We start from the raw sequence: 101,672 nt of genomic DNA, 5'->3' as shown, positions 1-101,672 counted from the left end.
TATCTACTTTCAGCTAGTACTGGGGCAGGGGGTTCCCAAAGATGAGTAAGAGCTTGTGTCTGCCCTGGAAAAGCTCACAGATGAGTGAGGAAGATAGACTCATAAATAATGATAAGCCATGGATTAAACCAACGTATAAACCTCAGGGCTCAGCGTCCACGCGCCATTCTGGAGCTTTAGAGAAACCAGGCTCTCTGGAACTTTTCTTCTATTCTCCTCTGCATGTTCTGGAAAGGAGCTTTCGATATGGACAGATTCTGGGTCCCAGGCTCAGCAACTATGGCTCAGAGAGGTCCCAGAAAGCCTTTGCTGGGTTAGTATAGGAGCAGATGTGAATGAAGAGAACCGTGGTCTGAGCTCTGAAATACTCCCTAAGACAGACTGCTGTGGATAGGGTAGGGAGGCATGGTGGGCAAGTAGAGGGATGGGGAGGTGCTGGGGGTGAGCAGTAACAGTGGGGCAGGGACACAGGAGTTACTCCCAAGAGAAGAGCTGACACCATCTACAGCTGTCTCATTTCTTTCCAGTAAACCCACTCGCTCCCTTCCCAAACTACTTCTGTTTAGTGGACAAATTCTAGATTCCCCGAGCATCACTCACAGCTGATCTGTGTTCTTCTCCTTTCTCTACCAGGTTTCTCTCTTCAGGAATCCCTCTCCCGTTTGTTTTTTGCAGTCTTTGGTCTTAAGAAAGGGTTCAAGGGGATCAGAGAGATGGCTCAGTGGTTAAGAGCACTTGCTCCTCTTCCTAAAGATCCTGAGTTCAATTCCCAGCAATCACACAGTGGCTCACAACCAGCTATAACGGGATTTGATCCTTGCTTCTGATGTGAACAAAGACAGATTGTTTATATACGTAAAACACATGAATAAGTAATCTTTTTTTTCTTTTTAAAGGGAAAAGGTTCAAGCTGGGTGTGGTGGTGTACACCCTTAACCCTAGCACTCAGGAGGCAGAAGCAGGTAGATCTCTGTGAGTTTGAAGCCAGCCTGGTCTAAATAGCGAATCCTAAGCCATCCTGGGCTAGCCAGTAAAACTCTGCTGAAAAGGGGGATATGCATGGGCTAAGAGATGAGTACAAGCACTGGCTGCTCTTCCAGAGGACTGAGATTCATGGCAGTGCCATCCTAGTGGCTCACAACCATCTGCAACGTCAGTTCCAGGAGATCCAACACTTTCTTTTGGCTTCAGGCACTAGGCGCACATACAGTACACCGACCTACACACACAGGCAAAAGACCCCTAGCCATGATACTCCCTATTCACAACCATCCTTGGAGACCTCACTGGGCCACTGTTGGTCAGTCTAGGCCCCAGAACCTGCCCAGAACTCACCTCAAACTCAAATACACACAAAAGGAACCTTTTTTTGGCTGGGGGTGGGGTGGGGGTGGTAAGAAAGGGTTCTTTAAACCTCACCAGGGCCCAGTCTTGTTTAAGAAGCCAGATTTCTACTTTGATAGGAGTTAATGACAAGAGGCCTTAACATTCAAGGAAAATCCTTACTATTCAGGTAAATGTGGTTTCTTCTCAGCTTACATCTCCAAAGACTGAAATGCTGTTCTCATGAGCTGCCCTTACCTCTGCGGTCTCCATCCTCTTAATGACCATGTTCCTAGAATATTCCAGAACCCTTAAACCTCCCCAGCTTACTCTCTAGCTCCAACCCTTCTAGAGGCTCTCTTCATCCCCTCAGGCTCCTCTCCAGATCCTGCCCACTGTGCTCGTCCTTGCTCTTCCTCTTCTAAGAGCCACCACCTCTGTGCCCGTCTCCACCCTGCCTCCCCACCCCTGGGAACCCATTTACTTTCTTTTTTTTTTTTTTTTTTTTTTGGTTTTTTGAGACAGGGTTTCTCTGTGTAGCCCTGGCTGTCCTGGCACTCACTTTGTAGACCAGGCTGGCCTCGAACTCAGAAATCCACCTGCCTCTGCCTCCCGAGTGCTGGGATTAAAGGCGTGCGCCACCACGCCCGGCTCCCCATTTACTTTCATGACTATACGTCTTCTCTATATCCAGGACAGACTCAGCATCTTCATCTCTTGTTTTTGAGACAGGGTCTTTCTCTACGTAGCTCTGGCTGTCCTGTCCTGGAACTCACTGTGTAGGCTAGGCTGGCCTCAAACTCACAGAGATCTGCCCACCTCTGCCTCCTGAGTGCTGGGACTAAAGGCGTGCATCCCCTCATCTTAAGGTCTAGTCCTTGCTTCCCCAGAGCATCTCTTCTTCCTGAGTCTGCCTCCTACCTAGATCCCCAGATACTCCAGAGTGTATGAAGAGCAATTAGGTAGGGCCCAGATGACATACTCAGTGGATCCCACCATTTTCCTATTGCACAGCAGGGTGGTAGTCCCTGCCACACCTCACTCAGAGTGCTGTAATTATCATGTGGACACAACCCAACCAAGAGAAGGCTTTCCCAGCCTGTCTGTTGCCAGACAGCAGCAGCGGGCTTCCTAAAACCTATGGCTTTTCTACTTCTTCCGTACATTGAGCAATTGAAGCAGCAGGTCCTGGTGAGTAGTCTCTGAAATGTCTCTGCCGTTCCCAGGACCGGAGTGTAGATGGGTCGACCCCTTCTTGGCCTAGATTCATGCATCCTGGCCCTGTCCTGCCTCTCTGCTACAGTCAAACTGGCATTCTTACTGAGAAAGTAGGGGAAGGGATATCTCACTGCTGCCATTATCCAGTCTGTCCCAGAGCAGGCAGCCCTCCTCTGCAACCTTTCCTTCCCTTAGCAGCCAAGGCTGTGGGTCCATCACAGTCCCATGCCTTTGCCTGAGCAGCCCCTCACTTCCCAGTTGCCCATTCTTTCTGTCCTTTCTGATTTCTAATTCCCTTGTATTTTCCAGTTGTGTATAGCACATACAAGCTCACGAAGCTCAAATGATTACACTTATAATGTGTGTGTGTGTGTGTGTGAACCCCATATGTGTGTAAGTGCCCTCACAGGCCAGAAGATGGCATTGAGTTCCCTGGAGTTGGAGTTAGCTGCCCAGTGTAGATGGATACAAGGAACCAAACGAGTCCTCTGTAAGAGCAGTAAATGCTCTTAACTAATATGGCATCTCTCCAGCCCCTTTCACGTGTCCTTGTGCAATTTTTGTCTGAGACAGGATTTCTCTAATAGCCCCTGGCTGACCTGGAACACTCTACATAGACCAGGCTAGCCTCAAACGCTAGAGATGCACTACCTCCCTGTCTTTTGAGTGTTGGGTCCTAAGGGAGTGTGCACCACCATGCTCCACCCTTCTTTTCACTTCACTACAAATACTGGTTTATCTACAACTCTCTAGCAGGACAGCGGAGGGCTGGAGTGTCACAAGAGCCTGCAGGTGGGACAAACTTGGGCCTTTCCAAGCTTCCAACTGACACCTCAGAGCAGTCGATAGAGAGACTAGGTGACAGATGTGTCTGTCACAGAACAGAAATTAAATGTTGTTTTTAAGGTTTATTGTCCACACCATTGGACAAACCTCTAAGGAACGCGCTGTTGTCTGACACACTGGTAAATGTTTTCATGGTGACAGAGGGACTTCACAACCTTGAAGTGGTCTCTCTTCCATCTTTGGCTGTGAGGAAGCTCCTGGCTACACTTTATAAGCAACTGCAGATCTCCAAGCTGACTGGAGGAAGGTGGTGTGGTCTAGGGATAGGGCTGGGTCCTGCAGCCACATGGTATGAGGTGGAGCCATCTTGGAGAACTCTCTAGGCCTCCTAAGCCTCAAGTGCCTTCCTTGTGGTAAGTAAACATGCTGAGAAGGATTTCCACACACTGGACGGGGAGAACGCACTTACAAATTTCTTAAGTAAAGAACCCAAAGCCAACCGTGTGAGTGTTAGTGATGAGCAGCCCAGGCTAGCCTCTTTTGGTGGGAAATGTGATGTAATTAAGGCTGACTGGCCTCTGGCTTGTTATCCTCAATGTCCCAAATACTTGGTAGGGTTTCTTTTTTACTATAGATTTCATATCTATAGTGTATTTTGGTCATTCGCATCCATCTCTCTCTCTCCCCAGCACCCACCCCCACTCCCGCTGAACCCTCTTCTAACAAGTCCCCTTCTGCTTTCAGGTCTTTGGTTTTTTGGGGAAGCCAGTGAGTGTAATTAGTCACCTGTATGAACCTGGGTGCTGGGTCATTTACTGGGACATGGGCAAGTTACCAATGGCTATACTGCTGTCAAAAATGCTTCTCTCTTCCCTACAAACCATAGTCTCTCAAAAAGGGGATGTGCCTGAAGAGCCCCATCTCCATCCACGATGGCGTGTTGCTGAGCCCCATCGTGTTCCAGTCACCTCAGATGCTGGGAGTCCCTGTGCAATGGTTAGGCTGTAGCTAGCAGACATATTTCCTGACACCCCAGCTCTTATATCTCCTCTGCTTCTCTTCCATGACAGTTCCTGAGCCTTGGGAGAGAGAGAGTTGAAAGAGCTGTCCCATTAAAATTTTTAAATTTTATGCGCATGTGTGTTTTGCCTACATCTGTGTACTACATACATGCCCAGTGCCTGCAGAGACCAGAGGGGCATAGGATCTCCTGGAGTGGATTACTGATGGTTGTGAGCTTCTATGAGCACTGAGAATCAAACCCCGGTCCAATGGGAGAGCAGTCAGCGCCATCTTTCTAGCCCTCAGATGTTCCATGTAAGACTGGGTTCTCTGTATTCTGACCAGTTGTGAGCCTCAGGCATTAACCACTGCTTATTGCAAATGGCAGCTTCTCTGACCAAGGCTGAGAGCAATAGGAATGAACCTATGGGTGTAAACTAAGTATTCAGGGGACAAAAATCATTCCCAAAACAACGTCCGGCTTCGCCCTAAGGCCTGTGACCTCAGCCATGGGCTTCTGACCAGGTTTACAGAACCAGGCATGGACCCCCTCTTATGGGTCTCGAATCCAACCAGAAAGCAGTTGCACAAACGGGGACATCTTGCCTGGCATTGTAGCTGACAAGGTTCACAGCTGGGTAGGAACGTTGACTTCTCCCCCGACCCGACCAGTCTGCACGGCACCTCCACACGATGGAAGCTAGCCTGCAGGAAGGATGCTGCCAGCTCAGCTCTAACTCTACGTGATTTCTCTATGTCCTGCAATGGAAGTGTGTGGTGTCTTTGGCAATGGAGTCCAGTTGAAAGAACAGTTCTAAAGAACAACCAAGAGCAATGGCAACCCTGTATGGTCTTGGGGGCTCTGGGTAGGATTTCAAGTGTAATTATTTTCCCTCTTTCCTTGCAATATTTGTACTTTATTTTGAGTGTTGCTTCAGAATTTCCTTTTACTTACTTATTAACATTTAGAGTGTGTGCATGTATGTATGCGTGTGTATATATATGTGTGTATGTGTATTATGTGTGTGTGTGTGTGTATATGTGTGCATGTGTATGTGTGTGTGTGCACGTGTGACCTCTGCCATGGAGAGTTGAGATCAGGAGTCAACTTGCAGGGCGTCTTCTCTCCCACCATGTAGGGTCCCAGCAATCTAAGTGGGGTCATTGGGTTCAGCAGCCAGCCTTTACCCACTGAACCTCCTTGTTGGCCCTTTCTTTTATTGATAAGGTTTTATGATGTTTTATGATGATGATAAGGTTTCAGGACAGTCGTGCCTCTGCCCTGCTTGGCTTCTTAAATAATGGTGTCTCATAACTTATTTTGGCCACCTTTGGAAGTTTATCAAAAGGGACAAAAATCATTCCCAAAGGGCAGTCTTCCCAGGGACAGCCCTCCACTTGTTTGTCTAACCTTTTTTTTTTTTTTTTTAAATTAGAAACGTGTTTCTATGGGGCCTTGGGGTTTGGAGCTGCTTGCTATTGTAGCATCACCACTAGATAAGTTGAGCTAAGGCTAATCCAACACGATCCTTCTAGATTGGCTAACACTGACAGTGAGCAACTCAGCTGTCCATTCACTCTCAGTTATGAACCGAGGCACACGCAGACACTGCACAGCAGCGCACAAGTGAGTGATCTTCCACCTTGGCAGCTACTCTGTCCATCTGCAGCCAACATTGATCGCAGTATGGAAGGTGGTGGTGGTGGTGGGGGTGACAAAAACCACCTCAGTGTTTTTGAGAGGTGCCAAGTTTAGAGAAGACACCATCAAGAGCGCCCTGGAAAGCCTGCAGGGGCCTGGGAGTGAGGGTCAGGGAGATGAACCTCAGGAAGGTTAAGATTTCTCTCCTTAGCATGCACTGGGAGGAGACAGTGAGGTCCCTTCAGATGATTCCAAGCGACTCAGGATGCTCAGGGAAGAAATGGATGAGAGACTTGTTGAAGCAGGCTGGGATGAATGGGAGTCAACCGGACAGCCCAGGGCCTGTGGCGTACCCGAGTTTTATCTCGAAGACGAGAGGTCCTGGTGGGGCGACTGATGCAGACGGCCGTGCATAGGGAGCCTGAGGATTACAACGCAGCTCCTTGTTAAGAGTTGTTGGATCCTAACACTGAATCCTGTAGACATAAGCTCTGCAAGCAGGGGCTATTTTCTGCTGTGGGACTCAGCTAGGGTTTGTATGAACACGGAACCTAAGAAAGGTGGGCAAGGGTACCGGGACGGCTGCAAATGACCTTTAAAGTGGCTAGCAAATTTGAGGTTCCAGGACACGAAAGCAAGCCCAGCAGCTAAGCTGGTGCTGCGGGCTGGGATCTGTGGCTAGGGAGCTGCCCTGGGCAGCAAATGGGTTAATGCTCAAATAACTTTTATATATGAATTAATGTGCAGAGTTAGGAGCCAAAATCTGTTCCATTAATTTTTCCATCCATTCCAGGAGCAGTTAGGTACACACAGTAAAGTTTATTTTGGTGCATGGCATACTTCAGTCCATTAAAAATAAATTAATCAGCAAATCCCTGCCTGGCTCGCCTCTGGTTTATGTAAATAGTGCCCAGATGTAATGAGTTACAAGGTGCTATTATCTCATGCTCACAGAGGACGCCTCACTCCAGAGCCCCGCTTGCAACAAAAGCATCTTAAATAAACTGAGAAGGCGGCTTGATTTGTAATGTTTTCACAGAAGTGGCGCATACCTCACAGTATAGGGTTTCTTCATATGACTCATTTTATAGCAAGTTCAATGAAGGAAGCTGGGTGGGGGAAGGGAGGGAGGAGACGGGCCCCACCCCCTTTCCTCAATTTCAGAAAACCTTCCAAGAGATGACCCAAACTCTCGGGGAAGAGAGAACAGACCCTTCAAGTGCCCAGAGAGAAAAGGCCCCTCAAGTTCCCATTACAGCCCGTGCTTTAGAACTTGGGGTGGGGGTAGACACTGGGCCTCGGCTTGGATGGTACCAGTACGCCACAGTATCTCATGTAAAGGGAGGCCAAGTGCAGAGAGTGTGTTCCTTCCCCAGTTCACTGTGGGTGACAAAGGGACTTTTGTTCTTTCTAAATGACTTAGGATGTGACAAGCCCCTTGGTCCTGAGACCTCCTGGATCCCAGTGAACATGCCTGGCAGACTGTACCTTGCCCAGACAGTGACTCCTCTCTGTGACCTGGGGACAGGAGTAGCAGCAGAGAGCCCCTGGCCTCCTCTCCTCTCCGTGCTGCCTCTAACTGAGCTGCAGTTATTTCCTGAGCTTGGAGAACCCACAGCCTCACCTGCGCTTTTCTTTTTTCTTGTTTTTTCAAGACAGGCTTTCTCTGTGTAGCTTTGGCTGCCCTGAAATTCACTCTGTAGATCATGCTGACCTAGAACCTAGAGTCACCTGCCTCTGCCTCCCAAATACTTGGACTAAAGATATGCACCACTACACTGGGCTTTAACTATGTTTCTGAAAGACCTTGGAACAAAGAAAAACCATGGCAGAAATAAGTCTCTTTTTTTAATGGCTATTTCAACCCCATGGCTCACAGAGGTGGGACAATATATGGTTACCCACTGTGACTTTGGAACTTAATAATAAACTGCTCCAAGCACAGGGGGCCCTGAGTGAAGGCACCCCCTTCTAACCTACCCATTCCTTCCTCAGCCTTCGGAAAAAGCTCTCAGTCACGTGTGGAGCTGAGGGGACTTGGGAAGTGTGCCTGGGGCTTCTCTTGAGGGAGGGGACCTGTCAGAAGAGCAAGAGGACCTCCCAGCAGTAACCCCACCAGATCAGGAAGAAGAAACTCAACACGAGTGGGCTGAGTATTCAACAGGTACTGTTCACAAGTCAGTTCAGGCCACCTTCTTCAGGGTCCTGGGGCAAACAGGCACTTCTTCCATGGAGGGTCCTCAAAGCCAGCCAGCCAGCTGTCTGGAGGGACCAGTCTCTCAAAGGCCCTCATCATTGTAAGTAGGAGCATGGGGCTTCAAGATGCTTTGTGGATTCTTCTCCACCAGAGGGCGCCATCTCACTTCCCCTGTCAGCAGCAGATCTTCACCGTTCATGGAGTCCAGGTATTGCATCTGCAAGTGGAGAGAACAGAGGTTAGGTGCTCATCCAAGGGAGCAAAGACACAAAGGAGAGGAGAGGGACAGGGGCGGTGGGGGTGGGGGCGGTGGTGAGCTGACTGTTTACATCCACGATTACCACAAAAAGAAGACCTGGAGAAGTACAGCAGTTCTCAACCTTTGGGGCACAATTTTCCCTTCACAGGGTCGCAGGTCAGATATCCTGCATATCAGATATTTACATTACAGTTGGTTTTTAAAAGATTTTTATTTATTGCTATACGTAAGTACACTGTAGCTGTCTTTAGACACTCCAAAAGAAAGTGTCAGATCTCACTATGGATGGTTGAGCCACCATGTGGTTGTTGGAATTTGAACTCAGGACCTTCGGAAGAGCAGTCAGTGCTCTTACCCGCTGAGTCATGTCTCCAGCCCCTACATTACGGTTCTTTTTTTTTTTTTTAAAGATTTATTTATTTATTATATGTAAGTACACTGTCGCTGTCTTCAGACACTCCAGAAGAGGGCGCCAGATCTTGTTACGGATGGTTGTGAGCCACCATGTGGTTGCTGGGATTTGAACTCTGGACCTTCGGAAGAGCAGTCGGGTGCTCTTACCCACTGAGCCATCTCACCAGCCCCCTACATTACAGTTCTTAACAATAGCAAAATTGCAGTGATGAAGTAGCAATGAAATAATTTTATGGTTGGGGGTCACCACACCACGAGTATTAAAGGGTCGCAGCATAAGGAAGGTTGAGAACCAACCACTGAGTGGCCTAGTGAGTCACACTGTCACACATCCCCACTCTACCCACTCCAGACGAGGGACATTAACCACTGCTACACCTGTGACTAGTGTCTAGTGACTGTGACTCCACTGTCCTTTAGTGGCCCGGATGCTGCCTGGTGGCCCCACAGGGCAGGCTCCCTTACCAGGAGAGGTAGGAAGACTGGGGATTTGCTTCATCTTAGGTCTTGGATTGTCCCCTCTTTAAAGAGCTCACTGCTCCTTTTGCATCTTATGATGCCTCTTGAACTTAGCCCCAGCCTCTCACCTGAGAGGCCCGGCTTTGCCAGGGAAGCTGTTCAACTGAACCGTAGCCCACACCTCTCTCTGGCTCCTCTGTTTCTACCCCCCAATGCCACCATTTTGCCTAACCCTCCCCCCCCACCCCCATCCCCCTGTTGTTAGCCTCAACATTACTGCAGGTCGGTTATCAAATAGTAGCAGGCGTGTAGCACCAGAGACTGCTCAAGGCTCGGCTTCCTGGGCTGCCACGACACACCCAGTCAGAACCTGACTGTCCTTGGTCTTCCCCAGCCCCCTCCTGAACCTGGGTCACATGACAGGCTGACTGACTCCCAGGCTGCCTGTGACCTCCTCGAGGGGAGGACTGACACAACAGGTCCTCAAGGCACGACAGAGCTGGGTCTCCATCCAAAGCTCCTGGCTTTCTTAGGGTCCCACTACTGCCCACTTCTAATGGTTCCAAAGGAAACTATTCACAAAGACACTAATTATGGCAACGTCTTCTTTCTGGGCCCCTGGAGAGGTCCTAGCTGTGCCTTGTCATGGCCTTTGGCACAAGCCCACCAGGACAGATGGGAAAATTGGGTGGGTCTCTCAAAAAGCAGTGTTTACTTTGCCAGTTTCGACTCCTGTCTGCGGGTAAGGCTCTCCGGCCGCAGTGCCTTCTCCCTGGCTTTGGCAGATCTCAAGAAGAGTCAAATGGTAGTCCTGTCTTCTGGAGTTCCCTACCATCTGGCTACCAACGGGCTTTACTGTGTCAGCCTTTCACCAGGCGCTGGTCCTATTAGCCCTGTCTGCTCTAGAGCCGGGATCTGGTCTTCCCTTTCCTGGTTGCTGGAGGCCAGCAAGGCCATGGAGGTGAACTCAAGAATTACTATGGCATGGTGCTGCTTCAGCCCTAGAGGCCAAGCCCATGAAGCTAAGGTGTGACTCACAAACAGCTCCAGCTGGTGAGCTGTCTGCAGCAGCTGTGGTCTCTGGCGGTTAAATGATTCACCCAGCTTGGGGTCTGAGGCCAGTCATGAAGGGTGAACCAACTGGGAGACCCCGGAAAAGCCTCCACGTTCCACCTCGGGATGACTGAATGCATTCATCCAGAAGGCGTGAGTTTCCTACCCAGGCAGGATCTGGGGCAAGTGATCAGGAGTTAATTCACAGAACTAACTGGGCTCAAGCAGGCCTTCCTAAAGAGCGCCCTGGAAGCTTTAGAGACAGGAGCCCTGACAAGCCAGGAGTAAGGACCTGATCCGGGAAGCCTAATAGCCAGTGGGGAGAACCAGAGATGTGTTTGTTAGGTGTGGCCTGAAGCCTGGCTCTGCTACAAGTCGGGAGCAGAAGATCTCCGGGAGTACATGATGGGCAGGTGGGTGTCACTCGGCCTCGTGTCATCGCTTCCAGGACGAGGGCGCGGTATTTAGCGCAGCACCCAGCACCAGCAGTAACGAAACACCGAGTCAATAACCACGGCTCTTCCTTTCCTCTCTGTTCCCATCCCTGGGATCCTTGGCCTAGTCACAGCTGCACACGGACATGCTCATTCTTTGTTGGTGTCCAAGAGAGAAACAGCCTTGAAAAGACAAGAGAGTCCTGGAACTTTCTATTTAGACCAGGCTGGCCTCAAACTCACATCCGCCTGCCTCTGCCTCCCGAGTGCTGGGATTAAAGGCGTGCGCCACTATGAATGAGCCTGAAGATGCTCAGTCTTAAGCTAGGCCTGGTGGCTCACAAGAGAAGGCAGGAGGATCAGGAATCCAGGGCCAGCTTGGGCTACACGAGAGAAACCTTGTCTGAAAGAAAGAAGAAGAGAGGGAGGGAGAGAGGGAAGCACCGAGGAGAGAGGGAGGGAGTAAGGAGCTCTGTCTTCATCAATGCTTGCTGCTTATGAGATTGGGTCAGAATCCCTTAAACTAGCTCCTGGTATGTCAGCCTCTTATCACCCACTAAGATGCCAACCGCACACACTCAGGAGGACTCAGACGCCACCATGTTTGCACAGGGAGAAAGATGGTGCTGACCTGTTTCCTTACATACTCCACCAGCAATTCAAGCTGTCGAGGGTCCTCACATTTCTGGTTGAAGAAGGTTCTCCAGAGTGCAGCAGCCAGGCCATGGTCATCTGAAAGGATCCCCTGGAACACGAGACAGGAAGTGTTACAGAGCCCTGATACAAAACGCGGATATTTCAACAGGAGACCCCGGAGTGGATTCAGAAGGAGCAAGAGGGCATTGGCAGTGGGGTGAGAGGGAGGGTGGGGTGTCGAGACAGGATTTCACTGTGTAGCCCGGGCTGGCCTGGAATGCATGATGTAGACCAGGCTGAAACTCACAAAGCTGCCTCTGCTTCCCGAGTGCTTCTTCGTCTAAAAGTAATTTTTATTTTTAGTTTATGTGTATGAGGGTTTGGCCTGCATGTGCACCACATGTGTGCCTGGCACACGTGCAGAGATCAGAAGAGTGTGTCAGATTCCTGGAACTGGAGTTACAGGCAGTCGTGAAGCAGCAGCAAGTGGGTGCTAGGAATGAAGCCCAGGTCTTCTAGAAGAGCAGCCAGTGCTCTTACCCCCTGAGCGTCTTTTCATAGAGAAGAATACGGGACTCTGAGGGGCACGGCACTGGCTAAGGTAATGCAGATCGGGCACTCGTGTTTGGGGGACCCTTCCAGGTATGGTCCGTTCACCCCTACATTCTGTGCCTGGCCTAGACAATGAGTGTCTACAAAGCCCAGGAAGGGCAGCATAGCAGTCACACTTCTGCTGCCGTTAACAAAGTGCGGGCTGGCAGCATTGCACGTCTGTGTTTGGCTGGGCATGGGGATGGGTGTGACTGCTCACACTGGCTTGGTCTCAGGTCACACCTCTGCAAGGTAGCTAGTTCTTTGGGAAAGGGAACTGGTACCTTAACTTCACTGGTACCCATGTGGCCATGATTGGCCCAGACGCTCCCTGAGGAGAGGAACAGGTTGTTCAGTAGGATTGCCATGGGTCACAGGGGGCTGCACAGGGCCATGCTCAGAACCTCTTTGTGTGCCTGATATTGCCTCTCCTGGTTCTGGGAAGTCTGTTTGGAAGCCCAGATATTATAGAGGTCAATTATAGACATTTCTAGCTTAGACCTCTAGTGCAAGGAGGAGGAAGGCAACTGAAGGGAGAGATCCAGAAGTGTTTTCTGCCTTGTGCAAGGTAGGACATGGAACTAAAGTGCTGCCTAGAACGCAGAATACTGGACTGAGTCTGAGTTCTGCCACAGTCAGGTTTGATGGTAACAACTAAACCCCAGTCTCAGGCTTCTTGGGTACTCAAAGCAATGAAAACATTTGCTCTAAAATGGGTGTGGTGGTGCCTCTGACCCCAGAACTGGAGCAGGAGGTAAAAGCAAACACTTGCTCTACCTATACGGTCCTCAGATTACAAGGATGAGGTAATGTGCCCTGGGGTGGGGCTCAGTAGAGCACTTGCCTAGGATCTTCAAAGCCCTGGATTCAATTCCTAGTTCCACCACACAAAAAAAGTAACGGGTTTTAAAAATAATTTCACTTACTGATTTTGCACGCATGTGGGTTTGGGTGTGCACACACCACAGGGTGCACGTGACGGTCAGAGGACAACCGGCAAGGTTTGGTTCTCGCCTTTCACCATGCGGGTCCCTGGGATCCAGCTTGGCCCATAGGCTCCGTGGTAATTTTCTTAACCTAGTGAGCTCTCTCTAGCACAGCTTTTTGATTTTTGCAACAGGGTCACCCAAGGCTGCCCTTAAATTCTCTATGTAGCCAAGGGAGGCCTTGAACTCCTGACCCACTGCCTATAGTTCCCAAGTACTAGAATTACAGGCATGTGCCATTGTGCCAGGCTGCAAAGCCATTTTAAAAAGTGAAACATGTTGGGTACAATACATAAGAGCACTCTTTAGTTAGCAGCTGAGACAGCAGCAGGATCAGGGAGGTAGAAATACCTAAGTTCAATGCCAGCTCAGTCTCTTGATGGTAGTGTGGCCTTTGAAAAGCCCTTACTCGGCCTGGAGCCTCACTTTCTCATGAGTTAGCCAAGCCTGATCATTCCTGTGCCACAGAGTTGTAAGCATTTACAGACAATGCCCACGAGAGGTCTCTATGTAATAAAGACTACAAAGACGCAGGGGCATTCAGTCCACGTTTACAGTGGTCCAGCCTCATGGGCCTCGAGGTGTGTGAAGCTGATTCCAGGTCAGCTAGCAAAAAGGTTCAACCTACAGCACGGGGAGTTTATGAGGTAGGTGGGAAGACATTTCACCTGCTCAAGATGCCTTCTGTTAAAGAACCCCACGGTTCCACAGCTGCACACCATCCTGGTGTGATGGCTGAGCTGGAGAAATCCACTTCTAACTGATGGCGACATGGCCAGGGACAAGCACAGGCACATCATCTTCCTGCAAGCTATTTGTGAACATGACAGCCTGCCTGTGTGTGAAGTGCCCTGGGCACAGGCAGGATGCTGTTGGCTGAGACCCACTTGTGTGATATTGGAAGAAGTGAGCAGGCATGTCACAGGGGCTTGGAGAATGAGCAGAGCTCAGAAGAGAAGCAGGGGAGCCAAGGCTTGCTGCCATCAGGGATCCCTGGAGCAGGGGGAGATGGCTGGGACAGGGCAAATCCATACACAAGGGTCCCGAGCAGTTGAAAGGAAAGGAGGGCTCAGGAGGTGTTAGCTCTGCTAACAATCTGTTCCAGACCACCATGTTTCTTTACCAGCGAGTGTCTAATGATTACCTGCACCAGGTATGATTACCCCCTCTTGACAGATAAGCACCAAGGCTTAGAAGTTAGCGAGGTAGCTGGTATCGAGAGGGGACCATCCCTGCACTGCTGGGGTCAGGAATGGTGCCTGCCTAGCCATTATACAGTGCTGGCAACACAACACCAGTGTGCTGGAAATGGCTGACTCCAGCACCATACCCAGCTGCAGCCTCCTTTCCATCAGACTGCTAGGAACTCAGGGAGAAGGTAGAACAGGCGGGAGACTCATCAGGTGTGCAGATCTGAGAGTAAGTCAGCAGAAGAGGAGAGAGATACTCAGGAGCCAACCACTAAGGTGCCGGCCAGCTTCCCACAATCTAACAGGATGCCCACTGTTTGCCTCATGGCATAAAAGGTCTTCTTTAGGAAATTAGGGAGTCTAGGTCTAGGTCTAGAGTAACAGAGGGGAAGCCATGGCACTGTCAGGGCAACCACCACTATGTGCTTAGCATAATGCTAAGAGCACAGAATCACAGTGGCTGCACTCAGCTCTTGGGGGGGTGGGGGGGGTTTGCAATCCAGAAGAGACAACATAGCCCAGAGCGAAGCCTTGGGCAGTGCACGGATGCTAAGTCACTTGGTGCGACCACAATCCACTACTGCATTGCCCCTCATCCTCAGCCAGTATTTGAGACTGAGTCCCTGGGGAGCTCCCCTGGCCACACTGTATCTTCCACTGTTATTATCCATCAGTGCACTCTATTAGTAACTAGGCATTTATCCACTTGCTGAGTAGTTACTTGTGTGCCCCCTGTCTCAGTAACTTCGGTGAGGAAGAGATCAAGCCATGTTTGTTTGATTCACCAACATATTCGTCATCTATCCCACATGATAAACATGCCAAACCCACTGTTGAATGGATGGGCGGTGAAATGCAGAATACATCACAGTGATCCAGAGAGCTTAGCAAAGTGCAAAGAAAGGGCCTGTAAGAATAGGGAGGATAGCCGGGCGTGGTGGCACACTCCTTTAATCCCAGCACTCGGGAGGCAGAGGCAGGCGGATTTCTGAGTTCGAGGCCAGCCTGGTCTACAAAGTGAGTTCCAGGACAGCCAGGGCTATACAGAGAAACCCTGTCTCGAAAAAAAAAAAAAAAAAAGAATAGGGAGGATGAGCTGGAGAGGTGGCTCAGCGGTTAAGAGCACCAACTGCTCTTCCAAAGGTCCTGAGTTCAAATCCCAGCAACCACATGGTGGCTCACAACCATCTGTAATGGGATCTGATGCCCTTTTCTGGTGTGTCTGAAGACAGTGAGTGTACTCACATACATGAAAATAAATAAATTTTTAAAAGAAAAAAAATTGAGGAGTAACTGTTATGTGGACCAAACTAGAGAGTGTGGAGACGAGGAACGGGAACAGCCAGGAATTGGGAATTCTGGGTAAGTAACACACCAGCTAAGCTCCGCCCCCAGCCCTGCCCTAAATGTCTCGACCCCTCTCCAAAGCACGCCAAGCACTGTGTCAAGACACCAGAGACACCCTGGGCACTGTCACTTCCCAGAGAAAACCCACACCAAACCAGGGGATAGACTATCAGTTGGTGCTGGTGTGTGTTGTAAGCATCCAAGGCGGTGGAATGAGCTGGGCCTGGAGCAGGTTAGGGACCCTTTCCCAGGAGGGGAGGGTGGAGCTTGCATTGTGTTGGGAGTGAACCCCTAAATGAGTGTACAAGCACAGCATTTACCAGGAAGAGAACAAGGCATGACGAAGGCCGTGGGTCCACACACAGGGGCTCAGTATACCGTCTTTAACTTTTCTATGCAATTGAAATTTCTGTTCTAAAGTCGGAGGGCCGGGAAATGACACAGATACAACGAGGATGAACCAGAGATACCCTGCTAGGTGAAATAAGCCGGTAACAGAAGATCAGACACTAAGATTCTACTCACACAAGGTACTCGTCAAATTCAGAGAGTGAAATAAAACTGTGGTTTCCAGAGACTGAGGGAAGAAAGAGGAGGAGGAGGAGGAAATAGGGAATTGGCATTTAATGGGATAGAGTTTGAAATTGTACATGTCAACATATACAGCTCTGTGCATAAAGTACTCTGAAGAGAAGTGTGTAGGTGTAACTCATTTGTATAAAGGTGAGGGACTGCTGTGTATGCACAGATAACACCCGGAAGGAGATCGAGGCACTATGACTACTTCTCCTTGGGGTTGGAGGGAGAATGGGTCTTTGTGCTTCAAGCAGGAACATACATGGTTTTGTGAACTTTAAAAGTGAGTGTAACAGAGCTAAGTGTGGTTGTGCATGCCACTAAGCCAGTAATCCCAGCACTCGGGAGGCAGACTCAGAGGAAGGCAGATCTCTGAGTTCAAGGCCAGCCTGGTCTACAGAGCAAGTTTCAGGTCAACCAAGGCGACACAGAGAAACCCTGTCTGGAAAAAAATAAATAAGATAAACATCTGGGGTGCTGAGGGGATGCCTCAGAAGTTCAGGGCATTTGTAGCTCTTGCGGAGGGACTGGATTCAATTCCAGTTTCCATATGATGGCTCAAAATCATCGTAACTCTAGTTCCAGGGGATTCACTGCCCCTTCTGACCGCCACAGGCACCAGGCACTCGTACATGCAGCCAAAAGTTCATACACATAAATGAGTTATGTGCTATTTTAAAATGAAAATTAAAACAGTATACCTTTTGTCCCACAGACCATGTTGTTTACATATGAGTGTCTTGTTTTCTCTCAGAAGAGCTGGGGCTGGGGCATTATCTGACTCACGTTTGCACCCCCATCCAGCACCCACTGGGCACTCAACACTAACTAATTGAATGTTGACTAATTTATATAATGAGCACTTCTCCAGCATTCAATGAAGGTAAAGAAATAAACACTAAGCAATAACAGTAAGTTAGCCACTTTTGGTTCCTAGTACCCATGCTGTATGACTCACAACCGCAGCTCCAGGGGATCCCTGCCCTGCCCTAGCCTCCACAGGCGCGGACACATGGCCTCACACACCTGACCTGGCCTCCACAGGCGCGGACACATGGCCTCACACACCTGACCTGGCCTCCACAGGCGCGGACACATGGCCTCACACACCTGTGGCAGACACTCACACAGGCACATACACATAAGTTAACAAAAATTCCTTATAAAGGAAGGAAGAGGAGGGGAAGGGAGGAAGGCTGGTGGGCCTTTGCTGGGGAGGCCATGCAGCCTAAGGCTTGGTCAATGCTCTTACCTCATCATATCCCAAGATTGCTGCATAGAAATTATTTGTCATGAGGGCCATGTTCTTCTTTAGGATATAGGAATTAACCTACAAACATAAAAATATGAAAGTAAGGAAAGGCATGATGTCACTTAGCTGTCATAGGCTGTTAACCCAGAAGGGAACTCAGTCTAAGCATCCGGTCCATTTCCAATGCTCTTGGCTGTCGGGATTCCCCACAATGAAACTGCTGCTTCTTTCAGATTTTGACTCAAAACTACATTAATTTTAATAAACGGATGCTCAGCTGCATGTCTGGTTGTGAGTCAGTGCTGGTGAACACAGAGCATCAGCAACTGCCTGAACACAAGAGCACACAGCCTAGCTTAAGAAAGCAGCATTGCCGGCACTTGGCAGGCTGAGGCAGGCGGATTTCTGAGTTTGAGGCCAGCCTGGTCTACAGAGTGAGTTCCAGGACAGCCAGGGCTACACAGAGAAACCCTAAACCCTGTCTTAAAAAAAAACAAAGCCGGGCGTGGTAGCGCACGCCTTTAATCCCAGTACTCGGGAGGCAGAGGCAGGCGGATTTCTGAGTTCGAGGCCAGCCTGGTCTACAAAGTGAGGTCCAGGACAGCCAGAGCTATAAAGAGAAACGAGAAACCCTGTCTCGAAAAACCAAAAAAAAAAAAAAAAAAAAACCAACAACAAAACAAAACAAACAAAAAAAAAAAAAAAGAAAAAGAAAAAGAAAGAAAGACAGAAAGAAAGGAAAGAGAAAAAGAAAAAGGAAAAGGAAAAGAAAGGGGGCATTAAGAACTACTTTCGGGGTGGTAGCACACTCCTGGAGTCCCTAGCACCCAGGGGTCAGAGGATCAGAAGTTCAAGGTCATAATGAGTTAGAGACCAGCCTGGGCTACCTAAGCCAATGTGGCAAAACAACCCAAAAAGCCATCGAGATGGTTTGGCAGGCAAAGGTGCTTGCTACCCAATCTGGCAACTGGAGTTTGTTCCCCAGGACCCACACAACGGAAGGAGAGAAGGGACACTTATAAGGTGTTCTCTGACCTTTACATGCACACACATGTGAGCAAATGAGTGTAATTTAAATTATTATTATCTTTCATACATGTGCGGAGGTATGCATGTGTGTACTCATGTATATGTGTATGCCTGTGCACCATTTGTGTGCAGTGCCCATGGAGGGCAGAACAGAGCATCAGATCCCAGGAACTAGAGCCACAAGCAGTTGTGAGCCACCGTTTGGGTTTTGGGTTTGGTTTTTGGTTTTTTTGGTTTTTTTGAGACAGGGTTTCTCTGTGTAGCCCTGGCTGTCCTGGAACTCAGAAATCCGCCTGCCTCTGCCTCCCAAGTGCTGGGATTAAAAGCGTGTGCCACCACGCCCAGTCACCATTTGGGTCTTAATCACGGAGTCCAGCTCCAGTAATTAAAATTCTATTTTACATTACTTTTAGTTAAGGTCTCTCTATGTAATACCAGCTTGTCCAGAACTTACTTTGTAGATGAGGCTGGCCTGAACTCACAGAGATCCGCCTGCCTCTGCCTAGGTGCTGGAACTAAACATGTACACCGCCACACCAGGCTAGAAATTTTTCAGTGAAACAAAACCACCACTACCTAATGGCTCCAATCACAAATGTGTAAGGACAAATGAATTTCAGTGCAAATGGCCTCATGTTGGAGACCTGAGAAAGTTTACATTAGGAGGACGCATTTAAGTGGCCCTGAGAGCTGGCCCTGCAGACAAGAGTGAACCTGTTAAGACCCAGGTTCAGATCCCATTGCCGTCTTATACCTGCCTGTAACTCCTGTTCTAAGGATATTGACACCTCTGACCTCTGCAGACACTGGCCTTCATGTACACACACATACAAAGGCACACACACACACTTTAAAACATCCTTAAGTGGACTTGGGAAAGGAGTCTGACAGGACAGGGAGAGACTGAAGAGAGGAGGCCCTTCCAACAGAGGAAACAAGATGTGCAGAAGTGAGGGATGGAATATTTGGGGGCCACCAGACAGACGAATAGGCGGGAACACTGCCCCCTATGTTAGGGAACATCTCAAGGGCTGCTTAGAAGAGCTTTTGGTGAAAGGCAAGACAAGGGGATGTCTGTGAGGAACAAGGAGCCTGGGAGGTTGCAAGAGCGGGGACACAGAGCTGCTGGTACCACAAAGGGATTGCTGTAGACACATAATTCCTGTGAGACTCATGAGATGCCGATTAAACTCATCAGACACTTGCAGTCTGTGGCACTTCACCAAACATCAAGGGTTAAAACTTGGGCACCACATGGTCACCCACTGGGGACAAGGGCCATGGTGCTGCTCTTTTCTGGGATACAGAAGAAAGCCCATCACTATACAACACGGGCTACAGAGTGTTACTTAGCTTGACAGGTTCAAGAAACTGCCAAATATCCTTCAGAACCTCGTGTGGAGATGAAGTCTTGCTTAACCATCCTTCCCACACCCATACGGATAGGACCTTTAGGAAGTGGGGCTACCTGAAGAAAGGGCATTGCAGGGGACTGGCTTTGAGGATAATAGTGGTTCCTCATCTCTGGTCCAAACTTTCTACTTAGCCATCCACCAAGATGTGAACAAGCAACCTCGCTCCCCTGCTACATGCCTACAGCCACATCTTCCATTGCTCAATGGACTGTGTCCTCTCAGACATGTGAGCCACAGCTAATCCTTCCTCCCTTAGGTGACTTCGCTCAGGTATTTTATCCTAGAGATGAAAAAGTGACTCTTTCAGGATCCAAAGTAAATCATCCGGGAGTGCAGGGGCCTGTGGAATTCAGGGAACGGTGACTTCGAATGGACGATGAACTCGGGGTCACCAGTATCAGGGTATTCCTCAGTCTCTCAGGCAGTCAGCTAAGCCACTTCTGAGACCTGAGCTCTAGCCCCAGCCCTAAGTGGCAGGCGACCTTGGTAACAACCTTCCTAACACCCATCACCGAGAAACCAAGTGTTCAAACACATGCGCCTATAGGAGGGCACTTTATATTCAAACCATAGCATAGTAAGTCAAACCAAGTGATTTTTATCCTGGGGGTCACAAACTGGTCTCTGGAAGCCAGACGAGGCAAAAAGGGTTGGGTTTAGACTCAGAAAACCTGGATTCCAGTCATAGCCCGGGTAGATCTTTTGGATGTCTTGAGCAGGGCTGACCCCTCTGAGGCTGTTTTGTCTTTCAAATGCCCTGCACACAGAACTGTTCTCAGGTGCACATGAACTTGTTTACATTCCAACGTTAAGTTAACAGCATACCCGGGAAGTCTCGGGGAAATCGAATGCTGGGAGCACACGGGGCTCTGAGTAAGACCTGCCTTGTTTATACAAAACTAAAGCTAAAGCCAGCCCCAGTGCTTTACAGTCATGGACAATTTTCAAAAGTAAAGAGAGAATTGTGGAGTTCGTGGCTGGAAAATATGAGATTGGTGGGAGCTGGGAGTGTAAGCCATGACCTTTCCTACCTGCCTTCAAGCCAGGCCACATGAACCACTGTTGCTTTGTGCTCTCGGAGTTGTGTGTGTGTTTCTCCCCCTAGGTACACAGTATGGCTGACGTTGCTTATATACCCGTCTCTCCCACCAGACTGTGAGCTACTCAAGCTTGGGTCACAAGAGGCAGGACTGAATCATTTTGGCACCCGACCACCTGGCCCAGGACAGGGGCTAAGACAGGCATGCTGATAATGAACCCTTACAAGGTCGCCTGCCACTTAGGGCTGGGGCTAGAGCTGAGGTCTCAGAACTTGCCTAGTTTGAGGCCTTGGAGTCAGCACCACAAACAAAAGCAAGGGCCACTCACAGCATGTCCTATCCTATGCCACAAATGATTTTATTTTGTTTTATTTTGCTGAAAGAACACTTTGCATGCTTCTGGAACCCCACAAATATGACTACATTTCTTTCTACTGCTTCATCTAATGTGCTTTGGTGAAAGAGTCAGAACAGGCAAGAGTTGGAGCTCACTGCTCAATGACGCGAGGATGTGATGTCACCCAGCCCTCTGAATACCCACTGTGTTCTTCTTGCTTATGTGCAGGTTGTTCTCCTAACTATGGAAGATGACCGGAGCCAGGAACGCACGACAGGGGCGGCCAATGTTAAGGCAAGGCACCACTACTAGGAAAGTATTTACCGGACCTGCTCAGTCGGCAGTTAGCTTGCAGACCGTAACACGCCAACCAGCATTGATGCTGAAGGGGCTTCTGGGGTCACCTGACTTAGTGACCCGGAAGGAGGAAAGCAGTGGTGGAGGGAAGCTCAAACACAGAAAGAGGCAGATCCGGGCTAATGCATCCGGTTCCCACCAGAGCAGGATTAGACCGGACAAATGGTGCTATTCTGCCACCTGAAGGTATTTCCAAAGATCCCGAGAGAAGGCTGCCACAGCTAAGGGTGGCTTTCAGGTGCCATGGCTCAGGCTGGATTAGACATGAGAACGTCCATTTCTGAAGGACAGTGCAGTCTCCATCACTGCAGCACATGACCTCAGGCAGCAGACGAAGGAGCCTGGGCCCGAGCTCCTGGACTCACCCCACTGGGCCCTGTGGCCGGAGCTTCCCTCTGCTGACCCCCTACCCGACTCCACTCCCTCACCCTGTGCAGGGTCCCGTCTCCGCAGTGCCAGAGCGTCCTCTACAGAGCATGTTGCCTATGAATACATAGCTCCCCCAGCAGAAGATGGCATGGGGCTGTTTGCTTATTAAAATCTTATCCTGTCCATAACGCTTCGCTTTTTATAAAAACCCATACATACTGAGCCACCACATGGGAAGGGAGACCTTTATATGTTACTCATATTTTCCCATTTATTTAAGCTATTAAAATTCATGCAGATATTTTATAAGCCATCAGGATTCGGCGACTGCTATTACTGAATGTTTAATAATAAACTAAACAGAAGAAATCAGAGGGTTAAATGATGACTGCAATTCCTGTAATGACTTAATTAAATTTTTATTGAGTACATAAACTATGATGTCACTTCTAGCCAACCGTGGCCCTGCTTTCTCAGCATGTCACAGGGTGGGAGCGCTCAATAGGAGGCGAGGCTAAATGAGCAGTCGCTCTCTGCTGGGGTGGGGGAGGGAGCGAGGCTCATGTAACACACTCAATAAATTATCCGTTCATTTTTAAACAAAGTCCATGAGTTATAATATATTTGCCATGCACTTTTTATGACATAATAAAAATGTTACCTTAAGGATTATTTAACACATACTACAAATGTTATAGCAGAGGCAGGCACAAGGGGCAAAGAAAACAAACACGAGCGGGCCAGGGACGGGTCCTGGAGTTTATGTCCCGGGGGAATGGCACAGTATATTAAAAGGGGAATGCAAAAAACAGGGGGCACACGTGTTCAGGGTTACTAATCAGCAGATTAATGAATGAGACGGCCGACAGGGAGCACAACCAGAGGGGTCTTGCAAGGCCCACATTTAATTAATGGGAGTATTCTCAAGGAGGGACATGGGCTTTAAAGAGATGCCGGTTCATCTGAGGCCAATCACTGGTCTGTCCCCTCTCACTGCTGCAGTCCTTAAGGACGTTTATAGACTGCTTAGCAGAGGACGAGACCATGGTGTAGCCTGAAGGAGATTGAGCTGTAACCTCTGTGAGCTCTGGCCTTCACGGTTTTGTTAAGTCATTTTTTTGACCCCATTCCCTTGTGACCCCCATGTTCATTTAGGCCTTGGTCAGAGTCAACTCTGCCATTTTTTTTGCAGCATGCTCCCCTGTTCTTAGCCACACTAACAGGAGTCCTTCTTGTCTTTACTGATGGATGGGATGCTAGTTCCTGCTCATCTTCAAAGATCTAGAAAGATCTCCAAAATACTTTCTCTCTAGTCTACAGGTGCCAAAAACAATGTGACGCCAGGAACCGGTCACGCAAGTAGCTACTACCAAGTGTTAAGCATGCTAATAGCATATATCATCAGCTCAACTGATCCTTTCCGAGGGTCTCTGAGGGGTATTATCTTATCTCCATTCTTTGAAATTCCAGTTTTGCTGGTTGAGATCTCTGTCTAAACTCTAACTAGGCTGATGATGTGTGGAAGAGCAAGGGACATGGTTGGCGGTAAGAACTGCAGAACCAGCAGTCTCATTTCTGAATGGTCATGTGGTGTAAGCAGGGCTTTTCCTTAGGTTTGTTAACATGCAAATCAAGCAAGAAAAGCATGTGCCAGGCATGGTGGCACATGTCTTATAGTCCCAGCACTTGGGAGGCAGACATATCAGAAGTTCAAGGTCAGCTTTAGTCTACAAAAGGAGTTTGAGGCCAGCCTGGGCTACATCTTGAAATCAAACTATCAAATCTAAACAGATGGCTGTCCTTGGAAATCGCCATCACTAATCCGGTTAACAGGCATTCGACTATAACGCTGAAAAGCAGCTGATGCGATACATTAAGATCTTGAGACAACTGAACGTCAGCTTAATATTCTTTTTTTTTTTTTTTTTTTTGGTTTTTCGAGACAGGGTTTCTCTATATAGCCCTGGCTGTCCTGGAACTCACTTTGTAGACCAGGCTGGCCTCGAACTCAGAAATCCTCCTGCCTCTGCCTCCCGAGTGCTGGGATTAAAGGCGTGCGCCACCACGCCCGGCTTAATATTCTTAAGGTCAGGACACACACACACCTTGGAAGCTTTGGATTGTATCTTGTTTGACAAGTTTCATTCATAATCTGAACAGGGGTATTAACACTTGACTTGGAAAAGTCACTGTTTTAGCGGTAGCCCTGTAGTGCAGAGTTCAAAAGGAAGTGATAGTGAAGCCTCCATTTAAAATCTGTATTGAAGCCGGGTGTGGTGGCGCACGCCTTTAATCCCAGCACTTGGGAGGCAGAGGCAGGCGGATTTCTGAGTTCGAGGCCAGCCTGGTCTATGGAGTGAGTTCCAGGACAGCCAGAACTATACAGAGAAACCCTGTCGTGAAAAATCAAAAACAAACAAACAAACAAACAAAAAACAAAACCATAAAATCTGTATTGATGGTGACTGTGATGGGAAGAAATTCCCACATTTGGTGGGATACTGTGTTCATGTGTAGGTTTTCTTTAGGTCTTATGGCTAGAACTTGTCCAGTAGTGGCGCAGGCAGCTGAACCACCCCACTGACACATGAAAAATGACACAGACATACACAAAAGTTGTTCACTCTTGTACTTTGGAATAGGGGTAAAATGGAAAGAACTAACAATCAGCAGAAAAACGGTTACAACAACAAGGTAAGATTTGGCAAGGTCGAGGCAGAGTAGTCATCTGCCAACATAAACAAGTAAGGACAGAGGGCAGGGAGCAGAGCCTACAGCAAATCTCCAACTATAAAACAGGAAATGCGAGAAGGCAAGAGGTGCGGGCTTGTAATCCATGTGATGCAGGAAGCTGAGGCAGGAGAATTACAAATCCAAGGACTCTTTGTGCTACAGACTGAGTTCAAGGCCAGCCTGAGCAACTTCACTGTCTCCAAATAAAACACAGGCCGGGGGTGTAGCTCATTGGTCCCTGGGTTCAATATCTAGCACCACAAAAACAAACAAAACACCAAAAACCCCTTACTTTGATGGCCAATTGTCACTATCATTTGCCTGGACATATAAACACCTAGGAGTTTCCGGGTGAGTTACACTGAGGAGAGAAGACCCTCCCTGTGCAGCATGTGTGTATGGTGTGAGCATGGGTGTTACCCCGGGCTGGGGTCCAGCACTGAATGAAATGGACAGCGCAAGCCGAGCACCGCCACTCCCCTCTCTTCTTCCTGACTGCGGGGGCACAGACTGGTCAGGCCTTGGCTCCCTCCGGCTGTCAGGCCTTCCCCGCCCTCTTTACTGAGCTGCTATCACAGCAAGAATGAAAGTAACTAGTGTACTCCCAAAACCCAGAAATGTGCTAAGATAGCCATAGTCAGACATATTTTTAAAAGGAACTTCATATAAAGGTTTGAAATGTATTGATAGAGCCCTGAGAGATCGCTCAGTGGCTAAGAGCACTGGCTACTCTTTTAGAGGACCTGAACTGGATTTACAACTGTCTAAGTCTAATCTCAGGGGATACAACACTCCCCTTTGGCCTCCACAGGCATCGGGCACATACACATACACATGCAGGCAAAATACCCGCATACCATACGTGAAATAATATTAAAGTTGTTGTTATTATTGTTGTTGTTATTATTATTAAGCTTACCATACTTAAGAATGAATTTTATAGATGAAAGCAGAGAAGCATCAGTGAAGAACGGATACAGTTACAAAAGTTAAAGCTGACACCTGGCAAGGACACTCACTGATATATGACCAACAGAATCACTGAGAAGTTACTGCCTCACAGACTGGCTGGGTTGCTTCCCTCATCAAACTTCAAGAACTCAAAAGACTTAGTTCTTCCAATGCTAGCAATGGTGTTCTTTCCTCCTCCTTTGCATTTCCTTAGGTCAAGAGTCTACTTTGCTTCCAAAGTAAGTTGGAACACTACAGATCCTAAAATCCTGACTTCTCCTCGGAGATGGGCACATAGCCCAAGCTGGTTTATCAAATTCTTCTCTCTTTCTCTAGGTTTTTTTTTTTTTTTTTCGGGGGGAGGGTTGTTTTGTTTTTTTAAGACAGTCAGAAACTTGCTCTGTAGATTAGACTGGCCTTGAATTCACAGAGATCTGCCTGCCTCTGCTGGGATTAAAGGTATGCGCCATTACCACATGGTCAAATTCTTGGTTCTAACCACAAAATAAAACTCTGCTACAGTTCAGTGACCCTACAGTTGCACGGAGTCTTTCCTTCCCATGGCCTGTAGCTAGAGCTCCCCTGGGAGGCAACGAGCATGCTGGGTGGCCCAAGGTGGCTGAACCAGCCAACGGTTTGCTATGAATGTCTTGAAGCAGTGGTGTGCACGAACCTTTCCACATTTCAAGAAAGCTCTCCAGGCCCAAGAAGAGAGCTGCAGCTCTTCCCATGGTCTGCACACACATCTCCATTCGAGATGAGGAGACCCAGCTTCGGTCCTCACACAGGCTATGAAACCCCACACCTCCCTCTTCGCTGCAACAAGTCTCAAGGGCGTCTCCTTCCCCACTAGCACTTCCTGAAGAAGCAACAGGAGATCTCTACAGAAACCTGAGGTCCCGAGCAGAGTTTCTGAGTGAAGAGAACTTTCACAACCATCAGCCACTCACACAGGACAATAGCCCGCTACTCTCAGGTGTGTTATACGGCACCTCTCACCTCCACCTGCCCTTCAGCAGGGAGAGCTACGAAATAACGGAACTCTTCCTAAGCAGTGCTTGCTCATCCTTCTGGGTAAGAAAGGGCTTATGCCCTGCTTGCAGGCACTACTGCATTCATGTCTTGGTCAGGCTTTTGGTGTTCTGCTGTGAAATACAACATCTGGAAATGGAAACGTTTACTGAGGATCACTACTTCCTAGTAGTCAAGGTCAAACCAACGAGCAAGACAATGACATGAAGTACCAGCAAAAGGCAATTCCACTCATCCCTGCAAGGATGTCCAGGATCCAAAATACAAAGGAAAGAAAGTTGGGACCATCCTAAAAGAACGTGAATTAGCCAGGCATGGTGGCGCACGCCTTTAATCCCAGCACTCAGGAGGCAGAGGCAGGTGGATTTCTGAGTTCAAGGCCAGCCTGGTCTACAAAGTGAGTTCCAGGACAGTCAGGGCTATCTATACAGAGAGACCCTGTCTCAGAAAAACAAAAACGAAAACCAAAGAACTTGAATTGATGCAGCCACTGTGGAGATTAATATTGAACTACAGTGTGACCCAGAAGGAGTGCAAGCAGGGACTGGATGCACTTAAACACCATGTCAAGTATGGCAATGGCGTGGGGGCTTCCGGGCTTCCAAGAAGAGGTGCCATTCATACCGTACTTCAGAATGTACACAGGTTTGTTCAGACAGAAAGGCTGCTATGCGCAAATCCACAGAGAGAAAAACATGAGTTGTGTTTTCAGAGCAAAATAGACCAGGCTAGCCTCAAGTTCAGGGACCCTCCTGCCTCTACCTCTTGAGGGCTGGGGTTTTAAAGGCCTATGCTACCATGTCCAGCACAGTTTTCAGAGCTGTAACAACAACAACAACAACAACAACAGTTTATAGTGAGGGGCTGGTAAGATGGCTCGGAGGATAAAAGCCCTTGCCACCAAGGCCAAGGACCCACATGGTAGAAAGACAGAACTGACTCTCATGTGTGCCATTATGCATGGTGTGTGTGTGTGTGTGTGTGTGTGTAAACCAAACCTCAGAGTGGGCAGAAGCAGAGAGGCAAACAGGCTGGCTATACTGCCCGTAAATGGCCCTGAAGACAAGGAAGCCACATGAACACGTGTATTCCAGCAAAAGAGGAGAGGCAGAAACCACGGAGAAGGCTGTGTAATGGTCCAGGTGAGCGTGAAAAAGGGGCTCAGTCAGGGGAAGCTGAACCAGGATAGACAACCAAAGGAACTGAGGAGGAAAGTCTAGCAGGGTGCAGTGGCGTGAGCCTATGATCTGAGCACTTGGGAGGCAGAGAAAGGAATATCTGAAATTCAGAGTTAGCCTCTGCTACATACTGAACTCAAGGCCAGCCTGGGCTACCTGAGACCCTGCCTCAAAGGGGAGGAGCTGTGTGGTATAGTGCAGGACCAACAGCATCACGTTATCAGTTATGAAGGGGACAGCGTGAGACCATAGCCAGAACTCACTGAGGGAAAGCAACGGAGAAGTAAGACGAAAGGCAACAACCAAAGCAACCACACCGGTGACTTTCCGACCCTGGCCGCGCGGCGTGTAGACCTGTAGCCTTGTAGGATTTTAGCAATCACTGTGCCCTTAATGTCTTTTATGCTGTGGTAATGGAAAATCTTACTAGGATAAGATGTAATGTGAGCAAGATGTGTATTTAGCTTGAGCCCAGCAGGCATCTCCAGGGGAGCAGGGGCACAGCATATGGGTACAGCTTTGGGAGCCTGAACTTCCGTTTCGGTAATGTGTTCACTATAGGTCCGTAGGTGCCATTCATCTGGTCTTCTCTACTCTGGCTGTGGCCATCAGATCTGACGACGATCATTGAGAAGATGCGGCCACACATAGGTTTCTAGAGACATTCACAGGCTCCTAATTGAACCCTGGGCCTCTTAACTACATTTATGAGTTCAGAAAGCTATAGGCAAAGCTTAGCGTTTTTAATAATTTTTTTTTTATTAAACATGGGCAGACAGGGCACAGCGGAAAACCACAAGATGCTTGTTCCCTATCACAATTAGCCACATCAAATACACAAACAGGACCCAACAGGGAAAAACAGATAACAACTCAGGCTACTCTTGACTAAGAAAGTCAAGGTAATGGCCACATCAATGTGGAGGGCTAAAGGCCACACTGAGGTCATCGGCTTCAGTTCTTTTTCCACGCCACAGTTCTCAATCACATCTGTGACATCCGCATGGCCACACTTGCTTCTAGAACCTGCTGTCTGGCTCCTTGTCATACGAAGACGACTCTAGCTGTGTCATCCAGCAGTGCTGCCTTCCTCTTCAGGTAGACAAGAGGAGCTGCCCCCAAGGAAGAGAGAGTCACACAGTTTAACTGGTGACTCCGCCTGGGCCCAGACTAAACAGTAAGGCAGACATTTCCGTCAGCCACAGGATGTTCCTCTCTCGCCACTGTGTCCTTTGCTTACTGTTGGGAGTGAATTTTTTCCAAGTGACCAACCCAGTGGTAATCTGAGGAAGAGGCCATTCCGCAGTGCAGACGTGAGGGGACAAAGGCTCAGTCAGCCCAAGGTGACCTGTCCAAGGATCACAGCCCAGCTTGTTTGGGAGTGACAAGGTCTCGCTGTTTTGTTCAAGGACTCCTTCCTGGGCTCAGGTGATGCTCAGGTGGGCTCAGCTGCAGCCTCTTCAGTTTTGGTACTTAAGGCTCAGAGAGACTTGCCATCCAGATGAGAGCTTACAGAGTCCTGCAGAAGTGTCCCGGGAAGGCTGAACGGGACTAAGTGTGCCCGTAAGATCACTGCCATGCAGAGTGACTGAGGACCTTTGGGTGTCCTTAAAATGGAGCTGGCACCTGGTCCTGTGAGCTCTGAGTAGCTCCCCAAAGAGTCTTCCCGTTTTCTTTCTTATCTTATTGTGTGAATGCTTTGTCTGCATGGACCAAGTGTGTGCCTGGTTTCTGTGGAGGTCAGAAGAGGGCATCAGATTCTCTGGAACAGGAGTTACAGTGACTGTGAGCCACTGTATGGGTGCTGGGAATCCAATCCAGGACCTCTGTAAGAGCAGCCAATGCTCTTTACCTCTGAGTCATCTCTCCAGGCCCCCATTTTTTTTTTTTTAAAGGTAAAATGTCCTTTAAATGGTATTTTATCCAAAGGAAAAAGAATACCTTGCTTGACCAGAGTGCCGTGTCTGGTAAGGAAATCTTTTTGGTGCTCTGTAATCAAGACCGTGAAGAAACTGCCCTTCCCAGCACTGCTTAAAGAGCCTCATACATCACTTGACTCTCACAGCACTATAGATTAGGACAAGAGGCTGGGTACATTGCTACCTCCATTTCATAGACAGAAAACGGAAGCACACAGACTATGCACCCTGACCTAGGCCTCATGGCTAGAGGCAGCATTTGGGCACAGTCTGCCTTAGGCTATGGCACTGTCAACCACTCTGTGGCAGGCCTCTGAAAGGAAGTTTCAAGCTCAACCTACCAGCTCACCTAGAGAGGAGGGTTTGCCCTCTTCTGCCCCACCCTTAGCACTGGCCCCTCCCCTTCTTTCACACTCTGCCTTCCCAAGGACAGCTTCACTAGGAAGCTTGCCTCAAAAGCAAAACAAAACAGCAGGTGAGCTCCTATCTTTCTTGTTTATCTGTTTAGTTTGGAACTGAACCCAGGAAGAGATCCATTTATCTTCTGGGCATTACACAGCTTGTAAGCCCTGTAAGGTCACTTTTAGCTAACTGGATTTTGGGCTTAGCACTTGGTAAGGAATGAATAAGGGTGCTCCTTCAATGAATGAAACAATCTTTCTTTTCTTTTCCTTTCCTTTTTCCTTTCCTTTTCTTTCCTTTCCTTTCTTTCTCTTTCTTTCTTTCTTTCTTTCTTTCTTTCTTTCTTTCTTTCTTTCTTTCTCTCTCTCTCTCTTTCTCTTTTTGAGACAGGGTCTCACGTAACAGGCTGTTCTGAAATTCTACATGTAGTGGAGAATGACTCGCCTTTCCTGACCCTCAGTGCCTCCATCTCCCAAGTGATGGAGTTAGAGGCACGCCCACCATAAGGGAGAACCCTCAGTCAGGCCCTATGAATAATGGATGCAGGCTGGCCGGGTGGCCCAATAGGGAGCCCTAGCTCCTCCAGAGGGCAGTGCCAGGCGTCTCTCCAGTGCTCACCACCTTGTTTTCGGTTCTGCTTTGTTCATTTGATCTTTATTGTTTTTTTTTTTTTTTTTTTTTTTTTTTTTTTTTTTTAATGTGGATGCTGGGGGTATATACTTGTGTGGCAAGGACTTTACTGACTAACCCATCCTCCCAGGCCAAGTGAACGCTTCACAGTGGGACAGGCATCTGGAACAGAGAGGGAGGAAGTGTAAGAAGCAAAAGCCTCGTGTGCACTTCAGGCCATACGCGTACAAAGCTGGAGGAGACAGGGCAGGGCCAACCTCCCGAGCTCCAGAGAGGCTTCATTTGGCAAGGCATTCGCTTTGGGACCTAGACCTAAAGCAAGGGAGACAACAGAAAGCAGAAAGCCGTGCATCCCAAAATGTCAAAGACAATGGTTTGCCTGAAATCCAAAGAACCTTAGCAAAGGGTACAGGAGAGGCTTGAACAGGAGAGGAGTGGGGACACATGGAAAGCCACTGAATACTCAGGGGGCATCATCTTTTATCCCCTGCCCCAGCCACTCACAAGCCCTTGGCCCAGAAAATGAGCCACTGATAGTTCACACCTTTTATTATTCAGATAGAAATGTCTCTCCTGGGAGCAGGCAGGGGTCAAAAGTCCAACACCCAAACTATATATCTTTATAAGTCATGAGCAAAAAAAAGCATTACTGCAGACAGTTATTAAAAAAAAAAAAAAAGCCACGGTGACCAGCTGAGTGGGAGGTGTTAGAAAACTCACTCCAAATAATTTATTCACCAAGAACCACAAAGGGCTTTCCCAAGAACAGCAAAAACACCATTAATTTCCTTAGGACCCTTCCTTTCAAAGGGCTCCAAACACCACACATTTCGTATTAAATTGTCCTTAACGGCCCCAAAATAAGGGCCATTTCCCTAAGTACAAATGTAGAAACTAAAGCATTTGTGCCCACCATGGTTGGCCCAAGCCATGCTAAGGGACTGAGCTGAGTGGCAGCTGTGCCTGATCCAGGCCTCCTGGAAGAGGGTTACAAAGACCCAGAACACCACCGCCATCCCTCACAAAGATGAGAAACAGGATCTCTGTTCTCATGAACAGCAGAGTCAGAGGCACATGGCAGGTGTACACGCATTCCCCTTACGACGTTTCTGTTTGGGTGAAATGCTATTTCGAGGCCCTTATACAACCTCGAGGGATCCCACTTACCAGTGCCTAATGTCCCAAGCACTGAGCACTGTACTAAATTATACTGTTTCAATCCCCCAACACCATGTGACTAATAGAAGAAGGAACAGAGGCAAGAAGAGGTAAAGAGATCTGAAAAGGTTCCTAAAGCCAACTGGGGCAGTGACATAGTTAGGACCCATGTCCTTCCTGCTGCGAGTCAAGGAGCTGGACCCTGGTCTCTTCCACACACAGACTCCTGCTGGGAAGGGCCCTTTGTTGGAGATCCCTGAAGGGCACTGAGCAGTAGCAGTACCTCAGAACTTGCCTAATAGCTGTATGCTCTGTCTATTGTGGAAACTAAGAAAGAAAATGCTGGACTGGGAGGAAAGAGAGTAGCAGGCCACAGTCCCTGAGCCAGAAAGACTACGGAAAACCATGGCCAGTCATAGGGACTGCCTGGGCCCAAATAAAGGCCAGGGAGACAGATGGAGGAAGGGGAAGGGTCCCCATACTGTGAGAACAAAGTTGAGCAGGAGCTAAGGAGGCCTAGGTGTCGAGCCCCCAGACTGGCAGTTTAACCCTTAATGTCCTGTAATTGTTTTAAAGTCTTCATCTCAACCTAACAAAACAGGAACTAAAGCCTTTGGTGGAACCAGCCCCTACTTTACCCCAGCAGCTGCTTATGTGATCTTAGGATGAGTTCACATTGCCGTCAATACACAGGATTCATTCGCTTGCTTCATAGGTATTATTACTTATATTGTACCTACTTCCAAAAGAGGTTCAATGTAACTTAAAAAGTATACATGATGTCTAAAAGGGTGGAGGTTTTGAACTGATCAGAACTGGCCAGTGACTCTGAAGTGGCCACAGGCAAACGCTCTGCTCATCTGCCTTAGCTCTCACATCAGATGTAAATCATGGATGCCTTCGGGGCTCCCTGCGCTCAACTGTAGGGATAAATGAGGCGACAATGTCTGCAAGCTGCCAGGCAAACCATCTGGCTCCTACATAGAATACCTCTAACTAAAACAAAAGCCAAAGAGGTGGGAAATAGAGTATGCAAGAGAAAGGAGCCACTGGCCAGTCCTGCCGAAGCCTCTAAATAAGGGAAGCTTTGTGTTGTCCGGGGTCACAGCACAAATGGAAGCTGGACTGTCACACCGCTCTCATGGTTGATAAAGGAAGCCTGTCAGATCCTCAGGACAGGGGCAAGGTTTCCAGATACTGAACCCTCGAGTAAAGGCAAGTGTGCGTGTGTATTTTTACACAGTGACACATACACACTGATACACAGACACACAAACTGACACACAGACACACATACATAGACACACACGGTGACACACACACAGACACACACACACAGAGACACACAGACACACACACACACTGACACACACACATACACACACACTGACACACACACAGACACAGACACACACACACCCCATTTTGCTCTCGCCAGCAGGAAGAGGGTGAATGGTTCTCCAGGGCCCGGCTGCCCCTCTCACACCACACAGCTGTTGCCTCCAGTGAAGTACTGCAAGAGTTAAAACGTCTTTGTGCCAATATTTTAAGAGTGCAGAAGGTTCCAAATTACATGTAAAATAAACAATGCCAGACTGTGAAAACTCTTGGCTGCAACGTTCTCTGATGTTAACAAGAGTTTCTTTATTACTGTAACCTTTCAGAAGTGAATAAAAATTATTTCTCTGCCCTAGTTTTGCCCTCCAGTAAAAGTGAAGCGAAGAGTGAGCGTGGAAAGAGCTGCACAATGACCTCTCCTGACGGCTGGGGGCTGGGCAGGCGGCCGCTGAAAACAAAGCCTTCCACATAGCTTTCTTTTTTAAAGTAAAAAAGATTGCATTTATTTTTTGAAGAGTGTGTATGCATGTGCAGAGGTCAGAGGTCATCTTACAGGAGTGGGTTCTCTCCTGCCTCCGTGGGTCCTGGGATAGAACTCAGGTCATCAGGCTTGATGGCAAGTGCCTTGAAAAGTTCGAGGCCAACCTGGTCTACTTAGAGAGCTCTAGGTCATCCAGGACTGCAGAAAGGGACCCTGTCTCAGGATAAACAACAAAACCCAAAACAGGGAAGAGGGATTGTGTGTGGCCAGTTTTCAGACTCTGGAGTCCATGAATCCGTAATCACCGGGCAGGGCATCCAGAGGGACAGAGGATCAGAGTGGAGCTACAGAGAACCTGCTCTCACCAGAACAAGGCCCCAAAAGAAGTTCCTGCCCTTGCACGTCACTCTGTAACACTCGCCCAGAAAGCCATCCCAAATGCCATTTGCCCCGAGCTCTTCTCTGGCATTCAGTCACTGAAACACTGGAGTTTCTCAATATTATAATTTCGTTTGTTTCCCTCTGCTAGACCAGGAAGTCTTAGTCATCCTTGTATCTCTAGTGCTTAGCATAGTAGAGGGAAGCTGGCGGGCCACGATATGAGAGAGAGAGAGAGAGAGAGAGAGAGAGAGAGAGAGAGAGAGAGAGAGAATGAATTCTGTGCTGGATGAACTGCTTTTATTAGAAAAAAAAATCAAGAACACAAGCGCTTGCCTTTATTACTCTGGAACGTAATAAAGGCAGGCTTTTTAGTTCTTTCATTGCAGAGTCATCGCTGAGTCTGGAAAAGTATGTGAAGACTATTTACCTCGCCTCTCAGAGACTTGACTGAGCCGAGGGACCAGCCTGCCTAGGGCTGCTTCCTTTCCACCACGCCCATATCACCCCTTTACTAGCCTGAAATGGCAGTAACTATTCATTTGCCGGTAGGATGAGGAATGTGATTAGAACTGCATATTGTAAGAATGTTATTTCAAAATAAACAAATGAGGGTTGTGTGGCTCAAAAGTCAGGAATGTGTGTGCACTGCTCTTGAAGAGGACCCAAGTTTGATTCCTGGAACCCACAGCTCACCCCCATCTGTAACTCCGGCTCTGGGGGGATCTGGCACACTCTTCTGGCTTCTTTTGGTACTGCACTCAAGTGCACATATACACAGACACATAATCTATATACAAGGTATGGATATCATGCTAGGAATTAGAATTACCTGATATAACAATACTGTTTCCCATTAAAGCTGGAAGACAGTTGCCATTGGACCCAGTGAATCACAAGAGAATAGAAACATGTTCAGACAAAACCTTAAGCCAGATGTCTAATGTATAATACAATGTTAGTATTGTATTGACCTTATCCAGCAGCACAGAACAGTGACCAGGGCAGGGCTGGCATGGGAGTGGGGGTGGGGGAAGCTTACATCTATAGCCACAGCACATGGGAGGCTGAGGGAGACCCTGGAGACTAAGTGGTAAGTTTTGGGGATTCCGTGCATACTTGGTTAAGTTATCTACATTGAAGGGATAATCTCTTTTATGCTGTGTAGAAGCATCACCTGTCAATAAAAAGCTGATGGCCTATAAAAAGGCAGGAAGTAGAGGTGGGCGTTCCAGTGGAGAGATTACAACTCAGGGGGACAGTCAAGCACGGGAAGAGTCCCTGCCCAGACTCAGAGGGAGTCAGACATATGAAACTGAGGAGAGGTAACTGGCCCTGTGGCAGACACAGAATAGTATGTGGCAGACACAGAATAGTATGTGGCAGACACAGAATAGTATAAAGGGGATGATGTAAGTTATGAGCTAGTTGGGAAACAAACCTAGTTTATGGTCTAGGCATTTTTTAAAATGAATAAGCCTCCTAGTCGTTATTTGGGAGCTGGGGCACAGGTGGAGGAGCCCACAGTTATACTACCTGAAAAACAGCCTTCCAGAAGACTCCTGTGTCCTTACTTCTTGAAATGTTCTCCATATGAATAGATAAATTTGAAGACATGATTAAGACTTTTAAGATATGGACATCAATCTAAGTGCATCCCATCCATCCCTACAAGAGAGAGACTGAAGGGGATTTGAGTCAGAGAAAAGAGGAGATGCAACCAGAAGTCAAGGTATGTTGGCAGCCACCAGAGGCTGACAGGGCAAGGAACAGACCCTTCCCTAGAGCCACCAGAAGGACATCTGGATCCAGAGGTCCTAGAATCTAGGACTATGAGAGAATCAATTTCTGTTGTTTCAGGCCACCAAGTTTGTGATAGATAATAAAAGCTATGGCTGCTACTGGGAACAGTACACTTGTCTCCCTGGTCTTGGTTTCCTCATCTGTAATGTGAAGGTAGAGTATAGTCTCACAGATGGACAGTTATAAGATAGTAAAAGCCACAGTTCTCGTAAAGTACATAGCAAAGAGAAAGCAGTGAGCGGATATGGCTGTCACCATCACACTCAACCACTGTGTGACATTCATGCCTGATCTCATCCTACCCCAGCAAGCTAAGAACCGCTAAGAACTGACACCCAGACAGTCATGGGTCCACAGTCAGTTTCGGGTTATAATTCTCTCTCTGCTCTCCAGTAGATAACAGACGGGGTCACACGAGGAATAAGCGGTTCTGAAACAGAAGGGTTTGGTTTATACTGTGATCAGGATATAGGAGCTGGGCTTATGGTTCCAAAGGGTGGAGGAGGGAGCAGCATCAAGAGGCAGGCATAACATGGCGGCTGGAGGAACAAACAAGCTGAGGGCTTACATCCTGAACTGCAAAGAGAAAGCAGAGGGAGCAAACCGGGGAGGGCAGGTGGCTTTGAAACCTAGAAGACAGACTTCCTCCAACAAGGCCACACCTCCTAAACCTACCCCAAAGTGCCACCAACCAGGGACCGAGAATTCAAACATCTGAATGTCCCATGGAGGACACTCCCATTCAAACCACCACAGGCCCCATTCGGAGTTTCTCAGCCAGCTAATATTTTTTTTAAGATTTATTTATTTATTATATGTAAGTACACTGTAGCTGTCTTCAGACACACCAGAAGAGGGCGCCAGATCTCATTACGGATGGTTGTGAGCCACCATGTGGTTGCTGGGATTTGAACTCTGAACCTTCGGAAAAGCAGTCGGGTGCTCTTACCCACTGAGCCATCTCACCAGCCCAAGCCAGCTGATTCTTAACAAATACCCATGTGACGCTGAGGCTTCAGGGACGCATGGGAATTAAAACCTAGGCCTTGGACCAGTTAGCTCAAGACTCCGTTTTAGGTTAGAATCTAAGATTCCCAGTAACATCTGGTGGGTGTAGCACCCAAACACATGCTGAAATAGCCTTGGGACAATCTTCTTTTCCTGAGGCACGGTCTGAAGGAGTGAATGTGAGGTTCGTGGTACAGACCGGGTTTTAACTTTTCAACTGTGCAGGACAAGGAATCTGGAGCACGGTGGGAACAGGAAGAGGTGGTCCCCTTATCCAGCAAGCTGGCTCCATTTTAATTTACCTTAATCCCACCTTTCTGCCCCTCCCCCCCCCATGTCCCCCTCTAGAAACACATCTAGGTGTCTCTTGAATTCATTTATTGGCTTTGCCATGAACACATAATACTGCCTTTGTTAGTCTCCTGGCCCAGCCTCTCGAGCCCGGGCTCAGCCTCCCAGTTCTGCTCTCCTTAAAAAAACATAACTGAGGAGTCTCTGAAAAGTAACTGTAAGATCAACTGAGGCAAATTCCCACGATGTGGAGACATGAAGCTCTAAGTGCTGGGAGACAAGGAAGGCACAGGTCCAGGAGCACGCCCATGCGCACCTGTCTTCTCTCCAGCCATCTCTGGTAGTTCAGAGGTAGGAAACCTCTACCTACTAGGTTCGAAATTCCAAATCAACGAGGATTCAGGCATTTCCAGGTTCAAGGACAGCCACCCTCTTGGTCTTTGGTAACCAACAGATGAGGGGGCGGAATTTCAGGGATGGTATACTGGGCATAGGAATGTCACAGCTGCGGTCCCCAGGCCGATGATCGCTAGCTCTACAATCCAGGGTAAGACACTGCACATTACTGAAACTCTGTTTCCTTGACACAGAACTGGGAAGGGCCTGACCCACATAGGTGGTTTATGCACAATCTTCATGGATTGAAAAATCAAAGCTAGCCGGGCAGTGGTGGCGCACGCCTTTAATCCCAGCACTTGGGAGGCAGAGGCAGGCAGGTTTCTGAGTTTGAGGCCAGCCTGGCCTACAGAGTGAGTTCCAGGACACAGGACAACCATAGGGCTACACAGAGAAACCCTGTCTCGAAAAAAAAAAAAAGAAAGAAAGAAAGAAAGTTAGTTAAAAAAATCTCTCAGGCTCTCCCCCTCCAGTCTGAGGCACATTTTCCTTATAAAGTAGATTCGGAGCATAACCACAGAAAGAACCCATGAGGCAGGGAGGGGAGAGAATAATGAGCCTTTTGTTGGGGATGATGGTGGTCAGAAGATGACCCCAGAAAGCAGATCCAGGTATGATCAGAGAAGACTGTCAGCCAGAAGATAATGACAGTCAAGCCAGAAGATAATGACAGTCAAAAGTACCTATGCTCCCCAAACAAGTCTGTGTCCTGAGGCCCGAGGCACCGGGCTGCCCAGAACACCAGGGACAGTAAGATCCTAAGTTTATATAATTTGAGTTAAATCAACTGCATAAATCAATTATGGCTCAAAAGTTTATTACAGAGGGTGCTAAAGAGATGGCTTAGCAGATTAAGGCCACTGGCTGACCCTGCTGAGGACCTGGGTTCAATTCCCAACAAGACAGAGGCTCACAACCATCTGCAACTCCAGGTCCAGGGGACCTGACGCCTTCTTCTTGCCTACTCAAGCATCAAGCACACAGGTGGCGTACAGGCACACAAACAGGTAAAATGTGTGCAAAATAAAAATTAAAAATCTATTTTTTAAAAAAAGATCTGTTACAGGGAACAGGAGATGGCTCAGTCAGTAAAAAGCTTGCCATTCATGCAAAAGGGCCCGAGTTCAGATCCCCAGAGCCTACAGTTATCATTTTAGGCTTAAACACTCGCCCCCCCCTTCTTTGTTGTTAAATATTTGATAAACTGCAGATATCAAAACATTTTAGATTGTGTAGGGGGGAAATGATGTAATCGTATTTTAATTTTTAAAAACTCAAAATAGCAAAGGCTAAGTTAATGTTACTTTCTGTACAGAAATTAAATTTTACTTTTAGCCTTTTGCAAACATTTTTTTTCCAAGATGGTAATCAGCTACTCAAAACAATAATTATTCTCAGATATTCATCATTAGACAACTAGAGTTTTTGCTGGTTTTGCAGCCTACTAAAACTGCTTAGGCTGTTGAACATTCTACATTCAAAAGTTTTGTAGGGTGGTGGATAATGGGGAAGCTTCAATGTTTATTTTAAAATAAATAAAATAAGTTCTTGACTTTTCAAAAAAACTGAAAATAAAAAATTTAAAGATTTTAATATTTTAGAAACATCTAAACAGTTCAATGTTTTATTTTTAAAAAAAAAGACAGCAGTCAGAAGCAGAGGCAGGAGGATCTCTGTAAGTTTGAAGCTGGCCTGGTCTACATAGCAAGTTCCAAGATAGCCAGGACTACATAGTAAGACTGGACAGGACAGAGAGAGAGAGAGAGAGAGAGAGAGAGAGAGAGAGAGAGAGAGAAAATAAACAAGTTGGTTTATGTACCTACCAAAGGTTCTATACCCACTTCCAAGGTATTTAAATTTTGTCCCCTTTGTGGTGAAAACACTCAGGTCTCTGGTATGAGAGGGACATGACCAGATGCAGGACTCAGGAAGGTGGCCTCTGGCAGTCAGGTGGCAGGAGGCCTGGATTGGGAATAGCCAAGAATTGCTTCAGAAGTGACTTGCAATAAAGCAAGATGTTGCCTGAAGTGAAGCAATGGGCCACTGAGAATCCGGCGGACGGAGATATGTGAAGCATGCAACAGGCAAGCCGAGCAGATGCAGAGGAAGAGGCAGGACTCGGGGATGACTAAGAATTCAGCTTAGGAGGCTCAACTAACGGTGGTGACGACAGAAGGGAGATAGGAAGGATGTTTCATAGGGCTGTTTGTCCTGTGACTCCTGACACGGAGACTTATTTGGAAGAAGCCTTGGCAGCCCCTGAAAGGTGAGCTGGAAAATGACTCTGGCTGGCTATATCCATCACTCCCACGTCCCTGCACTCACCTTTCACGGTGTGATGACTGTGAACGGGGGACATCAAATGAAATCAGGCAAAGAAAAACAAGGACTTGAGGGGAAGTCTAGTCCCTTGAAAGGAGAGCTGAGCTAGGAGCATTCAGTGTATGGGGCACTAAAGGAGGGTTGTTCGTGGAGTATGAGCTTATAGACGGCACACGCACGCGCGCGCACACACACATACACACACATACACACACATACAAGGTGTACACGCACGTGCATGTTTGAGTATGCATGCACCTGTCTATCATGGCCATCACGTTTAAGTAAGGACAACTGTGGGAAATGCCTCCCTCCATCCACTGTGTGGGTCCTGGGGTTAGAACTCAGGTCGTCTGGCTGGACACCAAGCACCCTTACCTGCTGAGCCATCTATTTTCTTGCTGGCCCCAAGCAAGGCTTTGAAAAGTGGAACAAGGTCACTGCTCCTTTACAGAAACACTATGGAGTGGGGCATCCAACTAAATAAGTGTGATTTAAAAAACAACGAAAGGATCAAATTCTTTTTTTTTTACCCACTTGGTGAAGGAATATTTGCAGAATGCCTATCATGTACAGAGCTCTGTTTCTGATGCGTCAGAAACACTAGAGCTCAGGAACCCCACAGTTTGTAACTCAAGGTAGGAATGGCACTCCAGATAAATGACCAAGTGTACTGGGAATTCCATGCTGCAGTTCATTTTCAACATGGAAAGGATTATCAATCTTCTTTGAAGGCCTTCTGGTAAAATGAAGTGGCTCTGGGAGAGCCTGGTGGTGCAAGCTCCCCCAGAGGCTGAGGCAGGAGGATCAAAGATCGAGGTCTAACTAAGATACAGAAGTTCAAGACCAACCTGGGCAACGTAGACCTTATTCTAAAAACAAAAAGTAAAAAGGAAGGCTGGGGCCCTAGATCACAATGACAGTCGCCCCGAGCATGCTCAGTGAGGGCCTAGATCAATGATAGATGCCCTGAGCATGCGCAAGGCACTAGAGTGGCTCCCTAGCATTGTGGGAGGCTGGGGTGGGGGTTGTGAACCAGAGAGTCACTCGGAAGGACAAGTGATTGAGCCATCCGACTAGTATTCTGGGTTCTGGGTGCAGGTGCCAAATCGGTTGGCAAACGACTTGCTTGAATGCTTCCTCATCAGGTTTTCAGAAACTTACACGGACAGAGAGTGTACCTCCAGAGGGTAGGTACGTCCTCTGTGGACTCCGCTCAAATTCACAGCCCAGTCCCCAGTGAAAAAGCACTTTTCCGCCAGGTGGTGGTGGCGCACGCCTTTAATCCCAGCACTCGGGAGTCAGAGGCAAGCGGATTTCTGAGTTCGAGGCTAGCCTGGTCTACAAAGTGAGTTCCAATGCCGGGCGTGGTGGCGCACGCCTTTAATCCCAGCACTTGGGAGGCAGAGGCAGGCGGATTTCTGAGTTCGAGGCCAGCCTGGTCTACAAAGTGAGTGCCAGGACAGCCAGGACTACACAGAGAAACCCTGTCTCGAAAAACCAAAAAAAAAAAAAAAAAAACAAAGTGAGTTCCAGGACAGCCAGGGCTACACAGAGAAACCCTGTCTCCAAACAAACAAACAAACAAACAAAACAAAACAAAAAGCACGTTTCCTTCTAAGAATTTAGTTTCCAGGCTAGAGGGAGGGCTCAGCAGTTTGAAAGTGGCCCTGCTATTCCAAAGGAGCTGAGTTTGGTTCCCAGGTGGCTCACAACTAGCTGTGACTATAGCTTCTGGGGATCTAACACTTTCTTCTGGACGCTGTGGATGGACGGACACACACACACACACACACACACACACACTTTTAAAATCTAAAAACTTATCTTTCTCCTAATATTCATCCTAATAACTGAATGTCCAATTCCAATAGCTTAGGCCACTTAAAACCCTTCCAAGGAGCTCCTGCCATCTAAGAACAAACTGAGTCTTATTTGTGTGGTATCCAGCCCAAAGGTTCTTTATTTACATACACACACCATTTATATTTATGATTATAAAAAACATCTTTAAAGCAGTCCTTATATTTCAAAGCCTTAGACACTGAGTTTTAAACCTGACCTTGAGATGAGAAGCCCAGCACAGTAAAATAGGAATTTAAGATTTTTCTCCCCTTTATTTTAAGTGCTAGGGATAACACTCAAGTCCACATGAATGCTAGGTAAGCATTTTATCACCCACTGACTTACATCCCCTGCTAGGTAAGCATTCTATCCCGAGTTAGATCCCCTGGCCCTCTTTGGAAATCTTTATGGGGAGGAAGAACATGGGGAAGGGGCTATTTGAAACTTGGAAGACTGGAAGGAGAGTTTCAGAAAATCTAAAGCCTTTGTTAATCCCATTTTTGAAACGTAAAATACCCTATTGTAAGCTCAGGTTTAAAAAACAAAACAAAATGATCAATTTCAGTAGGAAATTAAAAAGCACAAAAAATAGAAACATAAAAAATGAAGGCAGGGGACTTGGTAGGATGGCTCAGCAGTGTGCGCCTGCTGCCAAGCCTGCCGGCCTGGGTCAGTTCCCTAGCACCTGCACAGTAAAGGAGAGAGCTGAGTCCTGGAAGCTGTCCTCTGACCTCCCCACACATACCTAGCACGTGCACACCTGTCCACATCAGTACAGGCACTCATGCAAATAAATGTAACTTAAAAATTGTCACTAGAAAAAAAAAATCAGTCTTTCTCCCAATATTTAATACCAACAGAGCAGACAAATATTCTCAGAATAAAACGGTATCTCCTACCCCATTTCCCTAATACCTATCCCAGGCCTCTAGAATTGTGTTCTTTCATTCTTCAGAGAGTCACTATTCAGCCAACGGGTAAATTATAAGCACTCTGGAGCCTACAAAGAGTGATACATGCAGTCCTGACCCTCAGGAATTCATCTAGAAGATAGCCAATATGCACGAGCTACTATGGCATAAGAGAGAAGGAACAAAAGCCCAAAGACGGCTATGGAAATTATTAAGGCACTTGCAGTGAGGGGGACTGGATTGGTCCCAGTCTGGTGGAGGTGCTGAGGAGGAAGTAGGAGGACAATCTAGATGTATGCCCCGAATGAGGAAAAGACACAAGACAGGAACAGCGAGGCCCCTGGCTTGGCTGGCAGGGTGGGTATGTGAATCTCAAAGAGCGCTTAGTGCCAGGCTATGCTAGAAGCAGCAAGTGCTGAATGTTCCACAAGCATTGTGGGAAATGAGTCTGGCATTAATATAGACCACAGAGTGTGATCAGGGAGGAGCTTGCAACGCAAAAACAGCAGGTCTGATAAGCAAGGCAAGTCTTTGTGGGCAGGAAGAACATGGGGAGGGGCTATTTGAAACTTGGAAGATTGGAAGGAGATTTTCAGAAAATCTAAAGCCTTTGTTAATATCCAAATTTCGAGAATCCAAAGGTTCCCCAAAGAGACCAGTTTGTGTCAGGGCTCTCTACCAACAAACTCTTCCCTCGGTACCATCTCATCAAGCAACTCTGATACAGGATAGGGACAGGAGATTTATTCTCATGCTGGAATACCACTGGCAAGAAGTCACCTATCTGAGTCTTACTGGGGGCACCTGTCTGTAGGAACCACCGACAAGAAGAAACTGTAATTCTTTAACTATAGCCTATGCCCACCCTTCTCACCTTGGCTTGGAAAGCTTAAACCATTGTGAGTCGTAAGGTGGAGATGTCTGGCAGGGCCAAACTGACAGGAAGTCGTTTCACCAGACTAAGGTTACCATGAATACGCTGAGCCACTGCCTTGAGCTAATTCTTGTTTGTTTTTGAAGTTTGGTTGAAATGTCACAAATGGAAAAAACGAAGTAAAGCTCCCAGTTAGCCCCAAGACTGGACACACCTGGTGCAGACCCAGCAAAAGACGCTTACTTCATTAGCAGGAGAGGCAGGGTGAAATTTACATCTGAAATCTGCCTGCCACAGGAGAAAGAGCTGAGGCCAAAGGGCTGTCTGTTTTTACAGCTGTGTCAAGTCCTGGTTCTTACTCCTACCAACACTCAGAAGCACGGCAAGAGCCCAAGGAAAAATGGTCTCCAACCTCTTCAGCTGCAGCTCGGCGCACAAAGGTTTTTAAGAACCAGTTAATGAAATAAAACAAGGCCAGATGAGGTGATATAATGAACCTTATTTCCACAGCTAATTTATATATTTAAATCTCAAATATTGGATTTTTTTTTCCTTTTAAAAAGTCAGAACACTAAATTATTGATGTAATTTTTGTAACCTCAAATTTAGCAGTTGCTTTTTGCACTGGCTTCCCCAGTGACTAGTGAGTCCGTGCCATAACAGTTGGCTTCTTAAAGCCGATGAAAAGGAAAATTTCCCTCTTGCATGACACCAGAACTTGGATATCGAAAGAGTTCTTGATAGGAATTCTGGTTTCAAAGGGATTCATGATTACAATTTCTGACTCGTCATCAGTTTGCAAGAGGCAGGTTTGGCTCTTGAGCGCTGCCACACCCATCCACTCAAAGTAATGGCTTCTAAGAATTCTCTGGCATGAGAAAAACCACCACACCGCTGACTGGCTTTATAAGTTTTCTTTTTCTATGGCTTTTCTTACAGAGCTATACCTGGAACGCCAAATGACACAGAAAGATTTGCAAATTACCACCCTTAAATCTGCCCCCCACCCCCTAAAGCTGAGAAGAAACTCTGCACCCACATAGTTGGTTAGCACCCTGGGCCTGCTTCTGTGTCTACTGAAGCACAGGGAAGACTTGTTCGTTGGGGGAGACCCAGGCCAGACTATTTGTTCCACTGCTGCAGGCTGTATGCTAACAGACTGAAGCCCCTATACCTGCAACACACTCACAAATGACAAATTCCAACTGTCCTTCCTATAGAAAAGGTGTCTGTTATACCATCAAGTTAGAGGGGAGAGGTTGTGTTAAATACAATGAAGATCAAGAACAGTAATTACCACTCTAAGTTTCTATTTTGAAAATACTATCTCTCACTTAAAGTTTTTACCAGAGCTCAGGCATTTCTCATTATGAAGGTAATGTAGGAGCCTGTACTAGGGAAATTACTAATATCTTGCTATTTAAAGTATGGTTGGCACCTTCCACACCCCTATTAACACAGGCATAACCTGGAAACTTGTTAGAAAACTAGACACTCCAAACTGGATGTGATGTAACTCCACAACTTGGGATGTGGAAACCAAAGGTCCAGAAATCCAAGGTCATCCTTGGCTATGCAGTGAGTTCAAGGTCAGTCTGGGTCACAAGAAATCCTGTGACAGAACAAGGCAGTGGAGAGGAAAGGCTCCGGACTGAGGATAGGGCTCAGTTGGTGTCTAGCACGCTGGGTCCATTCCCAGCACAACAGAAAGCAAGGCAGGATGGTGCACACCCACAACCTCTGCGTTTGGGAGGTGGAGGTAAGAGGATCTAAAGTTTAAGGCCATCCTGAGTTACATAGTGAGTTCAAGGCCAGCCTGGAACACTCTGAAAAAGAGAGACAGAGAGGAAGGAAGGGAGGGAGGGCATGAGGGAGGGAGGGAGGGAGGGAGGGAGAGTAGATTCTATGGGTCTGGTCAGAAACTTACCAAATCACATTGGTTCTTTATCAAGACCCCAGATAAACTTAGGTACACTAAGAGGGGCACTGTACCACCCTATAGGATGGCACACTCTCTAGAATAATCCAAGTGGACAAGATAGAGAAGAAAAATTAAAGACTCCTATAGAACAGTATCAGAAAGGAAAAGAGTTAAGTAGCATTTATCTTATGAGTTATCTTAAAATAGAATATATTAAAATAGTGACATACATCTCTAATCCCAGTACTTGGGAGACAGATGAAGGTGGATCTTTGTGAATACAAGGCCAGCCTAGTCTACATAGTAAGTTCTAGGCCACCCTGGTCTATCTAATGAGGCCTTGTCTCAAACAAACTCACTGACTATACCAAAGGCGGAGATCTAATTTATGCACTCATTCAACTCAACTCATCCTACTTATCCCTCTGATGTTACCACCTAAGCAAAAAATAGAGCAAGACAGCTTCCTGCATTCATAAAGCTTACAATGAGGTCGGAGGGAGACTACACACAAAGCACCACGGAGAAGGCTCACAGTGTCGACTGCTGTTAAATATGGCAGAGAAAATCTGTGGGAGAGGGTGTAATTAAAAAATTCCTGTGGTCCAGAAGTCAGCAATTTCTGGATTATTAGGCTATTTGGGATAGGACAGCTGTGGCTCACATGGTCCTGGTGGTCCCACTGCCGGCAGAGTTCAGTCAACAGAGATAAACAAAACAGGTTCATCTAATGGAAGAGCCTGTAACGCAATGCCTAGCAGCCGGCGCAGGCTCTGGCTGGCCAGAGGTTGTTACTGGTCATCATTAGCAGGGTGGTTTGAAATGCCAACACTGCCCTGAGTCCAGTGTGTGCTGCCACAGTGAGCAGTAAACACTCGAAGACGTAAGAGACCCAGCTGTCTGAGTCGCTTAGTCTGCTGACCTCCCTCTGGACGGCAAAGAAAGCTGGCAGGCAGGAAGGGGAGAAATGACACGAGAACCAAGATGGATATAATAAGAGTTCAGTAGGGATCAGAGACATGGCTCAGTGGTTCTGGAAGAGGATCTGGGTTCAGTTCCCAGCACCCACATGGTGGCTCCTAACTATCTGGTAAAGGGAACAGAGGGAACCAACACCCTCTCTCTTCTGACCAGCTTGAAATCCTGCATAAGTGTGGAACACATACATACACTCAGGAACACACACACTCTAACACATAGAAATCTCAATCGTGATTTCAAGGCAGAGGTGATGACCGCAGGTACAACTGGTCTTTCATTCTCTTAGAATCAACGGAAAGGCCATTGCCACGCTATTCCTATAGAGCGTCCATAAAGATACTTAAAGGCAAACCCTGGCAGGCTTCCTACGCCTCCTACACTACAGTTCCTTCAAAGATATGAGAAAACCCTCAACCCAAAGGGACCCAGAGGTTTTCAGGAGGAGACCGCCACCTACATGCAGGGTATAAGTCTCAAAGAAAAAGTGCATGGGGTTAGCAGACAACAGTGGGGGAGCGTGTGAAGATGGGGACAATGACAGTCAGCTATGACTGAACAGTCACTTAGCATGGATAGACCGTGAACATGATGTGACTGAAAAAGAGAGTTGTGTGAACACACACAAAACTGGGATCATGTAGAACAAAGCAAATATGCATAAAACCCAGTACTACATATATCCTATAGTGTGCAGTCATTTTACACACACATTCACATGTGTGTGCACACACAAGCAAGTAAGCTCACACCTGCATGATCCATATTCTCTTTTCTCAGGCTAATTACTGAATTTACTAAGGTATTCGTTTTTAATGGATACTTGGGCAAAATATTCTAGGTAGCTAGTGACCAGAGTTTCCTTAATCCCTGAGGACTGCTGCCCTTCGTACCAGGATCTTCCCGTAAGGACTAACCTAGAGAGTCAGGTATGGGGGTATGTGCCTATAACCCTAGCACTTAGATGGAGGCAGGAGAATCAGGAATCCATAAGGTACATGAATCCATGTCTAAAGAAAATCAAAACCAACCAACCGACCAATCAAAAAAACTAATGTAAAAGGGGAACTAATTCAAATATTGAAGCAATGTCAAAGGCAGTGTCCTTTAGCTAGATTACTATCTGGTTCCCCACTCTGTCCTCCGCATCACCAGAATTCTATCCACTTCTGTATACAAGATGTCCTCATACCAACAAACCACAATAATGTGCACAAACCCATAAAGTATCCGTGGTATGTCAAGCTTCCAAGAGGCAAAGAAAGGTGACTATAGCTGAGCCGCCTCTCTGGCGTTAGGCAACATTTCACAGAATTCCAAAAGCAAATCCATCCTAAAGCTGAAAGAACCCCAGGCTCGGCTCAGCCATTCTGCCGTGGCAGCATCTGGGGAAGCACTCACCCCCATGACTCGGCCGCGCTGCTCCACATCTTCCCACATGAAATGAACTATGATCCGGCACATGTACTTCCCAGTCCGGCCTTCCTGCTTCATTCGGACTAGACACATCCTGAGTGGAAGCAAAACAGTCACTGGATAACCACATTTTCTATGAATTCACACAGTTCATACAGGAGTGATTTTAGCACAGCACAATGAATCAGAAATGCAGGAGTGACCTTATTGTCATTAATATCCACACTCGATTAAAGCTATAGCTTTAAGACACCTATGACACAGGCACTGTAAAAAAGTCCATCTCAAGTGTGCAGTCTGGAAAAGGCTTGCACATTACATGTGACAGTGTAAGCACCACACAGATGAGTATACCTCGATGCTTCCCTCAGACGCGGAAGGCCACACACATGGCTGTTAGACGATGGTCAAATCTGAATCCTCCACTCAGCTGGGGAAGATATTTGTTAACTACTATAGAATTTTTAAATGTGGGCAAAGACTTTTCCTGCTCAGTGCAGTAGCCACCAGCTACTTATGGCTACTGAGCATTTTAAACATGGCTAGTCCAAGGATTTCAAAAACAGAGTAAGAAAAAACTTACATGTTTGATATTGCTGTCACATTAAAATATAAGTTTAAATAAAGTCTATCGGGGCTGGTGGGATGGCTCAGTGGGTGGGAGCGCCCGACTGCTCTTCCAAAGGTCCGGAGTTCGGATCCCAGCAACCACATGGTGGCTCACGGCCATCCGCGACGGGATCTGACGCCCTCTTCTGGAGTGTCTGAGGACGGCTACAGTGTACTTGCATGTAATAAATAAATAAATCTTTAGAAAATAAATAAATAAATAAATAAAGTCTATCATTGAATCAGTTTCAGGGGCGAGGACATGGCTCAGTAGGTAAGAACATTTGCTCTATAAACATAAAGAATGGAGTTAGAATCCCAGGGCCCACATAAAGAGACACATGTGGCTGGGCAGGCCTGTGACTGTGATACTGGGGCTGGGGACAATGCGCTCTAGAGAGCTCACTGGTCAGCTGGCTTTGCCCAAATGGTGAGCTTCAGCAGAGCAATAGAGGAAGAAGCATGGCACCTTCCTCTGGTCCCATACGTGGCTGTGTGTATATTCATACGCATGCACCGTCCATCCCACCCCCACAGTAAAAACCTAACATTCTTTTCAAAACCACTTTCATTTTTTCCTTTTCCTTTAAAAATGTAATGAGAAATGTAGAAACTCTTCCATTGTATCTGTGTCTCCTAGTCCACTTGTCTTGGATAATATCTGTTCAGCATATAGACACCAAGAATACTACAATGACATCTCTATAATGACCAAACCAGTCTCCCACTAGATGTGACTTCCATTGAAGGTAAAGATCAAGTTTGTTTTTGTTTGTTTGTTGCCTTGTTTTGAGATTGGCTCTCAGTATGTAATCCTGGGTGTCTTGGAACTCTATGTAGACCAGATAGGACTCAACCTCAAACTCAAGAGATCCACCTGCCTCTGCCTCTTGAGTGCTGGGACTAAAGGTATGTACCATCATCACCCAGCAAGAATTTTGTCATTTTTATTAACTTAGAAATATATTCAGGAGTGGGAGAGATGGCTCAATAGTTGAAAGCACATCCCGCTCTTCCCAATTCAATGCTCGGCTCCCAGCACCCACATCAGAAAACCCACAAACCTCCTATAACTCAGCCTCCAGGGGGATCTGAGGCCTCCAGCCTCCCTGAACATCAACAACACTCACGTGCACCAACCCATACACATGTGCACACACACATAATTAAAAATAATGAAACTTTTTTTTTTTTTTTTGGTTTTTCGAGACAGGGTTTCTCTGTATAGCCCTGGCTGTCCTGGAACTCACTTTGTAGACCAGGCTGGCCTCGAACTCAGAAATCCGCCTGCCTCTGCCTCCCGAGTGCTGGGATTAAAGGCGTGCGCCACTTAAAGTATTGTATTTAATTATGAAAAAGAATATATTCAAGGTTACTAACTTTTCAAAGTATCCCCAATGTTATTCTTATGACCAAACTGAATTCTGGTGCTTTGAACTAGGTGTCAAGTGACTGCAGACTGAAGGACAATTCCTGTTACAATTACAGAATATCTTATTTACATTGTCAAGTCTCTCTCCATGCAGAACCTGCCCATTAAAAGCAACTGCAAGGGGCTGGAGAGAAGGCTCAGCAGCTAAGTGAGTGAGTGGGGATCTGAGGAAGGCCCACGTCAGTGAGGTCCGGGGTAAATGTGTACTCTGACATGAGCATGGCCATATCTTGAGGATGCACAAAGTCTCAGACCCATTAGGAAAACTGGCAAAGCCGTTACCTATGTGACCCAGGCCCAGGCCCAAGAGAAATGGCAAAGCTTTACTTGGGAGTCAAAGTTTAGATGATTACTGGTCTGCACAAAGACAAAGACTAGCAGCTGCAGCTTCTTCCTCCCCAAACATCCTGAGACTGCAGGACCACAAGCTTCCTACCGAGACCAGCGAGCCTCTACCCCATGGAGCTGAGGTTCCAGACAGTGGAGGCAGCAATTGCATTAGCTCCACTGTACAGGTGTCTGTCTGGCCACTTCTCATTCACCCACTGCCCCTAGCAGCAAGCATCTACTGCTTTTGCAGAGAACCCGAGTTCAGTCCCCAGCACCTACGCTGAGTAGCTGACAGTGGCCTGTAACTGTAGCTTTGGGGGATCTAGCACCCTCTTCCTCCAGCCTCCTTAGGCACTCACACACATATACACAAATAAAATAAATCTTTAAAGGAAAATCAGCCAGGAGTAGTGGCATCTGCCTTTAGTTCCAGCAAAGGCGGGAGGATTTCTGTAAATTCAAAGCCAGCCTGGTCTATATACCATGATTCTGTCTGGGGGTGGGAGGAGGAAAGAAAAAGAAAGAAGGAAGGCAAGGCAAGGCAAGGCAAAGCTACTAGACAGGTTCCTATTTGGAGCAGGCTCTTAGGACACATACATACAAATCCCAGTAGACAGAAGTAGATGCAAGAGAATTGGAAGTTCAAAGCCAGCATGAGCTACAGAGCAGACCCTGTCTCACTACTCTCCTTTGTAAAAGAAAAACCTACAAGCAACAATGGAATGATTTCCGCCCAATCTGTCTCAATGTCTCCATGACTAAATTGGGGGGGGGGTCATACTTATCAAATGGGCAGATGACAAGCTCGGCAAGAGAACAAATGTTATATGACCCAACCATGAACCAAAAATATCTCCACAGTCTATCTCGGCAGACCGCAGCTCACAAGACTCTGAGCAGGGAGAACACAAGGCCCTGTACACAATTGTGTCTAGCAAATAAAGCCCCAGAGGTCCAAGATACGTGAGTCACAACCACCTGCGTGAAAGAGCCTTTAAAGGGGAAGGGGGGAGAGCGAAGGAGGGAAGGAGGGAGGGAGGGAGGGAGGGAGGGAGGGAGGGAGGGAGGGAGGGAAGTACTAGGAGACGCTCAATGCAAGTCAATAGTGATACTGACCCCAAATTAACATGCTTTAGATAGTAAAATACGTCCCCGGTGTGCAAAGCAAGACTCCAGATCGGCTTGGTACAGCAGCATCTTCTGATTCTAATGTTGAACACTATCTCAAGAGACAAGTGGTTCCAGTCATATTAAAGAGTACGTCTGTTCTACTGCGCAGTAGTGGGACTGCAGCTAATGACAGTGTAGGCTAGAAGTGGGGGGTGGGCAAATATTCTCAGTCTACAGCTAACGACAGTGTAGTATATCTAAAGATTGCTAGAAGGGGATGTGGTTTGAATATTCTCACTGCAAAAATAACACATGAGATGGTGGGCACGTTAATGACTCTGGTTTGATTGTAACACAAGTGCATATGTGTCAAAATACTATATAATATATAAATATGTATGATAGGCCAACTAAAAATAAAATTAAAAGCTGGGTGGTGGTAGTGCATGCCTTTAATCCCAGCACTTAGGAGGCAGAGGCAGGCGGATTTCTGAGTTCGAGGACAGCTTGGTCTACAGAGTGAGTTCCAGGACAGCCAGGGCTACACAGAGAAACCCTGTCTCAAAAATAAATAAATAAATAATAAAATTAAAATTAAGAGAAGAGAAAAAGAGGAAAAAAAAAGAGATCGAAGAACATACTGGCAAGGTGGCTCAGCACTGGCCACCCAATCCTGATGATCTCAATTTAGACGAAATACACACACAAATAAGTAAATAAATAAGTTATATATATATATATATATATATATATATATATATATATGTATGTATGAATGAGAGAGAGGCCAAAGAATATCTAACTTGGAGAAAACAGGAGAAGGGCCCTAAATTTATCTATTCAAATATTAAAATCAAAACCAGAGGTTGGGCCAAAGCGAAAGATTTACTTAACAAAGTAAAAACTGTCCAGCAGGGAAGAATGTAAAGATTTAAGTAATAGAATGGACAACTTCAAAATCTGCTCATAAAAGAATAAATGTCTGGTGAACATCCAGCTTTTTTTAATTTAAGATTTATTTTTAAGTGTGTGTGTGTGTGTGTGTGTGTGTCTGGGTATGTGCATATGAGTTTAATGCCCTTGGAGATCAAAGGCACTGGGTTCCCTGGAGCTGAGTTAGAGGAAGGTATGAGCAGCGCAAGTTGAATGCTGGGAACCAAACTCAGATCCTCTGACTAAGTTGTATCTGCAGTTAACTTCGGGGCCATCTCTCCAGACCCAGAGCCTGCAGCTTTCCAACCAGAGGTTCGCTATCGACCTCAAATGGATCTGTTGGCAATTTCATTCTAACTTTTAACCTCTGAACCCAGACAGTACCTAAGATATGAATGAGACTTGGAGATGATAATGAAAAAGGCCGTGAAAAGGCTGGGCACGGGATAGAGAGCACACTGCACAGCAGAAATGCACTGGACAAGGTTCAATAGTACTTTTTAAATAAATTAATTTGTTCTTGTCAGCCTCTCACCTGAAAAGATGCAGTGTTTTGATGCTTAAGTGTCATAGGAGGCTAATTCATCAACAGCAACAGTGAGGTAATGGAATTCTTCATTTATTTGAAAATCCTGTAGTCTGTTAATACACCTGCCCACTGAGGTTTAAAAGGCACAGATTTTTTTCAGATCATAAACTTTTAACTATATCAACATGAGGTGAGGTTGTTGGGGTTTCACAGAACAGCTTGTTCTATAGCCATTGTAAGACAATGAGCAGCTCAATGGGCAGCTGGGCTCAAAAGGTCATACATAGAAAATGAAGGAACTCTCAGGGCGGAGAGACGGCTCAGTGGCTAAGGGTATTTATTGATTGCTCTTCTAGAGGTCCTGAGTCCAATTCCCAGCAACCACACGGTGGCTTACAACTATCTATAATTGGATCTGATTTCCTCTTCTGGTGTGTGTGAAGATAGAACGCTCACATAGAAAAGACGGAGGAGGAGGAGAAAAAGGAAGGAGGAGGAGGAGGAGGAGGAGATCCGAATGGGATCTGAGAAAGCTTGATGGGAAAGGAAACATCGTGAGCCTTGGAAGGACGAGCTGAAGTGAAGACAGAACAAAAGGTAAAAGGCTTCCAAGCCGGGCGGTGGTGGCACATGCCTTTAATCCCAGCACTCGGGAGGCAGAGGCAAGCGGATTTCTGAGTTCGAGGCCAGCCTGGTCTACAGAGTGAGTTCCAGGACAGTCAGGGCTATACAGAGAAACCCTGTCTCGGAAAAACAAACAAACAAACAAAACAAACAAACAAGCAAAGGTTTCCAAACAGACGAAACATGGGGAACAAAGGTAAGGCCAAGGGAGACGTCAGCACCTGTTGAAGGAACAACAACTTCCTCAATTTGTGGCTGGGTAGAGTATAAGAAGCTAAGAGGTGAAACCAGAGAAGTCATGAGTGGGTGGCTTTGAAATGTGGTGCTAAAGAAGTCTGGCTTTCTGTAGGCTAAGCAGACAGTGCTGGGCCACTGGGAGGAAGGCCTGGTGAGATGAACACGCCTGTACTCAGCAGCTGAGACACTGGGAGGCTAACTCTTCCTCCCAGCCTCCATGCTTACAATTAAATATCAACATCACCAAGGCTGGAGAGTGACAACATGGAGGAATTCTTTCATTGTCTGGCTGGAAATACAAGACTGCACTGCCTCGAGAGAAATGTAAACAGTGACGTTTGCTTTAAATCTCTATCGTTAAAATGTTGGCGTTCCTAATGGTTTAGAAAATGTGGGTTGAAGGCTGTCAACGAGCGAAAATCAAATCACTCCTAGAGCACCACACCGAACTCGCTCCACGGATCTGTGACCCACGCAAGCACCACTCAGTATCAACTCCACAGCAAATCGCCTTACAAAACCGAGGCAAGAATGGGGTTTCGGGCCTGGGGAGATGGCTCAGTGGTTAAGAGCACCGACTGCTTTTCCGGAGGTCCCGAGTTCAAATCCCAGCACCCACATGGTGGCTCACAACCATCAGTAATGAGATCTGATGCTCTTCTGGTGTGTCTGAAGACAGCTACACTGTACTTACATATAGTAATAAATAAATGTTAAAAAAAAAAAAAAAGAATGGGGTTTCCTGTCATCACACTAGAAGATGCATTCTGGAAGACTGGTGAGAATGCTCAATGGTTAGTAACACAGCTGCTCTTGAAGAGGACCAGGGTTCGACTCTCAGAGCTCACTCGGGGGCTCACAATCACCTGTAACTCCAGTTCCAGGGATCCAATGCCCTCTGACCTCTGAGGGCACCAGGTACACAGGTGATGATATATACATATACAGATCTGCACAGCTCCTCCCTATCCTATACCTAATTAAAAAAAAAAATCTAAAATCTAAATGAAAACAGCACACTGGAAGGGATTGATGCTTACGCTGACACGAGCTTACCTGTAAGACAAAAGCCACTCCTAGAAAGGAAGAAACCAAATTTTACTAAAGATAAATATATAGCCTGGCATAATGTTGCAAGCCTGTGACTCCAGCACTGGAGAGGCTGAGGTGAGGACACCATAAATTTGAGGGCAGCCCAGGATACACAGGGGAGACCCTGCCTCAGAAAGATGAATCGCCCCTCGCCACCAGAAGATTGACAGAACAGATTAAAGCTACCAAGTGAGGCCCAAAGAGAAAGTGAAATTAATGAAACAAATTTAAAATGTCTCATCTAATGACTAGATGACCTAGGGTCTAAGACAAAGCTAACACAGGCCACACCCTCACTGTACGAGGAGAGTCAGTGCAAGCCAATTTGGAGAATACTGAAAACTATGTTTACACAAAAGAACCAAACAGCTCAATCCAATACATAATTGGATTAATACTTAATTAATCCTTAGACTAAGCGCTCATGTTAACTGGTTTTTTGTTTGTTTTTCCTTATTCTTTCTTTTAGAGGGGTTTGTATGGCTCAGGCGAGTCTTGAACGCCTTGATCCTGCTGCTTCTGCTTCCAAAGAGCTGGGATTACAGCCCTGTACCACCACACCCTGGTCCTAGGTTAAATGTTGAAAACTGCTCTTTGGGGGAGGGAAGGCTTACAGACCCTTACGAATGCAAAATAAACATTAAAAAGAAAGTAACAATAAAATTCATGTATTAATTAATCACTTGTTTAGCAAGTCTTTGTGAGCACCTACTCCAAATGCAGGCTGATCTGTGAGCTGGGCTGATCTGTGAGCTGGGCTGCTCTGTGAGCTGGGCTGATCTGTGAGCTGGGCTGATCTGTGAGCTGGGCTGATCTGCGAGCTGGGCTGATCTGCGAGCTGGGCTGATCTGCGAGCTGGGCTGATCTGCGAGCTGGGCTGATCTGCGAGCTGGGCTGATCTGCGAGCTGGGCTGATCTGCGAGCTGGGCTGATCTGCGAGCTGGGCTGATCTGTGAGCTGGGCTGATCTGTGAGCTGGGCTGATCTGCGAGCTGGGCTGATCTGCGAGCTGGGCTGATCTGTGAGCTGGGCTGATCTGTGAGCTGGGCTGATCTGTGAGCTGGGCTGATCTGTGAGCTGGGCTGATCTGTGAGCTGGGCTGATCTGCGAGCTGGGCTGATCTGTGAGCTGGGCTGATCTGTGAGCTGGGCTGATCTGTGAGCTGGGCTGATCTGTGAGCTGGGCTGATCTGTGAGCTGGGCTGCGAGCTGCGCTGATCTGTGAGCTGGGCTGATCTGTGAGCTGGGCTGATCTGCGAGCTGGGCTGATCTGCGAGCTGGGCTGATCTGCGAGCTGGGCTGATCTGCGAGCTGGGCTGATCTGCGAGCTGGGCTGATCTGCGAGCTGGGCTGATCTGCGAGCTGGGCTGATCTGCGAGCTGGGCTGATCTGCGAGCTGGGCTGATCTGCGAGCTGGGCTGATCTGCGAGCTGGGCTGATCTGCGAGCTGGGCTGATCTGCGAGCTGGGCTGATCTGCGAGCTGGGCTGATCTGCGAGCTGGGCTGATCTGCGAGCTGGGCTGATCTGCGAGCTGGGCTGATCTGCGAGCTGGGCTGATCTGCGAGCTGGGCTGATCTGCGAGCTGGGCTGATCTGCGAGCTGGGCTGATCTGCGAGCTGGGCTGATCTGCGAGCTGGGCTGATCTGCGAGCTGGGCTGATCTGCGAGCTGGGCTGATCTGCGAGCTGGGCTGATCTGCGAGCTGGGCTGATCTGCGAGCTGGGCTGATCTGCGAGCTGGGCTGATCTGCGAGCTGGGCTGATCTGTGAGCTGGGCTGATCTGTGAGCTGGGCTGCGAGCTGCGCTGCTCTACAGCAAGCCGACACGCTCCTCCGACAGTTGCTGATGCTCTTAAACCTACAATTTGTTATTGAGGTTATAAGCCTTAGCACTATCTCTGTCTCTCAGTGATTCCAGGGCCTCATAAATAATCCTGATCTCTTTTACATATAAGGAAGGCGAAGAACCCAACTAGCAAAGTAAAGAAAAACAGGAGAGCTCAAGCCTTCCTCTGACGGCTCCCCAGTCTCTGTAGAAGGCCAGCCCAGAGACAGGCTCTACGGTAGAAGACCCGATGCAGGTAGAAGACCCGATGCATCGGTACCCATCACCTGCCTCTATTTACACAACTATTTATTCAGGCCAGCTCTCTGCCTTTCACGTGCTTAAGTAACTTAAGGTCACACAGCGGAGAAGAGAGGAGCTGACACAGGCTGAGCTTTCCCCCAAGCCAGTGTCTCACACATCTCACACGATTCCTTCAATTCAGTGAGGCCCAGCTCAGCAGCCTCTTCCTGCGAGAGAGCGTCCCTGTCTGCAGCCAAAAGAGCAAGAGCCTCCTCTCTCTTCGAGCCAAGAAGAGCAGCCGAGAGGGTAGAATCAGCCGAGAGGGTAGAATCCTGTGACTCCGAAGGCTGATCTCCTGCCACAACTTGGCAGCTCTGAACATCCTGTCCCACACAACCATGTTTGGAATTTGGCCTGGTTCAACCAAGTCTGCTGTTGAGAGGATGTGATTCTGAACTCCATAACTAGTGGGCATGCGCACAGGTCTGCCACACGGACAGCTGTAAACGAATCTCAAGTGGGATTTTTTTAGAGCTTGTTTGCCTTACTTTGTCATCCACTGAGGCCACGAGACAGAGGCCAACGTGGCCACTCAAGCCCCTTTGTTTGCTAAGGAGTGGTTTATATATTGGTGAGCTGGCACAGACCCTTTCCTGGGGCTATGTTCATGGTTATCGATACTTAGTCTCCTAAACGTCGTCTCTAAGCTTTCTAGGGGGAGCACGGTAGCCACCAGATTCATCTGTGGCAAAAGAAAGCAAATCAAAATGCTTCCTGAAACCACCTCACCTGACGTGAACTACCATAAGCTACATATGGCTCGAAACCAGATCCTTAAGATCAAGGTCTTGGCTGGCAAGTACCAGGCCACTGAAGGTCATGTGTGCTGATGAAACGCTTGTGCGTGGGTCTTTGGTTTAAACAAAAAGGAACTCAACAACCTACGTGTGTGGATGTGTGAGCGCAGCCTCTGGCTGGGGGAAGAAGAAAGGAGCTGTGCACAGCTCCAGGGCACACCATATATAGCAGGTCTGGAGTCAGCAGGAGCCCGGATGCCCACAGCTACATCAAAACTGCAAGGGTGCTTTTAAAGCGGCCCTGGCAGATGCTGCCAGCGCTTGCCAGGGCCGCTCCCAGCTGGACTGGGATGGCATGGTAGGTTTTCCAAAGCCTTCCCAGTCCATACCTCACTTCCTTTTCTTCTTTAGAAGAGTCTTACCTGGCTCCCCTAATATTCACTCTCCATCTTGCTTTGGCACTTGAAACATCTTTACAAGTTACTTCTGACTCTCCTAACAGTTCAGGCCCATCCTCTGGCTCTGGGCCCCTGAAATCAAGGTTTGTAGTTCCTAAGCATCTACTGTCTCCCGGGCTTTCTGGGACACAGACAGTGAATGCCAAGAAAAGCAGCGCTCACTTTAGAGCTAGTCGTGGAAAAGTCATTTCTGTCATTATTTGTATTCAGAAAAAGAGACCCCTGTCCCTTGGTCACCGAGAAGAGACACTAGGGCATCCCCGTCACAGAGTCAGCTTTGGGTTTGTCTCAGATTCTTCATTGTTATGTGGGACATAAAGTGACTTGTGACAAATGTCATCAGGTCACCAGAACCATCCCTCCTCGTGTAAAACAAGGGAACGGAAGTAGAGAAGTGGCTTTGAAAACTGCCTTCTGGGTTTCCAGGAAGCGGCTTCAGGGTCCTTTTGTGCATGTGTGCTATACACGTAAGAAGTAGTCACGTCATTTCCACGCCTTCACTCCAAGCACCAACCTTTTCACCACTTACACAGTGTGGCTGGGATGAGATTTACTCTGTGCAGAGCTCAGCATTGAAGAGCGCATATCGATTCTGCGGAGGTTCCGGAATTTCAAAAACTTTCACAGTGAAACAACAAATGAGAGCATTTATAACTTGACTGGAATTTAAACATTACAAAATGATGGGGGGGAGGGCAGAGACAAAGGGGGGGGCTGAGACTTAAAGAGATGATGGCTCATATATAAATAATGATTTTTTCTTTTTTTTTAACCTTTTTTATTGGATATTTTATTTATTTACTTTTCAAATGTTATCCCCTTTCCTGATTCCCCCCCCCCCCAGAAATCCCATCTCCCCTCCTCCTGCTTCTATGAGGGTGTGCCCCCATCCACCCACCCAACCACACCTGCCTCTCTGCCCTTGAATTCCTCTACACTAGGGCATCGGCCTTCACGGAACCAAGGGCCTCTTCTCCCATTGATGTCTAACAAGGCCATCCTCTGCTACATGTACGGCTGGACCCATGGGTCCCTCCATGTGTACTCCTTGATCCTAATTTAGTCCCTGGGAGCTCTGGTTGGTTGATATTGCTGTTCTTCCTATGGGGCTATAAACCCCTGCTGCTCTATGATTACCCTCCTGCCTCTGCCTCCTGAGCGCTGGGATTAAAGGCGGGCGCCGCCACCACTACCACCACACAACTGAGTTGTTCTATCTTTATTACGGCAGAGTGATGAAGAAGGCCACCTGACACCCTACTTTGGCCTCTGCACACAAAAACCACATGTAGACAGACACATGTCCAAACACAAATCATGTAATGTACATATGTAGGTATCAAAATATTACACAGTCCTCCACTGACATGTATAATTTTTATGTTTTTATATATCCACTTTTTAAACTTAAAATTGTTTAAAACCTACCAAAGAGTCACAGAAGAACGGCTTTCAGATGGGAGGGGAAGGCTTATAATGAACATAATGCTTTAATTACATACTGAGGGAAACCAAGAGTTTTCCAGTAGTGAGTAGGGTAAAGGCCATGGCACTGCACAATGGCAGAGACAAGAACAGTCAAGGTACAGGTGGCTTCTTCTAGGACGTGAATGGCATGCTCAGAAACTTGAGAGCAAAGGTGGAAATCAGGGACTGTGGGGTTGCACTCTGGTGAAATCAATTTGGTGGGTTAAACCTTCAACTACTAGCTAACATTAGTCCAAATAGAATAGGAAGTACCAGGCATTTCCTGACATTGTAAAAACAAGCTTTATATGTTTGCATCCAATGTGAGCATGCGTACTGGTTTCAAAGTAAATTCATTTGTTACTGTTAGCTCAGAGTCAAAAGAGTTTGAGCTAAGTAACAAATGACTGACCAGGGGAAATGAATGAAGGATAGGCAAGATGAGCTTCCAGGTCTCTGGTCCAGCCACCTGACTGGACCCCCAGTGGCTGGCTGGGAGAAGGAAGCATGCAGGAAGGTTGTTTATCAAGCCCATAGAGGGATGCTGGGTGAAGGCAACAGCATCTTTCCCAGAAGCTGCAGTCAATACTGACGGTGTTCAGCAGAGACAACAGACACATGGTCAGTGCCACAGCAAGCTCACTGAATACACAACTAGCAAAGGACAGAAGGGTGTCTGCGGCCTTAAATCTCAACCCACAGAAAATTATGAAACGAGAGCAGACAGGAGAAGCGGACCATCGTCAATGTACAGGATTGCTAGCATCCCGTTCCTATCTTGCCTGCTGATAAGGACCCAGCAGCTAGGGGTGACAATCGCCTATTGGACCCAGACAAACATTCTGGAAAGCCTCCCATCAAGATACTTTCATTTACTAAGCGTCTGTCTGGTGTGGTTTGATTTGGTAGGGATTTGTCCTTCCTTATGATTGCGTCTTAAGTTTCTGTCCCTCCTTGTTTCCCCACCTCCTCCCTCACAGCTGCCACTCCAAGAGGTGATTCAATTGTGTTCCTGCAGTGTCTCTCTTGACTGCACTCTCAGTCGGACTAGAAGAACCTAACGTTCCTATGGACTTGTTGGGTACATCCACCCCTCTTCTGTTTTTACCCCTTAGGAGTGGGAGTCCCCAATTCTCAGAAGATCCCTACACAACTGGGCCCAAACCACTTTCCTGGTGATCCTTTGACTAGATTCCTCCACAAACCTACCCCAAACACTTCAGCCAATTGGCTGCCTTGAAATACTCTGAGTTCTGTGGGTCTGGTACCTCCCTCCTGCCACTGAGTAGTCGTCTACCTTTGTGCTTCCGCAGCTTTTCTGTGGGCTTTGAGCCAGGCATTTCATTATCATCTACCACAGACAACCGTGCTCAAGGCCCACCAGTTTCTTAAACGTGTGAACCATATCACAGCCTTCTCTCCAGCACCTCACGGTTCCAAACACACAGTAGGTCCTTGACAAGGATTTGCTGAGTCCAATAAAAAAGGGCCAAGACATTCTACCAAAAATCTACCAAAAACCTATCTAGGGGCTGGAGTGATGGCTCAGTGGTTAAGAGCACTGACTGCTCTTCTAGAGGTCCTGAGTTCAATTCCCAGCAACCACATGGTGGCTCACAACCATCTGTAAATAAAGACTTTAAAAAAAAAAACAAACCTATCTAGATAGTAAGAGCAAGGACGGGGCTGGAGAAAGACAAAAACCAGAAGCCCCCCACCCCCTTCTACTTAGCTGGTGCTGGGACACCCCACTCCTCTAAAAGAGTTACCTTCAGCAAGAAGAGCTGAGCAGAACAGTTTGGAAAGTTTAAAGAAATCTAAGTAATTTCAAGGTACTCTCGGCTATTAGTCAGGCATTAACCTTGGGATGTGGTCACAGGGATTATATATTTTATTTTGCCATCCACTCCCTCTCCCACTCGGATACCTCTAGCTATATGGGCAATAAAGAGTCTTTCATACAGGCTCTGAATATTATCATTGAGCTCCTCTGGGGACAGCTTAGCCTTCTCGAAACCCTCCCACCTTCCCAATGAGTAATTCTACCATCCAGTCCTCACACTTAAAAAAAGTAGTTTTCTTCTCAATGTATCCAGTATCCCTCCCTGCACCCTGTGCTTAACCCCCACCATGGACACCAAAGGCAGACAGTGAGCCTTCTCAGCCTCCTGACAAGTAGCACAGTATCTGCCTGATGACGAGCAGCGGTGGGAAGGGCTCCAACAGCCTGAGCGCACTCTTCTCTGCTAGAAACACACTTATATACGTTGTCCAACTTAGCAATACAGTTTATACCTGGCCTCTCTCCCTCACTGAGCCCGGCTTTTTGAGAGCCAGCCCTAGTACCCAGCAAAGTGCCCAGGGCACAGTGTCCCTTCTATAAACTACTGGTTTAGAGGGTTCATAAAAAAAAAAAAAAATCCATAAAATAAACTGCCCCTTTGGGCTCCTTAGCCAAACTCAGTGAGTTTGGAAAGAGGGGCACTGCAGAGACTATCAGGACCAAACATCTTTATACAGTAGCCAGGCCTGTGGTGCAAGGTTCAGCTAAAGGCGGGCTCAAACAAGGGCCCTTTGACAGGCAGCCACCCCCGTGCTCCATGGAGCACTCGCTGTGGTCAGTATAGTAACCAGTTCTCCAGAGTTTACTCTCCCAAGATCTGGCAGTGCCCCCACCCCCCACCTCAGTGACTCCTATTCCCCCTTTGACCTTTAATGCTGTGTAACAGTAGATGAAAAATGAATTTTTTTTTTTGGCTACTTCACAGCAAAAGAAAAAATATACTGTTTAAGGTGTTAAATATTTTCACATGCAACAAATCTGGCTTGCCTCTAACCTGCATGCACACTCAGAGGCACGGGTGTAAATGTCAGTGGTATAATTTGTTATAGGTTTCTGATGATCAGCAATGAAAATGACCACGGATTCTCACAATTCAAACCACTTTTACGTAAATGTGAACTTTCCTAAAACAGCTGAGGGACGGAACTTTTCCATCCAGCCTCAGAGAGTCTCTTAGAGATACTGATAGCATTATTCATGGGGTTAGGTGTTCTTTTAAAAAAAATATTACAAATATTAGTTTCTCTCTGGGTTTATGCTTTGACCTTTAATAAAAATGTGCTTCCAGACACCAGTTATGAAAATGAGAGGGACAGGTTTTCATGCTTGAACAAGTGCCATTTATATAATCAGACCCGAGGAGAGCCGCATCTTAAAGCACACACACACACACACACACACACACGCACATGCACACATGCACACACACGCACACACACATACACACACGCACACATACACGCACACATACACACGTGTGCACACACACACATACACGCCTTTGATGACCTCACTTACCAGACGTGAAGCAGGGTTATGAGGAACCAGGAGTTGAATGTATCGGGCATCTGACACCCTAGGAAATAACAGGGAAGTGTAAGTAGGTGAAGGCGCAGAGAAGGCATACTGACTTGTTTTAACCACTGGTGGGAATCGTTCAGCTAAAATACATGGCAGTATGGTATTTCTGATTATGTATTTGTAGAAAAGATCAGTAAAAACACAATGTAAGACCATAGGCTGGAGCAACAGATGCAGACAACCAGCCTCCTAGCTCCAGCCTTGCTGCAGCTTTGAAACTTGGACAGACTGTAGCCTAGCAATCTTGGGCAGACTGTAGCCTAGCAACCTTGGGCAGACTGTAGCCTAGCAGCCTTGAGCAGACTGTAGCCTAGCAACCTTGGGCAGACTGTAGGCTTGCAGCCTTGGGCAGACTGTAGGCTTGCAGCCTTGGGCAGACTGTAGGCTAGCAACCTTGGGCAGACTGTAGGCTTGTAGCCTTGAGCAAACTGCTACTTCTCTCTGAGTTTCTCATTTGATACAATGGGGCAGACATGATCTCTTATGTTCCTTCCAACCTCATGAAGTTCTGTGCTACTCTCCTTTTCCTTTCCTGGCTTGAAGTCTAAAATGCTAAGCAAACACCACCTCTCCTGCTCCCCTTATGTGTCGGCTACTGTAATCACTTGAGCCCTGCAGCAAAGGTTAAGCCTTGTCTCTGTTTCCAAGTTTGTAAAGACAATCCAATGTGGTATAGCCATGAATGTGCCAAATGATTTACCCAAATAGCCAGGAGAGAGAAAAGTGGAACTCTTAGGAACAAGGGCTGAACAGGGACTCAGACTGCAGCCACTTCAAAGGCCAAATGTCAGCCCTCAGGGATCACACACACTAAGCTCTTGGTTTATAACCTGCAAGCCAGGTCTCAGTTCAGACATCCATGCCTCTCAATCCTCACACATCTGAGAAAGCCCTCCAGTCAGCTAAGGGATCCCCACTAGACGTTCGGTCCTCCTTACGTGACAAGGAACAAAGCTTGACAAGGAGCTGGAAGGATGGATGAATGAGAGGGAATTAGTGGGCACTTGAGCCCTTGTGGTAGGATCAGTTTTTTGGAGTGATGACACACAAAGAGGAGGAGGAGTAAGGCCGGGCATGATAGTGCAGGCCTAGAACTCCAGCACACATCCTGTGATCCTCTGAGGCAGGGCAGTGCTGTAAATTCAAAGCCAGCCTGGGCTACATAAAGGCTGTATGCCCACCCCTCCCTATCCCTCCCCCCCCCCGCCCTCCCCCAAAAACCTCCCAAAGTATCCTCTGCCAGTCAGTGTTCAGTGAGGTGATGATTAACCAGGGTCACTAGGAGTGAACACCCAGGGCAGGACCCTAGGAGGGAGGACCACAGTCAGCATTAATTAGGGAGTCCTGGTCACTGCGGCTGGGCTTCTAACAGGCCAGGCGTAATACGTGCTTCATGGTCCACACTTCAACAAATCTGTCCAACACCCCGAGTACGTGGCCAGTGAGAAAGCTGACAGTGGAATCAAGACAACGGCTCAGGGAAACACAACCCACGAAGTGAGGTACCTGAGATGAACTTCACACTTCCCTGACTCTATCTGCAGTGTGTGGATTGTTACGCAAGAAGCTCTCTAATGCCAAAATGTGGAGAAACGGCCGTACTCCACACCCAGTGCAAGGCTAATCATCCTTTACAGTATTTCTCTTAATCTTTACCTCAACGCAGGAAAGAAGTACCATAAACCTACTCTAAGGTAAGGAAACAGAAGGCCAAGTAGCTATGGGTAGCCACCACGTTAAGCTAGAGGCAAGGCTGGGTTTTGAATCCAGGTCTGTCACAAAAGGACACCAAAAGTCTCGGGTGAGCTTACCGGGTGGTGCCCAGCAGCTGTCAAGTGGATTTCCTCTCTGAGCCCAGCAGGAGGGAGCTGGAGGCTGGCCTGACCAGCCATCCAGCTACTAAAACCCATGCCATCTGAGTGCCGGCCAGCCACCCTCCGCCTAGAACAAGAATAGCCCCGAGAAACTCTCAAGCCCGGATCTCAAGTTGGGTCATTTTTGGATGTTAGAACAAAACATTAAAAAGAAAGGTTTTCTTGGAAGTCTGTCTTTCAAGCTGGAGAGTGAAATCTGGCTGTTTGTACAGGGCAGTCTGTCCAATGGCTACCTCTACATCACGGCTTCCCAGCCACCTCCAGGAGCTTGTCCAATTTCCTCAGATGGGGAGTCAGTTCTTGGGTTGGAAAGCACAGTCATACAGACAGACAGACAGGTCAGCAGCTGGCCCTGGGTCAAAGTTTTCCCTTCTGGGGTCAGCTCAGGGCTGATGAGAAGAGCTGGCACGTGAGTAAGCCCCTGTGCCCATGCAGGTCAGAACAAAAAGCCACAGAGTAAACCTCAAAAATATCAAACCAACGAATGGATGTTGACTATGAGCAACACAAAAATACGATTCTTAGCTCAACCAAGTGTGTTTACAAACCTCAGGGCTAAACCCTGAGACACTGCCATGATCACACTACTGCTCCAATAGACAAAAAAAAAAAAAAAAAAAAAAAGGACAAAGTGCAGTAAGATTAAATAATTCCATATTGTCACCAGAGAGTGCTAGTACCACTTTTTTTTTTTTTTTTTTTTTTTTTTTTTTTTTTTTTGGTTTTTCTAGTCAGGGTTTCTCTGTGTAACCCTGGCTGTCCTGGAACTCACTCTGTAGACCAGGCTGGCCTTGAACTCAGAAATCTGCCTGCCTCTGCCTCCCAAGTGTACCACTTTTTAATAGGCCAAAATCTAGACCCTGTTACTTTTTTTTTTAACTAGGTATTTTCCTCATTTACATTTCCAATGCTATCCCAAAAGTCCCCCATCCCCTCCCCCCATCCCCCTACCCACCCACTCCCACTTTTTGTTCCCCTGTACTGGGGCATATAAAGTTTGCAAGTCCAATGAGCCTCTCTTTCCACTGATGGCCGACTAGGCCATTTTCTGATTCATATGCAGCTAGAGTCAAGAGCTCCGGGGTATTGGTTAGTTCATATTGTTGTTCCACCTATAGGATTGCAGATCCCTTTAGCTCCTTGGGTACTTTCTCTAGCTCCTCCATTGGGGGCCCTGTGTTCCATCCAATAGCTGACTGTGAACATCCACTTATGTGTTTGCTAGGCCCCGGTGTAGTCTCACAAGAGACAGCTATATCAGGGTCCTATCAGCACAATCTTGCTAGTGTATGCAATGGTGTCAGCGTTTGGAGGCTGATTATGGGATGGATCCCTGGATATGGCAGTCTCTAGATGGTCCATCCTTTTGTCTCAGCTCCAAACTGTCTCTGTAACTCTTTCCATGGGGATCCTGTTACTTTTAAGCAGATCTAGATGATGTTTCTGGACCCACTTTCCTTCTCCATAAGGCAGAGCAAGAGGGCCTAGCTCAGAGCTGTGATGACAAACAAGGGTTAAAAGGCCTATATCCAGCTTAGTTAGCAAAGCCAGTGGTCATAGCACAAGCCTCTAGCCCCAGCTCTAGCACTCAGGAGGCATAGGAGAGGAGATCTGAGGTAGAAGCCATGCCACTCTACATATCAAGTTCAAGGCCAGCCAGGGCTATATAGACCATCTCAAAAAAAGGGGGCTTAACAAAATGTCCCATTTAAAATAGGGACTCAATATCCACTGTTGTCATTTTTACAGTGAATTAAATAATACGGTTCAAATTATCTTTGAAAAGCTTCATCGGTTACTTGAAATTGTGTCACTAAGTGGACTGAAACCTCAACTGCTGGCTCAGACTTTCTTCATTAGAGCCTCCTCCCCCCTACGGTGATCAGTGTCTTGGAGGCAAAAAGAGCCACAGACAAGAATTCAGAATTAAGCATGAGCTTCGATAACTGACCACCTCTGTTCCAAAACACCAGGAACAAACTGCATCACGCAGCAGGCATGCGCATGTGACGGGCAAGGGCATCACCAGAGCATCCGTCCCATAAACAACAGCTGCCAAAGAATCCGACCGCTCAGATGCAGCGAGCGAGCGCTCGAGATCTCAACATTACACGCTCTGTCTCTGGTATCTTAGGGAGGACTGTCCAAGAAGCTGACAGACACAGCATACCATGACCCAACTTGCTCACACATAGTCTTCAAGAAATGGCATCAGCCTCACTTGAGCCAGGGAGAATGACACTTGCCAGATACCCAAGGCTCTCTGTCCTCAGGACTCTTGGAACCAAGTTCTACATCAAAGACCTAAATGGGCGTGGCTACTTTAAAGGTATCATCTTAGGAAGCAATATATAAATCTCCCTATTTTATTCCAACCCCCCCCCCTAACTTCCTTAGAATCCAAACCACAAGAAAGTCATTCTCATTATTTTGTAAATTAAAAAAAAAAAAAAATCTTTTGCCTCCAGATGTTACTTTCCAAATCTGTTCTTTGTTCACGAGCCACACTTTGGAATTCCTTCGGTAAAAAAAAAAAAATTGGGGGTGGGGGGTGGGGTGAGAGCACAGCAAATAAACATGCCATAGGTTGGTTGGTTTATAGTCTTGGCTAGCCTGGAACTCGCGTTGATCGGGCTTACCTTAAGTTTACGGCTATGCTCAAGCCTCTCTCTTCTGAGTACTAAAATTACAAGGAAACACAACAATGCCTGCTTATGTTACGGGGTTTTGTGACTGTTTTGTTTGGAAGCGGGATCTCTCTATTCAGTCCGAGCTGGCCTGAACTCACAGAGACCTGCCTCCCAGGTACCACCATGCCCAGGCTAAGCCATAGAGTTTAATAGGTAAATGCCTACTGAAGTCTTAGAAAAACTGAAGGGAGAGTGTGACCAGCAGAAAACTCACTGCCACTTGCACTGAAGGACAAAGCCAGGCCAAACTCACCAAGGCGCACGCCATGGTGTGCATACACACAGAGTGTCCAGCACTAACAACATCTCACAGAGCGCGCTCTTGTCAAAATAAAGCAAAACCCAAATTTTTAAGCCACACTGCAATTTCTAGTTTGTGGTTACATTCATTCACAGGCAGCATGTCACAGCAGGAAAATCCCTGAGGTTTAAGCCAGACAACACAGGTGCAAGGCCTTGGCTAGGCAATCTTAGGCAAGTCACTGAGCCACTTTAAGCCTCAACTGCTTCTAAACACAAAACAAAAATAAGCAATAATACAAAAGCACCCACTATCCCACAAGGTTGTGAAGCTGCTAAAGGGACAAACGTGAAAGCAAGCAAGTGTGAGCTATTAGTAGATAATTGTAACTTTCAGAAACTTTTCTTCAGTTGGTCATCACAAGCTATGGACTGAAATACGAGTACTAACTACCTATGTAATAACTGTCTTTTATTTGATTCTATAATATTAATCCAAACTCAAGAATCTTCAGTAGGGAGCTAGACAGATATGTCATTGGCTAAGAGCGCTTGCTGTTCTTGAAGAAGACCCAGGTTTGTTTTCCAGCACCCACATGGCAGCTCACAAATGCCTGTAACTATAGTTCCGGGATTTCCAATGCTCTCTTCTGGCCTCTGTGGAACACCAGCACATGCATGTAGGGCATACACACATGCAGACAAAACATTCATACACATAAAGTAAAACTAAAAAATAAGGAACCTTTAATTACAGGGAATGAAAATAAGCATTCATTGAAAATAATTATAATAAATGTGAATAATTTAATTAAATCAAGTATTGAATATCTGATGGTAAACTTTTGTTTTTTCTTTTCTGTGGGTACAGTATGTATGTGTAGTACATGCATATGAATCTTTGAGTGCACCCATGCATGTGATGCAGAGTCTAGAGGAGAGTATCAGGTGTCTTCTCTTATGGCTCTACCTTATTCCTTTGAGACAGGAAGAGCTCACCATTTGGCCGACCAGCAAGCTCCCAGATGCACCAGGTGTCATCTCCCTCTCACAATGCTGAGGTTACAGGCATGTCTGGCTGCTGTGTCCTTGGATGGCTCAAGGGACTTGAGTAGGGGTAGTGAGGAAATGAAGAAAAGACAAACAGATGGACACATGGACACAGACAGAAACGCTGGTTCAGGTGGACTAAGGTCTTTCGATGGGGAAACCATGGCACCATAAGCTGAGTGTCTATTACAGAGATTTGAACAGAGATGGGGTTATGGACCCGGCTGAACCAGGAGGCAGAGTTGAAGGTACACAGATGGCCAAGCAGACAAGGTGAGCTAATCTCAGTAGACAGTCTCTGTATTGCAATCATCAAGCTGTACCTTTCTGGAGGGCGAACACTATAGCGGACATTTTCTACCCAAAGCGTCAGCTCTCGAACCCAGACATGGGAGGAAGAGTTGGATATCCCTGAGCTTCATCCAGAGAAGCTTTGCCATTTTTTTATGGGTCTGAGGCTATGGGGCCCTACCATGGCTGTGCCCAGGTTGATAACACACATTCACTCAGGCAACCTCGAGTCAAATGGCAAAGCAAAATGGCTCAGGAGGTAAGTGTTTGCTGCCAAGCCTGACAAACTGTGTAAGATTCCCCAGAAACCACATGGTGGAGAGAAACACCTTTATTTTTAAAAAAAAAGATTTATTTATTATTATATGTAAGTACACTGTAGCTGTCTTCGGACACACCAAAAGACCAGACAAGGGCATCAGATCTTATTACGGAAGGTTGTGAGCCACCATGTGGTGGCTGGGATTTGAACTCAGGACCTCTGGAAGAACAGTCAATGCTCTTAACTGCTGAGCCAACTCTCCAGCCCCCAAGAAACAACTTTTATAAGTTGTCCTCTAACTCTGACCTCTACATGAGCCCCATGGCATTTATGCTGATATACATGTATATGTGTGCATTTGTGTGCACACATATTCCTACATACACACACATACACACACTGTGACTGTTTTTAATTAACAATAAAAAAAAAACTGCTTGTTTACAAAGAAGCAGAAAAACTGTCTTTCCTGATGAACAAGAAAATAGATTTTTTTTTTTACTGGTTTAGATCACTACTAGCAGTTGATTATATTAGTAGATGATTAATTTGATGCTGTAAACTGTAATTATTAGCACAGTTAGGAAACCAGTAAAAAAAATATAGAATTATAACTCATTATAGTATTTTAAGTCCCTAGTATTTATCTGTTGAAATGGTGAAGTAACCAAAATAGCTTATATTTGAGCTTTTAAACAACCAATATAGTTATCAAGCAATCAAAACTGCATCTAGTGTTCTTCGCTAACTACGGACAGACATTTGTTACAGAGTAAAGTACCAGTTGTAAGAACACAGAACATAGGTTTCTGACTAAAGCAGTGTTTCTTAACCTGTAGGGTCCAGACCCCTCTGGAGTAGACCAATCCTTTCACCCGGGTCACCTAAGGCCATTGGAAAACACAGATATTTATATTATGATTCATAACAGAAGCAAAATTACAAATAAGAAGTAGCAATAAAAATAATGTTGTGGTTGGGGGTCACCACAACGTGAGGAACTGTATTAAAGTCACAGCATTGGGAAGGTTGAGAACCACAGCTCTAAAGTCTGTGGACACAGGGATGGCTGACATTTTCCAATGTTCTTACAAATACCTATTTTAGTTAGCTGTGCTAATAATTACAGGTTACAGCAGCAAATTAATCCTATATTGAGATAATCAACTGTTAGCAGTGAGCTAAACCAGTAAAATCCCCTGGTAAGCGATGGATCAACTGGATGTAAGCTATAAAGTTATATTACCCTTTGGGGCCAATAGCCCTCAAATAGAAAGAAGAACCATGAAATTTAATTCAGGATCAACTAAAACAATTCAGAACTAGAAACAAAAAGAAAACCTACAGACAAAAAGTCCTCATCAAATGCTAAAAGGGGGAGCAGAGGCACAAGGCTGCAAGCCCAACACTTGGGAGGCAGAGACAATAGGATCGGGAGTTCAAGGTCACCCTTAGCTGCACAACAAGAGACTATACCTAAATAGATAGATAAAATAAGGGCTGGGGAGGTGACAGTGCTAGCCATTCAAACATGACCACCTCAGCCCGGTCCCTAGAACCCAGGCAGAGTGGCCTATGCTTGGGACCCTGGTGATGGGGGAGGCAGGGACAGAAGGCTTGCTGGAGCTCCCTAGTCATCAAGCACTGCTTAGCTGAAAAGCGCCAGGCCAACGAAAGACCCTGTCTGTTCAGGAGGTAGACAGGGAGGTGTTACTGAGGAGAACACCAACGTAGTCCTCTGGCTTATACGTGCATGAGTAAATAAATACATTTAACACACACACACAAAACAATGCTTAAGCCGGGCGTGGTGGCGCACGCCTTTAATCCCAGCACTCGGGAGGCAGAGGCAGGCGGATTTCTGAGTTCGAGGCTAGCCTGGTCTACAAAGTGAGTTCCAGGACAGCCAGAGCAATACAGAGAAACCCTGTCTCGAAAAACCAAAAAAAAAAAAAAAAAAAAAAAAAAAAAACAATGCTTAAAACCAAACTTCAGTCCCACAGCCCCAGAAATCAACAGCGGGCCATGCCTTCTGGAACAATCGGCGCCACTTACTCAGAAAGAACTCCTCGAAGTCAGTCTTCTCCACGCAGCTCGTGTACATGCGGAGGGCCGCGATCTTGATCTTCTAGACCAAAAGAAGGAAGGAAAGCAAACTCAAGCCCTGACAGGGGAGGCTCCGGTGTCCCGAGACACTGTCAGAAGCCGCTCTCACCGTCCCTCAGCTAAGAGGGCCGGCCGCAAACCTATTTGCCGGCAGTTTATTTTGTTCTTGTTGGTGCTGTTTTTGAGACAAGACCTCACGTAGCCCCTGTTGACTGGGAAATGGTTTGTAGCCCAACTGGCCTCACACTCTCTATTTTATCTCCATCTTTAAAAATAAATAAATATTTATGAAAAATATCTATGAATTGTCAAGAACATCGCTGAGACTTAGCATCTGCAGCCTCTCCACAGTGCCTTCTGTGTAACAGATAATGTGAGAGGCCCAGGGTTGACTAGGGATGACCAGCTAGCTAGAAATTTCCCTTCCCGATATGTTTTAATTCTTTATTTTTATGTTATGTACATTGCCAGCATGTATGTCTGTGAGACTGTGTCCATAACCCCTGGAACTGGAGTTAGAGACAGTTGTCAGCTGCCATGTGGGTGCTGGGAATTGAGCCCAAGTCCTGTGGAAAAGCAGCCAGTGCTGTTAACCACTGAGGCATCCCACCAGCCCCCCATCATATGTATTATAGTAAATCATGAGATCAATTTTTCATAAGACCTATTAAAAATCAACAATGAAAACAGCTCAGAAGGACGGCTGGCCCATCTGTCCCTTTAAACTCATCTAGATGCTATTATCCTGCCACCAAGCAAGCGTCTGAAAACTTCCACCTCACTGTCCTGACTAGCAAAGAACCAGGTTGAAGGAGTACCTTGGTCTTATCTACCACATAAATCTGATAGATGATAGAGGGATGTATCCTGAAGAAATTCTCAAAATATCATATGAATTTCATAGGCCAGAAACTTTAAAACAAATCTATGAGCCACAGAAAGAACACAGACCCAAGGAAACGGAAAAAAAATTTACCCATTTACTGTATTTCAAAGGTCCAGTGAATCCCATGGCTTCTATTATCTTCGTGAAGGGACCGACCTTCTCTTCAACAGGCTGCGGGAAATCTTGGGTAGTAAGAAGCTACTTAAACAAAGAGAAAGAAATCAAAATTGGTTACAGAAAATTTTCTAAACAGAATGCTTTGATCTGTTTGCTCTAAGGACATATTTATTGCATAGGTTTCTTTTCACTTTGATTTCTTCTCTTCTGCCCGAGCTCTTGATTTCTTTGTAATGATTTGGGGGCTTTCTTTGTTGTTTGTTTGCTCTGAGCATTCGGTTCTGTTTTACTTCAGTCAAACCCAGGGCTTCACACTGTAGGCAAGTGTGCTTTCCCAGAGTCCGACTCAGAGGCCTCACGTAAGTGTGCAAACACATCTAAATGCTATCTAACAGATATCCTCCGTGTTACAGAGTGAGACAGACCCACCTCGACAACCGTGTGCCTGTGATCCCATGATTAGGAAAGAACAGACTTGCGGCATCATGAAAAAGAGAGAGACGGCTCAGTGGCTAACAGCACTGGCTGCTCAGTCAGAGGACCTGGGTTCAATTCCCAGCACCCCCATAGCAGCTGACACCTGTCTCTCACTCTAGATCCAGGGGATCAGATGCCTTCCTCTGGCCTCACAGGGCTCCAGGCTCGCACACGGTGCACAGACATACACGCAGGCAAAACGGTCACTACATATAAAATAAAAATAAAAGGGCAAGGACGGCGAGGAAGGGGAGTGTAAGGAAAGGCAAAGCGGTGGGGAGAAGGGTGAGAGTGGAAAGGACGGGGAGAGAGGAAGGAAGAGAAGAAGGGGAAGAGGAAGAGGAAAGAGGGAGTGGGGAAAAACATGCCAGAGAACCAGTCCTAACAAAGCTGTCCTCTGCAAAGAAAGGTGCATTATCACCCATAAGAAAGGCAACAAGGTGACATACGGCTATATTTTTATAAGATTTATTTTATGTATATGAGTACACTGTAGCTGTCAGACACACCAGAAGGGGACATCAGATCCCATTACAGATGGTTGCTGGGAATTGAACTCAGGACCTTCAGAAGAGCAGTCAGTGCTCGTACCTGCTGAGTCATCTCTCCAGCCCACAGATGTCTTTTTCCCCCCTATTTAATTAATTAATTAATTAATTAATTTGGTTTTTTGAGACAGGGTTTCTCTGTGTAGCCCTGGCTGTCCTGGAACTCACTCTGTAGACCAGGCTGGCCTCAAACTCAGAAATTTGCCTGGCTCTGCCTCCAAACTGCTGGGATTAAAGGCGTGCGCCACCACTGCCCAGCCCACATATGACTATTTTTAATTTGTACAAAATCCATTAAAAAAATTGTTTCCCTCTAAAGTATTTTCTTTTTTTTTTTTTTTTTTTTTTTGGTTTTTCGAGACAGGGTTTCTCTTTATAGCTCTGGCTGTCCTGGAGCTCACTTTGTAGACCAGGCTGGCCTCGAACTCAGAAATCCGCCTGCCTCTGCCTCCCGAGTGCTGGGATTAAAGGCGTGCGCCACCACGCCCGGCTCTAAAGTATTTTCTTGACAAGAGTCTACAGTGGGAAAACCTCAGGCTATCTCCTCAGGAGAGATGGAGGTTCACATATTCAGTTAGTTTGACTCCTACCATCCGTTCTAACCTTGGCTAAGTCCCCAAGCTGACGGACCACTTTCACTTACCGAAGTCTACAGCAGAGAACAGACTCACCTTACTTGTGTTATGGTATTTCCTACTCTGCGCTGTGTCCGTTCCAACAGTCTGTTCTGATCCCACACACACTCGAGACTGATTCTTCTGGAGCCACTGGAGGATGAGCAAGCAGACGTAGGCAACACTGAGAACTGCTTAGTGAGGCTAACCCAACTGGAGCTGCTCTGGCCGGTTCTACCCAGCCTTGCTTAGCCCAGCTTCCCATGAGGGATCATCCAAAGGACCCTTGACCGATGCCCAAAACGGTGTCTGGTATGTGCCAGGTGCTCAGGTGTTGGTGGCTCGAACCTAAAATCTCTGGAAGGAAGATTGCTGTGAGTTCAGTACCATCCCAGAGCATAGTGTGAGATTGACCCAAAGAACAAAATAAAACCAGAAAATTAATTACTTCTTGAAGAAATAAAAGGATTCAGCCCTAGAAATACAGACCGAACCTGAGTCAAATGAGAGGACTAAGATCGTAATAGGAAAGAGAACTCTGCCAACGGTCAGGTCTCTCTGAGTTCCAGGTCAGCCTTGTCTACAGTGAACTCCAGGTCGGCCAGAACTACACAGAGAAACAAACCTTGTCTCAAAAACAAAGCAAAACAAAGCAAACAAACAATCTTGGGGCTGGAGAGATGGCTCAGCTGTTAAGAGCACTGGCTGATCTTCCAGAGGACCCAGGTTCAATTCCCAGCATCCAAGGTAGCTGACAACCATCTGTAACTCCAGTTCCAGAAGTTCTGACACCCTCATATGCACATACATCAAGATAAAATACCAATAACAGTAAACTAAAATGAATTTAAAAATAAAACAAAACCAAAAAAAAGAAAAAAGAAAAATCCTGCTTCTGCCACCTAAAGGCGCATCGGCCATTAACAGTGTGTTGCACCTCCGTTAGAGTGAGGCCTGGATGGGAAAGAGACAGAGAGTGCATCTCCCCAAACAGGTACTCAAGAATAAACCAAGTGGCAGCCACCACCAGGTCACACCCACCTTGCTTTCAGTCACACTGCCTTTGACACTGCTGTGGGACTACACAGCCAACTGTGGTCATGCGTCAGGGCTGCACTAAATGCCTTACAGATTCCTTACCCACCTTACAATTCTACTTGGTTAGTATTGCTATAATCAAGAATACAGTTTGGAAAATCAGTTTCTATACGTAAGCTCTCCAACAGTGAAAACAGAAATACCCACTAAGAGACAGTAAATTAAGGTCTGATCACTCACAAAAACAGGTAATCAAGAATTGAACCCAGGGCACTGACTTGTAAGGCAACCATTCTACCCTGCATTCAATTTTCAAAATCTGATTTTATTTTTACTCTATTTAACTTTTTTTTACTTCTTTATTTTTAGAAAGGGTCTCATGTGAAACTGGCTAGCCTCAAACTCACTATGTAGCTGAGGCTGGCCTCTTTGTGCCTCTGCTTCCCAAGTGCTGAGATTACAGTATGTTGTTGTTGGGGACAGGGTCTCAATGTGTTGTCCTGGCCTTGAACTCACAGAGCTCTGCCCGCTTCTGCCTGCCTCCCGAGTGAGCACGGGGATTAGAGACTTAGGCCACCACACCTGGCTATGGTGCTATTTCTAATATGGCTTTAGGTTCATAGCCAAACTGAGCAGCAAGCACAGGGTTCCCACATACATTCTACTCCTTTCCCCACACAATCACTCATCCTGTCAGCATTCCAGCCCCGAGGATGAACCTACTTTGACTATCATTGTCCACTCAAAATCCATAGTTTATACTAACAGTTAATATGAAAAAAAAAAAAAACGCAAACTTTTTATTTTTTAATTTTAAAAACATAAGTAAAATTACAAACAAAATCATGAATGCATGTGGGTAAATCTAAGAAGTAACACAGGAATGGAAGGGTTCTTTGGCCACAGTGGAACTGTGGGTAGCAGACTAGGAATGCAAGGCAGTAGAGCACTTTGCCTAACGCGGGCAAGGCCTTGGGTTTAATCCCCTGAACCACAAAAGAAAGAGCGGGGAGAAGGGAGAGAAATGGAAGAAAGAGTTATGGGTAAGCTTGGGAATTCAGGGTCCAAATTCCCAGTAACACTTTAATTGCCTTTACAATTAAAGGGGATGGGGGGTGGGAGCTGGGCATGGTGGCACTTGTCTTTAATCCTAGCACTCAGGATGCAGAGGGGCAGAAGTTTGAGGCCAGCCTGGTCTAGATACATAGAAAGTTTCAGACAGGAAACTGTCTCAAGGGGGAAAAAAAATAAAAGATGGGAGGGAGGGCTAATCCTTCAATTCTGGTTTATTCCAAAAAGAGAAGGAATAAATAAAATTAACAATGATTTTCCTGTTTCATCTTAATAAAGGGAAAATAAGTTTCTCATTGTGGAATAGTACTATTTGAATTTCTTTCCAAACAAGGATATTAAGAGATTAGTCAGACTTATGCTTTAATTCTCAAGTACCAAGCAGGCTTTGTGAAATACAGACTAAACACAGACCCCTCCCATGACATCACATGCATCAGTGTAATGGCCCATCTAGGACGCAAAGCACTTAAACTGCCTCAGAGGATGGGGTTGGTGCTGCCTGAGTTGGGCTTCTCCCCAGTCAGTGTCAGGCCAGGCATCTTTCCTCGGCCCCACAGCTCCACAGTGGTCAACAGACTCCTTCTCCCTACTTCACTCAACTGCTGAAAATGTGGGACGTGCCAGGACCACGCCTTCCACTGCCCTGGTCACCCACACATACACACTACCTTCTGGACCACCCTTCCTGCCTATGCCTCCTTCAAAAAGGACCTTGGAACACCTCACACTTTTTTTTTTTTTTTTTTTTTTTTTTTTTTTTTTTTTGGTTTTTCAAGACAGGGTTTCTCTGTGTAGCCCTGGCTGTCCTGGCACTCACTTCGTAGACTAGGCTGGCCTCGAACTCAGAAATCCGCCTGCCTCTGCCTCCCAAGTGCTGGGATTAAAGGCGTGTGCCACCACGCCCGGCCACCTCACGCTTTTTAATCTTTCAAAATAATTGGAACATTACTTTTTCAAAGAGGCCTTCTTTCTCTCTTCTTTGGGTTGGTTTCTTGTTGATTCGGGGCTTTTTGCTTTGTTTTCTTTATGAGGCAGGGTCTCACGTAACCTAGGCTAGCTCTGAACTCGCTGTGGAGCTGCAGTTCATCTTCATTCTCCAGCTTCCACACACCACTGAATGACAGACACGGCCTGCAGGGCCCAGCTTTGTGTGCAGCTGGGGATCCCAGGGAGGACTTGGAACATGCCGGATAAGCACCAACAGGGCTCCCCCCAGTCCTCAAGGGGCCTCACTAACCACTTTATCAAAAAGCAGGTAGCATTATTCTCTACAGAGTAGTAGCCTGCCCACTTCCTCCATGGCGCTCAGGACACTTGATGGCAAGAACTGCCTCTCTCATCAGAATCAAGTCCAACTCAAGGCACATGGGAGGCACACAAATCTTTGTGGATGAAACAAATCCTACCATTTGCAAACTATTTATTTGACTACCGACCTCCACCATCTTTGAACACATATACACCGTAGATACAGGTGTCATATTCAAGGTATGCTAGCCCTCATACAGGTTTTGGGATAAATGAATCTCTGTCCTCAGACAGCTCATAGTCTTACAAAGAAGGGGGGGGGATGAATTTAGCCTAGAGACATAGAACCAAGTATCACCCTGAAATTGTCACTGGACAAAAAGAAGTAAGAAGTGTCAGGAAGGGTGGGGAGCATCCCGAACAGACACTCCTGCTGTGAGGACAAAGGGCAAACATCTTTGGTAAGATCAATGCCCGGCATGTCAGGCTCGGGAATGCTACATTCTCTTCTCAACAGAAGTGTAAGCATGCGCTCACAGCAGAAACAATCCTCACAGACGTCAGCAGAGGACCTTAATGCACCATGGTATAGCCATCTATAAAATGCTATGCAGCCAATTCCCCAGGACCAGAAAGTGCATACTACGTGAGAATGAATCAACCATCACTACAAAGAACACACTTACTGCATCTCTCACACGGGGCTGAAGGACAGCAGACAAACAGGAGATGGCAGAGCAGATGTCCAAAGGCAAATGAATGTATGGAATACAAAGCCAAGTTCTGCTCGCGTGGAGTGGGGAGTGGGGAGTGGGGAGCGGGGAACGGGGAATCAAAGAAGCTTCTGCAATCTGGGGGATGGGTTGCGGGTTTTTTTGTTTTGTGACAAGAGTCTCATGTAGCCCAGGCTAGCCTCAAATGCACTGTATAGCTGAGGATAACCTTCTGACCCCTTGCTTCGTCTTCTCAAGTGCTAGGACTACTGACATGTGGTTTATAAGCTGCTGTGGACTAAGAGCCCAGAGTTTCATAAACGGTAGGGAAACATCCTACAGGTGACTTAACAGCTTCAGTTCATGTCCTTCTCTAGATCTGGATGCTGCATATGTTTACTTTGTAATAAGTTGTTACGCTGTGTACCGTGATTTGTGTCTTTCCTACTTTTCTCATATATCCCAATAGGAACATACAAGACTCAGCGAGGGGGCTGGAGAGACGGCTCGGTGGTTAATAGTACTGTCTGCTCTTCCAGAAATCCTGAGTTCAAATCCCAGCAACCACATGGTGGTTCACAACCATCTGTAATGGGATCTGACGCCCTCTTCTGGTGTGTCTGAAGACAGCTACAGTGTACTCATATACAATAAATTAATTAATTAAGAAAAAGATTCATTGAGATTTGGGATAGGCAGTATATAAACAACAGAACTCAGACACAGAAAACAATTTTCATGAGAAAATGCCTCCTACAAGTAGGCAGAGCAGAAAAGCCAGTATCAGATTAGGAACCAGGATGGAGCGAAAGAAGCCCCAGCTCTCTCCTAAGTGTTCTAAGAACCAAAATCCAAACCAAATCCTGTATGCAAGAGAGATGTCAGCCGGGCATGGTGGCGTGCGTCTTTAATCCCAGCACTCGGGAGGCAGAGGCAGGCGGATTTCTGAGTTCGAGGCCAGCCTGGTCTACAGAGTGAGTTCCAGGACAGCCAGGCTATACAGAGAAACCCTGTCTCGAAAAAAAAAGAGAAAGAGAGATGTCCAAATGACAATGTGTAAAACATAATATTAATGTATAGGTCTGTTCCAGACAATTGCAGCGATAAACTCTTGCACATGGCTCTAAGCTAAAAAGAATGTAAGATTTTGAAGCTGGGCACAGCTTTAATCCCAGCACTCAGGAGGCAGAAGCAGGCAAATCTCAGAGACAGAGGCAGGTAGATAGATCTCTGTGAGTTCAAGGATAGCCTGGTCTATAGAGTGAGTTCCAGGACGGCTAGGGCTAGGGCTATATAGTGAGACCCTGCCAGATAGATAGATAGATAGATAGATAGATAGATAGATAGATGGATGGATGGATGGATGGATGGATGGATAGATAGATAGATAGATAGATAGATAGATAGATAGATAGATAGATAGATGAATAGAAAGATTTTTAAGATTTCACACAACAAAAACAAGAATGTTCAGCAGGCAGAGGCCCTGGGGCACGAGCCTGACAACCGAAGATCAAGCCAGATCCTTCAAGGTGGCAAGAATGGAGTCTTAAACAGAAAGGGGAATATGAGTGGACATTTCTAGTTCTTTGGAAAGTGATCATATTAAATAATGTCTTGCTGAGGCACACAGGTGAAAGGATATTTTGCTAAAGCAAACATGTGGAAGACTGTTTTCCTGAAGCAGACACGGGTGTAAGGATGTTTTGATATAGCAAACACATGAAAGGACACCTGATGAAGGAGTAGAAATCTGACCCCACAGCAAGTGGAAGATGAGCACTGAGCCTTGATTTGGTTTGCTCTACCTCACTATTCTTTGATAAAGACACACATTTGTTTATCTTACATGGTGTTGTTGAGCTCAACTTGTAGTAACACTACCACTGAGAGAAGAAACTCACCCAAGCACTTCCTTGAGGTTCCTGGGGCAGCTTGCCACTTCTGCAGCCTCACCTCAGGCTGGTGGGCAAGCCTGGTGGTTTCTTCAGGACTGGACTATAGCTGCTGGTTCATGCCTGGTGTCTGCCTATCTAGAGGACTGGTCTGAAGCTGCTGAGTCATGTTTGGTGTTTGCTATAGGACTGAGCTGCTGCCAACGGAGATCAAGCTCGCCCTAAAGATCTATTGCTGAGCAGGTCCACTTCCCCCATATCCTTCTGACTTTCCCATGAGTTCTGTGCACATGTACACCCGCACCCACACCCACAGTAAAAGAAATGAAATCCGAAAAACAATCTCACACTTATTTTTCATTTCCAAAAAGGCTGAGGGCTGGGGACGCTTGGCTAGCATGCACAAAGCCCTGGGCCCCATCCTCAGTGCCACACAAAGCTGCAGTGGTGGTATAAGCCTATAATGACAGGGGCAGGCACACAGCAGTTCAAAGTCATCTGCTCCTACACGGTGAGTTCAAGACCAGCCTGGGACATATGAGTCAACAATAAATAATAAGTAAATACATAAAACAATGACAACCAAAAGGTCCTGAAAGTGAAGGGGCCCCCATGCTTGGAATGGGGCACAGTGGGGCAGAGATAGGCTCAAGCAGGTCTTGAATTCTTGAATGCTGTGGGTACGTGTCTCACAGTTCAGCAAAACTGTGAGCTCCACCAGGGCACCGCCCACTTACACTCCTTTTACTCTCTGCCCCAGTACTCAACGCCATTCTGGGCATGAAATCAGTGCTCAATAAAAACTAGGTAGGTTTTTTTTTTCCTTCTTCTTCTACTTTGCTCAAAGAGAAGGACAACCTGGAGACGATCCAAAAAAGAACCACAGAATGATCAAAGCGAGGAATAACAGGTCCTAGTGGAAAGGTTAAAATGAGCTGAAGGTGTTTACTTTGGAGAAAGGGCAACTGGGGAATTAAGGAGTAACTTAGAATAACACTGGGATGGAAGACGGAGAGCTCTCTGAGTCCTGCTTTTTCACTTCAGAGATGAGGAAACTAAAACCAAGGGAGAGGCTGCAATTTGGAGAAGGTAGGTTAGGCAATTTCTGAAAAAGTTTCACTTTGTAGTGAGAATAAATTTTACTCAAGCAGCATGGGCTTAAGTAGTAATAAAAATAGCAGTTACAAAGCTGGGTGTGGTGGTGCCGCCTCTGGTGCCAGCACTGTGGAGGCAGAGGCAGGCGGAGCTCTGAGTTGACTGAGCCTGCTCTATAAAGTAAGAGAGTCTGTCTCCATAAGTTAATTCTCAGCCAATAAATGTAGGACTGACAGAGGAAGCCGACACTATGCAATACCACTGCAGTGATTCCTAGAGTCAAGAACCATCAGGAGAATCATCATCTCATTTAGCAGTCCCATTCGGACAAAAGTAGCATCCCAGAGAGGTCTCTGCACACGGGAGTCCACTACAGCGTTACTCACAAGACATGGAAGCAACCCAAACATCCAGTGTATCCCATGAGTAAAGAAAATATGGAGCCGGGCATGGTGGCACACGCCTTTAATCCCAGCACTCGGGAGGCAGAGGCAGGCGGATTTCTGAGTTTGAGGCCAGTGAGTTCCAGAACAGCCAGGGCTACACAGAGAAACCCTGTCTCAAAAAAAAAAAAAAAAGAAAGAGAGAAAGAAAGAAAGAAAGAAAGAAAGAAAGAAAGAAAGAAAGAAAGAAAAGGAAATATTTTGTCACCCAAAGAAAAGTAGCAAGTAATTTCAAGAAGAAAACTGGAAAGTTAACTCTAAGATGACTCTCTGGAAAAGTCCCCAGCAGTAAAAGCCATCAGACTGTGACATGCTATCCGATGCTAAGTTCCACCACTGGAGGAGTTAGAAGCAACACCCTGGACACCATACTGAAAGAATCCGACTTGAACCAACACCACAGAGACTCAGAGTGGTCTCCTGGGGCTTCTCCGTCCCACAGTGTGGTTTGCACATAAATAAGATTTTATACCAGCCGGGCGTGGTGGCGCACGCCTTTAATCCCAGCACTTGGGAGGCAGAGGCAGGCGGATTTCTGAGTTCGAGGCCAGCCTGGTCTACAAAGTGAGTGTCAGGACAGCCAGGGCTACACAGAGAAACCATGTCTCGAAAAACCAAAATAAATAAATAAATAAATAAATAAATAAATAAATAAGATTTCATACCAACTGAAATAACAAACTTAATGGAGCTGAAGAGATATCCAGTGGTTAAGAGTACTGACTGCTCTTCTAGAGGACCTGGGTTCAATTCCTAGCACCCACACCGCAGTTCACAACGGTCTGTAACTCCAAGATCTGACACCCTCACACAGACATTCATGCAAGCAAAACACCAATGCACATACAATAAAAGTAAATAAATTATTTAAGAACAAAACCAAATAGGCTTTACCTGGGAAGTGCTGCTCCACTGTCTTTGGGTAGGAGACACTGATACCAGTTGGCTGCATACTGGAACCCACTGACAGATGCTAGTCTGGTTCCTCTAAAAAAAAGAAAACATTGTCAGGAATCTGCATCAGAGTAGAGCGAACTGGTGACATTGTGAAATAGTGAGAATTACATACATCCTTGGCCCTGGAGTGGCCCAAGCCATTAATTCCTGCCCCTGGGAGGCAGAAGCTATGGGTCTCTGTGAACTTAAGGCCAGCCCAGGCTACATCATGAGACCTTGTTTCAAAGCGGGTTGAGGGAGAAGAAATACATATTTAGCTTTCAAGTCTGGCTCCTAGCAAGAGTTCCAAAACCTCCCGGAACTTAGACATGAGTGTTCTGTGCTTTGTAACAACCACTTTCAAACTTAGGAGTTGATGCTGATGACTTGACTCTGGAGACAGAGGACTGGTTGGGTAAAGGGACCTCTTCAACCTCACAATCGCCAGAGCGACGCTGAGTAAGCGAGGTAGGGAGTTACTACCCTAGTCAGACAAATAAAGGCACGGTATCAACAACTTCCCAATGCCACAAAGCTCATAAAGGGCAGCTTTCAGATTAATACTGGAACCCAGGTAGCCCCTTCAGATCCCATGCACATTTAAGAGATCAAAAAAGAACAGGTTGCTTTAAAGATCCTTCTAGTTCTAGTACTGGAAGTAGAACCATTAGGTGAGTTCTGAACCAATTAAATTACAATTGGGGAAAGGGGGGAGTTGGCTTAGTGGCTAAGAGCACTGGTTGCTCTTCCAGAGGACCCAGGTTCAATTCCCAGCATACACAGAGTAGCTCACAAGAGTCTAGAACTCCAGTTCCAGAAGATCCAACGCCCTCTTCTGGCCTCTGCTGGCACTTTTACTCTCCCATGTACATACACATGAGTATTTAAAAACAAAAAACAATAAAACAAAGAGCAAAAAGTGCCATACTTGAGGAAGGCACAATGAGTTGCTGCCTGCCTCCTGAGTTTGATCCCCTGAACCCACATGGTGGACGCAGAGCCACCTCCTGGAGGTCATCCTTTGACCCCATACCATGGTGCACATGAGCACATGTATGTACACAAATAGACCAGACAGACAGATAGATGAGGCCTAGAGTCATCTTTTTAAAAACTAAACATAAAAATAAAATATAAATAAACAGCTTATTGTGGGCTGGCAAGATGGCTCAATGGGTAGAGAGATGACCAGTTTGATCCTCAGGTCCCTCAAGGTGGCAGGAGAGAACCAACTCCCAAGACCAGACATACGTATGATGCTATACCATGTGTGTCTGCACTCACACACACAAACAGATACACACAAAACAATAAAAGATAGCACAGCATAGAGAGAACCGTATATTCAGAGTTAGAAAGTACTGAGTCTACTCTTGACTCCTCTAGTCATAAAAACCACATGAAATAATAAGCTCTATGAGATTTGGTCACCTCTCCTATAGATTAAATATGGAATCCAGTGCCACATAAGCTGTACCCACTCCCCGTTTCCTTGAGGGCAGGAGAGTTGGGGGTGTGCTGGAGAAAGGCACTGGAATGTTAAATCTTCAGGCACTTTTGTGGGTTGTCTCCTAAATTCACAGATTAGATATCTCTCACAGGACATCCACAGAACCTTATTTCCAAATGAAAAGAGGAAGCCAACTGGACAATGGTGATACACATCTCTGAGCACTTCCCTACCGTGGAGGCTGAAGCAGAAGGATCGTGAGTTACAGACATGCCTGAGCTACACAGAGAGACCCCGTTTCAAACAGAGTTAAAAATATTTTATTCCAGCTAAGGTTCCATCTCTTGAAATGGTTTCCAAATGAGAGATGGCTACTGGTGTTTTCTTCTATTAAAGCTGATACATTTGGGGCTGGAGAGACAGATTCATCATCAGTGTAGACCACCAGTTGCTCCTGCTAAGGGCCTGGGTTTGATTCCCAGCATCCACCGTATGACCCGTGAGCATCCTGAACTCTAGTCCCTGAGGATCCAATGCTTTCTTCTGGCCTCTGTGAGCACTAGACACACACACCGTGTACAAACATACGTACATACACACATACATACATATGTGTATATATACATACATACACATACACACACACATATAGATAGATAGATAGATAGATAGATAGATAGATAGATAGATAGATATACACATATACATACAGGGAAAGACCCATATACACAACAAATAAATCTCTCTCTTTTTTTTTTTTTTTTTTTGGTTTTTCGAGACAGGATTTCTCTGTATAGCTCTGGCTGTCCTGGAACTCACTTTGTAGACCAGGCTGTCCTTGAACTCAGAAATACGCCTGCCTCTGCCTTCCAAATGCTGGGATTAAAGGCGTTCGCCACCACGCCCGGCCAAATAAATCCTTTTAAAAAAACCAAAACTGATAAATTGACGAGAGTCATTCAGTACCAGGTATCATTTCCTAAAAACAGAAATCAGGTTCAGATAGAATTCTCTGAGCCAGGGTCTAAAGAGATGTGGGAAAACAGGAGGAAGTTACAAGTAGAAGCAAGGCAAATTTAGACTGGAACTACAGCTTGGCTGGTACTATACCATGCATGACGGACGCCCTGGGTGCCTTCCCAGCACCAAATAAACCTGGCATGCGGTATAGCCAGCACTCCTAGGAAGTGGAGACTGTCGATCAGAAGTCCAAAGTCATTCTCAGTGCTATAGGGAGGCTGAAACTAGCCTGGGACACACGAGACCCTGTGGTTATTGAGAGAGAGAGAGAGAGAGAGAGAGAGAGAGAGAGAGAGAGAGAGAGAAATCCTACTGACAAGTAGAATACTGTCTCACCAAACAGAGACTATTAATTTCAACAAAGAAATTGATTTTTAAATGGGGCTAGCAGCTAGGGAGATGATTCAGTCTGTAGGAAGGATCTGAGTTCAATTCCTTAGTGAAAAGCTGGCAGTGCAGACCTGCAATCCCAGCACTGAGGAGGAAGATACAGGAGGATCTCCGAGGGCCCACTGACCAGCCAACCCAGCCAAACAGCAAGTTCCAGGTTCAGTGAGAACTCCTGTTTCAACCAGACGTGCATAAACATGTGCAGGAATGGTGCTCTGCACTGAAGTTCTATGTAAGGGTTCAATTGGCAGAGTGTCTGCCCAGTGTGCATAAAGCCTTGGGCTGGAGCCCATGTGCACCCACAGGAAACTGGGCACGGGGTACACATCTATAATCCTAACACTGGGAAGCAGAAGCAGGAGCTTCACAAGTTCAAGGTCATTCTTGCTTCCGTAGTGGGTTTGAGACCTCAATGGGCTACATGAGATTGTCTAAAAAAGATTTTAGAAAATGTATTTAATCCAGAATTGAAATATACAACAACCAAAATGAAAAGCACTGTGGCTCAAAAGCAGAACTGAGGGCTGGAGAGGTGGCTCAGTGGTTAAGGGCACTGACTGCTCTTCCAGAGGTCCTGAGTTCAACTCCCAGCAACCACATGGTGACTCACAACCATCTGTAATGGGATCTGATGCCCTCTTCTGGTGTGTCTGAAGACAGCTACAGTGCACTGACATACATAAAATAAATAAATCTTTTTTTTTTTTTTTTTTGGTTTTTTGAGACAAGGTTTCTCTGTATAGCCCTGGCTGTCCTGGAAATCACTTTGTAGACCAGGCTGACCTCAAACTCAGAAATCCGCCTGCCTCTGCCTCCCAAGTGCTGGGATTAAAGGCGTGCACCACCACCGCCCGGTTAAATAAATCTTAAAAAAAAAAAAAAAAAAAAAAGCAGAACTGAGTATGAAGGACTGATAGCCTGAAGATACTTCAGTTGAGGACATCGGGTTTGGGGAATGAACAAGACCCACAGGACAGCATCAAATACACACACACATACACACACACAACAGCAGGGCTCCAGGGGTAAAGGAAATAAAGGGACAGGAAAACAAGCCAAAGACAGCAGGTGCAGGAGAGATGGCTCAGCAGTAAAGAGCAGGGGTTGCTTTTCCTGAGGACCTGGGTTTGATTCCCAGCACCCGCACGACAGCTCACAACCATCTGTAATTCCCGTCCGAAGGGATCTGACACTCTTCTCTGGCCTCCACGGGCACTGCACATGATGTACCATGCGTAGAAATACATTCAGGCAAACACTCATATACACAAAGTAAAATCTACATACACACACAAAGACAACAGAAAATATCCCACCATTTATTTACTCTACAACTTAAGAAATCCAACTAGCGTCAAGTAAGACAAACATAAAAAGATAAAACATAGTCAAACTGTCAAAAGACAGAGGGGGAAAAAAGTGTTGACAACAGCAAGAAGCCACTCATCATACACAAGGGGCCTGAGTAATGCTGGGCTCATTTATCCTTGGAAACTGTAGCAGCCAAGAAGCTCTGGGAAGCAAATGCTCAAAATGGTAAACGAGAAAGACTGTCATACCCTGGGCGTGTCAGGACATAACTGTAAGGCTAGCGGCCAGGTCCCCCAGGAAGAATCATGGCCAAGTCTGAGGCTAGTCTAAGTTATACTGCGGGACCCTGTCTCAAAAAGAAAAAGGGGTGGGGGGAAGGGACCAATAAGTAAAATTTCAATATCCAGCAAAACTATCAATCGAAAATAAAGTGGACAGTAAAACAAAAACTTCCCAGACAAACAAACACTGAGAGAATGTGTAGAGAGCAAACATATTCTATAAAACATTACTCTCCCCCACCCCAAAAAAAAGGATGCTGGATGGGCTGTCAAGTTGGCTCAGTGGTTAAAAGTACTGTTGTTCTCGCAGAAAACCTGAATTCGTTTCCCATCACCCACATGGTGACTCATAACTGGCTGTAATTCTGGTCTCAAGGGATCCAACACCTTTCTCTAAACTCAGTGGGCACCAAGCATGCATGTGTTGCACATATATACACACAGGCAAAATACTCATGTACCTAAAATCACAAAATAATAAAAAGAGGTTGCTGGACAGAAATTCAAATCTACATGAGGAAATAAAATACACTGGTAAAGTTAGCTACTTAAGCAAATAATTTTTTTAATTATTTTTACGTCTCTGGGGGACTTCTGGGGGGGGTGGGGGGAGGAGAGTTTCAAGACAGGGTTTCCTTGTATAGCCCTGGCTGTCCTGGAACTTGCACTGTAGACCAGGCTGGCCTCAAACTCAAAGATCCCCCTGCCCCTGCCACTGCTGGGATTAAAGGCACATCACTGCTTGACTTGAGTCTCAATATTTGAATTTAAAAGATAATAATAAAAGACAATTATAAACCTGTTGATATACATATAGAAAGCTGTGATCTGAATGACAGTAGGATCATAAAACAAGACATAAGTACAACTATATAGAAGCATAGTTCTTGTATCTCTAAAATCAAGTGGGTATCAACTCAAACTAAATTGTAATAAATTAGGGTGCTAATTATATCTCCAGTATAATCACAAAAACAACCCTCCTCCATCCCTCTCCCAAAAAATAGTGTCAAAACTTTTACCATGGGCTAGGACTTATAGTTAATGCATCTGCCTATCATGGTAAGGCATTTAAGGCCAGCCTCAGCTACACAGAGAGTTCCAGGAAGACCTACTTGAAACTGTTTTTAAAAAAAAACAAGGGCCGGGGGCTGGAGAGATGGTTCAGTGGTTAAGAGCACTGTCTGCTCTTCCAGAGGTCCCTAGTTCAAATCCCAGCAACCACATGGTGGCTCACAATCATCTGTAATGAGATTGGATGCCCTCTTCTGGTGTGTCTGAAGGCAGCTACAGTGTACTTACATATAATAAATAAATAAATCTTTAAAAGAAAAGACATGTTTGTTAAAACAAACAAACAATTCAGGCATAGTGATCTTTAATCTCAGCAACTGAAAGGCAGAGGGAGCAACTGTAACTTTGAGGCCAATCTGGTCTACATAGTGAGTCCCAGGAAGGCCAGGGCTATGTGGAGACCACCTTCCCCCAAAATAAAACAGACAGGAGGATCAATGCAAGTTCAAGGCCAGCCAGAGCTACAAAGTAAGACCTCATCCCATACAGCTTGGTCGTTTCTCCAGAGATATACAAGTGGCGGATACAGAAGCTCAACATGATCAGTCTCTGTGGAAATGCAGCTTAAAAGCACAGACTGTCTCACTCCTGTTAGAATGACTATTAACTGAAAACAAAACAAACTAAAACTACGCTTAGAGAAACTGAATGTTTTTGCCTACTGGTGGTGGAACTGTAAAACAGCACACCAGCTGTCCAGTGTGCTGATCCAATGTCCAGGATCTCTATGAATTGTAGGACATCCCGATCCTGAGTTCCAGGACAGCCAAGGCTACACAGCTTCAAGACAAACAAACAAACAAACAAACAAAAGCAAAACTCTGGTGTCAGTGAGATGGCTCACTGGGAAAAGGCAGCCAGATGACCTGGATTTTATCCCTGGGACTCACAAGCTGTCACTTAACCTCCATATTCAGTGTGGCATGTGTGCCCAGGCATGTGCGCACCCACACACATGAAGAAATAACTCAGATCTCTGAGTTCAAGGCTAGCCTGATCTACAGGACAAGTTTCAGAACAGCCAAAGCTATAAAGAGAAACTCTGTCTCAAAAAAAACAAGAAAGAAAGACAGAGAGATGAATAGAGGAAGGAAGAAAAAAGAAGAAAAAGAAAAAGAGAAAGAGAAAAAGAGAAAGAGAAAGAGAAAAAAAAAGAAAAAGAAAAAGAAAAAGAAAAAGGAAGGAAGGAAGGAAGCTGAGGCTCAAAAACGCCAGATACTTAGGATTCTGTCTACAGCAAGTGGTGGAGCTAAGATTTCCACCAAGGCTTCCCAGGTCTAGAGAGGCTCAGTTGAGTGTTAGTGCGGAGCCCTTGCATTGCGCAGCCCAAATCCCAATCCAAGCAGGTGAGTAATCACACCTGCCACTACTTTCATGCTGACTTTCACCATGAAATAGCCCAGGGACGTTTTCATAGCTTCATCTCATTCTGTTACAATGTATAAGACAACCTCAGGGAATAAGCATGTAAAAGAGATTTTCCTTATTTACTTGTGCATGTTTGTACCAAGAAAGATAAACAGGAAATAGAAAAATAGGCCCACCTAATTAGAGGGTCGATGAGAGATAGTTTTTATGGATGCTATCAGCAAAGAAATGAATCTGTAACAATCCCTACAACGCTGAGGAACTAGAAATCCAAGAGAGCTGTCCGAGAATCTCCAAGGTAAATCCAGGTGTTCATTACAGGTCTCTGGCCCAATCTGCTCTTTCTCTCACCAAAGTATCTGTCTTTAAAAATAATCTAGGGCTCAGCAGTAAACTCCTTACCTAGCATACATAATATTTAACCCTCACTACACACACACACACACACAAACACACACACATGAGCCGCTGCACATGTGCACACATAAATAATTTACAACAGGCCAGTGACCATTTTCCCCAGTCACCCTCAGAGCTCAATTCCACTTCTGCCTTAGTTTGCATCTGTAATTCCTTCAGCAAATGAACCACTCTCTGGGTAACAGGAACGTGCCTCTCAAACAAAACCTCCTGAGCAGCAACTGAAGAAGCAGTCTGCTAGGATGGCAAGGAATCTAAGTAGAATGCAGAGTGAACTGATGCAAAACACATGGACAATGCAAAAGACAGCCAGAGGCAGGAGTAATATCAGCTATGTAAAACAGTGCCCTTGACCAAGTTCTGTAAATGCATGACTTAAATTACAAACTGCCCATGTCTTCATGAGTAGGGACCGGTTCCACTCTGTCATTTTCTTAACCCGTCCTAGAAGTCAGTAGTGACTCTAAAGAGGATTTAAGACCAAATCTCGGGTGGGAATTGAACAGAGCTCCCCACGAGAATAAGAACCAGTCTAGAAGTCTTTCCTTCCTTCATTCAACAAGTGTTAGGTTGTGCCAAATACGCTGGGCAAAGAGAAAGCCACAGGGCAGTCTCTCCTGCAGCCTTTGCTCTAATAACTTGTGCATTCCACTGAACTATACAAGTAAAAACTCATTTAAAGTCTCTACAACAAACTCAACCTCAGAATCCAAAGGGGCCTGCAACAGATAAATGTCCTTATTTTTCACATGGACCAGGGACCATCCAGTATCTTACTCAAGGTCACACTGCACAGTGACAGTCATGGACTGGACCCACCTCCCCCGGGCTTCCCCGCAACCCTCTACTCCAGTCAGTGCCCCACGTGTTTTTATCCTGAAGAACGATCCTCATCACATAAAGATCCGAGGCCACTACCTTCTAAAAAGGTGAAGGAACCAAGGCCAAAACAGGGGTAAGGAGAAGTGGAAAGGTGCTTCCGTTTCCCTGGGGAAAGGCGACCACGCAAAGGAGCTACAGCACAGGCTCCCCCATTTCTCCCCAGCTCCTCCCGCCCCGCCCTCTCCAAGCCCAACCTGGAGACGCGCGTGCGTCTCTAGAAAAGTACTCCTGCACTCACAAGGACTCGCACCAGCAACGCCATGTTCCTCCACAATCATTTCCGGGTGAAAGGTGGGCTTCCGGAATCCCGATTGTCACCACCCACTCAGCCTCTGTCCCCTTGCTAAAGGTAGTCAGGCTCTGGCGGCGGCGCAGGCGTAGTTGTCGCACTACGCACCCGCGGTTTTCCTGCCGTGGATCTGAATGAGGTTCCAGGACGCGAGACTACTCGCCGGTCTTAAGTCCCTGCTGCGCGTCACAAGGGCTCACGTTCTTCCTCTACACACACCCCGGCCTGGCTATCATCCCTCGGTTAACCCCTAACAGCCATTTCTTTCCTGACTCCGCCCCCAGGAGACCACAAGGCTCAGACTTCCCAATAGTTAAAAAAGAGGCCTGGGAGTCTGAGAACCTAAGGGCACAGTCCTGGAAAGCCAGAAAGGGAGGTGGTCAGGTACTGACCTGACGCTCGACAGAAGAGGAGCTTGAGGCTTGTGTTTGGCTGGCTAACACATCTTTGAATACTGACTGATAGGAAAGACTTAGTAAAGGAAAGCCAAGCGTGGTGACACACGCCTTTAACCCCAGCACTCAAGAGGCAGAGACAGGTTGATCTCTGAGTTAGAAGACAGCCTTGTCTACAGAGTGAGTTCCAGGACAGCCAGGAGAAACCCTTGGCTCCAAAACCAAACAAACAAAAAAACAAAATTAGTAATTGAGGAGAAAGAAGGATGCGAGGAGTTGTCTGTGGGAATGGACAAGTAGATTGTCTCAGTCAAAGAACGCTTACATCCCATGAGAAGTGGTCAAGAGAAGACATTGCTGCTTCAGTGACTGACCAGGAGCCAGAGCTTAGAGGTTGACGCACTTCCTGTCCACCAGTCAATAAAGACCTACTGAGTATTCAGTATTCATTCAGCCTGCACTGGATACCAAAAAGGTGTGGATAACTCTGAGGAGCTTGTGAGTTAGTGGGGCAAGTACCAGTAGCATAGGTCTGGGTAGACGACTCGTAAAAAAACAAACAAACAAACAAACAAAAAAACCCACCTGAGGGCTGGTGAGATGGCTCAGTGGGTAAGAGCACCCGACTGCTCTTCCGAAGGTCCAGAGTTCAAATCCCAGCAACCACATGGTGGCTCACAACCATCCGCAACGAGATCTGGCGCCCTCTTCTGGAATGTCTGAAGACAGCTTCAGTGTGCTTACATATAATAAATAAAATCTTTAAAAAAAAAAAAAAAAAAAAAAAAACCCACCTGATATGAAGGAAACAATAAATAGCTAATAAAAACTATATGGGCAATTACTTGGCCAGCTTAGCAGGATAAAGCCTATAGGAGAAACTGAGAGGTAAAGTGGGATTCAGGATTCTTTTGCCCCCTTCTTTCTCCCTTTTAAATAAAATTTGATATAGCCCAGGCTGACCTCAGGCTCTATGTAGCTGAGGCTAGCCTTGAAATGCATTCATCTCCTGAGTGCCTGTGATACTATGTCCAGCCTCTCAATTTTGGTTTGGTTTGGTTTGGTTTGCCTCTGTCTCCCGACTGCTACCACACCTGGCAAAATTCTGTATATTTATCGAGTTTCTGGTTTTTAAATGTTTGCGTGTGAAATGACTAAATTAACCTTGTGACAGAGCAAGACAATGGAGCAATTCCTCCGTCTTGTATTCTTGCTGAGGCCATTTCAGGTTTAATTAGAATTTGATCTCCTTGATGGAGACTCCTGTGGGAAATTACCCAACTCTATTCTAGGAACCCAAGGTCAGGATGCCCTAGTTAACCTATCTTGGCTCCTGCTTGTGCCAACCTCCCCCTCCAGCTAACTGCTTACCCCAGCTTCTGTTAAACTGCTTGCTTATGTGAGGACCCCTGCAGCTGCTGAGGAAATGCCAGGAAGTGGGTTCTGCCTAAAAAAAAAAAAAAAAAAAAAAAAATTCTCTGGGCTAGAAAGATGGCTCAGTGGTTAGGAGCACTGACTGCTCCTCCAGAGGTCCTGAGTTGAATTCCCAGTAAGCATGTGGTAGCTCACAACCATCTGTAATGGAATCTGATGCCTCTTCTGGTGCTTTGAAGACAAATACAGTGTACTCATATACATATAATGAATAATTCTTAAAAAAAAAAAAAAAGAAAGAAAAGAAAAGAAAAAAAAGAAAGAAAGAATACCTGAGTATAGTCCCAGCCAGTCCAAGTAAAGATTTTCAGTTGCCTATACAATGTCTGAGTGTTCATCTCTGGTGGGTTCCCCAAAACAAATTAATTAGCATATAAATTATTTTTACATGTGTCAAAAAAATACTCTTTTAGCCGGGCATGGTGGCACACGCCTTTAATCCCAGCACTCCGGAGGCAGAGGCAGGCGGATTTCTGAGTTCGAGGCCAGCCTGGTCTACAGAGTGAGTTCCAGGACAGCCAGAGCTACACAGAGAAACCCTGTCTCGAAAAACCAAAAAAAAAAAAAAAAAATGCACCTGGCAGTGGTGACACATGCCTTTAATGCCAGCACTCGGGAGCCAGAGGCAGGCGGGTCTCTGGAGTTTGACCAGCCTGGTCTACACAGTAAACTCCAGGCCAACCAGAGCTACACAAAGAAACTTATGATATATATATATATATATATATATATATATATATATATATACACACATATACACATATATGTATTATATATGTATGTAATATATGTATATATACATTTACACACATATATTACCTATATATACATATATATATACATATACATAAATATATGTGAGAGAGAGCAGTTAACTGTAGTCATCAAACTATAAGAGGCCTCTTGAATTTATTCTTTCTTTCTCTCTAAGTAACATTTTGTGTCCTGTGGCCAACATTTCCTCCTCCTCCTGGACTCCTAAGAGCCACATTTCCTCTTCACTTCCATGAGTTCATTTTCAGGTGAAGTACTTGTCTGTGTGTCTGACTTATTTCACTTAACAATGTCCCAATAGACAGGACACTCTTCTTTCTTGTCTGGCTGAACAGCATTCTACTCTGAATGCAAACATTCCTGTCTCACTGGCCTGTTGATGGACACTTGTATTGTCAGCCTCGGGTGTTGGCAGCTGGGATTGATGCTGCATGAATGCGTGAAGACTGATTTCATTGTCTGTAGATGGATGGCCAATAGCACGGTTGCTAGATGATGTAATCATTCTGCTTTTAAGTCTTTGTGGGGTCTTCCATTTTGTCTCTTCAGTAGCCATTGTAACTGGTTTTCCTGCTTACAGTATTGCTAGTGTTTCTTCTTCTTCTTCATCAATGCCAGTTATAAAATCTAGCCTCATAGATGTAATAGCTTATAGTGGTTTCAAATTTATACCTCCCTGATTATTAATGATGAAGTATTTTCCCCATGTGCCCATTGGCTTATTATATATCTTTTGGGGAGAAATGACTATTATCAAAAAATCCTTTGCCCATTGTTGTGGGCCAGTGCTGGCTTTTTTGGTTGGTTGGTTGGTTGGCTGGGTGACTATGTGGGTTGGTGGTTTGAGACAAGTAAGCCTGGCTGGCCCATAATTTTCTATATAAATCAGACTGACCTTGAACTCAAAGGGACCTCCACTTCTGCCCACTGTGTTCTAGGATTAAAGTCGTCTACCACCATATCAGCAGTTGGTCTGTTTTGTTATTTGTGTGGTGCCAGAGATCAAACCTTGAGCATGGTTCATGGAGGGGAGGGGGTGGGAGCTCTACCAGTGAGCTCCATACTCAGCTCCTTTGCCTAGTCTTTCTTTTTTTTTAATATTTAATTGATTTATATCTGCATTGGTGTTTTGCCTGCATGTATGTCTGTGTGAGGGTGTCAGATCTTGGAGTTACAGACAGTTGAGAACTGCCATGCGGTGCTGGGAATTGAACCCCAGTCCTCAAAAGAATAGTCACTGCTCCTAACCACTGAGCCATCTCTCTAGCTCCTTACATTTTTTTAATTTTTATTTTATGCATATTGGTGTTCTGCCTTCTCTCTTTTTTTTTTTTTTTTTTTGGTTTTTTGAGACAGGGTTTCTCTGTATAACCCTGGCTGTCCTAGAACTTACTTTGTAGACCAGGCTGGCCTCGAACTCCGAAATCCACCTGCCTCTGCCTCCCAAGTGCTGGGATTAAAGGCGTGCGCCACCATGCCCGGCTGGTGTTCTGCCTTCTTGTGTCCTGTGTGTGAGTGTCAGATCTCCAGGAATTGGAATTACAGATGGTTGTGAGTTGCTATGTGGGAATTGAACCTGGGTCCTTTGGAAAATCAGCCAATGCTTTTGACCGCTAAGCCATCTCTTCAGTCCTCTTTTCTTAGTCTTTTTTTTTGGGGGGGGGTTGTTTGTTTGTTTGTTTTTGTTTTTCAAGACAGGGCTTCTCTCTGTAACCCTGACTGTCCTGGAACTCACTCTGTAGACCAGACTGGCCTCGAACTCAGAAATCTGCCTGCCTCTGCCTCCCAAGTGCTGGGACTAAAAGCATGCGCTACCAGTATCCGGCTTGCTTAGTCTTTAATCAGGCAATTTTGTTGCTGTTGAGTTGAGTAACATTAATGATGTTAATATCCATATATAATATAATTTGTCCTGAGTTCAAATCCCAGCAACCACATGGTGGCTCACAAACCATCCATAACGAAATCTGATGCCCTCTTCTGGAGTATCTGAGGACAGCTACAGTGTACTTACATATAATAAATAAATAAATCTTTAAAAAAAAAAAATACTGGGTTTGGACCTGATGATGCATGCCTTTAATCTCAACACTTGAAAGGCAGAGGCTAGCCTCATCTACATAGAGAGCTCCACGTTAGCCACTGATAGATAGTGAGATTCTCTCTAAATGATAATAATAATAGTAATTGTTAAAGCTAGAAAGATGGCTCAGTGTTTAAGAGCAAATACTGCTTTTCCGAACACCCACATAGGGTGCCTCACAATCGCTTGCAACTCCAGATCCAAGAGGGTTTGATGCCTCAGGCTTCCATGGGTGCCTGCACACATGTGCATGCATGCACACACACAGTTTAAAACAATAAAAATTGAAATATATATTTTGGAGTCAGGTATGTTTGCTACTCACCTGTAAATCCTTAAACTCAGAAGGAAGAGACAGGTGGATCTTTGTAAGTTTGAGGCTAGCCTGGTCTACAAAGTCAGACCCTGTCTCAAAAACACAAAAGAACTATTGTGTCAGGGCAATGGCTCAGTGGGTAAAAGTGCTTGCTACGTAAACCTGATGATGTGAGTGTAATGATCTTCAGCATACACAGAAGAATCTGGGTGTCTGTGATCCCAACACTCCTGCTGTGAGATAATGGGCAGAGTCAAGAGACTCAGCAAGAAGCCCCTACAGGGGTCACAGTTTTTGTCCTCTGACCTCTAGGAGTTCACCATGGCATGTGCACACACACACTCAAAATAAATAAGGCTTTAAAAAAAAATGTTGGGCTGGTGAGATGGCTCAGTGGGGGGCTGGTGAGATGGCTCAGTGGGTAGGAGCGCCCGACTGCTCTTCCGAAGGTCCAGAGTTCAACTCCCAGCAACCACATGGTGGCTCACAACCATCCGTAACGAGATCTGGCGCCCTCTTCTGGAGTGTCTGAGGACAGCTACAGTGTACTTACATATAATAAATAAATCTTTAAAAAAAAAAATGTTATCCAGACCAACATCAGGGAGTTTTCCACCTTCTCTTTTTTTTTTTTTTTTTTTTTTTTTTTTTTTTTTTTTTGGTTTTTTCGAGACAGGGTTTCTCTGTATAGTCCTGGCTGTCCTGGAACTCACTTTGTAGACCAGGCTGGCCTCGAACTCAGAAATCCGCCTGCCTCTGCCTCCCGAGTGCTGGGATTAAAGGCGTGCGCCACCACGCCCGGCTTTTTTTTATTTTATTTTATTTTTTTTTTATTTATTTTTTTTTCCACCTTCTCTTAACTGGGTAGTTTTTCAGTTTCATGTCTAGTGTTTAAGTCTTCAATAAACTTTTGTTTTGAAACAAGTCTCACACTGTATGGATGAGACTGGTTTCAAACTCACAGAGATCTACCTGTCCCTGCCTCCTGAATGCTGAAGTCATCAATAAATTTTGAGTTGATTTCTATCTGTAGTATAAAGCAAGAATCTAATTGCATTTTTTTTTGTATGTTGGTAAATAGTTGTGCTCCATGTTCTTTCACCATTTTGTGGAGTGCATGTATATACAGTGTTCATCAGTCTAAGAAATATTGATTCCTTAGTTTGATGAGTTTGCTGATGTGTTCATGTTTTTGCAAGTGTGTGTGTGTGTGTGTCTGTGTCCATCCATATGGAAACTGCAGGTGGACATCAGATGTCTTCCTCAATTACTCTCCACCTTATGTAGGAATTGTTCATTTATTATCAAGTGTGTGTGTATGCAACTGTGTGTAGGAATAAGTGCCACAGAAAATGTGTGCAGAAAAGAGAACCTCACCTCAACTATCTTTACTCTTAAAAGTTCTTTAAGCCAGGTACAGTAGAAGCACGTACTCCTAATCCCAGCCCGAAGGATGCTGATGCAGGATGCTTGCTGTGAGTTCAAGGCCAGTCTGGACTAGTATGGTATGAAATCTTGTCTCAAAAACAAAACAAAACAAAACAAAACAAACACCGGGGAATAGGCTAATATTCTTAGAGTACAGTATATACTTTTATAAAAATGCCTTTATAAAACCCAGTATCAAGTATAATGAACACACAGCAATAAAATTTTTCAGAAATAAAAAAATTCATAAGCCTTAAAAAAGAAAGCCATGAGGTGGTGGCCCATGACTTTAATCCCAACACATGGGAGGCAGAAAGAAGGATCTCTTGAGGTCAAGGCCAGCCTGATCTACAGAGTGAGTTCTAAGACAGCCAGGGATATACAGAGGAACCCTATGTCAGGGAGAGGAAAAAGCAAAAAAAGAAAAGCATTCCAAAATCTGCCTAGGGAGCAGTGTATCGCAGTAACTCATCTATAGGATGACGGTCACAGCAGCTATGTTGTAGAGTGAGTTATGAGAATTAAGGAGGATAGATAGGTAGGGCTCAGCACCGTGCTTGGCCCCAGCCCACTACAGTTGGATTTGCATCTCTTAGTGCCTTGTTCTGGCCTCTGGAGCTGCATGTTTTGATTGCATCTCTCCTCCCTTTGGCTCCTAAAGGTTGCAATGTCTCAGCTGAATCTTGTAAGGCATTATTTCTAGACTTCTCACTACCATTGTCCTGTGTGTGTGGGGGGGGGGGGAGGGGGTGTTGAAGCCAGATGTGCTGACATATTCACATAATGAGCACTGCTTTTATTTTTCTTTTTTCTTTTCTTTTTGCAGCATTGGGGTTCAATCCCAGAGCCGTGCACATGCCTTGGCAAGCCATTCCACCTCTGAACTATGAACTACTGCCCGAGTCCTGAAGCTCACACTCATATTAGCATTCAGGCAGCCATGCTATATTCCATTAATTCCACAGGCTTCACAACCCCCTACAATGCCATCTTCCTTCAGTCTGAAGTTAGTGAAATTACACTTGTTCAGATCCTATATTTTCTTATGGAGTCGGTCCATGGGTTTAAATGGATAGATGGGGTTTTGTTTTGTTTTGTTTCCTGTTCTATTTCATCTGTTCTCACCTATCCTTCCTTATCCCAACCCCCTTTGGGTTCTTTGTTTTCTTTTCCATTTATGCATGGCCCTTAAGAACACTGTAAGGATGAAGACAAGCCCTTGGTAAACATCTGCCATGCTTCTGACTTAATATTATGTTGACACAGTCCAGTGTCTGTGCCCGACTGGACCTTCAATAACTATTCACTAATCAATGAATGAACGACTAAATCAAGGATTGGTGAAATGCATGAATACCCTCATATCCTGAATCTGAGGGCTTGCAAATTTTCAAGAGTCATATATATTTATTTCATGGGCATGAGTGTTTCCATATGTACATACATATGTACACTACTTAGTATGTATACCGCATGAAAGGATGGTGCCCATAGAGACCAGAGAAGGATGCTGCTTCCTCTGGAACTGGAGTTATAGATGGTTGTGAGCTGCTCTGTGGGTGCTGGGAGACAAACACAATCCTTCCACAAGAGCAGCAAGTCCCTTAACAACCAAGCCATCTCTCAAGCCTCAGATTTATAACTTTTAGATTATCCCCTTTTTTACAGACAGGGAAACTGAGGCTTGGAGAGGTTAACTAACTTGGCCTGAGCCACTTAGCTGGATAGTGGCAGAAGCAGGGCCTGGACTTCCTGATTCCCATTCATGTGACTATCCCTACTGTGCTCCAGCACTTATGTACTCAGATCAGGAGAGCCAGCTGAGTGGGAATGAAGACTTTATGGCTTCCCGAGGTTGTGTGTCCTAGCCCCGGAGAAGCTCTTTCTCCTGTTGTGACCCTGGGACACAGGATGTGGAAAGGGCCCAGCGATGAGGAGCGCAGTGCTGGAAGCCGCCCTCCTTCCCTCCCCTCTGGGCCTCTCATGTTTCCTGCCCTAAACTCTGCTCTGCTATTTTCCCAAGGAATTCACAGCACGGTGTGTCCCTAAGGAGACACTTTTGGGACCAAGGAGCCAAGCCAGGGAGGTGACTCCATTGCTGGCCAAGACAGGGGTCAGTGGATTCAGGGGCCGAGAAGAGTGGGTATAAGAATGAAAAAGCCTAGCTGGGTGGTGGTGGCGCACGCCTTTAATCCCAGCACTTGGGGAGCAGAGGCAGGTGGATTTCTGAGTTTGAGACCAGCCTGGCCTACAGAGTGAGTTCCAGGACAGCCAGGGCTACACAGAGAAACCCTGTCTCGAAAACCAAACAAACAAAAAATAATGAGGGGGCCTGCAGGAGATGTGTGGTTGCCACTCTGCCACCCCTCTAGGTATCAACTTCCTATCTGGAACAACAACAACAACAACAAATAAAACAAAGTCAACAGTACTCTTAGGAGCCAGGCATACACCTTATCCTAGAAGTAGGAAGGCAGAGTCAGGCAGATCTCTGTGAAGCCATCCAAGTCTACATAGTGAGTTCCAGGATAGCCAGAGCTAACATGAGTACCACACACAAACACCTGCTATTTAAAACCCATACTCATGTGTGCATGCACGTGCACACACACACACACACACACACTCCTTATACTGCCCACTTAAGACAGTCTAAGGCACAATAATTAACATTTCCTGTCTCGAAAAACCAAAAAAAAAAAAAATAATAATAATAATAATTAACATTCACCGAATTCTATCTTTGTGCTACTTACTCTAAGAGGTTGAATGTCTTTTATATCCTTAGAGCTAGCTTTAAGAAATAGGTAATAAATGTATTGTTTGTCCCCTTTATATTTTCTTTCCTTCCTTTCCTTCCTTCTTTTCTCACATGGGAAGTCAGGCTGTACATGCAATCCCCAAAGGCTGTAGACCAGCCTCAGATACATCATCAGTTGTCGAGTATCTGCCTACATGGCAGGATCTATCTCTTGTTCAAGACCTGCAACGTTTTTTAAGATTTATTTTTACTTATATGTATTGTGTGCATGCACACTCATGTATGTGTATTCACACATGTGTTCAGGTACCCACAGAGGTCAAGAGTGGACTCATGGGTGGTTGTTACCACCTGATGTGGGTGCTGGGAACTGAACCAATTGCCTCTTCAAGGGCGGCCAGCGCTCTGAACTGCTGAGCCATCTCTGCAGCCCCCAAGGTCTATAACCGACAAAAGACAAAGCTGAAGTTTGAAGCTATACAACCTTTTGAACCTTTCAGAGCTGGGGGATTATGGTCAGAAGAGTGTGAACTGTGGAATCGAATAGAAACACTGTATTATTTTGTGTGTGAGAGGGAGGGGTGTGTGTATGTGTGCACATGAGAATCCAAATGCACACGTACATGGGGCAGGGCGGGGTATGTGTTTATGTCTATTCGTAGAGGCCACAGGTTGCTGATATCTGGTATCTTCCTTGGTCACTTTCTACCATATGTTTTGAGATAGGGGTTCTCATTAAACCTGGGGCCCAAAGAGTCATCTAGGCAGACCAGGTAGCAAGCTCCAGGGATCTATCTGCCTATCTCTTACCTCCCCAGCACTAGACTTACAGACAGGTGCTGCTGTACTGTTTTTTTCTGTGACTGCTAGGGATCAAAGCTGGGGTCTTCATGCTTGTGTGGTAAGTGCTTTACCAACTGAGCCATCTCCAGAGCCCCCAGTAAGCTCTTGGAGCAAGAATGGAGAACACAAGCGTGCAGCTTCCCGTGACTGCAGCCAGATGTGGTGCTAAGGGAGAGAGTTCTCTGAGGGGGCCGTTGTCCTGATCTGAAGGTTGGAATGGAAGGGCTCTAATGACTCAAAATGGTCAGATTAGTTCTCTAGAGTTGGGTGAAGGGGACTGTCAAGTCTGAGTTGTTCTTTTGAGGTCCAGGGCAGTGTGGGGTGGGAAAGAAAGCTCTTGGGATGTTCAGCCAGAGCTCTGACCATTCCCTCAAAGCCTAACCCTTCCAGCTATGGAGAGCTCTGTGGCTCAGGTGATGCTCTACCAGGGCTAAGGCGAGGAGAACTTTGCAAGAATCAAGAAACACCCAGCCCAAGAAATAAGTACTTGGGGCAGCCAATACCACCTGTGACTCCTTCCTGCTGTCTCTCGGCCCGTAGGTTTCTAGCCACCTCGATCCTACACTGCTCTC

General features: G+C 46.3%; 1 protein-coding gene across 3 annotated transcripts; it reads right to left on the bottom strand.

Annotated features, from left to right (window-relative positions):
• Positions 1-6,770: 6,770 nt before the first annotated feature.
• Positions 6,771-91,239, bottom strand: Uqcc1 (ubiquinol-cytochrome c reductase complex assembly factor 1). 3 transcript variants are annotated; one of them, XM_021184191.2, is made up of 10 exons: positions 91,016-91,239; positions 82,540-82,632; positions 74,197-74,292; positions 72,474-72,581; positions 71,447-71,519; positions 62,922-62,979; positions 47,863-47,971; positions 17,366-17,443; positions 11,419-11,532; positions 6,771-8,385 (listed from the first exon to the last, which is right to left on the bottom strand). In XM_021184191.2, exons 1-10 carry the CDS (start codon positions 91,037-91,039, stop codon positions 8,251-8,253), a joined length of 888 nt encoding a protein of 295 aa, XP_021039850.1. In that variant the 5' UTR covers positions 91,040-91,239; the 3' UTR covers positions 6,771-8,250. The 3 variants fall into 3 exon arrangements, with proteins under 3 accessions (XP_021039850.1, XP_029329769.1, XP_029329768.1); XM_029473909.2 differs by having other exon boundaries at positions 90,972-91,070; XM_029473908.2 differs by lacking the exons at positions 82,540-82,632; positions 91,016-91,239 and having other exon boundaries at positions 72,474-72,584; positions 74,197-74,284.
• Between the last annotated feature and the right edge of the window lie 10,433 nt (positions 91,240-101,672).

The sequence above is a fragment of the Mus caroli genome, unplaced genomic scaffold, assembly GCF_978045245.1.
Source record: "Mus caroli unplaced genomic scaffold, Mus_caroli_1 scaffold_2, whole genome shotgun sequence".
In the NCBI taxonomy this organism is placed as follows: domain Eukaryota; kingdom Metazoa; phylum Chordata; class Mammalia; order Rodentia; family Muridae; genus Mus; species Mus caroli.
Note: the sequence above shows the minus strand (reverse complement) of the source record. Positions and strands in the feature narration are given on the sequence as shown.

What these genes read in the sequence shown, in the direction of transcription:
- Uqcc1 (XM_029473909.2), bottom strand. Translation starts at nt 91,055, where the DNA reads ATGATTGTGGAGGAACATGGCGTTGCTGGTGCGAGTCCTTGTGAGTGC. An exon ending in AGTGGAGCAGCACTTCCCAG is followed by an intron (nt 74,293 to 82,539) that starts GTAAAGCCTATT and finishes CTCATCCTCCAG; the next exon opens with TGGCTCCAGAAGAATCAGTC. An exon ending in TGGAGTATGTAAGGAAACAG is followed by an intron (nt 8,386 to 11,418) that starts GTCAGCACCATC and finishes CTCCACTTGCAG; the next exon opens with ATGCAATACCTGGACTCCAT.